Below are 144179 nucleotides of genomic sequence, written 5' to 3'. Positions count from 1 at the left end.
TGACCAGTTTGTAGCAGGCCACAAGGTCCCCCCTTAACCTTCTCTTGTGGAGGCTAAACAGGTTCAGGTCCCGTAGCCTCTCCTCATAAGACCTGCCCTGCTGACCCCTGATCATACGAGTGGCCCTCCTCTGAACTCTTTCCATATTGTCCACGTCCCTCTTGAAGTGTGGCGCCCAGAACTGGACGCAGTACTCCAGCTGCGGCCTGACCAGTGCCGCATAGAGGGGGAGGATCACCTCCCTGGACCTGCTCGAGATGCATCTGTGGATGCATGACAGGGTACGGTTGGCCTTCTTGACTGCCTCCCCACACTGCCGGCCCATGTTCATCGTGGAGTCAATGACGACTCCAAGATCCTTTTCCGTCTCCGTGCTGGCAAGAGGGGAGTTCCCCAACCTGTAAGTGTGGTGCCGGTTCTTCCTCCCCATGTGCAACACCTTGCACTTATCAGTGTTAAACCCCATCCTATTCTCATCCGCCCACCGTTGCAACCTGTCAAGGTCAGCTTGTAGCCTATTGCACCCTTCTAGTGCACCCACATCCCCCCACATCTTAGTGTCATCAGCAAACTTGAACAGGGTGCTTTCTACCCCCTCATCCAAGTCACTGATGAAGATGTTGAACAGTGCGGGCCCGAGGACCGAGCCCTGCGGAACCCCACTGCCCACATCCTTCCAGGTCGAGAAGAACCCATCCACTACCACCCTCTGCGTGCGGCCCTCCAACCAGTTGGCGACCCATTTGACCGTGTGGGCATCGACACCACAGTCTCCCAGCTTTTTGATGAGGACAGGGTGAGAGACAGTGTCGAAAGCCTTCCGGAAGTCCAGAAAGACTACATCCACAGCAACCCCTGCGTCTAATGATTTGGTGACCTGATCGTAAAAGGCCACCAGGTTGGTCTGACAAGACCTGCCACTGATGAACCCATGTTGGTTGCCCCTGAGCATGCATTCCCCCGCAAGGCCCTCCTGGATGTGTGCCAGGATAATTTTTTCAAAGAGCTTACCCGGGATTGAGGTAAGACTAACTGGCCTGTAATTTCCCGGGTCCTCTTTTTTTCCCTTTTTGAAGATAGGGACCACATTGGCCCTCTTCCAGTCCTGCGGCACCTCGCCAGAGCACCACGAGTGCTCATAGAGCCGCGCCAGGGGTCCCGCAATGACCTCGGCCAGTTCCTGTAGAACCCTAGGGTGAAGATCGTCCGGACCAGCGGACTTGAACACGTCCAGCCTCTCCAGAAGTACCCTAACTAACTCCTCGCTAACCCCTGGCCCAGGCGTGTCTCTCCCGGGGCCCGAGGGGGGCCCAGCAGGGAGGTGGCTGAACTGGTCCCTACTTAGGAAGACAGAGGCAAAGAAATCGTTAAATATGTTAGCTTTGTCATCCGGCGTGATGACTAAGTTGCCCATCGTGTCCTGCAGGGGCCCCACATTACCCGGGACCCTCTTTTTACCCCCTATGTATTTGAAGAAGGACTTCTTATTGTCCCCAATCCGGGAAGCTAGTCCTATCTCCAACTCTGCCTTGGCCCTCCTGACTGCCCCCCTACATCCTCGGGCGACTGTAACATAGTCCTTCTTGGTGATGACCCCATCTCTCCATTGGGTATATGCCTCCCTTTTAGCAAGGAGACATTCCCGGATGCTCTTAGTGAGCCATGGGGGTTTATGTGCCCTCCTGCTCCCTTTGACCCTTGTTGGGATTACCTCCCTTTGGGCATGGAGGATCGTCTCCTTAAGGAGCAACCACTCACCTTCGACATCCGATTCCCTTCCCCTCTGGGTCCTCAGCGCTTCCCCAACGATCCTCCTTAGCTTGTTGAAGTCAGCCCTCCTAAAGTCTAGGGCTGTTGCCTTGCTGCAGCCCTTTGCCACCTTACGCTGGATGGTGAATTCCAGCAAGCGATGATCACTGTCTCCCAGGTGGCCCATCACCCGCAGCCCCCTCACCAGGTCATCACCCGTGGCCAGCACCAGGTCCAACAAGGCGTCTCCCCTGGTGGGACTGTGCACCTCCTGGGTTAGATGGAGGTCCTGCACTCTGGCTAAGAACCGACGTGAGCGATCAGACTTGGCTGACTGCTCCTCCCAGCAGATGTCTGGGAAGTTCAGGTCCCCCATGATGACCACATCCTTAGCCCTCACTGCCTCTGTAAGCTGACCTAAGAATTCCTGGTCAAGCTTTTCTCCCTGGTTGGGAGGTCTATAGTAGACTCCCACCGTTAAGTCTCTCTCCCCTGGACTGCCTTTTACTCTAACCCAGAGCACCTCAGAGTGCCCCCCCTCTACCCCCTTGCTAATTAACGAGGAAGTATATTCCTCCTTGATGTAGAGTGCTACTCCTCCACCTTTCCTTCCTATCCTGTCCTTCCTGTATAGCCTATAGCCCTTGACACTCACCGCCCAGTCATGCGATGAGTCCCACCACGTTTCTGTGATCCCTACTATGTCAGGGCTGGTGACAGCTAGGAGGAGGGCGAGTTCCTCCTGCTTCTTCCCCATACTTCGAGCATTCGTGTAGAGGCATTTGAGGCCTCCAACGGTTGTGCCCACTGACCCCCTAGTCTCAGCAATGCCCCGTCCCCCATCGCTTACCTGTTTCTCCCTTTTGACCATTGGTCTGGGCTCGCTGGCTGTTGCTGGGCCTGGTAGTTCATCGTCTCCTCCGCCCTCATCTTCCTCCTCCCCGGACGAGCCTAGTTTAAAGCCCGGTGGAAGAGAACACCTTGATTCAAGGAATACAAATGCACAGCATCATTTACTCACACAGACTTAAATCCTCCCCTTCATCATTGTAGGCAGAAAGCAAATAGTTCCCTTTGAACACTATCTGGGAAGTTCTGTAAAACTGCAGTGCTTGGACCCAGGAGAACCTCTTTGTAAATGAATAGGAGAGGAAGCAATTATTATCCTTCCCCCAAACACTGCAGCAAAAAGTTAATAGTGGGTTAGCTTTTTCATAGTCCCTCTCTGCCCTGTGCAGAAGGAGGGAGGATTCCAGGAGCAGTTGCCAGAAGGGGAGCTCCTAGAAAAATACAGAAGGACATAAGAAACTCCATGCTTCAGCACTTAAAAAAACCACCTTATATACTCTTTCTAGCCTAGCAGTGATTTTGGCTTTAGTGTAAGGAGTACCATTCCTTGATTATAAGATGGGGAACACTACATTTTTTCAGTTTACCCTACCAGGTGTTAGGGAAGGATCATTTTCTATGGTACTATCTACAGTGTTTTGAACTATATAAATGATTCACATTTAAAGGACAAAAGCAACTTTGGACAGCCATTCCTTGGTCTAACCAATCTCCCCTTAGCATGCTTTTCCTTTGCCCAGTCTAATGCCATTGAAATGGCACATTCTCTGAAAAGGCTCCAAGGCTGTAGCATGTGCTACCTCCTGGGCCTGAATCAGTCTCAGTTTATGGCAGTACCAGTTCTACAGCTCCCTCCCATTATAAAGTTTTCATAAAGGTGCCAGGTAGAGTCAATGAAGAAGTGGCCTCATAAGACCAGGAGACTCCTTTTTAGCCAAATGGTTAGCTGACTTTCTCAAGAATCAAGAAACCAAGGGTCTAGGCCTAGCTCGGTGACACGCATACTGCCCCAGAAGGTTCTGGCCTATGCTCCTACTGGCACCTTGCATTTAATATTCATTGGAGAAATAGTGCAATAGTTTCCAAGCCCCATTGCGAGCAGAACCTCATTCCCCTCTTTCTAACTTGTTCTGCTCATCCTGGCCCAAATATTTGACCTCCTGGCTGCCCAGTAGACCACCCTCAGGAGGAGAGCTAGAGGGACCTCTAGGAAATGCCTAGCCCATGGCCTGGTGGTTCAAGCACTTTTCTGCAGAGCAGGAGTTGCTGGTCCAGGGGAGGGAGGAGGACCTAAAATATCAAGTTCCTGCTCCCTCGGTGAGTATCCCAGCCAATGGGCCACAGGGCTAAAACTTGTGAGGGTGCCCTCCTACTCTTTTGCCTTGCTTTCAACTAATTTGTGTGTACTTGGGCGATCCTATTCTGCCACAAGTGAAAATAGAATCCAAAATTTGTGTAAGTGCCAAAAAGATATGTATATGAAGAGACATAGGGCCAGCCAGATCCAGATAGGCCTCATGGACATCTGGAGGTAATCCGTAGAAAGGGTTAGGTACATACGATCCCAGTACAGTGACTGGGGACAGTTAGTTGGCTCCAGAGGGTGATTTAGAGTGCCAAGTGATGAACAGGGAGGTATCCAGAGCTAGTCAATAGAAAACACTGTCCCGGGGCAGGAGTTATATTTGAACTGCTGCCTTTTTCTGGAGCTGATGTATGTGATTCATGGCTGAACATCAGGTGCTTCTGTCTACTTAGGATGCAGAGTGGCCAAAGGGTAGGTACCTAATTCACTACAGAAGGTGCCACCATTTACTTTTTGTGCAATAATGTAGGGGTTTAAACACTCATCCTGGAAGAGGGAGGCCTTGGTTTTGGCTCTCTATAGCCTGGCAGGATTCAGGCTTGCTTCTTAGGAGAGTGCCACCAGAATGTTATAAAAAGGCCATAATTCTCTTCATTTTTACAAACAAGCCAAAAAACTTAGAAAAGAATAGTATGCTCTGTTAAATTACATAGGGCTTTTCTATGAAGGGGGACAAGATCTTGCTAGCCCAGAAGTCAGGATTTTTAGTTGTTTTGCCCAGTTCTAATACTGGCTCCTTCTGTAATTTGGGGTAGATCACTTCCAGTCTGATCCAGCTCCCATTACAATCAGTGGAAAGACTTTTATTGACTTCACTAAAAGCTAGCTTGAGTCCCTAGACTTTTCAGTTCCCATTAACTTTAGCTGGACACCAAATACTCAGAATTCATGAATTATCAGTGTCTTAATTTCCCCATGTATCAAATGGAATAATAATATATTTCCCACCTTCAAAAAGTGCTCAGAGATCTGCTGTTCAAAACCACTGTCTATGTCTGAAGTGTCATTATAACTGTGTCTACTTCTTTAAAAAAAAGATAAAGAAGGACCCTAGAAATAGCTGAGATCTGGGCAGGACTGTCAATAATAGAATCATTTTTTATATTTTCTAAGAAGCCTAAGAAACACTATTACGAAAACAGAAATAGATGGAAAACTATTTGACCATTTATGTGACTGTTCACTCATGCAGTATGTTAAGAAAGTCCCTTGACAGCTTCCTCTCACTGCCTAGGATTATGAAGGCTATGAGCTTGCTCTGTCGGATCAGCAATCAGGGCAATAAATGCAAGTCTCAGTCAACTTTGGTGAAGGGGGGAAAAAAAAGAAGAAAGCCTTCTTTCTGTTGTACAGTGTACCATGAGACATGACATGGAGGTTGAAATACGTATTGGCACAAGGAATGCACCCAAGGCTTGATGTATAATAACAGTATTCCATATAGATCAATACGACAGATTTTCAGCTATTGTAACCTAAGAGAGCATCACGGAAAACAGCAGGGATAAACTGCTTGACACCCATTGTGGACATGGCCAAAAAGTGAATAGGACCCTCACATTAGCTGGCAAAAAGAAAATGTTAATGTCAGGAGCAAGAACAAAGGAAAATGAGTATTTACTTGGAAAACAGCTCTGCTTGGTTTCTAATTAATGAATTATGCAAGTGGAACTAGTCAGAATATTACTGGCAATCTTTTTTACTGAAATAAGTTGTTTTAGCAAAGCTGCCTTCTCTTTTTCATAAGGAAGGGGTCCATATCTCAGTCAACCCTGCTGACCACATCTGTGGCAAGGTGGCATGGAGACTGGACTCTGTTTTTCCATTTCAGAGGTCAGCACCAAAACCATAAAGCCCACTTGGAGACTGATGAGCAGAGGGTGCAGATCCTGGTGCGCAGGTGTCAGAGGTTCTCAGTGAACCACCTGCAAACCATTCTGTTCTAAAAGAGACAGAAGGGCTCATTTGAACCAAGAATCATGTATTTGTAACGTAGAAAGCAATTCATTAGTAACTGGACTGAATAGCAGTCCAAGGAAATGGTATCAGTTTTTAGCTAGTATAGATCTAGGCTGGATTTGAACCAGAATCTCTGCAGTCTCTCAATCCAGACACCCTTCATGTGAAAACTGCATGGCAAAAATCTTAGTTGTACCAGTGCTTTGCCCTGTCCTTGTTCTGTGGAAGCCAAGCTGAATAAATCTGATCTGGGACTTACCTTTCCTCCTCCTTTCTCTTTCTCTTCTCTCCCTTACCCTTTCCCTCTGTTTTGGCTCTTGGAGGTCTGTGTGGTACTCTGCTGCACCTCTGCACACACCTTTCAGGACTGTCATTCAAACAGGGGATTTTGGAGAGATTGAGCAAGCAGACAATATCATTAATGTCTCCTTCCCTCCAGAGCCTTGAAGCCCTTTGAACTGAAATGCTCTCTCCTGATATTAGTGTATGCTTCTTGCTGCCTGCTCAGAGACTCAGCAATGAGGAGACTGTCTGAAAAGAGACAGATAAACAATACAGGGCTGTAGTTACTGATTAGCTTGTAAGTCAAGCTGGACATCAGGAGGTGTGTCCTCTACTCTGAGGTGGACTTGCAAATGTCAGCCTCTGGTGATACGGCATAGGTAAAAAGAGAATGGAAACTTTCCCCCAAAATGGAAGGAAAAACTTCTGACCTATTTTACAAGGTTTGAGAGAGTCAGGTTTACTTACTTTTCATTTCACCTGAGACACAGAAATGAGGACTGTTGGCTCTGGATTTAGGACCCAGATGCCTTGTTCCAGGGGGGATCCACCCTCAGACCAACCACAACCTTTCCATTCAATAATAGGCAAATTTTTTGATACACAGTGATAACAGAAAAGAAACAATGCAAACAATTAAGCTATTCTATATATCTACCAATTCTAGGGTTGTCATCATGGTCAAGAAACATCTGGCTAGGATGCAGGCTTCACTCTAAGGCTCTTCCTTAGGTGTCAGATGTCAGCAGGCTGGAGGTAGGATGCTGAGGCCTGGTGGCATGCCCTCTGTCTATGGTGGCCTCAGGGACCCCTTCCAGGAGACAGGGACAGAGAGGTGGATGGAGAGGAAGACGACTGGGTGGAGGATCCCTTGTTGCTCTCAAGTCTCTGCTTTTGTATTCTCCTTCCCTCCTGACGACTCCTGATGACTCTTCATCCGTGGCTATCGCTGATTCGACTCTCTGTGTTCATCACACTGTCCACTTCCTGTGTTTTAAGCCAAAAGCCCATTTTCATAAACCTGTCACATGCCCACATCTAATTTGGGGCTTTACTCATGTCCTCCTAATTTGGTCTGTTCCCCCAAAACTGGATTACTCCAGCCTCCCGCTTTGGGGCCTTGCGAGCTGGTACCACCTTATCTCATGTTATGAAACAGTGTGGTACATGCCCCCAGTCTCTCAGGCTGTGTGTGTATCCTGTGGCTTTGTTCTGTTAGACAGCCTGTCTGCTTCGGAAGGCTCAAAAAACTGTGTATGAGACCCAGGCTTTTAGAAATCAGTTAACCCCTTCTGCCCATCCTGAACCATTCTGATGCTTATATATCTATATATGCCAATTCCCAAAAAGCAAACCTTTAAAATAACATTATTTTAAAATACCATTTCTATGCCATCAAGGACAACCACTGGACATGCCAAGAAATTCCAACAGAAGTGGTTCTGAAGCCTATTCAGACTCAGCCTGCAAGTCTTGGCAATGTGGAGAAGCATCTGGATTATAGGAGCCATAAATTGGATGAACCCTCCACGCCTATGTAGTGTGCTAGTGTTAGTTCTCATAGACAGGCACTGGTGAGTGTCTATTACCACTGCCACTTGGTGTGGTAGCGTTGTTGTCCTGCCAGTGCTGAGGGTCCTGATTTGAGATGTTTCTTCACTGGTGGGATCCCTGATAAGGCTGCTAATGTGCTATGCTTCTCACTCATTGCTAGAATCTTTCAGTATCCTGGCCACTCAATGACCAGCTACTCCAAGCATTTGATGATGCCCTGCCTGCCCCTTGCTACTAGGATTGTTGTTGCCCCCTTGCTGGCCCTCTTCTCCATGGTTTATAATGCAAAAATAAGTATGGTTAAAGTACCTTTGTAATGAGTAGTATACGTAACAGCAAATGGAACCATGGTGCAGTCTACAGAGCTGTGATGATTCTGCTGATTTTAACTACAAGTCCCAGAAACCACTGAGGGGTGGGGGTGGTAAATGAAGAGGAGGAAAACAAGCTGGAGAGGTATGTGTGTGGCCACAGTAAGAGGACATGGACAGTGTTTGCAATCCCTGCCTCTGACGACCCGTCAGCCTTCATAGGAGAAGTGCGCAGTGAAGCTTGGGATTCCACTGGCTTGGTCAGCCAGGAGCACATGGACTGAAGAAGCTGGACTCAGACTGGAGGGGTAGCTGCAGACTGCTGCTGTTTTGAGTACCCTGGGACTAAAAGCTTGAATGTGGACACCTCTGGAGGTGTGTGGGAAATTAAGATAGGAAAATAAGGGAAATATTACCGCAGTAGTTGATGTTCCTTTAAATTTTACTTGCTCCCTCCAGGGCCCATTGGCTTCTGACCCTAACCCCTATAACCTTATGATTTTCTATATAAAAATTGGGACCCCCCCCGTTTCTTGTTCCAGTTTCTGGGGCTGCAGGGTTGGCACACATCTAAGTTTTCATTCTTCTTATTACACCTTTCTTTAGTTTATAGTCTATAGCCAGAGTGTGCTGGCTTTGCACAGATGAACATGTAGCCACTGCTCAATACAATCTCCTTCCCTATTCCTCATTCTATAACACACAATTTGGGAGAAAGCCTAATAATTTCAAAGCAACCTTTCTTTCCAAATACCCCACCAAGCTGTCTTCCAAGTGACGTTTTTCCAGCTGGAAAGGGTTGCAGATGGATAGAAATATGGTAGGTACCTGATTGCCTACTTTGGTGTTAGTAGGGCAGAGGTAGACAATCTTGCACAACTTACGTTTTGAGGTTACAATTCCAAGTAGATGGAGACAGTAGGTGGCCATAAGCACCATTAAAGTGATAGTACCAGTATCACTTTATCGCTAAGCAAGCTAATCCGATTTTATAAAGAAGACCTTTCTCTTCTTCTTCATGCCACTTGATCAGTTTCATTGGCCCTCTCTGTTAAACCTCGTCTGTTTCTGCTATGGTGATATATTTTTCTCTGTCTAGAGTTTCCATATCTGGCAGTAAAGTGCCCCTTCCCCTGTTGAATCAGTGTCCATAATTAGGTTTGCTCTTGCCCCAGGGTTTCCTTCTGTAATCTCACTGGATTTCTGCATGCCTTGTGTTCTCCACTGCAGTCTGCTTAGCTGCTTTGCTCTGTGGCATTGCTCAGTTTCTGCTTAGTTTCACTGCATGCTAGTGGGGGTTGTTTGAAGTTTCCTATTTGATCATTCCATTGGCGTAAATCATGTTGTGTAAATACGTTTTTTTTTAAACACATTTTGTGTCTCTGCTATTCAGGCAAGATTGAAATAAGCAGAAAATATTACATGGCAAGCCAGATGAGTCTTTCAGCCAATCTTGTTTGTGAGCTACTCAAATTGTGGAAGGTCTGAGCCTGAAGGTCAGAATGATCCTCAGCTTCCTAAAGGTATACAACTTCCAACATCAACCAAGCCAAACATTTTGCAAGGCTGACAAAACTTCAGGGCTAGGGACAGACATTCAAAAAGCCTGAGCCTGAATTGATTCAATCTTTGCAGGTTAGTCTAACCTACTTGGGCTGAATCAGTATGTAACTGCCAGACATCCCAGGAATTCAGGCACATGACTACAGTGGCGCAGGCTAGAAGCCAGGCAGATGCTAGAGCAGCCCTCCCTTCCCTTCTGCAGTCCTGAGCTGAGGGGCAGGGGGGCATGGCCCTTCTCTGATTAAGAAGGGGTTCCCCCCCTTCCTACCAGCTCAGCAGCAAAGTGTTTATCACCCCTAACTCAGTGTTTATCATGCCATTAAGAAAACAACAGAGGGACATTACCAGCTACATGTTGATTCTGCCCTTGTCTCATCTATGACAGCATGGATCGTAACCAGCATGTGGTCTGCTAGCTAATGCTGACAGGTGTCTGTGTAAGGCAGAGGGGATGGGGAAATCCCTGCTTAGCAGGGAGTGGGGAGGGGTGGGGAAGCAGGAGGAAGCCAGGCAGATGCTTGCAGTCTCTTCCTGAGTTCTAGCCAGGGAACAGAGGGGTGGGCCCAGCTCTACTGTGGCGCAAAGAGCCCAGTCCAGCCCAGAGAACATGCTGGGATGCTGGGGGAGTCTGATTTAACTTAAACCAGCAAGGGGTCTGGGACAGACATTGCATAAACTGGTTTGACCCAAATCAGTTAAGTCTGATACTACATTCAACCAGGTTTTTCACAAACTGTTTTTAGCCATTTTCAAAATGGTTTATATGCACTGAACATCTGTTCTGTTACAGGTTTAAACCAGTTTCCGATCACTTAAACCAGTTTATGCATAATGTCTGACCATAGCTCAGAGGATTATGCCTTTCCCCTGATTCTCCTGGGCCTCCAACTTCTGCAAAAAATTCTCTGGAACAGAACTGTTAAAAACAAAACCCACTAGGGATTGCCTCTGGTTGGTATGTAATGTATATGTGTGGACTGTGCAGCAGAGTGTACAGAGCTTCCTCCCTTACCTGGTGTATACAGGGTAGAGGCTACAGGAGTCAGTGGGTGAGCCAGAGAAGATGCTTGCACAACTGTACCCTCCAGAAGGAGATCAAAAGCTTTGCCCATTGACAAGCAGATCCAGGACACCAGATCCTGGACCCCAAGGACACTGCTTCACCTGGCATCTTCAATACCATTAACTTGGTAACCATTATTATAGCTGACTTCTTTAACAAATTCTTTGCCTCCATTTTTCTGAGCAGGGACTGGGACATCCCCCCCACCGCGATTCCAGACAGACTGAGGAGAGGCACCACCAGGCCTGGGGTCAGAGAGAACCTAGTTGGGGAACTTCTGGTGGGGCTGGACATGTTCAAATCAGCAGGTCCAGGTGATCTCCACCCCAGAGTGCTGAGGGAGTTGGCAGGGGTCATTGCAGGACCCCTGGCATGGCTGTACGAGCTCTCGTGATGCTCTGTTCAGGTGCTCTGACAACTGAAAAAGGGCCAATGTGGTCCCCGTTCTCAAAAAAAGGGAGGAAACTATAGGCCCATTAGTTTTTGCTCAGTCCTGGGGACGCTCTTTGAGAAAATTATCCAGGAGCACATCTTCAAGGGACCAGCAGGGGAGATTATGCTTAGAGGCAACCAACATGGGTTCATTAGGGGCAGGTACTGTCAGACCAACCTGGTTGCCTTTTATGACCAGGTCACAAAATTCTTAGATGCAGGTGTCGTGGTGGACATAGTTTTTCTGGACTTTAGGACGGCCTTTGACACTATCTCTCACCCCAGTGACGGCCTTTGACACTATCTCTCACCCCAGTCTCATTAAAAAATTAGGTGACTGTGGTGTTGATGCCTACACAGTCAGATGGGTCACAAATTGGCTGGAGGGCCGCACCCAGAGAGTGGTGCTGGACAGGTCATTTTTGACCTGGAGGGATGTGGGCAGTGGGGTCCCCCAGGGCTTGGTCCTTGGGCCCACACTGTTCAACATCTTCATCAGCAACTTGGATGAGGGGGTGAAAAGCACCTTGTTCAAATTCACACATGACACTAAGATGTGGGGAGAGGTGGGCATAATAGAAGAGAGGAACAGGCTACGACTAGATCTGGACGGGTTGTGGGGTGGGCGGATGAGAATAGTATGGGTTTCAATACTGACAAGTGCAAGGTACTGCACCTAGGGAGGAAGAACCAGCACCATACTTACAGGCTGGGGAAATCCCTTCTTGTCAGTGCAGAGGCAGAAAAGGATCTTGGAGTCATTATTGATTCCACAATGAACATGGGCTGCCAATGTGAGGACGCAGTCAGTAAGGCTAACTGCAACTTGTCATGCATCCACAGATGTATCATGAGCAGGTCCAAGGAGGTGATCCTCCCCCTCTATGCGGCACTGGTCAGGCTGCAGCTGGAGTACTGCGTCCAGTTGTGGGTGCAGCATTTCAGGAAGGATGTGGACAACATGGAGAGGGTCCAGGGGAGGGCCACTTGCACAGTCAGGGGGCAGCAGGGCAGGCCCTACGAGGAGAGGCTACGGGACCTGAACCTGTTCAGCCTCCACAAGAGAAGGGTGAGGGGGGCTCTGGTGGCCATCTATAAACTTACCGGGGGGACCAATGGGGAACAGGAAAGTCCCTGTTCCCCTGAGGACTAACAGGAGTAATTAGGAATAATGGCCACAAGTTGATTGAGAGTAGGTTCAGGCTAGAACCTGAACACCCCAACATTCAAAGAATGACCCCAGTAATCTTTCCTGCCATGGCAGGGGGTCGGACTTGATTATCTGCTCAGGTACCTTCTGACCCTAGAAACTATGAAACTATATATGCAGTAAGTAACTGCTGGTTTGTTTGTTTGTTTTTTAAATCTGACCTGCAAACACAAAAGATAAGAGAAAGAGGGGAATGGAGATGATGGGACAATTGCGGGAGAGGCCTGGAAAGGTGTTCCAGCAGAGGAGAATCCATCGAGCTGCACCCTGACCACTGCCACCTGAGGGCGCGTGAGGCATTGGGCCCTTGGGTCCCACAGGGGAAAGACATTTGGGGCAGGCAAACCCAGAGAAGGGGCTGGGTGAGCAGCACCCCGCCTAGTCAAGGCCCTAAGGGGAGGGGCCCCTGGTGCTTCCTGGATACCCCACAAGGGAACCCATTGGAAGGATGACTATCTCTTGCCATGGGTCAGGGACTATATTAAGGAATAGATGTTATTAATATTGTTCATGTTTGCGTCTTATATTTTGTAATTTAAACATTGTATTGTGATGTTGTAAATAGTGTTATTTAGGGTTTGACCTTGGTTATTGGTTCGTGTTCTCTGTGTAAATATATATATATGATATTTAGTTTTATGTTGATGTATATTGTAACTTTATAAATTGTATATAGTTAAGAACATTGGGCTTGGGCTAATTCTATAGAGGAAGGAGGGATCTACTTGAAATTCTGGCATCCCTCTCACAGCACCCCCTCCTGCCTATCCATCCTATCCAATTGAGAATAGGGCACACCCTTGCGTGTACCCGGGTTACAATTGTATGATTCTATAAAAGGTATGAGCTCTGTCTGCCACAGCGGGATCTGATCCCTGCTGGAGTCTATACGTACTACAGCAATACAAAAAATAAAGCAGTAATATTACTCTGTACTCTTTTTTTTCCTTCTTACTTGTTGCTTTTTAAAGCTTTGGTTTGGTGATTCCTGCTAGAGAACATGCTGTTTCACCCCTGCTGTCCTCCTTACCCCAAAAGGGCTTTAAGGGTTTTTTGGGTTTTGTTTAAGTCAATGATGCTAAATCTGCTTCATTTCTTCGCTGCTAGAAAAAAAATATTGCCTTTCAATGCTTTAGTGTTAAGTGTGTTTTTCTTCCACCCAAGTCTTCTCACATTCCTTTTAAAGATAGCCTGTCTGTGACCATGAAATACAGCTTTTGGAGGCTATACATTTTCTGCCCTAAGTTAAATCAAGACTTTTGTTATTTCACAGTTGTTTAGCCTGATGTATTTATGTCGTCCTCATCAGATGTGAGACTAGGCTGTTCGTGTTGGGATTTGGATATGCAGGGCCCAATTCAGAGCTTGTTCATACAAGTTTTACCTTACCATGAGTCCACTGACTTCAGTGCAGTTTCTCCTGATTTACACAGGGTTGAGAGTGAATAATGTTTACTGTGACTGAAAAATGCAGCCATTATGATGCCCCTGTTCCACTTCTCTACCTGATCCTCAGAGGATAGCTCTAGCTATTAGTTACCTGGGAAATTGGAACCATCCGTAGGCATGGAGCCTTATCTTTGCATACTGCACACAGCAGTGTTATGAAGTGGGCATCCCATAGGAAAAGCATTATTATCATTTAAAGAACTATCAGCTGTCACTGCTTTGCCCTTTATGGAGGCCTGTGCAGCCTCCTGATTTCCTGATAGTTTCAACTCACACAAATTCATTTTACTTACATAAACAGAATGACAAATGTACTTCCGAAGTGTCATTTCCACAACCAGCCCTGTCTCTCTTCCTCGTTCTTGCTAGGCACCACTTCATTGTTATCTCTTCCATATCCCCCCTAGATCATCCTCTTTCTTTTGGGAAGGGGCAATTTATTGTCCATGCCTGGAGGAAGTCTGCTTTCTGCTGCCTCAATTGTCAAAATTGCTGTCCATTTTAGAGCCTGGCTTTACCTGACTCATAGGCTAGCTTTTTCTTGGCTTTTGCCTGACTCATAGATGCTAATCCTGTCTTCAGTGCCTCCTTCTGTACGACTAGTATATACACCTTGGGCTGCAGGGGGAGATGGAAGTTTTCTTGCAGCATGGAAATAGAGACCCTTTGTGGCTGCTACTCCAGCCTTAGGGCTACAATAGCTCCTGCAATTTGGCCCCGTGTAAGATCAATAGTCATGGCCCATGCGACCTGAGAAATCCACCAGCCCCATGCCATGCCCAACCACCAGCAGGCCATAACTGTGGAAAGCAGACTCATTAAGGAGTAAGGCATGGCTACCTGGATACCTACCTTTGCTTTGAGTAGCCTCAGTTGGAAAGAGGGTGCTGTTTCACTTGGTCACCAAGAATGCTGAACCCTAATTAAGGTGGCACTGTCCTGAAAAGCAAGCTTGAATCCTGCCAGGCTGAGGACAACTGAAACATGGACCTCCAACTTCTAGGATGAGTGCTTAAAGCTCTAGGATACTGTGTGAAAAGTAGGTGGTGGTACCATCTGTGGTGAATTAGGTACCCACCCCTTGGCCAATCTGCATCCCAAGCAGACAGAAGCACCTGATGTTCAGCCCTAACCACTCTGCATCCCAAGCAGACAGAAGCACCTGATGCTCAGCCCTAAACTGAGCCTCTCTGTTCCAACGTGATGTGAAGGACAAGCGCTTGTCAGGACTAGTGAGATGCATTCTGATAAACACCTTGAAGGACAGGTGAAGATTTTACCCCTAAAATCAAGGGCAGGCAATTATTTTGGGTGGAAGGCCGCTTAACAAGTTTTGGTGAGCAGTTGATGGTTGCATAGTAGCCCCATTGCTTGACAGTTGCCCTGCCCCCTTGTTGTCATCCTGAGACCAGAAGTCCTACCTTTAACCTGTGCCCTTTGCCACTGGAAGTCCCTCCTCTTGCCTCCCGGAAATACTCCTGGGGGTCGGGGGTTGCCATCTGAGAATCAGAAAAAATCCAAATCATACACTAAAATTCAAACACCTACTATAACATTTTAATTTTATTACATAAATATTTGGTCATGATTCGTGTTTGCATACTGTATATTAGGGCTGTGTGGAGCTTTGGTCGCTGATTTGATTCGGCCTGATTCGGCGACCAAATTTCTGAATCCAGATTGAATCAGGAAACCTTTAATCTCTCTGAATTGAATGGGAACCTTCTGAATCAATTCGGAGAGATTCAATGATTGGGACATAGACACAGCTTTAAATGTTTATTCTACATACCTCATGGTGTCAGGTACGGCTCGTGAATGCTGTGATGGTGGGGCGGATGGAGCATCTCACAGGAGCACATGCAGTGGGGGGGCGGTCCCTAGTGCGCTTAGCAGCAGACCCCAAAGTGGATCAGAAGGACTTCCAGTCCATTTCTGGGTTTGCTGCGAGCATGCGGGCCCCTCCCCCCGCTGCACTCGTGTGGGATGCCTCAGCCACCCCACCATTGCAGCATTCACAAGCCACACCTGGCACCTTGAGGTACGTAGAAAAAACATTTAAAGCTGTGTCTATGGCTGAATCAATGATTCTCTGAATCGGCATCGGATCTTCGGATCTGGCTGAATCAAATCAGGAGAGTGATCTTGGTCAAATCGAATCACTGCCCCAATTTGGGCCAAATTCAAATCCAAATCCAAATCCGATATGGCCTGTTTCGCACACCCCTACTGTATATAGAGGTGACTGCATAATAACTCAAAAATAAATTCTTAGGTTTGTATATTGTGTGTGGGGGGGTGTGGTGTGTGTGTGTGGTATGTGTGTGGTGTGTGTGTGGGAGGGGTTGTGAAAGGGTGTGGCTGTGTGTGGGGGGCACGGTATACTGGGGGGTTGTGTATATGTGGGGGGCTGTGGGGGCAGGGTCTGGGTGTGAGGGAGGGTGGGGACCTCCCCACCCCCCACTCCTCCCATGATGCTGTTGCAAAAAGTGGTTCGTTTCTTTGGAGGCCTGCAAAAATCACAGACACACAAACATTAGCCGGTACAAAAGGATGTATTTGTTTGCAAACAAGGTCAGAGTGGGGCATTGATGCCCAAATCAGCTTCTGACCAACTAATTGTGTTTACAAGCGGAATTTATCTTCTCTGTCCTGAGCACGTGTGCAGACACCGGAACTCTTACAGCTACTTCCGTTTCATACAAGCATACATGTAGTTACATCATTACATACATTGCATGTATAGTATAATTAGCTACTTAAGTATGCAGGGTGGAGAGGTAAATATGCATCAGCTCATTAAGCATGCCCAGAAGCTACAACAGTTCGCCAAAAGTTCATACCCCAAGGCCATAGTCAATTGAATTCCAGCTTCTGCAATCAGCATGAGAAAGGCTAAGGCGGGTGAGGGGGAGAAAGGAGCCTTGGGCAGTATTTCTTTCTTATCGGGTGCAAGATGCAAGCTGTACATTTCTAACAATATTCCATTTCTAACAATGCAGTGGGGACCCCCCACTCCTCCCATGGTGCAGTGGCAACAGGCAGGGTGCTTAGGAACAGGCAGGGCACTCAGGGAATAGGGTGCACCTTTGGCCAGTGCTGCGCATCACAACAAGGGGTGCAGCCTTTCTTGGGCCTCTGTATCGCTGGTGCTCCCTGCTACTCACGTGCAGCCCCTATGCTCGGACAGCACAGAAGCAAGGTTCCCTCTAAGGTGTGTGTGTGCACAGCTGCACACAACTAAAAGTGTGGTCATGCACAGCCTTTTCAAGGCCGCACACCAAGAGAGGCTGGGGCAGGAGACTGGCATGGGCTCTGCCGGCTCCGGGAAAGTGCTCCACTCCACCGCAACAGGGCTGGGGAGTGGAGCACTTCCCCAGAGCTGGTGGAGCCTGCGCCAGTCCCCCACCCCAGCCTCCATCCCTGCCTTGCCTCACCTTGGGGAGCAGACGCTGCCTACCCCGAGTGAGGCTCTGCTGGCTCTGGGGAAGTGCTCCACTCCCTGGCCCTGATGCAGGGGAGTGGAGCACTTTTCTGGAGCTGGGGAGCCTACACCAGTCTCTGGCTCCAGCCCCTGGTCCCCGGCTCTGGCCCTTAGCCCCAGTCCCCAGCCCCAGTCCCTGGCCTACAGCCACCGGCTCCAGCCCCTGGCCCCTGGCTCCCAGCTCCAGCCTCTGGCACCTGGGCTCCAGCCCCTGGCTCCAACCTTCAGCCACTGGCCCCTGGCTCCAGCCCCTGGCCCCTGGCCGCCAGCCCCCAACTCCAGCCTCTGGCCCTCAGCATCCGGCCCCAGCTCCAGCCTCTGGCCCCCAGCCCTCAGCCCTCAGCCCCCTTTGGTACGTGTCCCACACTGGACCAAGGCGGTGCGCTACTCCTTAGAGGGAACATTGCACAGGAGAGACGACTCAGGTGCTGAAGCCAGCTGCCTTCCCTGTCCAGGGCTGTGGTGCAGGGGAGGGAAGCTCCAGGTGCCTTCCCCTGTGGGGTGGGGAAAGCAACCAGCTTCAGCACACGGGTTTCTCTCTAGTGCAGCGCTCCAGCATGTAGGGGTTCCCTCCTGTGCTGTATGAGTGAAGGGGCTGCGCATGAGCAGCAGGGAGTGCTGACGACACAAAGGCCCAGGGGAGGCTGTGCCCCTCGCTGTGATGTGCAGCGCTGGCTGGAGCTGTGCCACACCAAGCACCTGCATCCTGAGTGCCCCACCTGCTGTGGCTGCTGCCGCCGGCTGGGGCTGTGCACCATGGGGGTTGTGTTTGTGGGGGGGGGGTCCCCACACCCTCCCACCCTCCCTCACACCCACACGCTGCCCACGCGAGCTCCATGCTGCTGCCACCCCGTCCCCCTGGGCGTGGGCTCCGTGTTTCCACCAGCCCCATCCCCAGGTTCCTGTGCAGCTGCAGCCCCACCCTGCTGCCTGGATCCAGCAGGAGACTGAGGAAGCAGAGCAGGTCCCTGGGGGCTGCAGCAATAGCAGCAGCAGCCCCATGTGGAAGCTGCCTGCTGGCCGGCCAGGCCCTTCTGCCCATTAGGGCGGGAGTGAGACAGTAAGGTATGTTTGTGGGGTTTGTACATGTAGGCACCTCGCTTCCACCCTCACAGGCAGGAAGGCTGTGCAGGGCATAATTTGTTGGTGGGAGCTGCGGGCCAGATGAAAGTGCTTGGCAGGCCAGATCCGGCCCACAGGCTGTATTTTGCCTGCCCCTGCCTAAGATCCATCTATGCGGGATCACTGTGGAGTGTACTTGGAGGACTCCCAAAGGAGAGGTTTTGTAGAGTGATCTAAGGAACTCTACCATAACTATTAAAATACCTAGAACAAGTCTTTACATGATCTAGAGCTTATGTGGAGAATGCTCTCCTCAGTCCCCCAGGAGTGCTGGCTTTACATCTCCGGCCAGGCATGGAGCACACTTCCCCAACCCTCCCCATATGAAATCCTGAGAGAACAGAAAAGCCATAGCATTCATTGGTATGCTCTCAGCATTCCAGCTCAGCCTATCCTAGCCAGAAGATAAGCATATAAGCCTCTACAGAGATGTGGGCTAAACTACTGCAGAGGGACAGACCTGAATAAAGGCAAACAGTCAAAGTTAAACAAACCAATTACCGAGGACAATTTCGTAATTGCTAGTCCAGAACTGTTGAGTAAACCACAGAGCTCTGCTGCTTCTCTGTTTGTCTCTTTGTGTCTATTAACTGGAGTCATTAAAAGAGCAATAAAACACCCCAGAGCCATTTGAGATGAAAACACCTTTTCTTTAACTCTAGTTATTATTTACCAACATGGGCAGGTTCTCATCTCCTGGAGGCCTTAGCTATGTGCTGTGTATAAATAATGGCTTACAATGTCTGAGTGGTGCAGTTCTAAATCTCTGCTTTGTTGTGCATGATGGGTTAGGATAAATACAATAAATTGTGTCACACTGGTAATGGGAAAGAAGCAATGAAGCAAAGTCCAAAACAAGAACAGGCCACCTTGCAAATGATAAGTCAACACTTGATAGATCACTTGCGATCAAAAACCATGACTGTCTGATGGCTGTTTAGTGGCCTGTGTGAAATGGGTTAGGGACCTGGGTCCAGTTCCTAGCTAAGTGTCTATATCACATAAAACCTCACTCCAGCTAGTATGCCAGCTAGCAGTGTCAGCAGAGAGGACCAGAAATGAATGGATCCAATACACCATACTTCCATCTACCTTCTACAGCTGGTTCATTTAGGTCAGGGTTGACTGATATAGTTGGGGCAGCACAGGGAAAGGTTGCACTTCCACAATGGTAAGAAGTGGTGAGAAAAATAAGAAAGGAAACTGCCTAATTCTCTTCTACTGGGTTACAAGTAAGACTGATGAAAACATTTCATTTAATTAAAGTTTCCTTTTTTCCTCCTAAAAAAGAGGTTTCCCTAAAAGAAGTTAGGTAAAATAAATTTTTAGTTTTTCAATTTAATGAAAGAAGTAACAATCACCTCTCTTATTTTGCTTGTTTTTTTCCCAGTGGAGAGGGAGGAGGTATGTGTGGAGAGGAGAGTTTAAAAAGAAATAAAAAACCTAAAATGTAAAATAATAATAATAAAATTCCTTGGAAATAAAAATCAGGTTGCGGAGAGGGGGCGTGTTATGGAAAAAAATGTATTTGGGCAGATCTCCATGAAAAACAGTCATAATTTTTCAACAGTTATAAGATGTTTTTGTAAGACATTTTCTCTGATGGAATCAACAAGGTGTTGGAAAGTTGGGGGCACTGCTGTTGACTTGCTGCATGGCCTTGGAGAAGTCTCTTTACCTTTGGGCTGGTATGGTCACACTGCAATCACAGTAGTGACTGCAGCTTGTAAAGGCATGCCAGAGCTAGTTGGAAACTGCCTGGGAGCATTACGGAGCTTCAGCTGGATTAACCACCATTGTATCTACCTACTGTCTCAGGTGGGTTTCCAGGCATTAGACAATTTGCTGCAGCTAATTTCCATTGAACCATCTGGTCTCTCCTGTTGGGATTGTTGCAAGCGGGGGGTTGTTATAAACTTAGTTCATTATAAGGAGAATGTGCTGCACTATAAAAATGAGTGCATGTCCTTCCTGTTAGAAGTGAGAATATACAAGAGAGAGTTATCACATGGGTTAAATCTATATAGGGTCTGTCTGTGCTCTTGAGACTACCACCGAGAAGCATTCTCCCAGACGTCCAACTTGAGAAGGCGGTGGTGAAGCAGCCCTGGGGCCTTCCCATGCTGGCAGTCTTGAGGTCTCTGTCCCCAAGAGCATTAAGATACCTAAGGGAACACCCTGGGCCTGGCCTCCCCACTGATTTAGTGTGTGCCAAGGGGAAATGTGTAGATGTACCCTGCTTCTTAGCAGCACTCTCAAGGGTGCCACAGAAGTGGCACTGGCAATGCTCTTAGCTCTGCTTTCATGCCATTCCCTCCAACCTGCAAGGCTAAGTACAGGCAGTCAAAAAGCCTGAGGCTGAATTGATTCAGTCTTTGCAGGTTAGTCTAATCTGAAGGGATTAAATTGAAACAGAAGTGAACAGACATTTACCTTTAATTCAGGGAATGCAGCCACATGCCTGCAGTGGCTCAGGCCAGAAGCTGGCGGGGGGAATGGGATGAGGGTAGGTGGTAGAGCATGTGATGCTGGCATGTAGCCAGCTTGGGCTGTATGTTCGCTTCCTCTTCCTGCTGCCCCCAAAGTCTTTCGGATCTGCAGTCCAGATTCACGGCAGCAAGACTCTGCAAGGTTGCTCATAACTTCCTCTTCTTGCTTCTAGGTGCCTCTGTGATTTGTAGTACACAGTTGCAGCCAACAGTAAGTTTGAGAGGGGGAAGGGGTGTTTAGCCTCCACCTTCCTGGCCCCAGAACCCAGTCAGGGTTTGCCTGGGGAGAAGTCCTCCCCCTGCAGACTGGGCTGCATCCCCAGCTGGGCTTGCGTTCCTGTGCCCCATAGTCAGCCAACCCTCACTGCTCCAGTTAGACAGCAGAGGGGGGGGGGGCCAGCCCCACTCTCTGGAGCAGACAGCCCAGCCGAGCACAGCCCAGGGCTACAAAGCATGCTGGGGGACTGTGATTTAACTTGAACCAGGAAGGGATCTGGGACAGAAGTTTCATAAACTGATTTGACCCAAATCGGTTAAGTCTGATACTATATTCAGCCAGGTTTACCTTAAGCCAGTTTCAGCCATTTTGAAACTGGTTTATGTGCACTGAGATTCTCTTCTGTTACAGGTTTAAACCAGTTTCTGATCACTTAAACTGGTTTATGTACAACTTCTGCCCCTAGCTGAAATGATCAACATCCTCTGTTGAAGGTAAAGTACAACCCGCCACACCAGTGGTTCTCAACCCATGGCCTCTATGCAGCTCAATCATCATACTGCTGTGGTCCAACGTTTTAAAAAACAAAACATTTTTAAATGGGTACACAGGAAATAAGTTGTATGGGTGCAGTCCACATAACACATTGAGAGCTACAGATAGAGCTGGCTCAGCATGGCAATTAGGTTCAGAACCACTGTTCCACACCAATAGTGTACCTGACTGATTAAGGAATGGTGGCACAGGGTTCTTCGTGACTCACCCACCTTCTCTGAGAGTTTCTTGTTCTTGGTTTCTTAGCCTGCCTCTCCAGAAAGTCCCCTGTTAAAGAAGGCAGCAACAGCACCCAAGTTTGACAGCCCCTTGTAGCCTACCTGCTCCCTTTCATTGCCCCAATCCCCTGGCCTATGAGGTCTGCTGACTGCCTGGAGCTCATGTCTGGCTTTTGATGGAGAGGATTCCCAAACCCATCCGACCACCATCCCATACTCCTCATCCATGTGGGCACCAATGACATGGCACGGAGAAGTCCAGGCCAGGTCATGCATAACTACAGGGCTCTGGGAGCTGGCCTCAAGGGTCTGGGGGCTCAGATAGTTTTCTCTTCAATCTTCCCTGTCACAGGACATGGGCTGCAGAGGGACAGGTGCATCAGCAAGGTGAACAGAAGACTCCAGCAATGGTGCCATCACGAGGGGTTTGCATCCTCAACCACAGTCTGCATTTCAGAGAGAGCAGACTGTTGGAAAGGGATGGCCTCTATCTCACCTGGAAAGGGAAGAAGTTCTTCTCAGCCAGAATGGCTGACCTTCTTGACAGGGCTTTAAACTGAGACCGCTGGGGGACAGGTGGTCTACTAACAGTTTTAGCCCAGGTCACGTCAGCTGCATTAGTAATAACTTGGGCAGCCCAAGGGAGACAGCCCAAGGAAAAGTCCCGCTAGACCCCTCAGGGAAGCATTGGGCTTCATATGGCAGACTTAACTACCTGTACACAAATGCCAGGAGCTTGGGAAACAAGCATGAGGAACTGGCCCTTCTCCTATGTGATTGTGTAGGAATTACAGAGACCTGGTGGGACTCCACCTATGATTGGTCAGTGGCAGTAGAAGGTAACACTGTGTATAGGAGAGACTGTGTGAGGAAAAGGGGTGGAGGTGCTGCTCTCTTTGTCAAAGATCAGCTCACCTCCCTGCAGATTGAGTTTCCAAACCAGGAAGGGTGCCTTGAGAACCTCTGGGTCAAGATATGAGGAGAACATGGGGAGGATGACTTACTCCTAGGAATCTACTATAGACCTCCCCACCAAAAGGAAGACCTAGATTAGGAATTCATTAGAGAACTGGTCGAAGCTGCATGCTCCCAATGCTTGATCTTCATGGGAGACTTCAACTTTCCAGATATCTCTTGGGATGATCACATGACCAAATCTGACAAGCAGTGTAGTTTTAGCATGTGCACCAATGACCTCTACCTAACCCAGGATGTCTGTGGGCTGACTAAGGGAGAGGCATTGCTGGATATGGTCCTGGCCAAATTGGAGGACCTGGTGAGCGATCTGTGGATTGAGGAGAAGGTTGGTGACAGCAACTATGAGTTGGTCACCTTCTTAGTTCACTGAAGAGAAGGCAAATCCCTCAGTAAAACAGAAGTCCTTAACTTTGGGAAGACCAGCTTCTGCAAACTGAGAGAACTGGTCAGTCAGGCAATCAGAGGCCATACCCCACCAGAAAAGGGAGTACATGAGTAATGGTCATCGCTCAAAAACTTAATCCTTGGAGCACAGGGCAAAGCCATCCCATCTCACAAGAAATGCAGTCAAGGAGCAAGGAAGCCCATATGGCTGAATAAGGAACTTTTGGACCTCATTAAGCTCAAAAGAGTAGCCTACACTAGCTGGAAAACAGGAAGCATTACCAAAGAGGATTACTGTGCACTCACCCACACCTGCAGAGAACGGTCAAGAAAAGCCAAAGCACAAACTGAACTTAGGCTTGCTACAGGGATCAAGGACAACAAAAAGTCCTTTTTCATATATATGGGAAGTAGGAAAAAGAACAAAGACAGTATTGGGCACCTCAGAGATCCAATGCGGCAACTGACGTCAGATGCCCAAGGAAGGGCCAATCTCCAAATGACTTTTTCGTATCAGGTTTTCATCCTCCCACAAGGATCACGCTGCCAGTAATGGCACAAACCAATTTGGAAGTCTTTGATGGGCTAAAAATTGATGTTGAACAGGTGAGGGAACACCTTGAGAAACTGGACATTCACAAGTCCGTGGGCCCAGAAGAAATGCACCTGAGGGTCTTGAAAGAGCTGGCAGACATAATTTCATCCCCTTTGGCAGAGATATTTGAAAAATCATGGTGCTCAGGTGAGGTTCCTGATGACTGGAAAAGAGCCACCGTGGTCCCAATTGACAAGAAAGGGAGGAGGGATGAGCTGGGGAACTATAGATCAATCAGTGTGACGTCTGTCCTTGGAAAAATTCTGGAGAAAATTGTCAGGGGATCCATTAACGCCAGACTAATAGAAGGCAAGTTTCTGAATGCCAGCCAACATGGCTTTGTGACTGGCAGGTTTTGTCTGACCAACCTCATCTCCTTCTATGATGAGGTAACATATGCCCTGGACAAGGGAGATGATGTGGATGTCATTTATCTGGACTTCAAGAAGGCCTTTGACTTAGTTCCCCATGATGTCCTCATGGTTAAGCTGGGGAAATGTAGCCTAGATCATCATATGGTCTGATGGCTAGGCAACTGGCTACAGGGTTGGACCCAAAGAGTACTAGTTGAAGGGAGCAAATCAATGTGGTGCAGGGTGACCAGTGGAGTTCATCAGGGCTTGGTACTTGGGCCAATATTCTTTAACATTTTCATAAACAGTCTAAATTCAGGAGTCAGATGTGAACTGACCAAGTTTGCGAATGATGCCAAATTATGGGGGAGGGCTGTCACACCGCAGGGCAGGCTGGGGATATAGGCCTACTTGGACACACTGTCAAGGTGGGCCGACCAAAACCGGATGGCCTTTAATACATAGAAGTGATCAACCACAAGATGAATATGAGCCACCAATGTGATGCGGTGGCAGGCAAAGCTAACCAAACTCTGGTGTGAATCCACCGATGTATCTCAACCAAAACCAGGGAAGTTATCCTCCTGCTTTACTCAGCCTTGGTGAGACCTCAGCTGGGGTACTGTGTCCAGTATTGGGCTCCCCACTTCAGGAAGGATGTGGAGAAGCTTGAGAGAGTCCAAAGGAGAGCCAATAGTATGATCCAAGGCCTGGAGGGATGGCTGTACGAGGAGAGTCTGAGGGACTTGGGACTTCTCAGTCTGGAGAAGAGACAGCTCGGGGGGGACTTGGTGGCAGCCTACAACTTCATAAGAGGGGTACATCAGGACCTGGGAGAACATCTGTTCACCAGAGCTCCCTAAGGGATAACAAGGTCTAACAGCCATAAACTCCAGGAAGGCTGAGTTCTTTACGGTGCGTGTGTCCAGGGTCTAGAGCAAACCCCCCGCAGAGGTGGTGCACCTACTCTGGGGTCCTTTAAAAACAGCTGAATTTATTTCTTCCTGTTGTCTTTTGATCCTAGCTGATTTCCTACCTATGGTGGGGGGGCTGGATCCGATGATTTCTTAAAGTCCCTTCCAGCCCCTAATGTTTGTGAAATCTATGGAATCTAAATCTATGAAAACCTCACTCAGTACTACAGACACACTTGGAGACCTGGTAATAAAAAGAATAGACCCGTCTCATGTTTATTCATAACTATCTGCATGGGATTCTACCCCCTCTCTTCCCCCAATCCATTGCTGCACGATCAGGTATGGCAAGCTGGGAAGTACGCAGGCTACTGTCAGCGTTTTGTGTAATGCCTTTATAGGATTAGCTATTTGAACAGTGCCATTAATCTTGCTGTTTGTTGCACCAAATCGCATTACTCTCACCGGTGACAGCTGGCGGAATCACTGCCTAAAGCCACCACCATATTGCTAACACGTTTACCATCTTTCCCCATTTTGGATTCTATGGTAATCTAATCTCTGGAACCCTCTTAGAGAGGCAACATATCCTATCAGGGAATGCTTTGTCTGCAAGTCCTCTTTGTAAATTGCTTATTGAAACAGATCCTCTATTATTATTTTCCTTCCTCTACCTTTCAGCAGGCAAGCAGTGGCCAGCCTGAAATCTGATTAGCGAGCTGCAAGTTGTATTAAAGTTTGGAGAGTGAGAAAGTAAATGGGCTTTGACTCTTCTCCTTCCTCCTCACCATTGATTTCTCATTCAAAGAGGGTTTTAAAAATTCCATTGCAGGCTGCCACATATTTGCAAACCCTCAGCTGTTGACATCAATTGCAGGCGTACCTGACGGTTGCCTCCGAGCCCACTTCTGATCCCAAGCTGCCTCTTGTAAACAGCTACAGTCTTCCCCAGAAAGAGGAAATAAAGGCACGCCTGGCCTGATTTGCAGGTGACATAAATCAGCAGTACTCTTCTGAAGGCAGTGGAGCTGTGCTAGTTCCCATGCACTGAGGATCTAACCAGGATGGATAATTAACTCAATAGAGTTCTGTTGGTGTCAACGAGCAGGGATGTAAACAGGTAGAGAATCATGCCTGGAGAAACTTTAGTCCAGCCAGGCTTCTCTCCTTATCCTGTTTCCCATCAAGTAGCCTGCTGGTGCTGCTGTAGTCCCACATTTCCACAGCACAACAGCCCCCCCACCCTACCACTGATGCTACTATGATTTGCAGCCTGGAGACAACCATCCTGTTGAATGAAATGGGTTTGTTATCAATTGCTTTATTTTCTGTATGTATGTTAGATCAGAATCAGATTTGTAATCAGTTTATGGCACTTTGCAATATATGCATAATGATGTAAATTGCCACAAAGCAAGGTAAATACATCGGCTTGCCTTGCTAATGTGATAAAACTATGGAGGGGGGAGGGGAAGGACCAGAAAGATCTAACTTATTAAGGCTAGTGTCAGCTTGCTTGCTCTCATTTTGCAAACTTTGGGCTAGATTCTGCTGCTAGTTACAGCAGAAGCAGTGCAGATTAACACTGCCAAAGGAAATGAGGTTATAGCAGTCTAAATGCAATGCATCTAGGGAGGGAAGAGTCAGGCTCAAGGTTTTTAAGCCAAGTATAATCATCCTGCAGTTTCTACAGACTGCATAATGAGGCTGCTCAAAGCAAAAGTGATATACAATTTCTTATGATTCTGGAACTCCTCCCAACTAAATTTGTACATTCCCCATTCTACAAAAAGTGACATATGACAATGTGAATATTGCATCACATTAAGAAACAGGAAGAAATTGCAAGCACCATCGGAAATCCTCAGGTATAGCCAACACTGTCGGCATCCCTGATAGGAAAGTTTTTAATTTGATAGTTTATATTCCATTAGCATCCCTCATCTATCACACTTGAAGTGCACAAGTGTAGCATAGGGTACACTACTTTGCATTTGCGAGAGAGAGCTGTGAGGTGCATAAGAAAATATTTTTGAGGCTCTAAAGAAACCCTCTGTCACAACAACTTCATCCCCTCAAACAAATAAAGAGATGGGGAGATTAGTGGTGAATGGGAGAGGCAGACAATATGGAAAGCCCAACACATAGTTATATAACTGAAGGGTACCTGGAGAAAGCATAGGTAAGATGAAACCTAAGAATATGAATATAATTAGGCACACTGAAAGCAGATCAAACAACGGTCCCTTTGGCTGGGTATCCTGCTGTCTCTAATGGCAACCAGATGTTTCAGAGGCAAACAAGAAAATAATACCCACAGTGGATCTGACCAAAGCACTCTCAAAGGGGAAATTTCTTCCTGATCCTTCAGATGGTAACCTGTGTATGCCCTGAAGCTTGAACATTGATAATCTTTGTACTTCGAATCCTCTAACTCTAGTGGTATTCTTAATCATGTAAGCATCTAATGCCTATCTTAATCTTACTTAGGTACTGGCATTAATCATATCCTGTGGCAGCTTTATAATGCTGGTTAATCATGTTACATTAAATAATATTTCCTTTAGTTCATTTTAGAAGTTCTGACCAAGTGTTTCAACTGACAAGTGACTGTCAAATACCTCAATTTTGGGGTATGCAATGTAAAATTTATTAAAGGGGACAGACTTTCAGAGAGGAGCTGCTCAGCAGGTCCTGAATGTGAAGTTCTTTTAAAGTATCCCAAGCTGCATACCTAAAAATTAAGTCACAGAAAGCCACAATGTACATCTGAAAATTTTGCAGGCTGCCTTTTGGCATCATGGGACAAGTACAGTAGGGCGGTGCGAAGCTTCAGGTGCTGATTCGATTCAGAGGAGATTCGGCCCAATACGATGGCCGAATTTCTGAATCCAAATCAGGGGACCAATTGGAATTAGGAGACCAATAAAGAGGTCCGAATAGATTCGAAGCTCTCTGAATCTATTTGGAAAATATTCAGAGAGCTTTGACGATTCAGGCAGTCCCTGTCCACTGCAGCAGGGAGCTGGAGCCGGATTTGGAGCTGGTAAGTAGGGGATAGGGAAGAGGGGGGTTGGAGGAGAGGGGAGGGAACCATAAGGGGACCCCTGCTAGGCCCATCCCCTGCCTGCTCCCTCAGCCCCCCCGACCCCCACCCACCCTCCCAGGTCCGCCATGGCTACCCCGCCCAGCCCAGCTTCCAGCCCTTTAAAAAAAAGCCCCCACTCATTGGGTGCTGCCTGGTAGGGGGGTGATCCCTGCTGCCCCCCATTGCCCCACATGTGAGGGGGGCTCTGCTATGAGCCCCCAGCCCCTGCCCGCTGTCCCAGCCCCACCATGGCTACTCCACCCACCCCAGGTCCAGCCCTTTAAGAAAAAATAACCCTCCAAAAAATTGGACTCACCAGCTCCTGCAGTGGCCTCGGGGCTTCGGGGGCTCATGCAGAGCCCCCACACAGCACAGGGGAGTGAGGGGCAGCGGGGATCACCCCCACTAGGCAGGAACTGGTGAGCCTGGGGTTTTTTCAGGGGTTTTGTTTCTTAAAGAGCCGGAGCTGGGGCAGGTGGGGCAACCATGGTGGGGCTGTGAGGAGGGTATTGGGGGGCTTGTGCAGAGCCAGGAAGGTTATATACCAGGGTGGGCAAAATATAGCTTGCAGGTTGGATCTGCTCCACAGAGGGGCTTTGTTCAGCCCATGGCGGGTCTGTTGGTCCTGCCTGGCCCTTGTCACCTGGCTGTGGCGTGTCCTGCCACCCCCGGGCATGCAGTGGGGCTGGGGCAGCTCCATGCCTGGACTGTCTTTCTAGGCAGCCCAGGCAGTGGCAGCTCCTTCCAGCTGCTGCCGCCACTGGCCCCCGCCCCGTAGTACTGGTGGGAACCTGCACGCAGAGCCCAGATCTGGTGCGCCCCAAACCTGCTTTAGACTTGACTATCCAGGCTCATCAGTGGCAGTGGTGGCAGCATTGTGCAGAAACTGTTGCTCAGGATGGGGAAAAGTGGCCCTTACTTCTCACCGCTGCTGGGCAGTTCTTGGTGCAGCTGCTTGGATTCTGTGCCACGCTGGGCTGCCTTGTGTCACTGCCACCTGGGCTGCCCCGTGGCTGCTCTGCATTATCACTGCTGCTGTGCTGGACAGCCCAGAGGCAGCAGTGATGCAGGGCAACCCAGGAACCAGTGTGGGCTCTGGGTAGTGGCACCAAGATCTGCCCAGAAGTGGCAAGGGATGGGGGCCACTTTTTCCCCATGCTGAGCAACAGTTTCTACCTGGTGCTGCCACCACTGCCTCTGCTGAGCTTGGATGGGTGAGTCTGGAGCAGGCTTAGGGTGTGTCAGGTCCCCACTGGTACCACAGGGCTGGGAAGGAGCTACCCCTGGAAGGAGCCACCCCAGCCCCACTGTGTGCCCAGGGGGTGGCAGGATGTGCCATGACCAGATGATATGGAGTGGGTGCAGGGCACCCTGGGGCTGTGCGCTATTGATGGTGGTGAGGAGCAACACAGGGTGTGTGGGCTCCATGCTTTTGTGGGGTGGGGCAGGAGCTGATTGGCTCGGAGGGGTGTGCATGGGGGCTCCCATGCAAACCCCATCATATCCTCAAATCCTCCCCCACAAACCTTACAATCACACCCTTTCCCACACACAATCACACCCCCCACAAACACTGCACCCTCCACACCCTCTCTCACACCTCCCTGAAAGCCCCTCTGTGACGGCCAGAGCCAGAGGGATTAATAAGCAATACATATGTACTTCTTGGAGGAATTTGGTATTTTGCCTAAACAGGTAATATTAGCTAATATAAAGCTTGTAAGTTCATAACCCGCAAATGTAACTTGTCTGTCATGAGTTTAATCAAAATGATAAATTAACTGTTTGTGGAACTGACTGGGCCCCATAGGCAAAGCTGTAGCTGCAAGATTAGCTGACCTAACAGTTTTTTGCTCAGTGTTCAGCCTGGCACACCCAACACATTCCAGGAAAGCAAATCCCAAGAAAGCATATTCAGAGAAACCTAAAAGGGGTCGGGCTTAGGCAGAGCAATGTCAATTTCAAACCTAAAGGTGCTGCATTGTAATTTGCTTATTGGATAAACCCAGATCTGGGTAGTAATCTTTTATAATAATTTTTAACACCTTTCAACCTCATAGGGTAACAGCTATAGGGCAAGATTGTGAGTGGCTCTAAAGCCAACAGATTAACATAAGACTAGGTATAAAAAGTGCATGTATCAGGTGACCAGCAGGAAGGAGGGAACAGAACAGTCATTACTGTTCCACGCCCAGACCCCAGACTTCCGGTGTGAGTGAGGATTGGACCCTGATTGAGGAACCTTCCCCGGTAATCCCTTCGACAGCATTGATCGGGGCGCCTCACTTTGCTGGAATCACCTGGCACGCACCTGGCATTGAGGGACTATCGATAAGTTACCAACATGGGTTGGTCTGTCTATCTGTTGTTTTAAACAGCCCAGTGGCTGATACCCTCACAGTGCCCAGCTGGCCTGCAACGGATTGATCTATCTATCTGTTGTTATTATCTGTTGTTATTATTTACTATTAGCTCTTTAATACTGCATTATCTGCTTATCACAATTATCTTTCTGTTAACTGTTGTGTGTGTGTAAGCTATAATAAATTTGCCATTGCTTTACTCCCAACTCTGCCTCCTCAATCCTGAACCAAACAGCTCAGTGGCTGAAACAGTTGCAGCACTCAGTCAACCTGCAACTAAATTGATACACTCAGTGCCCAGCTGTCCTGTGACACCCCTCACCCCCCACATACACCCGTGTGCCTCTGGGGGGAACCCTGCTCACTGCTACATGTACACTCCCCACCACACACATGCACCCACACACACTCCCAGCCACTCTCCCCCCACACACTCCACAGCCCTCCACAAACCCCATAACCCCCCCATACACACCCATCCACATCCACACATACCCTCACACCCCACATACACACACATGCCCACCCACATCCCCTCACAAGCCCCATACCCCATACCCCACCACACTCCTCCACACCCCTGCAGTATAAAAGAGTAAGACTTTATTTTGAGATATTATGCAATTACCTTTATAGACACAATGTAAACACACAAATCAGGGCAAAATTTATTTTTTTAAAATAAAATTAAAATATGTTATTGTGGATGTTGATTTTTAGTGTGTGTGTGTGTGTATTTTTTTTCCTGGTTCCAACATGGCAAACTCCCTTCCCAAATAGAGTACTTCCAGGGGATTGGGGAAGGGCTTCTGGTAGCAAAGGTCAGGGGTTAGGGCCAGGATGTGTGGCCCTAAGATGGCAGCCAGGGGGTGGGGTATTTGTTCTTGGGGTGGGGTCACCCTTGAAGCCCCCAGTAGCTCACCAAAACTGGCTAAGCAGCCCTCCAGCTGAAATAATTGCCTGCCCCTGTAATATATTCTTAAACTACTGCATATGAGCACATTGATTCAATTTGCACCAGCTTGCAAGTAACTGTTATAATAGCAATAGATCACCCATAAGCTCTATAGGCATTTCATGGAGGCATTTGGGAAAGTTATATAATTCTCTCCATTTTCCCCTGTTCTAGAATAGAAGAGCCAGTAACCCACTTAATGACATTAAAGGGCAGTTTCACTGAGAGAACCAGTGCAAGCATTTCTCCAGGCAGTGGACAGCTGATCTGTGCGACTCACTGCTCTAAGCCCCCTAAACAAATGCAGCTCTAGACTTTCCAAAAGGATAGATAATGAATGGTCTCTAAGCTATGAACCAAAAAACGGGTGCTGTTACACTTTACACATAGCCCATGCTAAAACTGTGGAATGTTAAGCAATGTTAAAGTTAGAACCTGCTGTGAGCAGTCACATGTTAAGGATTGATACAGTTTCTTGCCTGCACAGCTTTGATTTGCCGCTAAAGAGCTATGAACAGGTAAACAGGGCATGGTTAGGAGCCAGAGTACCTGGGATCTATCCCTGGTTGGGGTGGGAGGGGTAGGGAGGCTGGGAGTGGTGCATCCTGGGATACTGGAGGACTGCCAATTGCTCATTTTATCTTTGTAGAGCAAATTGAAGTTATGCTAAAAAAAGCATGGCCTAGAGTTAACCCTTACCTGAAGTGGCATAACTTTGAGACACTCGGGGCACTCAGGATGAGTTAACAGACTTTTAACATACAGACAGTCACAGTTTAAATGCCCTTAGTATGAACCTCACCCCAAGATAATAAGATTTCGTGCTTTAGGACAGAAAGCTATTGCTTTCTTATTAGGCATCTCTTCTTCACCTCACCAGGAAGTTACCAACTGGGATAAGAATACTGATACGCTCACAATTCCAGATGGTTCTTCACATGTAAAACTCACTTGCTTTTTATAGCTATCATGGCTCCACTGCTAATTAAAGAAGAACTAGATAAGGAAAGAAGGTTCACATCTAGGCTGGGTTCAGTTTAAAGGCTCAGAGTTTGGGTTTGTGAACATTTGAGAGAGGGGACCTAGAAAGAATTTCCAGCCCTTTCCCTCTATGGTCCATGTAACACATAAAGGGAGGGATGCAATTACTGAAGGGTTTGACCTTTCTCTGAAGCATCATGTGTTAGCAGCCTCTGTTGAAAGCAGGGTATCATCTTTCGTGGATTTATGGATCCAGGCCCTCCTACATTCCCATCAGATTACAGGTGCATTTAGAGAAATGCAAATGATTGAACTGTGTGAGGTATGTTAGATGTAGAGGGGGAGAGGTGAAGGGAAATGACTGTAGGATCATGCTTTGGTTAGCAAGAAAACATCCCCTCCATAACCTAATGTGATCATCACCAATGCCACTCTGTTGTAGGAAATTCTCTCAGGAGTTTGGGGTAGTGGAGGGCTGGATTGTTTACTCCTGCCTTGCAAGCGTTAACTGGCTCCGATTGCTGTTTGGACAGAGATTCATGTGAAATGACTGTAATCAGCTTAGAACTCAAACCCTGAACAATGCTTTGTGATTAGGGCAGACCACCTAGAAGACACAGCAACAGAAGACAGGCCTTTGTTCCTAGAAATAATCTCTTACATGTCACCACTCCAATCACTTGAAGAACCTCCTGAATAGGTCATTTGAGAATGTGTGCATGTACCAGATATTTCCGTGGTGTCTCTTCATTTCTGTTCATTGTGATTATACTGAGAACTGTTGCTGGGCTCAGACTGAGTGGAAAGGCCAGATCCAAATTACGATGAGGTTACACATTCAAGTTTTCAAGTGCTAATTATAAGGAGTGTTAGTTGGTGCTAAGATTATTGCAAGCTAATGATCAGTGGTACGTTAAGGGTTAATACCTACTTTAATGTGCACTGCTTTGATTTGCCATTAGAGGACTGGTGAGTAGGGACATGCTTTGGGAGGTGCAGGGGAGCAGCGTGTTTGGAGGTGGAGCAGCATGGAACAACATGCCAGGAAGTGGAAAAACAGACATGGGGCATGGAGGGTTTTATGTAAAGGTTAGTGATTTATTTAAATACATTTTTATCTGAAGTAAAAAAGGAGATAAAAGAATAAAGACTCTAGATTCTCACTTGTTAGTGGAAGAGGAGTCCCCCTATCCAAACCCCCTTCCCCATTGGCTTGAGGCTGGGGGAGGTCAGAATAGGCTGCAAGTGGGGTTTTGATGGAGGGGTGGGTGCAGGTCTGGTGGGGCAATTGCAAGGGGGACCGAGGAGCCCATCCACAGTTCCCTCCTGCTGGGGGTCTAGGGTTGGTACTGGTGCTTCCTGCCCCTGGTAGCCCACACTGCCAAGTTCCTTTCCTCCTCTGGGCCAAGGGCATCTCCTTCCAGTGGGCTGCAAGGGAGGGCTGCGGAGAGAGGAGTTGGGGCTGGCAACATGAGACCTCCCACCTTACTTGCAGGCTGGCACCCCCTCCCTTCCACAGGGAATGGGGCAGAAGCCTTGGCTGGGGCCAGCAGCACTTCCCCTTCTGTGATCTTCTGAGCTGCTGTTTCAGGTTTAAAGGGATCATGTCTTCCCTCATAGCAGCTGGGTAGCTGCAGTTTTTCAGGGGAGTGGGGCATAGGTGCATGGAGTGCAGGCTGCCAGGGGTTGATGAGTTGTTAAGGAGCCCCCCCAGCCCTCCACGGTTTCTTCCTCAGGCTCACAGGCTACCATAGAGTTCAGAAATGTAGAAAGTTTGTCCTTGGAGCAAGAGAGTGGGAAAGGCTGGCAATGGTGCCTCCTGGGAAGCTGGAAGCCTCCAAATTGGTTGTTTTATGTCAGTGGACTGCTCAGAAGTTTGCTTAACACTACCTAGTTAACACTTTCCTTGAAGTGGCCTAACTATAAGATGCCTAAAGGGCACTTAGCACTAGTTAATGATCCTGAACAAGTGCAATCTTTCAAGTTTTAAGCACTTTTAACAGGAGCTAATTGCAAAGTGTAATCTCACCCTAACACTCACAGGTATTTGAACTAGATTTAGGAGGAGTTTAGCTAGTGTCTGAATTCCAAGGAGTGAACAAAAAGGATCTGTTCTTGCAGCCATAAAATATATTAGGCCAGAGGTGTCAAACTCACCTGCACCCAAGGCCACATCTGCACCACAGGCTCCTTATGGGCTGAAGTTTGACCTGCAAAGAGCCTCCCAGGCTAGATGACTTGGCAGCAATGGGTTGAGCAGTGGCAGCGGCGTGCAGATTAACACACAGTCATTGTTCACCTCCCCACCATCAATACACGTACCCTTCAGAGCTCCATTGCTGGGAATCAACTGCCCCCACTTGTCCCACCCACAGATTTCCTGTCCCACTAGAAGCCCCACAGGCCAGGTGAAACACCTCTGTGGGCTGAATCTGACCCACAAGCTATATGTTTGACACCACTGCATTAGGCATCAGAGATTGCTGAAAGGCTTTATTTTTGGATTGCTGTGTTCCCTGGGCACCTATGATTTGAGCTTTTTGGTATGCTCAGCAGAGGAGCAGTGTGAGTGTGCTGATGACTAATCCATTGCAATTTAGATCAGTGACAGGAAGCCACTTAAGCCCCCAGTCAGGCCTGATCCATTAGGTGTTCTCAGAACATGCGTAAGTCACCAACAGTGAATTCAGCACAAAATGTAGCATCCTTGGTTACTTTCACTCAAACACTCATGGTCATTGCTGATGGTGGGACCTATCTTTTGCTCAATAAACTAGCAGTTAGACCACTTGTCCAGGAAGAGGGAGGTCTGAGTTCTAGGCCCTACTGTTTAGCACACTATACTGAGAGGGGGAAGCTGTGGGTTTGGGTTAAACCATTTGGCTCCTCTCAGGATGATCTGAGCTCAGGTCTCCTACTTTCTGGGTGAGTGGTCTGACCACTAAGCTCATACACCAAGCATGGGTGGCACCTACACCAGTTAAGCACTTAGGGCACTTACACACATGCGGGGAGTCTGCTGGAGCAGATTTGATTAATCAAGTCTGCTCAGGTATGTAAATTGATGTGCACTGGCAGCCTGGTGCGTCCTGTGTCAGCAGAGTAGCATGCGTCAGCTCTGAGAAAATGGCGGTGGTGCACATTAACTAAAACATGTTTGATGTACTTTAGCTCAAAGCGCACCACCTCCCTTTTCTCAGTGCTGATGTGCGCTGCGCCACTGATACACTGCTTCTGATGCATCACCGGGCACTTTTAATTAGCACAGCTTGCTATTTAAAAGCACCTGGTGCTGCACTGGAAAGACATGTAAAATCTGGATCTGGACTTAACTGTCTTATCACAATTAGGAACTGCTCAGTATTAGTTTGTAGAGAAGGGACTGAGCCAAAAGCCTGTTGTATATAAAGATTTGATGATAGGTGGAAAGGTTTAGATCTGAATGTAAATATTGTGGCTTCCCTAGTCCTTTAATATGGTTTATTTAAAACATCAGAGTGTATATGAGAATACCAGCCTGGATTTGAGCTATCCAAATGAACCTGGTTGCAAAAACCCTAGGTACAAAATCAGTTCTGCATTGGGATGCAGGTTTGTTCAAACTCCCAATGGAACTTTTGTGGCTTCAGCCTTCCCTAGTAGAATTAAAAAAGAAAAGAGGAATAGTAATTGTGATTAGTGAAGACTGTGCAGGACACCAAAGGGATAGCCCACAAATCCCAAAAAGTGTTGTTTCAGGCTGTATTACATATGCAGACACAGAGAGCAGATGCTCTGAGGCCAGCCATGAGGAATTGAAGACTGAACAAAATCAGTGGTACGGTGCTAGAGTTCCAGCCACCAGGTGGGGCCCAAGCCCAGAAAACATGACATTTATATCTACCTACAGCAAGCACAGGGGTCTGACTAGGGTCCTACTGGGGAATACTTCTTCTCCCCAGATTTTGTCTGAAGAAATCCAAAGAAGCTTTTTTCTGCTCATGTGCAGAGCATTATGGCAGGCCTGCTAAGCTTGCTGTAGCTGGCACACTTACGTTTGCCTCTATTTAAGGGGTGAGTTGTCTAGGTAGATTTATACAGCCTGTTTCAGGGAGCTGTTTAAAATCTCAGTTTTCATTTTTCTTCCAAGCTGCCCTGTTCTGGAATTGTTACAAAATGTAAGGAAGGCTTTGTAGTACCTGCTCTTGACTCCTTTCTTCTTCTGCTACCTATACTGCAGCCTCTGCACATATCTGCCTAAGTAAATCAGCCATGACTGATACATGGCCTGGCCTCATAGCTTCACTGTGTTTCCACCCCATCAGAGGTTGCTGTTGATTACATTCTTTCTCCCTCCTGCTTTCAGCATTCATGGCAAGGGGCCTTTCACAGATTTCATAGACATCAGGGCTGGAAGGGACTTCACAATATCATTGGGTCTAGCCCCCTGCCCAAGGGGCAGGAAGTCAGCTAGGGTCAAAGAATCCCAGCAAGATAAATGTCCAAATGTTTCTTAAAAGAGTCCAAGGTAGGTGCTTACATCATCTCTGGAGGGAGCCTATTCCAGGCCTTGGGGGCTTGGATACTAAAGAAGTTTTCCTTATGTCCAGCCTAAAACAGTCTTAGAGGAGTTTGTGACTGTTGGACCTTGTCATCTTTTGGGGTGCTTCTTTGGCTGATCCTTCCTTTTCTTTATAGGTCTGATCTTGAAAGAGGCTCAGAGTCCTCAGCTTCCAGGATTCTTCTCCCTTTAATAGGATCAGGTCCCAACCCTTCAGCCTAAAACTGACTCTCCTTTTACTGCCTCACAAGTTGGCTTTGGAGGTTTCCTGGAAGATGCCCAGCAAGGAAGTCTCCTTCCACCCATTTTGTTTCAGACTGCCCATAGTGTGATGAATAAGGCAGCTACATTTGTCTTTGGGAATACAGTCTGCAAAGATGGAAGGACCCATAAGCAAGGCACTTTATGTGGCAAGGTGAAGATGAAGCACTGCATGCTGAGCTGCAGTCTGTGCATAGTGCTTCTATGAAGAAGATGAAGGCATCTGTTGCTTGTCTTGGGCCTGACACTCACATTTTAGCACCTTTGAACTTCTGTATGTACTACTTTTTTCTTTGATAGTTGTCATTTTTTGGCTAGCTCCATTCTCCTACTGCCAGCTCAAGTGTTGCTTGCTAGCAACTCTTCATATGCTATTCTTGATCTGACATCTTCCACTCCCCACTAAATTGCTGGGATTGGAGAAATGGACAGCTTGAAAATGAAAAAAAAATCTAAGATCTGGCCAAAGAGAGCAGCATGGAGCCTTCTAAAGAGGCAGCTTCTTCTGTAGTTACATGTGTCAAAGTTTGCCAGGGTACCTCAGTCTAGTGACTAGATCCAAGGCCCCTACAGAATAGTCAAAAGCCAGACAGAGGTCAGGAGCCAATAGTCCTTAGTTAGGGTCCTAAGTCAGGCTGTAGCAAGAGGCTCGGAAAAGATATCAGGCTGAAGCCAGGCATTGAAGGTCTGTAGTCAGGGCATCAAACCAAAAGATCTAGAGGCAGAATGGAACTCAGGACCTAGGCTGAAGCCAGATGCCACACTCAAAAAGCTCAGAGATAAGCCAAGGGCAGGAATTGGAGTCACAAAGCTGGGAGACAGGGTAGGGTCAGGGGTCAGGGACCAGGGACCAGAAGTCAAAGAATCAGAGCAGGGAACAGGAAAGAAGGCCTTGTGTTCTGGCCTTCAGCCTTGCTTCCTGTATGGCAAGAACTTTCCCACTATACTACTCTTCATCCATTTTATCCAACGACAGGTTAATGCAAGGTGCAGTCTGTCTAGTTTGGCTAGCAAAGTCTAAGACTGAGTTCCCTAATTTGCTAGCATGTGGATAGCCACAGAGCCTGCATGGGATTGAATATACATTACACACGGCCAGCAGCTGGAAAATCACTTGATTTATTTCCCCACCTCATAAATAGTCACACGTCAGCCACATGTCTGTTTGCTTAGGTTTATAACACTCTTGCCCTGTTACAGTTTAGGCTGCCAGAGGGATGAAATGGTCTCTTCCCTACTCCCCTAAAGCTGGGTCAGTAATGGTCAACAAGCTGTGGTCTAGGGTTTATTGAAGGCCACAAATATTCTGTCCCCTTAATGTATTATTTAAATTACCATGTGCCATTACTGATGGAACAGAGCTCCCTCATAAAGAAAGGGGTTTTCAGGACAGACGACCCTGGCTCACTTTCCCACCTTCCTTTCAAGCCTCTTTGTCTATCATAGTAATTGTGTTTGTGGCTTTTGCCATTAGGGTCCGAGAGAGAAGTGAGATAGCAGTGAAATTGAAAATAGCTTTAATAGCTGGTGTAGGAGATAATGATTGCTTCTTGAGCTCCCAGATAACTTTGGAGGGCTAGTTTCCATTTGAATGAGATGTCATTCTTGTAAAGTGCCTGTCTGCCTTTGCATTAGGAGGCTTGAAGGCTGGCAGATAACTACAGACTGTTAAGTTACTCCAACAGGTAGAAAGATGCAGGGTCACTTGGGTGCTGTAAGAATGCCATTTCCATGTGGGAGTTGTGCATGGAGGTATGTCTTGCCAGTGGAGTTCAAATCATAGATTAAGTTAACTCTGTCAGGAGTTAAACTGGTACCTTTGGATCCTTTGCCAAATCCTAATCTAAAACCAGGCTCACAAAACTGATCTTTCCTTATTCTTGTCCCAGTCCTTTTTTCTCCACAGCATCCCTCCAACCAAGCAGGGGCTGCTTGTATCCATCAGTTTATCCCCCACCCCAAAAGCCTGGAAACAGCCGGATTCCTACCTAGTAGTATCACTAAAGAGAAATGATCTCTTAACTCCACAAAACTTAATAAAAAGTTAATATGGAACAGCTGTTCCTACAAGGTTTGTTTACTAGACTTACAGGATAAAGTATCCCATCTGTGTAATATGTGAGCATATTGTGCGTACCTCTGTCTTAATCTTGGCTGGTACACATCATTATAATACCCTGCTGCTTTCTCATAGCTCCTGTACCTCAGATGACAGAGACATGTAATTCTGGTGTTAAGAATCTTGGATTTGACCCTTGCTGGCATCCATTGTCTGAGCAGTCAAATTCTGAAAGAAAAAAAATCAATGATAGCATCCTAGTGATGTACAACTGTATTTTGCCCAGGGAGGGGAAAACAATATTTGTTCAAAGCCACCAAAGCAATCAATGGCAGAGCAAATATTTGTCTTCCAGTGCTTTCAGCCTGAGGAATTCAGTAGGCCAAGACTACCCCAAATGCACTGCCTGTATTCTGGATCTATATCCACCACTCTTCCTGTGCAACACTGTGAAATACAAGGATTGCATATGAATGTAGTACAAGGCATAAAGCGACACATGCATATTCAAAAAATAGAGATGTTCATCGTTGAGGTACAAAACCAGAATAGATAGGTATCTTTTTCTGAACCCAACAAACATGAATTTCGCACAGTACAAAATAAATCTCACTGTCCAAAGGCTGGTTTCTAATTACAGTCATAGTTGCTGTTAGAGAACAGCGCTGCAGAGGGATGGAAAAGAGTGGAGCTGCAAGGCGATGACAAAATCATTGGCAGCTTTCAAAGTAGCCTGTGGGTTGCTAAGGAAGAGTATGCAAAGCTTTGGTACTGAAATCTGCTAAGGAGGAGGGACCAAAACAGATATACAGAGAGAAGGAGAAAGCTTTGGTATGTCAGACAGTCGTCATGATGGTCTGGGAATGAAACATTTTCTGCTAAGCATAGCCACTAAAAGCAGACAAAGAAACAAATACAGCGGAAACATAAGTTATCATCAGGCCTTAGAAAATCTAGAGGAAGTTTGAGTGGTTTGGAAGCAAATAGCTTTATAAAAATAGTTTGATCTTTATTAAATGGTTTGCTAAAAATTATATTCATGAAGCAGTGTGCCAGCTATTTGAGAAAGTGCTATACATACTAACAAGCAGACTCTGACCTTCGTATCCAAAGTAACTCTACTGACTTAAAAGAACCTGGTGCTTCAGGTGGGAGAGATGGGATCAGAATCTGAATCAGTGATATTTAATTTATAATTCTAGTACTCCATTTTTACCTTACATTTACTCTTCAGCATCATGGCACCATAATCAATCAAACTGAATTCATTCAAATTAGCGAGTTAAGAGAAGAAAAACATTTCCTCATGTTTGTTAATATTGAAAGACAGATGCTGCGATGCAGTCCAGTAATAAAGTTCAGAAAGAATTTAAAAGAAAATACATTATTATTATTGTTGCTGTTGTTGTTTTTATTGTAATTATTATTACATTTATTTCTTCACATAGGCTGAACATTAGGGCCATATGTGTTACTCACAGGGGAGTATATTTCTCATTGTCTTCGTTTAAAAAAAGGCAGTATAGTAACCCTGGACTAGCTTCTGGTCATAGTCACACCAGTGTAAATCCAAAATAATTCCATTGACTTAAGTGTAGGATTTGGTCTACCTTGTGAGACCGTATCTTCTCAGGCTTAAGAAGGAAAAAACTTGGGGAAGCCAGAGCAGGAGATAAGCATACTGGCTAAAAGAGAAGGCAGTGCAACAAGGAGCAGCTAAGTACAACATGAATATTTGGAAGATGCTATCAGAAAAAACTTCTGGTGTCAAATGTAAAGGGCAGCTAAGAGAAAGATTGGCTGGGAAACAGTTTCCTTGAGAGGAGAACTTGGAGTGGGGAGCAGTCAGAGGGACCAGGGAGCTGGAACGAAAGAATAACATTTTGTCCTCCATAGCGCTTTATGTTTTATAGGCCTTAATGGGGTTACCATTCTATTTGTGTTAAAGCATCCCTGTTTTTTTCATTCTTTCTCTCTTCTTTAAGTCAAATGTGAATTTCAAGGCATTTGGGTTCTGATTCTCTTCCTGCACCTTCCTGTTAAGCCAGGGGTTCCTCCCGTCTAGATCTGGAGGTATGGAAGGAACACGAGATCAGAATCAGGCCCTTTTAAATCCCCACACCTACAAAGCTTTAAACATTTTTAAAAACAGAAAAGTGAATTAAAGGTCAGATTCTGAGGTGGAGTTTATGGAATGTGCTTAGTTCCCCAAAACCATTGTCCCTGAAGGATTTCAACTGCCACATTTATGATGACTTCTGTTCATTTGGGAAAGATTGTTTTATGTGCCCAGAGCCCATAAAGCCACACACAAAGCTAGGCAGATGCTGGGTCATACCTTTGGGATACATTTGAATGTAATTGGTCTCAGGGTCAGATTAATTTCCCAGCTGTGTCAGCTTAGGGCCATTTGATCTTACAACCTCTAAGAGACCTGTATCTCCCAAGGGTGCTATAAGAACAAACAAGCCATTTATTAAACAAGGTAGAACCCAACAGCAAACACAGAATCAGCTGGGTTTTGAGCTCTGATCTCAGGGATGAAAATCTTCATGTTATAACTGCTGTTTCAGTGGCAGTCTTGTGCTTACTGGGCTAAATAATAGGAAGAAGCCTACGGAGACATGAAACTCAGAGATCAAGGTTTCCTCAAGTCAGATGCTGTATCCATTAAATTGTTGATGCACTAGTCCAATGAAGACTTAAGAGCACAGTACTGCTACTGAACTCCTTCAACAAGGATGTTTTTCATGCATGGAGACCATGGGCCAGATTCTATTCCACCTATTAGGAATGAAAGTGGACTTGAATGTGTAAGTGTGGTTCTATTCCACCCTGCTCAAATCCTGGAAAAAACTATTAATAGAAATGGCAGGTGGTTCCTCCTTGTTCTCACAGTTTTCTTTTGAGCCAGTCTTAAGGGTGAGATGAGAATGTGTTACAAAGGCAAATGTGTTCATGGATTTTCAGGACTTGAACAGGATGGAGCAGCATCACAGGGCATCTTGACATGTGTTCCAGGGTTGTGAGGGGGGCACTCTAATTAAAGCACCTATAGCATCTCATGTTTTCAACGTCCCATCAAATGAGCTTTAGTTAAAGCACCCTCACTGCCATTTTGAAGTGTTGGGATGCTGAATTCATGTGACGCTGAGGCTGCTGGAGCTCCAGCAGTCTTAATTAATTGAGTCTACTCTGAGCTGTGCTGATTAGCACGTGTTGGAGCAGGCATTGGGCACATGTGTAGGTGCCAACACTTTGGGGCTTAAATTCACTTAGGCCAGGTATAGACATTACACTTCTACCAATATAAGTAATTGGAAACTGATCTATACCCTTAACAGAACAGAAGTTCAGTACACATAGACTGGTTTAAAAATGGTGGAACCATGTCTAAGATTTGCACCTCACCCCCACCAAAGGGCAAACATGTGTTCTGTTTGCTACTGATCTAAACTATACTGCTTACAGAAAACTGTTTAACTTAGATTGATTCCACCTCGAGCTTTTTGAATGTCTGTACCTAGCCTTATACAGCTAATAGGTGGTCAGGAAGGCCAAGGCAGAGGTGGAACTGGGACTAGTGACCCAGATCAAGGACAACAAGAAGTCCCTTTTTAAATACATGGGGGGTAAAAAGAAGGTACCGGGTAACATGGGGCCTCTGAAAGACATGATAGGAAATCTGGTCGTCACACCAGACAACAAAGTTAACCTATTTAACAATTTCTTTGCCTCCATTTTCCTGAGCAAGGACCTGGTCACCCCTCCCCCACCGGGACCTCCATAGGCCCCAGGGGAGGTGCACCTACGCCGAGGGTCAGTGAGGATCTAGTCAGAAAACTTCTGGAGGGACTGGATGTATTTAAATCAGCTGGTCAGACGATCTCCACCCCAGAGTGCTGAGGGAATTAGCTGAGGTCATTGCGGGACCCCTAGCACAGCTTTATGAGCATTCGTGGTGCTCTGGTGTGGTGCCAAAGGACTGGAAGAGGGCCAACGTGGTTCCTATCTTCAAAAAGGGAGGAAGGAGGACCCAGGAAACTATAGGCCAGTTAGTCTTACCTTGATCCTGGGTAAGCTTTTTGAGAGAATTATCATAGTGCATGTCCATGAGAGGCCAGCAGGGGAGATTATGCTTAGGGGCAACCAACACGGGCTCATTAGAGGCAGGTCCTGTCAGACCAACCTGGTGGCTTTCTATGACTAGGTCACCAAATCCTTAGATGCAGGGGTAGCAGTGGACATAGTCTTTCTGGACTGTTCAACATCTTCATCAGCGACTTGGACAAGGGGGTAAAAAGCACCCTGTTCAAATTCTCAGGTGACACTAAGATGTGGGGGGATGTGGGCACGCTAGAAGGGAGGAATAGGCTACAATCAGACCTAGACGGGTTACAAGGGTGGGCGGACGATAATGGGGTAGGATTCAACACTGACAAGTGTAAGGTGATGCACCTGGGGAGGAACAACCGACACCATACCTACAGGCCAGGGAACTCCCTTCTCATCAGTGCAGAGGCAGAAAAGGATCCTGGAGTCATCATTGATGCCAGAATGAACATGGGCCGCCAGTGTGGGGATGTGGTCAGGAGGGCCAACAGCACCTTGTCATGCATCCACAGATGCATCTCGAGCAGGTCCAAGGAGGTGATCCTCCCCCTCTATGCGGCACTGGTCAGGCCGCAGCTGGAGTATTGCATCCAGTTCTGGGCACCGCACTGCAAGAGGGATGTGGACAACATGGAGAGGGTCCAGAGGAGGGCCACCCGCATGATCAGGGGGCAGCAGGGCAGGCCCTATGAGGAGAGGCTATGGGACCTGAACCTGTTCAGCCTACACAAGAGAAGGCTGAGGGGGGATCTTGTGGCCTGTTACAGACTAGTCAGGGGGATCAGAAGGCACTGGGGGAGTCCCTGTTCCCCCGAGCACTGCCAGGAACGACAAGAAATAATGGTCACAAGCTGGCAGAGGGTAGATTTAGGCTAGATATGAGGAGGTGCTACTTCACTGTCAGGGTGGCTAGGATCTGGAACCAAGTTCCAAGAGAAGTGGTGCTGGCTCCTACCCTGGGGGTGTTTAAGAGGAGGTTAGATGAACACTTTGCCGGGGTTGTTTGACCCCAGTACTCTTTCCTGCCATAGCAGGGGGTCAGACTCGATGATCTGCTTAGGTCCCTTCTGACCCTACCTTACCAACTATGAAACTATGAAACTATAGACAGGCTAGAATCTGGCCCAGGGAGACAGATAGTTCTCTAGGCACTGCAAGGAATGGAGATAAAAAAAGTGATGCTTTGAGAGGCTAAGAACATGCCAGGATCTAAGAAGTCAGTCACTTTTCATTCTCAAATGAAACATTCTGGTTCAATTCTAGCTCTCTGCTTCTCAGCCTTATTTGCCTTTTTGTATCTGTGTGTGCGAGAGAGATGCTGTAAATATAGCACTGGGCTCTCTCACCATGGCTAGAGATAAGTGCCAAACTTATTCAGAGTAGAGAGAGGACTGATTGCAATAACAGCATCATTTAAACATAATGTGAGAATCAGGAGTTCAACACTTAATAACACTTGATGTGTTATTCTCCCTCCACCAAAAAAGAAACAAAGAAAAGTCCATAAAGGAAGCTATAAAGAAAAGAAATACTTATGCTGCTAACTCAAACCTGTCTTCAAATTCAAAGGGAACCGTCTCAAGAGGCTTGATCTCATTCATTCCATACAACAGACTTTCCCAAACTGTTGAATGCTGGACCCCATTTCAAATAGATGAAACTCCTTGTGCCTCCATTTGACTTCTGCCATATGCTGTAAAGGACCTCCACACCATAATTCATGTACCCATCATGCTTCTTTGCTCTGGTTTATCCTTCATGTCTCTCACTAGGGCACAGTCTAGTTTAGGCCTTCTTAATATAGTACTTTGCCTCCTTTCCTACAAACTTCAATGAGCAATGAAATACCATGGACAGCCAATTATCTGAATGAACTGGGACCAAAACTCATTCAAAAAATTAAATTGTTTGGTTAATGACATGTGTAATATCTATCTATCTATTTATCTATCTATCTATTTTACACATTTATACACACATACATATGTACACACACAGACACGCATGCATACATATATATACATAAATCTATACATATACATATATATGTATGTGTGTGTATGTGTATACATACACACACACATATAACCTACAAAAATGTTTTGTTGGCTATTTCCATTTTTTTCTCCATTGTTAAAACAGTTTTCTTTCTCTTAGTTGCCATTACTCTCACTTGTACCACACACTACACAAGTCAGTAGCATTCAGGTAACTAAACATTTCAGATAACTGGGGTTTAGATAACATTTCATATAAATGGTGTTTAATTGACTCTCTACTGTAGTTGCCAAAGGTTGACATATAAATTATCAGGGCATGTCTAGGAATAGGGTAGTATCTCTTTAAAAATGTTGTTAGTCCTTTACTGGATCTCACTGTTTTTTATATTTCAGAAGCCACCAGAAAGCTTCCAGAGCACTATGTACACAGCTAACTGTTGATATTCCATATATTTTGTAAACATGGGTATTTGGCTGTCACTGTACCGGTGTGTTTTCTTCATAATTCATCAGCTACATTTGATTCAAATGTTGAATGTTTTTTCCACAACCGGAACAACTAGAAAATAACAGAGAAGCAAAGAAGGCGCCTCTAGACCTTCCAGTTTTCCACAGAAGATGGTGATATTGAACAGAAATCATAGAGGGTGGACTTCTCTGTCTTGTTACATAGGACTGGCCTAGAAGCACTGGAAGTAATCTAGAATGAATTTCAGTGGAAGCTGGAAGGGAAATGCTAGGCAAAGTCATTCAAGTATCAGTAATACTTTGGTCCACACAGGCACATCATTTCATGATACTGTACACCAGATTTTGGGGTGCATTTCTTAAGTGGCCCGTATCTGTAATTTACTTTGATATATTCATTCTGCTGTCCATGCTAAGACCTTGACTTGTTAAGTCCCCTTCAAAAGGACTGACTCACGGGTCAAGAAAGGTAACAAATAACTTGATGAAAAGTTACACACATGAAGTACTATGTCCAATTTTCAGACCCACTTTCAAGAAGAAGGTGGACAGATTTGAAAGAGCCCAGCAGAGAATAGGTCTGGGAAGCATGACTTAGGAAAGGTTGAAAGAGTTAGGGTTATTTAGTCTGGAGAAGAGAAGAGTGAGGAGGGATTTGATAGCAGCCCTCAAACACAGAAAGAAAGTGGAGATGGATAATTATAGAGAGAATGGAAATGGGCTTTTTCTGTGGCTATGGGGACTGGCCTCAAGCTGTGGCTATGGGAGCAATGACTTTGAGCTGGAGCAGAGGAAAGTTAGGTTGGAGATTAGCAGGAACTTTCTGACTAAGACAGTGGTCAGGCATTAGAACAGGCTACCTGGAAAAACTGTGGAATCTCCATCCCTGGAAATTTTCATGAGCAGTTTGGATAGACACTTGGCTAGGACGGTTTAGTCAGGGATCATCCTGCCTTGAGCAGGGATTGATCTAAATGACTTTTTGAGGTCCCTTCCAGCCCTCCTTTCCTGTGATCCTGTAAGCCAATATAAGATTGACTTAATGGAGTCAAATCACAGTACATGTCTCAAAGCTTTCCTAGGACCTGTAGTTTATGGAAGAAAGGAAAGGCTCCTTGGCACCAGCTTCTATCCAGCTTCTTGAGCCAATGGCAATAGGTATTGAAGGGGTTACCATAGAGTGATTTCCCAGAAAGTAGAGCAGAGTAAATGCTATGACAAGAATAGCAAACAATTACCCTTATTGCAAGTGAGAGAGTATGTGAGATTCTGAACAGTGGCTGGCACCTGGCCAAGGTAACACCTACACTGAAGTCAGTTGTTATAACAAGCCTTGAGAGTCAGGAACAGGAAACATATAAGTAAAACCAAGGACTGGGCTCTATGGCCAGGTACAGGCATTATACTGTTACCAGTATAAGTGATCAGAAACCAGTCTATACCCATAACAAAACAGAAGTTAGGCACACATAGACTGGTTTAAAAGTGGTGGAACCCAGTCTAACATTTGCCCCCCCCCCAAAAGGGTGAATATGGGCATGTGTAAATGAAATGGGGGCCCTAAATTGAAGTGGTGGGTTTTAAAAAAATTAGGGCCAATTAAACCCCTGTGTTGTGTCCACACCCCACTGACTTCACTGCCTCTGCAGCGGGAAGGGCAAGCTGCCAGCAAATGGAGTGGTCCCTGGACTGCTGGTGCTTCGCTTTGCAGCAGTGGCAGGCCCCCCGCCTCTTCTGGTGGCACCCACCCATAGGCACCTGGATTGGGTGGTCCTGGGGTGCACCACAGCTATGGAGGGAAGCACTGAGCCCCTGCACAGCTCAGGCAGGCAGGCAGGCTCATGGGGGAGGGAGGGGAGAAGGGGAGATCAAGCTCGCTGCTTTTCTTGGGTGGAGCCTGCCTTCCCAGGCTGCTGCCAGGCTGCCTGTAGGGCTTCCTGCAGAGTTGTGGAGCTGCATAGAGCCTGGTGCTTTGCTCCATGGTTGTAAGAGCAGCAAACTAAAACTCCTCGAAGGAGTTTTAGTTTGCTGTGCCTCAAGTCATTTAAGGTGCATTACGCCGCTAAATTTCCTACAGTAGCTGGGATGAATGCACAATACACTGCTGAGGTATGCAAACACTGACACCATTAAAGTGATGCAAAAGCATTCAGCCCGCTATAAAATGTCGTGCACACATGCCTCTTGTTTCGTCTACACATAGTAACTATGTGTTTTGTTTGCTACAGATCTAAACTATGCTGCTTACAGAAAACTGTGTAACTTAGATCAATTCTGCCCCAGGTTTGTTGAATGTCTGTACCTACCCTATATTTCTGGAGAACAGCCTGCATGCTACTGAATGTGCTTGTGCACTGACAGAAAGTAGTACGTTCTCACTTGGTCACTGACACTGAAAAACTTCTGTGCAGCAAACAAGAGATTCCCACTGGTGGATCCACCTCAGATGATGAGCAGGCTGCTGTAAAAGTACCTGTTTAGAGGAGGCAGTCAATGGCAGCTGCATTCTGTCAGAAGAAAGTCTTCAGCAGCAGATAGTAAAGGTATTTTAATAAAGAAAAAAGAGCTTTCTGTGTCACTTTGCATATGTCTTAAAGCCCATCATACTGTAGGTTTTCAAAATGCCTGCTGCTTTTTTTGCCAGTCTGGGCTGCACTCTATGGAAACTGAGACACCAAGGAGTTAAGTAGACTATGTGCTCGCGGCAGCAGCAAGCTATTTGTTTTATTTTTATAAAAAAACATAGAGTTATGTGCTACTCTAGGTAATAATAAAAAGTCCTTGACAAGCTACACAAGGTACAAAAGAACACTTGGTTATACTAATTTAAAAAATGTTAGCGGAAGGCCAGTTGCAAGAAGCTGGGGATGCAGTCTGTTCTTACACTGAATGATCCACTTAAAAATATATGTGAACCTATTCTGTATTCAGAAAGCATCTAGCATATGGAACAATCCTAACAAAGGCTGATCCATCTTTTTTTCCTTTTACCAGCCCCTTCAATATCCCTTCCTATAATAAAAAGCCTCCTTTCCTAATTGCAAATGAAAACAGCATCAGCTTGAGTGTGATGGACAGCAGTGTTTTAATATTCTCCGTTTCCCTAATTCTATTTTCAGTTGAATGATGAGGGAAGAGCCTTAGATAATACAAATGGCGCCATTTTGAATCTTTGCAGGACATGTTCAATAGCTGTTGCTCTTGGTGACTAGGTTTATCAGAACATCTGATTAACCCCAATAGTTTCTGCTAATTTGTTCCATCTTGCTTCATAGAATCATAGGCAGTAAAGGTGGGAAGAGACCTCAGGAGGCCATGTAGTCCAGCCCTCTGTTCAAAGCAGGACCATCCCCAACTAGATCATCCCAGCCAGGGCTTTGTCTAGCTGGGTCTTGAAAACCTCCAAGGGTGGAGATCCCACCACCTCTCTGGGTAACCTGTTCCAGTATTTCACCACCCTCCTAGTGAGAACATTCTTCCTAATATCTAACCTAAACTTCCCTTCTTGCAACTTGAGACCATTGCTCCTTGTTTTGTCTTCTGCCACCCCTGAGAACAGTCTAGCTCCATCCTGTTTCGAACTCCACTTCAGGTAGTCGAAGGCTGCTACTAAGTCCCCTCTCAGTTTCCTCTTCCCTTGACTAAGTAATGCCAGTTACCTCAGCCGTTCCTCATAAGTCCCAGGCCCTTAACCATTTTCATTGCCCTCCGCTGGATCCTTTCCAATTTGTCCACATTGTTTCTATAGTGGGGGGGCCCAAAACTGAACACACTACTCCATATATAGTCTTACCAGTGCTGAATACAAGGGAATAATCACTTCCCTTTGTCAAAGATCAAAGTCTTTGATTTCAGATGCCGATGGCAAAAGGTCAGAGACTAACACAACAAACTCTGTAATTGTAGTCTCACACTATTATTCTTTAGTTTGTAACAGTGCTGTATATACACACCCCTGTCTGTGCCTCATTTCAAATCACTTGAGCTCCCATACGAGAGAGAAACTAACCTTGACAGCCCAGCACGAAAGATATGGTTACCTGGTAACGAGATAAAAATGAAACTCCAAATTAACTAACTTTAATGAAGTTGTAAAATTAAATAATGTGCTATGCTCGCCCTCCTGTGACCAAACAGGACCAGTACCACCCAAGTAAAAAAATGAACCCCCCTTTTCCTGAAACTTGAGCAAACAAAGAGAGCACAAGAGCCAACTCGTTAATTATTCATACCTGGCGTGTAATAATTGGCTGCCCTACTTAATATAACTTTGAAAGAACTTTCGCCCAAAGCGGAGAACTCTCCACACACACACCCAGGAGACGCAATTTGTAAAGTGGCCTCTTACAAACATCTCCCCGCCTTTGATCTTTATCTCAGCGTAACCCCGTCCTTGCCGGCTTGATTATCTCCCTTGTTATCTTTCTTATCAATACCTCTCAGTAATCTGCAGACTGCAACGGCTTGTGTGAATCGCTCGGAATCTGTAACAAGCAGCTTTCTTACCCACCCTGTAAATACTGGGTAACATGATATCTGCATGCTGTAACTGAATAAATCAACCCCTCTGCCTACGCTGCATCACATCAGTAGCTTAAGTAAAATAAACTTTCTGTGTAACTATCACGCTTTAAATCATCTGACTCCTGCTTGCCATTAACCCCCACCTGTCCGGTCATAAATCCCTCCTCACGCCAAGCCGGTCGTGCCGACCCAGGCTCGCAGGTCAAGGGTGCACCGGTCATCAGGGCGCGACACCCTTGACCTACTGGCAACACACCTACCAATGCAGCCCAGTATGCCTTTAGTTTTCTAGGCAACAAGGGCACATTGCTGGCTTATATTCAGCTTATTATCCACTGTAACCCCCCAGGTCCTTTTCTGCAGAGCTGCTGCCCAACCAGTCAGCCTCCAGCCTGTACCAGTGCATGGGATTGTTCTGTCCTAAGTGCAGGACTTTGCACTTGTCTTTGTTGAACCTCATGAGATTCCTTTTGTCCAATCCTCCAATTTGTCTAGGTTACTCTGAATCCTAGTCCTACTCTCCACTGTATCTACTGCTCCCCCCAGTTTGGTGTTATCTGCAAACTTGCTGAGGGTGCGCTCTATGCCATCTTTCAGGTCATTGATGAAGACATTGAACAAAACTGGCCCTAGGACTGACCCCTGGGGCACTCCACTTGATATCAGCTGCCAGCTAGACATTGAGCCACTGACTACTACCCATTGAGCCCGACAATCCATCCAGTTTTCTATCCACTTTACAGTTCATTCATCCAGCCCATTCTTCCTTAGCTTGCCTGCAAGAATGTTGTGGGAGACTGCATCAAAAGCCTTGCTAAAATCAAGGTACACCACATCCACTGGTCTCCCCACATCCACAGAGCCAGTCATCTCATCATAGAAGGCAATCAGGTTGGTTAGGCATGACTTGCCCTTGGTGAATCCATCATCCTTGTTGCTCTTCCCTCTGACCATAACCCAGAGCCTCTCAACAGGCCCATCTCCAGTTTCTTACTGGAGCGCTGAGCCATTATATGGCTCTTTTCGATGCAGTGCAACTTCTCCTTTTCTCCCCTGCCTGTCTTCCTGAACAGTTTGTACCCATCCATGACTGTCTTTCAGTTATGCGAGCTCCCACAAAGTCTCTGTTATTCCAATCACATCATAGTGCTGTGACTGTGCAAGGACTTCCAGTTCTTTCTCCTTGTTTACCAAGCCCCATGCATTTGTGTACCGACACCTGAGGCAACTAATTGATTGCCCTGATTTCTCAGGAAGTATGAGAGAACCTCCCCGTTGCTTCCTCCTTCTTGCTCTTCCTCTGGGTCTCCCACTTCCTCACTTACCTCAGGGCTTTGGTCTCCGTCCCTTGGTGAACCTAGTTTAACGCCTTCCTCACTAGGTTAGCAAGTCTGGCTGTGAAGATACTCTTCCTTCTGTTCGTCAGGTCGATCCCATCTCTCCCTAGCAATCCTTTGTCTTGGAAGAATGTCCCATTCTTGAAGAAGCCAAAGCCCTGCTGGTGATACCACCTGCACAGATTGAAAGGATTGATGAGAACACAACCTGAGCCCCAGACCCCCTCACCCTTGTACCCAGAGCCCTACAGTCACTTTTGATATGCTCAGGGTCTCCCCTGGCAGTCCCACATAGATAAGCAGCATGGGGTAGTATTCAGAGGGCCAAAAGAGCCTTGGTAACCCCTCTGTGACATCTTGGGTCCAGGCAAGCAGCAGACCTCCCGAGACAGTAGGTCAGATTGGCTCCTGACTTGGATGCCTCTTGAGATGGATACCTCCATCCTGTGAACAATGGAACATGCTCCCCCCTCTCTGGTGCTAGGGCTGCATATCTGTTCTCCAGATGAACCACTGCAGGTGAAGGTGAAGATCTCTGCTTGCTGCCAGAAGTCCCAAGACTCCAGCTTCCAACCTCATGGGTATCCATGTGCTTTCTCTTCTGTAGCACTGCCTCTGACATTTTTTTCTCCACAGTCCTGAAGGGCTCCTCCAGCAGTGAATCAATGAACGCCTCATGGTAGAGGATGCTTCAGAGCCTTGCCACCTCCTCCTGTAGCTGTCTTGCCTGTGCCCTGAGAGACACCATCAGGAAGCACTGCTCACATTGCAGGCACTTCCCCATGTGGCTGTCACTGGAAGGAACAAGCCGCAGTTTTTACAGTGCCAAACCTGGACATGGGTGGAATTCTCAATGGTGAGTGGTCCTGCCTGGACAGAAACCTCACAAGTGAAAGCAGAGGTAGTGGCAGTGACTCTGGCAGTGTGACATCCTCCAGCCATTTCCCTGGGTCTCAATCTGCTTTCTCTCTCTTACTGCTCTTCTTCCAAGCAGCCCTTCCCCAGTGAACTGGCCTGGACACTGGCCTATTTATTGCTCATTGGCCCCAGAGGGTTCCTTTTTTTCCTGCTTCCTCACACCAAGTTCAAAGCCATCCCCCTCAAAACGGGCGGAGAGTGGGGCACAAACTGGCCTAGAAACTGGCCTTTGAACTGCCTGCAAACTGCTTGCCCTTTTTATAGCACCTGTTCACTGGCTCTCTGGTCACCTGGGGAGTCTCTTTTTATACCCTTCTGGGCCTGGACTGGCTCCACCCCATTGTTAGGGCTTCTATCAGGCCCAGGCAGGAACCACTCAGCAATCAGAAATCACTCAGTCATCAACACTCCCAGCTTCTCAGAGCACACACCCTGAACACACACAGCCCACCAAACAAACACTGAGGACACCGAAGGCATAGGCAGCTGGATTACTTACATTACCTGGGCAGGATCTTGTGCCTGGTGCCTTCTCTCCCCCTTCCTCCTCTTCTCCCCAGAAACTGCCTGCAAACTGCTTACCCTGTTTGCAGCCCCTGGTCACTTGGTCCCTGGTCACATAACCAGGGAGACAATATAAGGATAATAGACAACATAACAAGGATTACAGAATCATAGGAAAGTAGGGCTGGAAGGCACCTCACAAGGTTGTATAGTCCTGTCCCCTGATCAAGGCAGAATCATCCCTAACCAGATAATTCCAGACAAATGTCCACCTAAGCTGCTCTTGAAAACATCCAAGGATGGAGATTCCACAATAAGGGTGGGGGCAGACTGCTTCTTCACCGCACTACCTAGGTGAGCTCTGCTACATGCATCCCCCACCCCCTCACCCCCAACCAGATCTCAGGACCTAGCATGGGCAGCACCTGTCTTCACCAGATGCATATGCCCACCCCCTTGAACCCTCCCCCACCCCACACATGCCCCCCCACCCCCTTCACCCCTCCATATAATATACAGGAGTAAGACTTTATTTTGAGCTACTGTGCAATCACCTCTATATACACTACTTAAAAAAAAACAGAAGTCAGGACAAAAATTATTTTTAAAAATAAAATGAAAATATGCTATAGTAGATGCTTGATTTTTTAGTATATGATTTCTTTTTTACCTATAATTTGTTAAAATGGTATCTTCTGAAAAAAATGTGTGTCCAGTATGCCTGTGTGAAGCAGCTAGTAGATTGCATAGATTTCATAGACATTAGGGCTGGAAGGGACCTTGGAAGATCATCGAGTCCAGCCCCTGCCCAAAGGGCAGGAAGTCAGCTGGGGTCGTAGGATCCCAGCAAGATAAGCATCCAATTTACTCTTGAAGGTGTTCAATGTAGGTGCTTGAACCACCTCCGATGGCAGACTGTTCCAGACCTTGGGGGCTCGGACAGTAAAGAAATTCTTCCTTATGTCCAACCTGAAATGGTCTTGTAGTAGTTTATAACTGTTTGACCTCATCATCCCTTGGGGTGCTCTGGTGAACAAGTGTTCCCCCAGATGCTGGTGGGCACCCCTGATTAATTTATAGGTGGCCATCAGATCACCCCTGAGCCTGCGGTTTTCCAGGCTAAAGAGCCCCATGGCTCTCAGCCTGTTGTCATAAGGTCTGTCTTCCTGACCTCTGATCATGCGCGTGGCTCTCCTCTGGACTCTCTCAAGCTTCTCCACATCCTTTTTGAATTGTGGAGCCCAAAACTGGACGCAGTACTCCAGCTGCGGCCTCACCAAGGCCGAGTACAAGGGGAGAATGACGTCCCAGGATTTGCTTGAGACGCATCTATGGATGCAAGCCAGCGTTTTGGTCGCTTTACTAGCTGCAGCATCACATTTCAGGATCATGTTCATCTTGTGGTCACTGATGACCCCCCGGTCTCTTTCTTCTGTAGTGCCAGTGTAGCACTGCCGAGCCTATAACGATGCTGCAGGTTTTTCCTCCCAAGGTGGAGAACCTTGCATTTTTCGGTGTTAAACACCATCAGGTTCTTGTCTGCCCATTTGCTGAGCCTGTCCAGGTCAGCCTGGATCACCCTCCTGAATTCTGATGTGGATGCTTTTCCCCAAAGTTTGGTGTCATTGGCGAATTTGGCCAGTCCACTTCTGACTCCAATGTCCACATCACTAATGAAGATGTTGAACAATATGGGTCCAAGGACAGAGCCTTGGGGGAACTCACTGGTCATAGGGCACCATGACGATTGACTTCCATCAGTTACTACCCTCTGGGTCCAACCACTGAGCCAGTTCCCCAGCCAGCAGATCCTGGTGGACCTAAGGCCACAATTGGCCAGTTTCACCAAGAGGTGATCATGGGATACCAGATCAAAGGCTTTTTTGAAGTCAAGATATATGATATCAATCTCTTCTCCCTTGTCCAGGTGATAGGTCACCTGGTAATAAAAGGAAATGAGATTGGTTAAGCAAGGCCTACCTGCAACAAACCTGTGTTGGCTAGCCCTCAGGATGTTGGCGTTGGCCAGTCCATTAAGAGTGGCCTCTTTTATAAACTGTTCTAAGACCTTCCTTGGGATAGAAGTCAGGCTGATGGGCCTATAGGTAGCTGGATCCACTTTCCTCCCTTTCTTGAAGATAGGCACCACATTGGCCTTCTTCCAGTCTTCGGGCACTACACCAGAGCGCCAAGAGTTTTCAAAGATCTGTGCCAGGGGCTGGGCTACGATGCTCACCAGTTCCTTGAGTACCCTGGGGTGTAGATTGTCAGGGCTGGCTGACTTGAAGGTATCCAGCTTCTCAAGATGTTCCTTCATGAGGTCAGCATTGATGGAGGGCAGGGGATCTCCCTCACCTGGACCTCCCTGTCCAGTCGTGGGCATGGGCATCCCATGAGACTGATGAAATACCGACACAAAGTACCCATTTAATAAGTTGGCTTTTTCCTGGGTGTCAGTTGTCAGTTGTCCTATCTGGTTCAGCAGGGGTCCAATGTTGCCATTGCTTTTCCTCCAGCTCCCCACATATCTGAAAAAGGACTTTTTATTGTCCTTGATGATTGTAGCTAGTTGGAGTTCAGTTGCAGCCTTGGCTTTCCTGGTTTGCTTCCTGCAGGACCAGACCAGTGCAGAATAATCCTCCTTGGAGGTGAATCCCATCCCCCACCCTTTACAGGCCTTTCTTTTTAGCCTCAGGAGGTCTGCTAGATCCCTGGAGAGCCAGGGTGGCTGCTGTGCCCTCTTGCTGCCTTTCCTTCGAGATGGAACAGTCTGAGTTTGTGCATTGAGGATCGCTCCCTTGAGGAGCAACCACTCTTCCTGGACTCCCCTCCCTCTGGGGTCGTGGTTCCTTAAGGCCTCACTGACAAGCCTACTGAGCTTGTCAAAGTTGGCTTTCCTGAAGTCAAGCACTTCAGTGTTGTTGACTGACTTGCCAGCTTTAAGGCAGATGGTGAAGGTGATCAGCTCATGGTTGCTGTCACCCAGCTTCCCATCAAGCACTAGGTCACCGATTAGGTGATCCCCAGTAGCCAGTATCAGGTTGAGCAGTGCTTTACCTCTCATTGGGCCGTAGACATCTTGAGTCAGGTAGAGGTCATCCACGCATGATAGGAAGCTTTGCGACCGCTCGGATTTTGCTGAGTGATCCTCCCACGAGATGTCTGGGTAATTGAAGTCACCCATGACAACCATGGTCCTGGATCATGCAGCCTCAGCCAGTTCCTGGGTGAACTCCTGGTCAAGCTCTTGAATTTGGGTGGGAGTATTCACTTTGGATTCAGATTCAGCTGATTCAAGGGACAGTGATTCGATTCGGTGATTTGTATCACTGTCCTGAATCAATTCAGCTGAATCTGATTTGGAGATTTGGCTGCTGCCCTGACTCACTGGGTGCTGTCAGGTGGGGGGTGATCCCCGCTGTCCCCACTTTCCTATGCTGCATGGGGGGCTCTGCATGAGCCCCTAGACCCCCCCCTGCTCCCCCAGTTCCCCCCTCCAGCTACCCTGCTCACCCCACCTCTGGCCCTTTAAGAAAAAAACCAAGAAAACCCCTGACTCACTGTTCCTGCTAGCAGGGGGTGATCCCTGCTGCCCCCCGCTGCTCCATGCCCTGTGGCGGGCTCTTCCATGAGCCCCCCAAAGCCCTAAGGCTGCTGCAGGAGCTGGTGAGTCCCAGGGTTTTTCTCAGTTTTCTTTCCTTAAAGGGCCGGAGCTTGGGCAGGGAGGGCAGCCATGTGGGGGCTGGGGGAATGGGCGGGAGTTGCGGGGGCTGGGGAACCAGGCAGATCATGGTCTGTGCCCTCCCCCAAACCCCTTCTCTGCCACCCCTACTTACCAGCTTGGATTTAGCAGCTCCCCGCTGCAACCACCTGGGACTGTCTGAATCATCAAAGCTGTCCAAATCTTTTCTGGCGATTTAGAGAGCTTCAAATCACTTTGGACCTTTTAATTGGTCCCCTAATTTGATTCAGATTTGGAGATTTGGCGACCGAATTGGGCCAAATCTCCTTCTAATAGAATCACCACCTGAAGCCTCACACAGCCCTAGTGTGCAGCCCTCAACAGCTCACCAAAACTCATTAAGTGGCCCGCCAGCTGAAATAATTCTGCCCTAGTGTCTCAGGTCTCCATCTGTGAAATGACACTTGCCTACTTCACTGGGTGAGGAGGAAATGTTGTGAGGATAAAAATGTATCAATAATTGTAGAAGGCTCTAACATTGATTCAGAGGCCATATGCATCTCTAGATGAAAGCTGACTTTAGTGGATGTTTCCAGGCAGGACATTTCTTAAATCATTAACTTACAGGGACCAGGTAGGTCAGAGGATCAGTAATGCATCATAGAACTTCTCACCACTGGCTTTAATTTATTTGTTACCATCTCATGGGTATTTGGTGTCCTGAGTGCAAAGATATGAGAGTATCAGATAAATGTGCATATCACAGAGGTACTCTAATATACATCTTATGTCCTTTGCTTATTGCCTTGACCAAAGGCCTTCTTGCAAAGTATTTTAATTTTGTTTTAAAATGGGGCATCTTCTCCAAATTAATATTATTAAATCAAAGAATGTGAAAGTCAAAGGAAGGAAGGAAGGACTTTGACTTTTTAGCTACTTTATTCAGGGGTTCAGGGTATAAAAAGCTGGACCCTCTGGGATCCAGGTCCAATATACAAAGTAAAAACAGACAGGTCGCTAACAAACAGAACCACCGTGACATTGCATTGTAACATTGCACTGTGCAGACACTATCGCAGTATTACACATTGTGCTTAACATACACAGTCGGGATACCCAGCCATGTGGTCGCACAGGCCAGAGCCTTCCATAAACAAAACAATTCCTACCCTACTCTACCCAGTAGTGCATATGACAATGCCTTGAAACACCCTCACAAAAAAGAAAAGGCAGAAAGCAGTCTGGTGAGGGCTGCAAGCACGGGGTTGTAGACTACTACCGGGTCCACCCAGTTGCCAGTCATACCATCAGAGCACATGCTGAAGACAGCCATCCTCCATGTGCCGTGGCATCCTTCAAGGGCCCAGCATGCCTTAAAGGCAGGCACTGCTTGCCAGAGCACAGTGGGCTTGAACTCCAGCAAGAGGTGTGCCTGCAGTAGGAGGTGGAAGAGCCACAGGGCATTGTCTGAGCTGGTCCTGGCAAGCTGGTCCAGGGTGGTTGCTGCTTCCAGTGGGAGGGCAGCTTGGATGTCATGCAGGAGATGGCCTATGCTGCGGATGGAGTGCCTGTTCATCCAGGTGGTCAGGGCTTCAGTTGATAGCCAGGTCAACTTAGTGGGGTCAAGGAGGTGACCTAGATGGAGAATGCACATGTGGATGAAGTCAGCTGTGAAGCTGGCAGAGGCCAGGTTTGGCATGGGGCGCTGCAGGGCCAGGTTATGCATCAGGGGCTCCCTCAGCAGCTGCGGGAATCACAGGTGCTGGGCCTGGGGCTGGATGTGGAAAGCGGCCTGCCAGACTTGTACCACTCTGTGGTAGAAGGACAGAATCACTGCCCAGTTCAGGAGCATGAGGTCCAGCAGGAAGATCTGGTCAGAGCTGAGGGCCCCTACTCTGTGCAGGAACTGGCACACCAGTTGTTGCGAGGGTAGGTACTCTGCACCACAGAGGAGTCACTAGAGGGCTTGTAGACAGAAGGCGGTCACCTTGCCCACCAGGTCGACCAGGCCCTGGCTCCCCTCAGTGACAGGTAGGTAAAGGATGGCCTGTGGAAGCCAGTGCTGTCCATCCCACAAGAAGTCCACCAGGATGCATTGAAGTCTCTCAAGCAAATCCAGCAGTGGGTCAAGCATGGTGTACCGGTGCTACAGGGTCGCTGCCACCAGGTTATTGGCGATGATGACCCATGGACGGTAGGAGGTGCTGGGTAGGCACCAGCATCACCATTGCAGGCAGGCCTCCACCCCCTCCTCAAGGCTATCCCAGGTGTGTGCCATGAAAGTCGGTGGCCCCGGGAACATGCCTAGGACCTTGAGGCCCTCATGACACCAGATGAGGCCCTGTGGCAGAGCTGGGGGTGTTGTGCTGATCCACATGCCAAGCAGCAGGATGTTGCTTTTAGCCCAGTTGATGTGAGCCAAGGAGATGTGCTCATAGGCTCTCTGACAAGCTGCCAGGACCCACACATCTTCCTGGGTGTTAAGGAAAATGGTCACATCATCCATGTATGCTAAGAGCCAGAGCAGGGGGGTGATGGATGGGCCTGCAGGGGGGTGATGGATGGTAGAGCCATATGTTTCAGGCAGCACTGCAGCATGTTCAGTAGTGGCTTGATGGCCAGGGTATAGAGCATTCCTGACAGGGGGCAGCCCTGGAGGATGCACCTATGCATGGGGAATGGGGAAAGGGGCACAGAGCACTCTGTTCACTTTGAGAATGCTGGAGGTGTCCTGGTACAAGACTTGGAGGGCTCTGGTGAAGAAGGGCCCAAAGCCAAAGGCCTCAAGGCTCTGAAAGAGGTAGGCTTGGCCAACCCAGTTGAAGACCTTATTTTGGTCCAGAGAGATGAGGCCGATGTCTAGGCCAAAGCATTCACTGGCTGTGAGCAGGTCACACAGTAGGAACAAGTTGTCTTGAATGGTCCTGCCTGGTATGGAGTAGATCTGCTCGGGCCCAGTCATGGAGGCCATGATAGTGCAGAGGTAGGTCACCAACACCTAGGACAGAATCTTGTAGTCCATGCACTGCAGGGAGACTGGCCATCATTTCTTGATGCAGCCAAGGTCTCCCTTCTTGGGCAGCATTGTGAGCACCGCTTGGTGGTAGCTGAACACTAGTACCTTGTCAGCCCACTCCCCGACCTATTATACCCACAGTGCCACCCCTCCCCCCCCTCAGTGCAGGTGCCCCAGAGGGGGCTGAGTTTTCCACCTGGCCCTTGCCTTCCCCAGATGAGGTGGCCAAGGTGGCCAGGGCGGCCAGTGTCTATGATGTTAGGACCCTGTCAGACAAAGGAGCTCAGGCCTCCTCCCAGCTGCCCTTCGTCGCAAATGACCTTGGGAGCAGGGTGATATCTCTTCCCCCAAGAAGCCAAGGTTTGCTTATCTGGAGCTGGTCCTTGACCCGGATGATGAGAAGAGGCTGCTGTGCCTGGACATTGAAGCTGTGGACACCATGCTCTCAGGTGAGTTCTTGCCTGAGGTACAGCCCTGCTGCTCTTATGTTGGGGATGTTCAGCCTGTGCTGGAGGCATGCCCCTGGGTCAGCCCCAACTATGGGGGTCTTCTGACCTTCCTGAAGCAGACTAAAGGACTTTTGTGGGGAAAGGGGAAAAGAAGCGGGAAAGGGAAGGTAAAGAGGAGAGTCACTTTGTAATCCTTTACCAGTAGGACTAAAGTTGTGTTCCTGTGAAAAGGTCCTCCCTTCCTCCAAGATGGTGGCCACCAGATGTATTGACTCAGAGCTCTTAGAGCCTCCCCCTGTTTTGTGAGCCTTTCCCCTTTTCTTGCTTTGTGTTTCTTTCCCCCAAACAGCCTGACTGTTTCCCACCACAGCCCCCTACTTTTCATTACTTTTTCCTTCCTTTTTTTTCCCCTTTGCTAAGTCCTTGAGTGAATGCAAGTATGTATGAGTCAGTAGGACAAAGTAGGTCAGGAGCAGCGGGGAGAAGAGGGACTCAGGCGCACGTGTGTCCTTCCCACACGTGTGCCTCCTTTCTGGACCCGGAGCGGAGGAGAGTGCAGCAGTAGAAGCGGCGGCGGCGAGCGGAGCAGCTGAGGGGGCAGCAGCAGCTGATCCCCCTAAGGTAAGTGGGGCTGAGGGACTGAGGGGCCGGCGCAGCTGAGCCGGATCCGGAGGGGAAGCCCCCCGGGTCCCTCTTAGTTGAGCCGGTAGGGAGCCGCGCTCCCGAGCTGCGCGAACAGAGCGCGCAAACAGGCGCGGTCTGTAAGAGCGCGCCGGCGTTTGCGGCGGCGTTCGCGCCGGCGGGCGAGCAGGCAGGGGCCCAGAGGCTGACCCCTGCTCTGCTAGTAAGGGCAGCAACTCCTGCGATGGTGTCGACACGGAGTTCTGCCAGGGCCCCTGCCCGGGGGGCGCGGCCTTCCCGGGGCTTGTCCGAGGCCTCCACCCAGACAGAGCCCTCGGGGGGGCTGCCGTCCTCCAACCCCCTGGCCTGCGGGAACTGCCTGGCAAGGTCTGGGGGGGCAGGGACTGGGGACTCCTGCACCTGTCCTGTAGGTATCCGCCTTAGGACCCTGGAGGAGCGGGTGCAGGAGCTCCTGGAGGAGGTTAGCAGGCTGAGGGGAATCCGTGAGGCAGAGGAGGAAATTGATAGGTATTTTCTTTCTCTGCAGGGTGATACAACAGAGGAGAGGGCAGACCGGGATGAGCCCTCCACTGCTGAGTGGCAGGCAGTCTCCCGCGCCAGAGCTATTAACCATGTTGCGGCACCAGTTCCTCCTGTCCATCTGGAGAACAGATATGAGGTCCTGGCAGCCCTGGAGGAGGAGGGAGCAGTGGAAGATTCCAGGGAGGAGACTTTGTGCACACAATGTCCTGTGCGGGCGGCGGGAGTCAAGAGGCCTAAGAGGAGGAAGCGTCGCGTCATCGTGATTGGTGACTCCATCCTGAGAGGTACGGAGGGCCCCATCTGTCACCAGGATCCCTCAGCACGTGAGGTATACTGCCTGCCCGGAGCGAAGATTCAGGATGTGAAGGGGATGCTCCAGTCCATCATCCAGCCCTCCGATTATTACCCCATGGTCCTTGTCCATGTGGGTACTAACGATGCGGCCAGGAGAGCCCCTGATCGCCTGATGGAGGACTACCATGCTCTGGGAGGCGTGCTGAGGGAGATGGGCGCACAGGCGGTCTTCTCTTCCATCCTGCCAGTGAGCGGACGCGGCAGACGTCACGAGTTGTGCATTGCGGAGACCAACTGGAGGCTACAGGAATGGTGCTTCGAGGCGGGCTTTGGCTTCCTCAGCCATGACCGGCACATCGTGATGAGAGACATGCTGGGATGGGCTGGGCTCCACCTTTCCCCTAAAGGTAAGCGTGTGTTCTCTTCCAGGTTGGTGAACCTCCTTCGGCGGGCTTTAAACTAGGCTCGTCGGGGGAGGGGGAAGATGAGGGCGGAGGAGACGATGAACTACCAGGCCCAGCAACAGCCAGCGAGCCCAGACCAATGGTCAAAAGGGAGAAACAGGTAAGCGATGGGGGACGGGGCATTGCTGAGACTAGGGGGTCAGTGGGCACAACCGCTGAAGGCCTCAAATGCCTCTACACGAATGCTCGAAGTATGGGGAAGAAGCAGGAGGAACTCGCCCTCCTCCTAGCTGTCACCAGCCCTGACATAGTAGGGATCACAGAAACGTGGTGGGACTCATCGCATGACTGGGCGGTGAGTGTCAAGGGCTATAGGCTATACAGGAAGGACAGGATAGGAAGGAAAGGTGGAGGAGTAGCACTCTACATCAAGGAGGAATATACTTCCTCGTTAATTAGCATGGGGGTAGAGGGGGGGCACTCTGAGGTGCTCTGGGTTAGAGTAAAAGGCAGTCCAGGGGAGAGAGACTTAACGGTGGGAGTCTACTATAGACCTCCCAACCAGGGAGAAGAGCTCGACCTGGAATTCTTAGGTCAGCTTACAGAGGCAGTGAGGGCTAAGGATGTGGTCATCATGGGGGACCTGAACTTCCCAGACATCTGCTGGGAGGAGCAGTCAGCCAAGTCTGATCGCTCACGTCGGTTCTTAGCCAGAGTGCAGGACCTCCATCTAACCCAGGAGGTGCACAGTCCCACCAGGGGAGACGCCTTGTTGGACCTAGTGCTGGCCACGGGTGATGACCTGGTGAGGGGGCTGCGGGTGATGGGCCACCTGGGAGACAGTGATCATCGCTTGCTGGAATTCACCATCCAGCGTAAGGTGGCAAAGGGCTGCAGCAAGGCAACAGCCCTAGACTTTAGGAGGGCTGACTTCAACAAGCTAAGGAGGATAGTTGGGGAAGCGCTGAGGACCCAGAGGGGAAGGGAATCAGATGTCGAAGGTGAGTGGTTGCTCCTTAAGGAGACGATCCTCCATGCCCAAAGGGAGGTAATCCCAACAAGGGTCAAAGGGAGCAGGAGGGCACATAAACCCCCATGGCTCACTAAGAGCATCCGGGAATGTCTCCTTGCTAAAAGGGAGGCATATACCCAATGGAGAGATGGGGTCATCGCCAAGAAGGACTATGTTATAGTCGCCCGAGGATGTAGGGGGGCAGTCAGGAGGGCCAAGGCAGAGTTGGAGATAGGACTAGCTTCCCGGATTAAGGACAATAAGAAGTCCTTCTTCAAATACATAGGGGGTAAAAAGAGGGTCCCGGGTAATGTGGGGCCCCTGCAGGACACGATGGGCAACTTAGTCATCACGCCAGATGACAAAGCTAACATATTTAACGATTTCTTTGCCTCTGTCTTCCTAAGTAGGGACCAGTTCAGCCACCTCCCTGCTGGGCCCCCCTCGGGCCCCGAGAGAGACACGCCTGGGCCAAGGGTTAGCGAGGAGTTAGTTAGGGTACTTCTGGAGAGGCTGGACGTGTTCAAGTCCGCTGGTCCGGACGATCTTCACCCTAGGGTTCTACAGGAACTGGCTGAGGTCATTGCGGGACCCCTGGCACGGCTCTATGAGCACTCGTGGTGCTCTGGCGAGGTGCCGCAGGACTGGAAGAGGGCCAATGTGGTCCCTATCTTCAAAAAGGGAAAAAAAGAGGACCCGGGAAATTACAGGCCAGTTAGTCTGACCTCAATCCCGGGTAAGCTCTTTGAAAAAATTATCCTGGCACACATCCAGGAGGGCCTTGCGGGGGAATGCATGCTCAGGGGCAACCAACATGGGTTTATCAGTGGCAGGTCTTGTCAGACCAACCTGGTGGCCTTTTACGATCAGGTCACCAAATCATTAGACGCAGGGGTTGCTGTGGATGTAGTCTTTTTGGACTTCCGGAAGGCTTTCGACACTGTCTCTCACCCTGTCCTCATCAAAAAGCTGGGAGACTGTGGTGTCGATGCCCACACGGTCAAATGGGTCGCCAACTGGTTGGAGGGCCGCACCCAGAGGGTGGTAGTGGATGGGTTCTTCTCGACCTGGAAGGATGTGGGCAGTGGGGTTCCGCAGGGCTCGGTCCTCGGGCCTGCACTGTTCAACATCTTCATCAGTGACTTGGATGAGGGGGTAGAAAGCACCCTGTTCAAGTTTGCTGATGACACTAAGATGTGGGGGGATGTGGGTGCACTAGAAGGGTGCAATAGGCTACAAGCTGACCTTGACAGGTTGCAACGGTGGGCGGATGAGAATAGGATGGGGTTTAACACTGATAAGTGCAAGGTGTTGCACATGGGGAGGAAGAACCGGCACCACACTTACAGGTTGGGGAACTCCCCTCTTGCCAGCACGGAGACGGAAAAGGATCTTGGAGTCGTCATTGACTCCACGATGAACATGGGCCGGCAGTGTGGGGAGGCAGTCAAGAAGGCCAATCGTACCCTGTCATGCATCCACAGATGCATCTCGAGCAGGTCCAGGGAGGTGATCCTCCCCCTCTATGCGGCACTGGTCAGGCCGCAGCTGGAGTACTGCGTCCAGTTCTGGGCGCCACACTTCAAGAGGGACGTGGACAATATGGAAAGAGTTCAGAGGAGGGCCACTCGTATGATCAGGGGTCAGCAGGGCAGGTCTTATGAGGATAGGCTACGGGACCTGAACCTGTTTAGCCTCCACAAGAGAAGGCTAAGGGGGGACCTTGTGGCCTGCTACAAACTGGTCAGGGGGGATCAGCAGGTATTGGGGGAGTCCCTGTTCCCCCGTGCGCTGCCAGGAGTGACCAGGAATAACGGTCACAAACTGGCGGAGGGTAAGTTTAGATTAGATATTAGGAGGCGCTACTTCACAGTCAGGGTGGCTAGGGCCTGGAACCAGCTTCCAGGGGAAGTGGTGCAGGCTCCTAGCCTGGGGATTTTTAAAAGGAAGTTAGATGAGCACCTTGCCGGGGTCATCTGACCCCGGTGCTCTTTCCTGCTAAGGCAGGGGGTCGGACTAGATGATCTACCTAGGTCCCTTCCGACTCTAGCTACTATGAAACTATGAAACTATGAAAAGCCTCTGGCTATTTTTGACAATAGTCTAGCCAGAGAAACTTACCATTACAAAACTCTATTCTACAAGCCATTTTAAGCTAAGCAAGCCAAAGATCTGAGTGCTGGAGCCTGCATGACACAGCCATTGGGGCAATCAAGTTAAGGGTGAACTTCTGAAACTGTACCATGGGGCAAAACCCCAAGTGACTGTGACTACAGCTGTCATTCACTATTTGAGACCCACATGGGACAGTGACCTCCAGATTGGGCAGCCAAGATGATGCTGTGGCACAAGTCTGCCAAAAAGGGATAAAAGGCAATGAAGCATGACCCTCAGTGGCTCCCTCTCATCCAGCACCCAACTGACTGAGACAGAAGGACAAGCGGGTGACCCGCTTCTGGCAATGACACCATGCTGGAGGAAGCTGACCATCAACAACAGATCTGCAGGGCCTCGGATAGGTAGATATAGCAGTGCTCCCACAATCACTACAGCAGCTACTATACACTATTCTACATGGGTTTGAATGACATGAGTTTGAATGTGTGTGTATATGTGTGTGCACTAGGGTGACCAGTACCCATTTGTTGCAGAGCACTTAGCTGCCCTGTGCCTGAGAACAGAAAAAACAGCTCAGGAGAGACCCCTAGTGGCAAAAAGAGGGAGGCCCAGTTGCCAGTTACCAGGGCAGCCAGAGTAACAGGTGCTGGTTGCTGGGACAACCACTGGGGGGACAGCTGACAGGAAGGGGCAGGGCCTGGCCCATATAAGCCCAGGCAGGAGGCCAGTTCCCCTCTGGTGACTGAGGGAGGAGGAGCTTGGCTAGTACAGATGAAGGGGAGAACTCTGACTGTGTGAGCATCCCCTGGTTGCTGCTGGGGTTGGAGTGTTTTTCTGGTAGGGATTGAATGTTGTTTGGCCGGGCGGTCTAGCTTTTTATGTTATAGCCCAGGGGCTTTGTGTTTACTGTTTTGACCAGAGGACTGGGTGAGGCTATTAGGGGTTGGAGGAGGCCTCACAGGGGCTCCACGGTAGCGTGGGGACCCTGGCGCCAGAGGGGGCACAGCGTTTGGGGTGCATTGACCCCAGCCCTGGAGCAAGGGGGGGGGCAGTGAGACACCCCAGAGCAAGGGGGGGGGGGGCAGTGAGATGTCTCAAGGAGGCAAAGGAGAGGGCCAAGTCACAACAGGGCCCAGGTCAAAACCACGTCAGTACCATCTGCGAGGCTTGAGCTGCGGTGTAGGGGAGGAAAAGGAGCCGCAGGTAGCGCCCTCTGGCACCGGGGTGCATAAAGTGTGCCTCCTGCTAATTACATCAATCAATTAAGATCAAGGCATGGCAGGTGAGTAAGCAGGCAGTTGGCCCATAACAGGAGGGTGGAGTCACCCCTAGAAAGGCTCCGGTAGCAATGCTCCTGTCACACCATCATAAATCAGTTTGAATTTATGATTTTATTGGTAACTTCACATCCTGTACAATAAATTAGAATTTATTATGATCATGTGAGTTGGTCCTTTGTAGCCAATAATCCCATTGCACCTTATTGTGGGTGTAGGGGGAGATCAGGATCATGATTCCTCTGCATTGTTTCCATGGATGCTTGTCCTGAGGCCTGTCACCATTGTTACTGGTTGAAGAATCAAAGCACTTGTTTGGGCTTTCTTAAAAATGAAGTGTCACAGAACACTTGGTGCTGTAGCAATGGCATGGATGGGTTAGGATCAGCAGGTATACAGGTACATAACATAACAATTCAGTTCCATCTTGGACAAGAACTCAAGAGACTCATTATGTGTACTGATTATGCCTTACTGCAACTGGGAGAGGGACATAGCAGCAAATAGACATGAAACAAGGTGTAGGATATTTCAATGATAAGAGCATAACACCTGTTTCCACAATTCGTCTTTGTGATTTTGGGGGGAAAGGGGAAAAGAAGGGAGAAAGGGAAGGGGAAGAGGAGAGTCAATTTGTAATCCTTTACCAGCTGGACTATAGATGTGTTCTTGTGAAAAGATCCCAGAAGGCTCATGAACTCACTTGAAGTGGCTTTTTATACACATCTAGATCAGTGGTACTTAACCTTTTAGCCTTGTGGGCTAGATGTATGGTGAAGGGCTGTTCTGAGGGCTAGATCCTGTGTGCAGGGTTGGTTTGTAGGCCTGATGCAGTGCAGGCTCAGGCCATGGGTGCAATCTGATGCACTGGCCTGGACCCATGCACAGCCCAAGTCTACATGCTGGATCCAGTCATGCACCAATCCAACCCCACATACTAGGTCTGGTCACATGCCAGATCCAGCCATGAAATGACTCTGTACACCAGCCTCCACTGCATGCTGGAGCAATCCAGTACATAGGACTGCATCATCTGGCTCCCGGAGCTCTGCAGGGGTCCAGAAATGTCTGCAGGAGCACTGCAATTAATGTTGCTACCTCATAGTTTCATCATGCTTAGGGTCATAGATTCATAGATGCTAGGGTCGGAAGGGACCTCAATAGATCATCGAGTCCGACCCCCTGCATAAGCAGGAAAGAGTGCTGGGCCTACATTACCCCAGCTAGATACACATCTAGTCTTCGCTTGAAGACCCCCAGGGTAGGGGAGAGCACCACCTCCCTTGGGAGCCCGTTCCAGACCTTGGCCACTCGAACTGTGAAGAAGTTCCTCCTAATATCCAATCTAAATCTGCTCTCTTCTAGCTTGTGGCCATTATTTCTTGTAACCCCCGGGGGCGCCTTGGTGAATAAATACTCACCAATTCCCTTCTGTGCCCCCCTGATGAACTTATAGGCAGCCACCAGGTCGCCTCTCAACCTTCTCTTGCGGAGGCTGAAAAGGTCCAGTTTCTCTAGTCTCTCCTCGTAGGGCTTGGCCTGCAGGCCCTTAACCATACGAGTGGCCCTTCTCTGGACCCTCTCCAGATTATCCGCATCCTTCGTGAAGTGCGGCGCCCAGAATTGCACGCAGTACTCCAGCTGCGGTCTGACCAGCGCCCGATAGAGGGGAAGTATCACCTCCTTGGACCTATTTGTCATGCATCTGCTGATGCACGATAAAGTGCCATTGGCTTTTCTGATGGTTTCGTCACACTGCCGACTCATGTTCATCTTGGAGTCCACTAGGACTCCAAGATCCCTTTCCACTTCCGTGCCACCCAGCAGGTCATTTCCTAGGCTGTAGGTGTGCTGGACATTTTTCCTCCCTAGATGCAGCACTTTGCATTTCTCCTTGTTGAACTGCATTCTGTTGTTTTCTGCCCACTTGTCTAACCTGTCCAGGTCTGCTTGCAGCTGCTCCCTGCCCTCCGGCGTGTCCACTTCGCCCCATAGCTTAGTGTCATCTGCAAACTTGGACAGAGTACATTTCACTCCCTCATCCAAGTCGCTGATGAAGACATTAAAGAGTATCGGTCCAAGGACCGAGCCCTGCGGGACCCCACTGCCCACACCCCTCCAGGTCGAAGCCGACCCATCCACCACGACTCTCTGGGTGTGACCCTCCAGCCAATTCTCCACCCACCGGACTGTGCAGTCATCCAAGTCACAGCCCCTTAACTTGTTCACCAGTATGGGGTGGGATACCGTATCAAAGGCCTTCCTGAAGTCCAAGTATAAGACATCCACCCCTCCTCCTGCGTCGAGGCGTTTTGTAACCTGGTCATAAAAAGAGACTAGATTGGTCAGGCACGATCTGCCTGCCACGAACCCATGCTGGTTTCCCCTCAGCATAACTTGCCCTGCCGGGCTCTCACAAATGTGAGCCTTGATAATTTTTTCAAAGACTTTGCCAAGGATGGAGGTGAGACTAACTGGCCTATAGTTGCCCGGGTCCTCCTTCCTCCCCTTCTTGAAAATGGGAACCACATTGGCCCTTTTCCAGTCCTCCGGGACTTGACCTGTGCGCCACGAGCGTTCAAATATTCCCGCCAGTGGCTCTGCAATGATGTCGGCCAGTGCCTTCAGTACCCTCGGATGGAGCTCATCCGGGCCTGCTGACTTAAAGGCATCCAGTTCTTCCAAGTGACCCTGCACCACCTCAGGGTCCACGCATGGAAGTCTGGTGCCTTGCTGCTGCCTCCCTACACTCCCAGTGAGAGACTTGTCATGCCTCTCGCTTAGGAACACTGAGGCGAAGAACTCGTTGAGGAGTTCAGCCTTGTCCCCTCTGTCCGTCACCAATTGTTTCTGCCCATTTAGCAGAGGTCCTATTCCTCCCTGGGCCTTCCTTTTACTCCCTATATATCTAAAAAACAATTTCTTATTGTCTTTTACTTGGGTTGCCATCCTCAGCTCCATGGTAGCTTTGGCCTGTCTAACTGCCTCCCTACAAGCACGAGCAGAAGAGGTATATTCCTCTTTAGTGATCTCTCCCTGTTTCCACTTTTTATGTGCTCCCCTTTTGGCCCTTAGTCTGCCCTGGATTTCTCTGGTCAGCCAGGGAAGCCTCCTGGCCCCTTTCCCTCTTTTACCTCTCACGGGGATCGTCTCGCTTTGTGCTCGAAGGATAGTTTCCTTAAGGCACAGCCACCCTTCTTGGGCTCCCATCATTTCAAAACTACTACTCTGTAGTGCGTCCTTCACTAATCGCCTGAGTTCACTGAAATCAGCTTTCCTAAAGTCCAGCACGTTCACCCTACTAGTTACCTTACCCACTCGACGGCTTATGTTGAATTGTATTTTTAGGTGATCACTGTCCCCCAGATGGCTACCGATCTGTAGGTCCCCTACTATGTCATCCCCTGTTGCCAATACCAGACCCAGTAAGGCATTCCCCCTAGTGGGACCATGTACCTCCTGCGTCAGGTGGAGGTCCTGTACACAGGTTAGAAACCTGCGTGAGCGGTGGGACTTTGCTGTCTGTGTCTCCCAACAGATGTCCGGGTAGTTTAGGTCCCCCATGACCACCGCCTCTTTAGCTTTTATGGTCTCCGAGAGTTGCCTCAGGAGCCCCAAATCTATTTCTTCCCCTTGATGTGGGGGTCTGTAGCAGACCCCTACCACCAAATCCTTTTCTCCTTGCCCCCCATTTAGCTTAACCCACAGTCCTTCTACTGCCTCATCCTTTGATTCTGTCTTGATGAGGGTTGATGTATATTGCTCCTTAACATAGAGCGCAACCCCTCCCCCCTTTTTCCCCACCCTGTCCTTTCTGTACAATCTATAGCCCTCGATATGTACCGCCCAGTCATGGGATGAATCCCACCAGGTTTCCGTCAGCCCCACTAAGTCATAGGCGTTTAGTGCAACCAGGAGCGCTAGTCCATCCTGCTTGTTTCCCATGCTCCTAGCATTAATATATAGGCACTTGAGCCCTGAGACTGGTGCCTTTGCTGCCCCCCCGCTCCAAGTCCCAAAGGGCTCTTTGTCTCTTACCTTCTCGTTCCTTACCTGTGCCATATTGCTGTCCACCCCCTGTCTTTCATGTTCCCAAAGCTCTCTTTCTTCAGGCTGGGCTGTCCTTGTTGGTGCCACCTGGTTTGGTGGTCCACAGCTTCCCCCGCCCTCATCTTCCCCTCCCCCCGACGAGCCTAGTTTAAGCCCGCCGGAGGAGATCTGCCAACCTGTAAGAAAACACACGCTTACCTTTGGGGGACAGGTGAAGCCCATCCCAGCTGAGCATGTCCCTCGTTGTAGTGTGTGGGTCATTGTCCAGGAAGCCGAAGCCTGCCTCGAGACACCACTGCCGAAGCCGCCAGTTGGTCTCTCGGATGCAGTTCTCATGCCGTCTGCCGCGTCCGTTCACTGGTAGGATGGAAGAGAATACCACCTGTGCACCGAATTCCCTCAGCATGCCGCCCAGAGCCTGGTAGTCCGCCATCAGGTGATCGGGGGTTCTCCTGGCCGCATCATTAGTACCCACATGGACAAGGACCATGGGGTAGTAATCGGTGGGCTTGATCCTGGCCTGGATTACCTCCGTCACATCCCGAATCTTAGCTCCAGGCAGGCAGTAGACCTCTCGTGCTGAAGGGTCCTGGCGACAAATGGGCCCTTCCGCACCTCTCAGGATGGAATCGCCTATGACGAGCACGCGTCTCCTCCTCTTCTGGGTCCTCTCGGATCTCTTGATCTGTTTGGAGTGTGAAGAATGTGGCGTTTCTTCCTGCCCAAGGGTTTCCTCCTCCCTTTCCATCTCCTGCAGAGTCGCCAAGGCCTCGTAACTGTTCTCCAGTCGGACTGGAGAAGCTGGTACCTGCTCGCTGTGAGCTGCTCCGGTCCTGGCTGTGACCGTCTGCCACTCTGCTGTGGAGGTCCTTCCCTGGGCTGCTTCTTCCTTGGGTGCCTGGTCCTACAGGGAAAGGAAATAACTGTCAATTTCCTCCTCCGCCTCCCTGATCCCCCTCAGCCTGCTAACCTCCTCCCGGAGCTCCCTCACCTGTGCCTCCAGAGCCCTAAGCCGGGCACCTGCCAGACAGGTGTGGGGGCTTCCAATCTCTGCCCCCCCCGGCCCTGCTGGGGATCCCCCGCAGGCCAGGAGGTAGGGGGACATCAGCTCCCCCATGGGCTCAGTCTGGGTGGAGGCCTCAGACCAGCCCCGGTTAGCCTTGTCCCCCCTGGCAGAGGCCCTAGCAGCACTCCTTGTAGACACCATTCTAAGCTGCTGTTTGTAGACCTGTGTGGTGTCTACGTCCTACCTGTACAGGAGTCCCACTCCTGGCCCTCCCGGCCTGCCCGCCGGCGCGAACACCTGCGCAAACGCCAGCGCGCTCTGTTCGCGCTGCGCGGCTTGGGAGCGCGGCTCCCTACTGGCTCAGCTATATGGAACCCGGGGGGCTTCCCCTCCGGATCCGGCTCAGCTGTGCTGAGGCCCTCCGCCCCACTTACCTTCGGGGGATCAGCTGCTGCTGCCCCCGCTGCCGATTCCTCTGCTGCTGCTGCTGCCGCCGCCGCTGCCTCCGGTCAGAAGTTAGTTATGGGGCACACGTGCGTGCGGGACACACGTGTGCCTGATTCCTCTCCTTCCCACTGCTGCTTGCTGAACTAAACAGATCATCAGGTCTGACCCCCTGCCCTGGGCAGGAATGGGTGCCATGGTCATATCACCCCAGCCAAATATCTGTCCAGCCTCCTCTTGAAGACCCCCAAGGTAGGAGAGAGCACCACCTCACTTGGGAGCCCATTCCAGAGCCTGGCAGCCCTAACCATAAAGTAATGTCTCCTGATGTCCAGCCTGAACCTTCTCTCTAACAATTTGTGGCTGTTATTCTTAGTAAATCTGGGTGGTGCCCAGGAACAGCCTCTCCCAATTCCCACCAGTCCTCCCTGTTGAGTTTGTAAATGGCTACCAGATCCCTTCTCGGCCTTCTCTTCTGGAGGCTGAATAGCTTCAGGCCCTTTAGCCTTTCTTTGTAGGGCCTGCCCCGCTGCCCTTTTACCATGTGAGTGGCCCTCCTCTAGACCCCACATCCCTCTTGAAGTGCGGCGCCCAGAAATGGATGCAGTAGTTTAACTGCGGCCTCACCAATGCCACATAGAGGGGAAGGATCACCTCCCTGGACCTGCTTGTGATGCATCTGTGGATGCACAACAAGGTGCAGTTAGCCTTACTGACCGCTTCCTCACATTGGCGGCTCATGTTCATGGAGTCATTAATGACTCAAAAATCCCTTTCTGCCACTGTGTTGACAAGAAGGGTGTTCCCAGCCTATAGGTGTGTTGTTGGTTCCTTCTCCCTCGATGCAGCACCTTGCACTTGTCCACACTGAATTCCATCCTATTCTCATCCTCCCACCTCTGTAACCTGTCTTGATTCTGTCCCTCCCCTCCAGCGCGCCCACCCTGCCCCAGAACTTGATGTCGTCAGTGAATTTGGACAGTGTGCATTCCACACCCACATCCAGATCGCTGATAAAGATGTTGAACAGTACAGGCCCCAGGACCCAGCTCTGGGGGACTCCACTGCCCACATCTCTCCAGGTTGAAAACGAACCGTCCACCACCACTCTCTGGGTGCGACTATCTAGCCAGTTTGCCACCCGTCTGACTGTGTGGGCATCAATGCCGCAGTTACCAAGTTTTTTTTAAGAGAATGCAGTGAGAAACTGTGTCAAAGGCCTTCTTAAAGGAAGGTGACATCCACCTCTACACCCTCATCCAGGCACTTTATGACCTGATCATAAAAAGCAACCAGGCTAGTCAAGCAGGACCTGCCCTCAGTATACCCATGTTGGTTGCCCCTGAGCATTACTTCCCCTGCTGGGCCTTTCAATAATTTCCTTCAAGGTCTTCCCAAAGACCAAGGTAAGACTGACTGGCCTATAATTGCTGGGGTCCTTCTTTCTCCCCTTCTTGTAAATGGGGACCACACTGGCTCTTTTCCAATCCTCTGGTACCTAGCTAGTACCCCACAAGCACTCATAGAGTCATGCCAGGGGTTCTGCTATTACCCCTGCCAATTCCTTCAGTATCTTCAGGTGAAGAGAATTAAATGGCTGCTGTGAGCAGGATTCAAACCTTTGAGGGGAGACTCCCCCCCATCAGATTTCAAATCCAACACCATCACCACTCAGCCATCACAGCTGATGCCACACTCAGCTGTGGAGTACCACTTATCTAGATGCTCATACCTGAGGCAACGGATGCAGTGTCAGAGTAAACCAGTGGTAGGCAAAATATGGTCTGCAGGGCAGATCTGTCTGGCTAATTAATTGTATCTGGTCTGTGGCTGCCGCCACAACTTTCTGCGTGGGTCCTAGCCTCACCTGCTCCCGGCTGGGGCAGCCCATGCCACACTTCTGCCCACACCTACCCTGTACCCACTGACAGCATGGCTCTGGCTCTCGCCCTGGACAATGTGCATAGCGTCCTGAAGGCTGCCTGGGTACTGCTGAGCTTCCCCTCCCTCCAGGAACTCCTCTTTCTCCTCCTGCTCCTACTGGCCTGCTCTGGGCAGCACACAGTGCAGGGAAGCAGCACGGGCCACATCCCAGGCACCACAGGCCTAGCCGGGCTGAGGAGATGCTGCAGCCAGGTGGCTCCTGTCCTACTGTGTGGGGCTCCAGGTCCAGCTCCCAGCTGAATTCTACTTACTTGGCCACCCACGGGTGGCTGCTCATCATCCTGGGTGGCTGAATAGGTGGAAGATGGCCAGGAGCTGGAGCTGGAGCCCTATGCACTGGGGCAAGAACTGGTCAGCTGCAGCTTTCCCCCTGCCTGGCTGGGTCTGTGGTGCCTGGGATGCATCCTCATGACTGTTATCACTTGCCCGTGCTATCTGCTGCTTGGAGCAGTGCAGTAGAGGCAGGAGTTGGAGTTATTGCAGGTGGGGGGACCTGAGCCATACCTGGGTTGCTGCAGCAGTGGCACTTGCATGCTGCCCAGGGCTGGGGCCAGTGCTGGGACAAGGGCAGTGCCATTGGTGGGTGTGGGGTGACTGCAGGTGGGAGCATAGCATAGGCTGTCCTGGGTGGGGCTTGAGCTCATGCGGAGTGCCACAAGGACAGCTGCAGGCCAGATGAGGGGGGTGGGGTTTTAGACTGTACCTGCACTTCAGTGCCTGGGTGAGCTCTGTTGCAAGTGCCCTCTGCCCCCCCCGACTTGCTTCACCCCCAACTGGCTTCTGGAACCTAGTGCATGGGCAGCCCCTGACACATGTGCATACTCCCCCCCACATCTACCCTCCCTCCTCTACACCCTGCATCCCTCCACACACATCCCCACATACCCACCAGCCACATGCCCACTGCACATCCCCCAAAACACCCCCCCACACAATATGCAAAAGCAAGACTTTCTTTTGAGCTATTATGCAATTGCCTCTATATACACTACTCAAAAAACAAATAAGGACAAAAATATTTTTGAAATAAAATTAAAATACATTGGATTAGACATTTGATTTTTAGTATATGCACTGTTTTTATCCATAATTTAAAATGATATCTTCTGAAAGTTTTTATGTATGCGGAGCTCCACAGCTCACCAAAACTAATTAAGTGGCCCTCCAGCTCAAATAATTGCCCACCCCTGGAGAAAAACAATAAAGTATGTTGCTTTTAACATGGAAAAAAAGGGATGTAGCTTTTAACATGGAAATTTTGGAAAGTCTGTCAAAAAGCCAACGAGAGAAAGAAGGAAAGAAAGAGAGAGGGGAAGAGAGATCTTCAGTCATATTCTTTCTGTGCAGTCAAAATATAACAGTCCCACACATACTCTCTAGGGAGGGCTTTCTTTGTGCCATTGTGTTCACAAAGATACAGTCCCACAAACTGAGGAAGACTGTGATACATTTCCTGAGACTTACTCATTCATTTTTTGCAATTCTGTGACTTGAATACATTACAGTGCCACCAATCCTATGTTGCCATATTTAACCCCCTTGCAGCTGCCTTTTCATCCAGTCTAGTGCCTTATCATTGCTTAACTCCAATAACTGTGAAACTGCAGTACCCTTGCCTACTTCTACTGTTACAATATGGGTCAGCAACTGGGCTGGGAAAGAATGCTGTGTCAATAATCTTAATAATAAATCTCACTAAAGATTGTCCTTATTAGACATGTACAGATCATTAAGCATACATCAAACAGAGCAGTGAAATCTGGATCTGAACATTCCTCCAGACTATTTGGATAGATGACCTGAAGAGGTCTCAAAGTTACAGTCTGGGTGTGGGCTGCCCCCAAATCAGAAAGAATTAGGATCAGGCATTAGTCCTAAATTTTAACAAACTCTGGGGCTGATTCTGATGTTAGGCTAGTGTGCAACAAGAGTAGTCCCACTAGATTCGGTGTTTCCATTGACACTCAGGTTATCATCTCACATTTGCATTCCTGATATCCATTTTTCTTTCTGAGTCTGAGTCGCTTACAGTGATTGATTGAATTTATAGATAGGCTGAGGATTAACTCTATCACGTGATCTTCAGATATATTCATCATCAACACCCCTGCTGAGATGGGATGACAAATACAAATGGTAAGAGTAGGGTAGAGCTGAGATAGTCTAAGTTTTGACTAGTAGTAAGGATACACAAACTAATGGCCACGTCTCATGTTACACCTAGGGCATGTTAACTGCACTTAAAACATAAGCATCTGTTGGTGCATCTACAGGTGCACTTTAATGCACAGCTGCCTATTTCACTGCACATTAAAGCATCACATAAAAAACTGTGTGATTATGCTAATGCACAGTAAAATAGGCCACTGTACATTAAGAACCGTTTAAAAATCATGCCCAACCATTACTGTGCATTAAGGCAGCCTAATGCACATTTTTTGATGCCTCACCTTGGAGGTACTGAATTTAATGCACATTAGAAAAAAGCACCTTAATGCACATGTAGACATGCCCTATGTGTTCATGCAGTAAAGCATCATCTAAGTTCAACTGTATGCTAGTAAAGATACAACTTTAGTTGGGAGGAGTATCTCCAGATTGAATTATGTAACACATATTCAGCTCTTGTTGAATTGTTCCATGGAGGTAATATGAGATCAAGATTCTGGTGAGGCGTGGTATCTGGGACCGACAGTTAGCTGGTTGTCAGTTCCAGTCTCAGCACTACATCAGAGCTTGTTCAAGACTGCCAGCAGATCAGCCAGATCAGCTGACTCTGTAGATCCAGTGGCAGGTGTAGGTGCAAGAGCAGGAGTGGCACCTGGGCCATCTTGGGTTCTACTCCTCATGCCTCCCACTGCTAGTGCAGAGACCCAACTCATCCTAGTGTGCTAGGGGCAGATGTTCCTGGTTTAGGCAGCACTGGGAATGTGGTAGGGAGGACACAGGGTTCAGGGATGAGGGTTACACATCTTTACAGGTGTATGTGCAAGCTATGGCACCTGAACACAGGGTCAGTGTCTGGGAGGGTGGGAGAAGGTACAGCTGGCTCCAGTCCTGTCCAGAGTGGGCTGAATTCATAAGAAGCCTTACTGTGCAATTGCTCAGACAGAGCATTTTCTAACTTTTAATATGGCACTGTCATGCTAACTATGATTTAAATAAAACACATGCTAAATGTCCCTTGCAACAAGACCCTAAGATTTTTTTTTCCAAACTGTTGAATGTCTGCCTCCCTTTAACAACAATGGTAACACCTCTTGACTTCAGTGGAAGCAGTTAGGTCAATACAAAAACCTTTGGAAAATCTTGCTAATGTTGTGTTCATAGAAGTTATATCAATGATTATTTAAATGATTTCCCCCCCATTTTGCTCATCTCTTGTCAAATGATACAGCTGTTAACCTCATATAAGAAGTAGATAACTCCATTTCTCTTAGTTATTTTATTCTGTACATGACATTTATTTTTTGCAACTATAATGACAAGATAGATTTATTGGCTGCACTTGCAATACTAATCTTTGTTTAATTTCAGCAAAGCAGAACATTTTCCTAGCACCATAATAATAATAATTTTGGATTTGTAACCCATACATCAATTTTCTAATGTCAGGCCTTTCAACCTTGGGACAAACCCTGAAGACATGAAGATGATTTCATATAATTGTAATCCCCTTCATCATTTTGCTTTGAATATTATGTCTATTTTGTATACCATTCTTTCTATAGGAGGGTGGAAATACAACTTGTTTTGTTCATAATGACTACCAGTCCATCCTTTGAATACAATCTGATTTCTTATTTTCCTCAAGTGGACTTTACATAATCAATGTCACCCTGCAGTCCTGAAGAAAAAAGTACATAAGATATAACCAATTTTCCTCTTTTGCCAGAGATTTGACTATCTTATAATTTCCTTAGAGAAGAAAACTAGCTTTATCTATCTGCAATTTCTATGATTTTGTAAAGAGTGAAATTACCCATACTACTATTCTAACTTATGTTGCTTTTGTAATTGTATGAAGTAGTTTTGCTCTGTTTTATCAAATGCACTTTCCTTTTATTTGGTGCCCATTGTTCTGATACATTTTGTATTGTTAGCATAAGAGCTGGGATAGTCTGCACAGCGCGAAGTTCTGAAACATCCCCAGAAGTGCTAGTTGCTTTCTCACATCTAGCCATATTTGCATCACATTAACAATCGATCATAGAGTAACATTTTTCATTATTTTACCTTCAGGGGTTAGAGTAATACTTTCTCCTTATTGCAAATAGTCATTTACTATGTGGTTGGATGTTGACAGGAGTTAACTGAATTGACATGCAGCTGGGAGACTAAAGACCTGGGCTGATACATTTTCATTGGACTCTAAAGAAATTTACCCTGGATCAAGCCATGCTGTGTCTTGTTGCAGTTCTAGGGCTGTTTCTTTGAAGACTTGCTTCAGGCTTCTGGAAAAGGCCGCTTCCAACTGTACAACTGTAATGAATAGCTGTACATCTGGGGAGTCAAAAACTGTCAGATATGAGGACAGCTACATTGTATCATTAGCTACATAAATTCATGTGCTTTAAGCATGCTAGCCCAATGGGCTGGTAGACTCAGGTGAACCTTTTGAACTTTATTGACTTCATAGATTTATAGATTGTAAGGCCAGAAGGGACCTTGGAAGATCATCAGGTCCAGCCCCCTGCACCAAGCAGGAAAGATAACTGGGGATCAGGTGACTGTCTAATTTCCTCTTAAAGATTTCCAGGATAGGTGATTGCAACACCTCTGGAGGCAGCTTATTCTACAGTCTGGACACCCTGACTGTGAAAAAGTTTTTCCTAATGTTGAGCCTGAATCAGTCTTCCAGCAGCCTGTGGCCATTACTCCTGGTTTTCTCTTCAGGTGCCCTGGTGAACAGTTGCTCACTGAGCCCTTGATGTACTCCCCTAGTGTAGTGGTCAGCTGCTACCAGGTCTCCTCTCAGCCTTCTTTTCCTCAGGCTGAAGAGTCCCAGATCCCCCAGCCTTTCCTCGTATGGCTTGCCTTTTAAGACTGATCATACGGGTGGTTCTTCTTCAGACTCTCTCAAGCTTGTCCACATCCTTGTGGAAGTGTGGTGCCCAGAACTGGATGCAGTACTCCAGTTAGGGTCTCACCAGTGCTGAGTAGAGTGGAAGAATCATCTCCTTGGTTTGCTGGAGATGCATTGATTGATGCAGGACAGAGTATTACTTGCCCTACTGGCTACAGCATCCCACTGCTGGCTCATATTCATACTGTAGTCTATTATTACTCCCAGGTCCCTTTCATTTGTGGTGCTAGTCAGTTTGGTGCCACCAAGCCTATAGGTGTGTTGGGGGTTGATCGTCCCAAGGTGGAGTACTTTACATTTCTCAACATTGAACCTCATCAGGTTCTGATTCACCCAACTTGCCAGCCTGTCTAGGTCTGCCTGTAACTGTAGCTTATCTTCAAGTGTGATCATGCTTTCCCATAACTTGGCAACATCCATAAACTTGGCCATTGAACTCTTCACCTCCACATCCAAATCATTACTAAAGATGTTGAAAAGTATTGGACTGAGCACTGATCCCTGTGGGGCACTGCTGCCTACTTCACGTCAGGATGACACAGATTGATTCACTATGACTCTCTGGGTCCTATCCTGGAGCCAGTTTCTCACACACCTGACTGTCTCAGAGTTAAGCCCACAATCCTCCAATTTTCTCATGAGGACATTGTATACCTAGACTTCCAAAAGGCCTTTATGATCTAGTATCCCACAATGTCAACCTGCTCTCTTGTGTCCAAATGGTGAGTTGCCTGGCCACAGAAGGAGATGAGGTTGGTAAGACAAGACCTGCCTGTGACAAAGCCATGCTGGCTGTCATTCAGAATCTTACCTTCTGCAAGCTTATTGCAAATGGACTCCTTGATGAACTTTTCTAGGATTTTCCCTAGGATGGAAGTTAGGCTGACTGACCTATAGTTACTCAGGTCTTCCCTCCTGCTCTTCTTACGGATGGGCACAACACTGGCTCTCTTCCAGTCCTCAGGGACTTCTCCAGAGTGCCACGAGTTGTGGAAGAGTTTTGCCAGGTGTTCCACAATGACTTCAGCCAGCTCCTTCAGCACTCCTGGATGAAGATCATCTGGTCCTGCTGATTTGTATACATCTAATTTTATCAATTGGTCATACACCAATTCTATGGCAATCGTAGGAAGGCGATTATTCCTACCATGCTCATCCTCTGCTCTACCTGGCATGGTTTTTCCCTTGGTCCAGTGAAAGACCGAGGTGAAGTAGTCAATCAGGAGTTCAGCTTTCTCCTGGCTGCTGGTAAGCAGCTCCCCTGAGTTGTTGAGCAATGGCTTCACACTCCCATTTGTTTTCTTCCTGTTCTCTATGTACCTAAAGAAGGATTTCTTGTTGTCCTTGATTCCCATTGCTAATCTAAGTTTGGTCACTGCTTTAGCCTGTTTTATCTGTTCCCTGCAAGTGTGGGCCATTGTGGAATAGTCCTCCTTGGGGCTTGCCCTAAGCTTCCATTGTTTATAAGCCTCTTTCTTCTTTCTTAAGATGACTATGATTTCCCTATTGAGCCAAGAGGGCTTCTCAGCTCTTCTGTTACCTTTTCTCTGCATGGGAATGGACTTCCTTTGTGCTTCAAGGTTCATGTGCTTAAGGAACAACCACTCTTTGTGCACACCTTGTACCTTTGGTCCCTGGTTCCACAGCACTTGCCCAACTAGTGACCAAAGCTTGTTGAAATTTGCATTTTTGAAGTCCAAGACTTCAATCCTGCTATCTGATTTGTCTGCGTTACATTGGACAGTGTACATGATGGTTTTGTGGTTGCTGTTGTCCAGAGTTCCCTCTATATTTAAGTTGGTCAAGGGGACTATTACTTCTGCATAAAGGGAAATAGCTTAACCCATGTTGGCTGAAAACAGTCATAGAATGAGAATAATGGCCAATGGACTGGTTATCATTTTTAGTCTAGGATGTTTAGAATTATATATTAATGATAGGATACTTAAAGACATTTAGGTAACATTGGTTTATGGGATTTATCCCTAGTCCTGAAACCATTATACTTAGACACTTAAACACAAGTGGCCTGATTTGCAGAAGTCCTGAACTGCAGTCAGTTTCAATCAGAATTCAATGGGAATTTTAGTGCTTCTGAAAAAAAATGAGCTACTTTAATATAGATGCCTAAATAAGGATTTATATACCCAACACAGAGTCTCTTAGTTCCAATGTAGGTTTCATCATTTTGCAAAAGCAGGTACCTGGCCCCAGGAGGATGATTTAAAGAAATGGGTTTACATATCTAGGCTCCCTATAGAGTCAATAGGGACAATTAGATACCAGGGTGGTCCATAGGATCTCATGTGTTAAGCCCAGACCCACCTGGTGCTGGCTGACATTGAGTACAGTAGGGGGGCTGGAATCCCATGCCTCTCTCATGAGCAGGCATCTAACTCAGAGATGCACATGAAATGTCTTTTCCCATTTGGCAGTCAGATACCAGACTCCTCTTCTGGGGAGCGGTATCTAGCCAAGTGATGGTGCTATTATTTTCCATAATAGCCATAATAGCCTAGTTACAGCAGTCACCCAGGAAGTGGGAAACATGGGTTATATGTCATGGAAAGGTTTACGATTTTGAAAAGGGGGATGCAGATGGTGTGGCACATCATCACATATAACACAGCACACATTTTTTCTCTAATTAAAGAGAAACTTGATGTTTTAACAATATGCTAGGGGGCTAGCACTATAGTATTTAGATTAAGATCAAAGCAAAACAAATAGAAGTGTTTGGATGGGCACTAATTTGCTAGACTACATATAATGTTTAAAGAAACACAACACACTAGGCAACAATAGTCAAAATAGACTAAAGATAAGCGTCATTAGTCCTGTAGTCATTATTGTTAAAAGTAGGTTTCTTATTCAAGTTAATTAAATAAAATTGAGTCTTCTTAAGTGTCTTGACAGTGCCTCCAACACTTCACTGTTAGTATTAACTCAGGTGTAAAAATGACTGTCACACCTGAATTTTTTTGTTAGAGCTAAAAACAGTCTGGAAGGCTGTTAAATAGAAGAGGGGCATTAACCAGGAATGACTTTCAGAAAGGAAAATTTTTACCTAAGAAAGGATAGTTTGAACAATGTTAAGACCTCACATTTGAACAACGTTAAGATCATCGAAGTTAAGACCATTAGAAAGAACAGATGATCATTAACACCTGTGGAATGAAGAGAAATTAGCAGGAATCAGGGAGGTGACAACGAACTACGTAGTCAACTGACTCCCTCATCCCTTCCCAACTAGAAATGCTTCTGCCCTTTCTAGGCAGTTGGTTCTAAAATTCGGGTGCAGCAGGAATCAAAGGGGGAAGGGGATTCAACTGGACCAGTGCAACCCCCCCCTCAAATCTGTTCCTGCAAGTCCTCCACAGACTGAAGGGATTCAAACCCACATATCCCACCTTGTAGAAGAGTACTGTAACCTCCAGGCTAGAGGTAAGTTTTCAGGAGATACCCAGCCTTCTCCACCCATGCTGAAGTTGAGCTACCAGGCAGCAAAGAATAAGAATCATGGGGCAAGACAGAAAACAAGAAGGAAGGAGTCTAACTCTGTAGTTTGAGGCTACTCCCCTTGAATGGGGGAGTCTTAGTTTGCCGTCCCCATAGTCAGTCATTGTTAATAATAAATAAATGTATATACAATAAATAATCCTGGTGACAGGGACCAGCTCTTCCCCCTATCCCAGTTGAGCGTTCCAACTAAAAGGCCCAGAGGCAGGCTCTTTCCTTCTGGTACCCTACGGTAAGTGGTGCTTTCTACGCATCAGTAAGAAAGGTAAAGACTCCGCCACTCAGGTTATTCTGTAGTTTGATAGTTAGGTCATTCTGTAGTTTGATAGTTAGGTCATTCTGTAGTTTGATAGTTAGGTCATTCTGTAGTTTGATAGTTAGGTCATTCTGTAGTTTGATAGTTAGGTCATTCTCTTAGGCAGTGGGTAATTTGACTCTGAATTCCTTCAGGCTGAGCAAGGCAAGTAACATAGTGTCACAGTGTGGGGTCTAGGGGTGTTCATGATCTCCCCTAGCCCCCCTACCATGCCAAGTTTGCTCCAAAGCACCCTCGTTCTCGCCCGCCACATTTTGATCTTAAAATATACTAAAGGGAGGCTGCCTCTTGTCTTTTTGGTCATGGTGCTTCTGCTATCCCTGCATTTTGCTTCTATGAAGGGGCTCCAGGCACCCGAGCCTTATGGGCTATGTGTGGCCCCAGCCACCCCATACCACACCCCAAGCCTCGCTGATGTACTGGATGTTGTTCAGTCTTAGCCACAGCCCTGGGCTCTCTCTGCACCCTCTGGCACTTGGGCTCTCCGCAGCCCTTGTCGCTCTCTCTGCTCCCTCTTGTGCTCTGGCTTTTCCACAGCCTTATTCCTCTCTGTGCTCCCTGGTGTTCTGGCTTTTCTGCAGCCTTGTCTCTCACTGGACCCTCTGGCACTTGTCAATCACTGCCCCCATCTGGGTCTTCTTGTGCAGCCCCCTCACACTGAGACTTCTCACACTGCCCCCCCTTGGGCTGGGGCTTCTCACACTGCCCCCCCTTGGGCTGGGGCCTCTTGCTCAGGTGGCCATAGCTGTGCCTGGCCCCTTCACTCTAGGGCTGGGGTCTGCACAACCCAAAATACTGTGCCTACTCTGGCACCTTTCTCGCTGCCTCCCTCTCTGGGGATGGGGTTCCCATGCCACCATAGGTCCCCTATGAGGCCTCCTCCAACGCCTACTAGCCTCACCCAAACCACCAGTTGTAAACAATAAACATAAGACTCAAGCCCCTTGGCTATAACATAAACCTAAGCCATCTGGCTATAACAACATTTGAGCCCCTCCTGGGTTTCCCTATCTCTCACCTCAGTCACATTGTTTAGTCATTCAGACCTCTTCCTTTTCCTCATTCAGGCAGAGCTCCTACCCCATGGCTACTGGCAGGGAACTGCCTGTCTCACCTCAGCCTGGGTTTAAATGGGAGCCAGCCCTGCCCCTTCTGGTCAGCTGACTCCCAGTGGTTGCCCTAGCAACCTGCACCTGTGCTTCTTCATTACTTTTCTGGCTGCCCTGGTAACCAGCAGCTGAGCTCCCCACTCACTGCTAGGGCTCTCTCCCTAGCTGTTTCCACTCTAAGGAGCTGGCATCTGCATGCTCTGTGACACACCCTCTCCTCTTTATAGGAGCAGAGCACCAAGGTGCTCTGTGACACATAGATTTCCCACTTCCTAGGTGAGTGCTTCAACTACTGAGATATTATGTAAGATCAGCTGTTATTTTCTTCTGGGCATGGTTTTTGAGTTAAAGACTGTATCTGTTACATTTTGTACACGTTACACTTAAGATGTTTTAACACAATCACACTATAAATAGTAACAGTGATACAGCTGATTTATGGTGCCACAAAATAACAAACTAGCTACAAAGATATTCCACAAGGTTCTGGGGCTGGGGTTGGGAGAGGGGAAGGTGAGGGGCTCCCTTTGCTGGGAACTTAGCAATTCCTACACCCTTTTCCTGCCTTGCCCCACAGCGCCTGCAGAGCATGTCACTTTAAAATGACAGACTGTAGGAAGCCATAGGACTCCCTGTGACCCAGCAGGTTGGCTTCCTTTAGCAGCAGATTCAAGGAGGGGTGCAGCAGTGCAGCTGCATTCCTCCTTTGATTCCTGCTCCATCCAAAGTTTAAAACTAACTGCCTGGCAGTGGCTTAAGCATTTCTGTTGAGGCAACAGTGAAGGAGTAAGTTGACTTCATGGCTTATTATATCTACCGATTTCTTCTAAACTGTTCATTCCACAGGTGGTAATGTTTTTCTCTCCTTTTTAATGGCTGTGATGTTCCACTAAACAAGCTATCCTTTCTTTTGTAATTTTGCTGTCTGTAGTTGCTCCTGTTAATGGAGCTCCTATTTCAAAACTCTGCACCCTTTTTTAAGTTTAGCTAAAAACATTAAGTTCTGTGTGGAAATAATTTCAGTGAAGGATTGGATGCATTGTCAAGATGCTCAAGAAATCTGGATTTTGCTTCATAAATCTGAAAAAACATGTACATTTAACTCTAATGACAACAGAATGAAAAAAACAACACCTTTTGATTATTTTTGTCTAGTTGTTTCTGTTTTATATATGATATATCATATGGCGAATTAATTCACATGCCAATAAAGTTATATTTGTTTTTGCTTTGATCTTAAACTAAATATTATAATCCTTGGCCCCTAGCATATTAGTAATGTTTCTAGTTACTTTTTGCCTTAGGTGCCAGGTGCCAGGCTGGGGGAGGTGCCAGGCTGGGGGAGTCTTCCCATGAGAAGAAATCTTATGAGGTTCAGTTAAGAGAAGTACAAAGTCTTGCACTTAGAATGGAACAATCCCATGGACCCCAGTACAGACTGGGGACTGACTGGCTGAGCTGCAGCTCTGCAGAAAAGGACCTGGGGGTTACAGTGGACAAGAAGTTGAATATGAGCCAACAGTGCGCCCTTGTTGTCAAGAAGGTTAATGGCATACTGGGCTGCATTAGTAGGAGCATTCCCAGCAGACTGAGGGAATGATTATTTCCCTCTATTCAGCATTGGTGAAGCCATGCTTGTGGTAATGTGTCCAGTTTTAGGCCTCCCACTACAGTAGGGATGTGGAAAAATTGGAGGGAGTCCAGCAGAGGGCCGTGAAAAGGGTTAGAGGACTGTGACACATGACTTATGAGGAGAGACGAAGGGAACTGGGATCATTTAGTCTGCAGAAAAGAAGATTGAGGGGGGATTTAATACCAGCCTTCAACTACCTGAAGGGGGGTTCAAAACAGGATGGAGTTGGACTGTTCTCAGTGGTGGCAGATAAAAGAACAAGGAGCAATGGTCTCAAGTTGCAGCAAGGGAAGTTTAGGTTAGATATAAGGAAAAACTTTCTCACTAGGAGGGTAGTAAAGTACTGGAATAGGTTACTCAGAAAGGCTGTGGACTCTGCCCTTCAAGGTTTTTAAGACCTGGCTAGACAAAACCCTGGCTGGGATGAACTACTTAGGGACAGACCTGCTTTGAGAAGGGGGTTGGACTAGATGACCATCTGAGGTCCCTTCCAACACTAATTTTCTATTATTCTATAATTCTGTGATTCCAGCCAGTGCTTGCAAACCTGGGCCCTGGGCTTCCTGTTGGCAGTAATGTGATTGGGATCTGATCCCTGATTCCAAGAATTCTGCCTCCTGCCATGCCAGACATGCAAAGCAGAAGGCATGGTTTTTGGGATTGGGGATCAAATCCCATCATGCCATTCTGGGAATGTCAGCAAACCTACCTAAGGGCATGTCCAGACGAGCGCGCATGTGCCTCTTACCCCACCTCAAGCCGCTTTGGGGTTGGGCAAGAGGCATGTGTGGGAACAAAAAAATGTTCCCCATGCTGCAAGTTTGCAACACAGGTTGAAAATTAGACCGCTGGATATCCAGGGGTCTAAAAAAACTGGAACAAAAAAAAGCAGGGCAGGGCATGATCCTGGACAGTGCCCTGAGGCAACCAGAGGCTGGGTCCTCCAGGGAGACACTGACTGCCAGTGTCTCCATGGTTGGCTCCTCACCCTGGTGCTGAAACACGTGGCCCGCCAGGCTGCATGCTCAGCACCAGGGCTCCAGTGCCAGTGAGTAAGGGGTCAGGGGGCTGGAGGAGGGGAACATGGGGGGGGACCCCTGCCAGCCCCACCTGCTCCCTCAGCCCCCCATTCCCACCCTGCCCAGCCCCTCTCCCCGCCTGGCCCCTCTCCCTGCCAGCCCCCCCAGATCCCCCCAGTTCCTGCCCTGTCAGGTCCTGCCACCTTCAGGACCTCTGTGCTGCCTGGCCGGGCCAGGCCCAGGGACCCAGCGTGGCACACGGTCCCCACATGCCGACCCCAGCCAGGCCCTGCCACCCTCAGGGCCTGTGTGCTGCCTGGCTGGGCTGGGTCCAGGGTGGCAGGACTTGGTACAGTGCATGGGGATTGTGTGGTGGGCCCAGTTGGGCCCTGCTGCCCTTAGAGGCCCTGTGCAACAAGACCCGGTGGCACGGTGCACAGTCCCCGCTTGCCGCACTGGGTCCTGTTGCCATGGGCCCGGCCTGGCCAGGTGGCACAGGGTCTCTGAGGGTGGCAAGGCTCGGCTGGGCCCAGCACACGGGGACCATGCATCGTGCCGGGTCCTGCTGTCCTGGGCCCGGTCTGGCCAGGCGGCACAGGGGCTCTCAGGGCAGCAGGGCCTGGCACATGAACCCCACATGACATGCTGGGTCCAGCTGCCCTGTTCCCAGCCCGGCCGGATGGCACAGAGGCCCCGAGAGTGGCAGGGCCTGGCTAAGCCCAGCACGTGGAGACCGCGCACTGTGCCATGTCCTGCTGCCCTGGGCCTGGCACAGCTAGGCAGCACAGTGGTCCCAAGGGCAGCAGGGCCCAGCTGGGCCCTGGTACCCCAGGTCCTGCAGTGCCTGACACAAGGTTCCTGTGCACTGTGCCGGGTCCTGGCACCAAGGGCCTGGCTCAGCCCAGCAGCAGAGGCACCCCAGGGCTGGCAGGACCCAGCTAGGCCAGGAATGAGGCCCCCGCATGCCATGTCAGGTCCTGCCACCAAGGGCCTGGCCCGGCAGCAGAGAGGCCCCAAGACCTGGCTGGGCTCAGCGTGTGGTCCCCACATGCCATGCCGAGTCTTGCCGCCATGGCTCACAGTGCCCCACTCCTGCTGCTGCTGCTAAAGGTAAGTTATGGGCCTGGGACCCTGGGCAGGTAGGCTGTGGCCCTGTGGGGAGATAGGGGCTGTGGCCCTTCAGGAGGGAGCTGGGCCCCTGTTGGGGGGCATTCCATGTGCTGCATTGGGGGGCTCCACCCTGTGGGGGCCAGTGGACCCACCCCTCCTGAGTAGCCCTCCCACAAGGTCCCCCACACCCACAGTCCCCCAGCAATCGCTCCACACCTACCCACACACAAACCCATATCCCTCCACACACACCCACCTGCCTTCCCCCACACCTTTTCCCACCCCCTTCCTGCAAACACCACATCCCCACATCACACACCCATCATGTGGAAAGAAAACCAAAAGTACACATCAACACACATAGGTTTTTAGAATTTATTATATCATGATGATAGAGACACTGATAGGCTTCCACATTGCTTTAACATTGTAAATATACCAATAAAGCACTGCCCAACTGATTGCTGTCTCTCTCTCTCTCTCTCTCTCTCTCTCTCTGTGTCTCTCTCTCCATATATATATATATATATATGTTTGTGTGTGTGTGTGTATAGAGTGTTCTTTTGTGGTAATTGTAGAAAAGCATGGATTTGGGGGTATTTTTAAAGATGGATTTAGGATGCTGCTGCAGCAGTCCACCTGGCACAAGGGGTAGTGTCCCCAGGTACCAAGTGGCTGAGCCCCAGAAGCTATGGAGAGCAGGAGCCAGGGCAGTTTTTTGTACTGCTGGGGCCAGGACAGGGCAGCTTTTTATAGTGCAGCACAGGTGCTGGCCCTGAGGCTCTGGCTTCGCCTGGCTGCAGATCCAGGAAGAGCCAATCAGGGTTATTTTGCACCAAGTGGCACAATTTGTTCCACAACAAAGTACATGTCTGAGCACGTGCGATGAGGCAAAAAGCCCCAGCTCAAATTTGCACCACTTCTATTTGAGCTGCTGCAAATGCACATGCTTGCATATGTGGACGTGTTCTAAGTGTCTAAATTCTGCTTAAAACCAGTTTAGGACTCTAGTTTGCCAATTTGTATCTGGGCCCTAGCTCTAAAAACTTGGGTTTGGATATCTATCATTTTACTTCTCTTTTTGGGAATACCACTGAGGATCTGGAGCAGTATCATCAAATCAGATGGTATATGAAAACAGTTTATCATAACTAGTTGTTGTTGAGTCGGTAAAAGCTATAATTCTATTCTGAATAATACTTGTTTTATTATGAACTTTTGACTAGCCCCCTTTAATGTAAGATGAAAACACATGCCTCGAATTTCATCACCATACCATAGATGCTTCCTGATATATCTCAAGAAATCTTTCAGTTTCGTATATTAATATATAACAATACAATTTCACATTTCAATTCATGTAAAGAGTTGTTGTTACTCAAGATACATATTATTCTGGACGAATAAATCTGGATTATGCATCTCAATATAAGACGATGAGAATGATTCTTTTCTTACTTAGTCTGGTGTAAATCAGGAATAACTCTACTGATGTTAGCCCTTTGATTTCTGAAAAATCCCCAAAGCATCACTAAGATGGCCTATTGTAACTAGAGGGTTAAGACACTGGTATACATATTCAGCATCAGTTGTAAAATACTGATAAAATCTTTATACTTTCTGCCTGGAACATGTTTCCATTCTTCTATACCTGTCAAATATAACTTTGCTTTACACTTATCTTGCTATATAATATGCAAACAAGTTGGATTGCAAAGCTAGATTTATAAATGCAGTGCGGTATAATGTAGTGAAGGGAACTCTAGCTTGTTTTAGTTGGAGACAAGACATGTAGATTACCAGTCATCGTCAATAATTTAGTCTGATATGACATTATGATGAAAGCTGAATAAACTGCCAGCAGCTATGGTCTTACCTTCTGTGCTTCTGTTGTAGGATTAAGACTTTGCTAGAAATTATTCAGTGGACTTTAGTGTTTGGTGGAAGTAGCTCATCACATGGATGTTATTAATACTCCATTAACAAGCATGTGATGATAGCTGAAAAGAACAAAGCCTTTTTACTGAATGGAGGCAAAGGAGTTTAAAAGCTGCTGCCCTGTTAGCAGCAGAATAAATGTGTTGAGCTGGTTATGAATACAAAAGTGAGAGATGTTAGCGTCTCTTGAAGACAACAGCCATTAAGCTATTAATAGTTCTCCTTTTTATTGACTAGCATTTTATACCACATAAGACAGCTTCACTGCATCTCACACGTGGCATTTCAGACTGGATCCCAGAATACTTTGCAGAGTTAAATAATACAAGACAGAATATACTGTAAGTTACAGGAAGCAATGGTGTTAAAGACATTGTGTGGTAAATAATTAAAGCTTTCATTTGCAAAGACCAGAACAAGGGAAGGAAAGAACAGGAATGAGGCATAAACCAAAGCGGAAAAGAATTTCTCACGAGATTTGAAGATGGAGTGGAATATGTGACACAGGAAGCTGCTTGAGATGGCAGTAGTTATAGAAAAAGACTTTGGACAGAAAAGAGGCCAGTGATACTTGAACAGAGGAGCCAACATGAGTATGAGGTCTGTGGCGAAGGTTCAACAAGTTTACAGAGTTTTAAAAAAACCCACAGGATGTTTTGGAACTAGATCATGACATGAATGAGAAAATTTACATCCTGTGCTTCCTTTCCCAAGACCTGGGGAAGGCAAGACTATGAGGGTTTATCCTTCTGTTTAAACCTCTGCATAGGCCACAGTCTAGCCCTATATTTTAAAGGAATCGAGACAGAAGTATTTTATATAAAACTCCAGCCACAGCTGAGACTTACAACTGCATTATACAAATCCTAAGGAGCAGAGTATATTATGGATATACCAACTCTGCCCTGAGCTCTAGAGTTGCTGCTGTAATAAAGAGACAAAGCGGCACTTCTGGGTGAGTAATGTGCTATTAGATATAGCTGATGTGCTGGGTTTTTTTAATATGAAGCAACAGGCTGACAGTTCATGTTTACTACAGATGCCAAAGGAACAATATGGGATACCATTGTGAAGTATAATCAGTAATAAATGATTAATTAATGGCTTCTAAATGCAGTGAGTTCATTATGCATTGGTGAGGACATGAACAGACCAATTATTAAAAAATTTGTATGTTCTTGGCCATAGAACTTATAAATACTCCAAAGTGCCCTTTGATTGCAAAGTGGCAGGCACGTCTCATGTATGCCACTTTTTCATTGTTAATTGCCAGCCAAATGATTGCAATTATGTGTGTCTGTCCAGTCCTGTGAAAACATTGTGATGGTGTTTATCCCTTGCAGGCAAACTGACCAAATACATTTTTCTGGGGCAGCTGTTTGATGGCTTTGATTAAAGTTCTTGGAACCCTGTACCCCAAATTTAAGCAGGGCTGGTTGACAGGCTACAGGACCGGAAGTCAAAAACGCTGGCTACTAATCTCATTGGAGCCACTAGGTCACTGGCTGGTCTCCAGCAAGTCACTAAGCCAAAAAATCTTTAGACATCTAAAGCAGGGGCAGGCAATTAATTTGGGCAGAGGGCAGCTTACTGAGTTTTGGCAAGCCATCAAGGGGCGCATGACAGGCAGCCAGGGGCAGATAAATATCAATTTTTCTTAATTTTTTAGGGGAGCCGTGGGCCGGATAGAATGGCCTGGCAGGCCGCATTCAGCCTGCAGGCCACATTTTGCCCACCCTGATCTAAAGTATGCCAGCTAGGTCCTGGTTTGGATGACCAAGATCAGGGGACCATTCTGCTTTGCCTGTGTGGATGTAATTCTCCTACACTACCAAAGGGGTGCTAGTACACTGTTAGGGGCTTGCCACATGTTACACATACTATGCAGTTAACTGGTTAATCACACAATAAATTTGCACAATCACACGTACAAAGTAATTACCAAACCATAACAATGTCTATCCAGCTATAAAAAGAGCCTACCAAGCTACAAAGTTAGTTCCTGAAAACATGTAACAACTCTACAGCTGGTTTCTATTCAACTTTAATTTGAACGTGTGCCAGGGCCCTTAGTGTTTCTCCTTGTACTTAAGGCACACTGTACTTTGCACTGCAGAACTGAAAGCTGCTTTATACTTTTCAGTGAGAAGCACTGAAACATCTCCAGGGATGGATCCTCAGTTACCGAAGAAATATATGGCTTTTTCTTCATTTCACTGGGGAAATTTAACGTCTTCTAAGATGCATTTGTGTCACTAAAAACCCACTCCCCTGACTGTGGAAGGTATATCCATCTGTATAAGATATCAAACTGAGAAGAAAGACATGTACTCAGATAACTGTGTCTGCGTGTGAAACAGTGTAAAGATCTTCCTCCTCTGTAAAAAACAAACAAACCCTTGACAAAGACATGGGAGATTGGGGTTTTACAATTCTCAGTCATAAGGATTTTGAACCTGCATCTCATAGGACCCAGAGAATGCTCTAACTACTGAGCTAGGTAGTAGATGTGTCTGAAAACACATTTCATCCCTCTTGTACTGAAGCTGGCCCACTGGGTACCCATGAAAAAAAAAGAGTAAGCAAGAGGAAATTTAACTTTTTTGCCCAGGGAGCAGGGTATAACATGGCAAACCACAGCACTGCATGACGCTGCACTGGCCTGGAAAGGGAAAAGTCCTGGGTTACGGCTGGGTTATGGCTTCTACTCCCAAGGGTATTTATATATTTTACCCAACGACTATTTAATTCCAGATGCACTGCCTACAGGGTGCATCTACAGGTGGTATTAATGTGATATAGGATTACTGCTCAGTAAAATATTGTGCAGTAAGCCTTCCCTGGGAGCATGTCTACACGTACACCCTGTTGGGAGCAAATCTGTGTTCAGTGGGAGCAACCCAGTACATGGCAGCTCCTGTCTTGCTCTGCCCCCCTGCAGCAGCCAGGCAGAGCTCTAGGTTCCCTTGGAGTGCTAGCCCAGGGGCTGGCAGGGGGCATCCAGTCCTGATGTGCTCAGGGCCAAGACAGCTCTGCTGGTTGCAGTGGCAGCTGTCTCCTGGCCCCATGTACATTTGGGAAGGGTACTGATGTGCGCAGGGCCAGGAGACAGCTGTCACTGCAGCTGGCAGAACTTTCCTTGCCCCGTGTTCATTAGGACACACAGCTTCCAGTGAGGCTGGGTGCCCAGTAGGGCTTCCCTGCCCAGCAGGGGGCTGGCTGGAAGCTGAGGAAATTCTCAGCCAGCAAACCCCCAGCAGGTGGGGAATCCCTGCCCAGCCGACAGCTTGCTGACAGCTGCCCCACAAATGGGATAACTGCTGGTGAGCCTCTGGCTGAGTGGGCAGCAGACAGCCCTACAATCCTGGTGCTGCTCAGCTCCTGGATCCTGTGGGGATCCAGGAGCTGCACAGTGCCAGGATGGGGTGGCGGGGAGGGAGGGGGGCAGAGAAAGACCGCATTCTGGTGCTGATTGGCTCCCAGCTCCAGGGGGGAGCCAGGAGCTGAGAAGCACCAGGACTGTGTGTAGCAAACCCCCCCAGTTTTTCTTTTTTTTATATATATATATATATATATATATATATATATATATATATGCATTCCCTCCCCTTCCCCAACTATTTCTGACTTTTCTTTCTCTCCCTTTTCTTTCTCTCCCTCTCTGTTCCCTATAAGTGGGCTCAGACTTAAGATAAGCTTTAATATTTTTATTTTGGTAGTAAGTTTTTGGTTTTGGATATTCACTGTTTTATATTGTATAATTATTAGAGTTGTATTGATTTTTACTGTTGTATATTGTATTATTATAATTTTTGTATTGATTTTTATTGTTTCATATGGATATTGTATGGTTTAGGCCTGTATTTGTAAGTGAACCAAAGTAATGTCAAGTTTCCATTTTGTATGTCAAGTCTCCATCTTGTGTCCTCTGCCCGGGCATCTCCTGTGTTGCAACTGTATGATTCGTATACCCCTATTCATATACCCTGTAATGACCAGGCCATCACCTCGCATTGATTCATCCGGGAACCACGGCCCTCACCCAGGAACAGAGACAAGAACCCAGCATTTGAAAGACAAAAGACCCTGCAGAACCAGCAACTCTACCATTGTGCCCCACCATTACAGACACCCGAAACTGCACATCCCTGCATGAAGCACACATGCTCAGTACACCAGGGGCTGACCCTTGCCTGGGCATGCCTCCTGTCACTAGAGTCACACAAGGTCTACCCCTATAAAAAGGGGCAGTGAAGACAGACCCAGTGGGAACACCATTTCCATGCAGACCAGACCAGCTTAATGTCACCTATCCACACCAGAGACCCTGCTGGTGACCCTCTCTGGAGAACACTTAGCTGAAGGAGACCCCGACTGGCCATCGAGGATCAACTACCAGCCTGGGATAGGTAGATATTACCTGCACACCTCCTCCTATAATTGGACTCCCTCTCTCTCTGTCTCTCTCTCTTCCTGGACTTCAGTGGACTTCAGCCCCTGCACCAAGCCTCTCTAGCCCCTGCTGCCAATGTGCGCGTGTGTATGTGGGGGGTTGGTGCAAGGGAACCAGTAAGACATTGTGTCCCGTGTTCAATAAAACCACTGTCATTTGCAACCCTGAACTGGGTCATGTTTTACTGAAACCTAGTCTCTCTCAGCTCCAGGCCCCACCTCCCCCTCCCACTAGTTTCCCAATCTCCTCCCAATTCTGTCTCCCCTGTTCTGCCACTTCTTAGCCTCTCCTTGTTTTCCTGCTGTCGCTGCTGCCTTTCAATCTCCCGTGCCATCTACTGCCTTTTCCCTGTGACTTTCTGCTGCCTCTCCCTGTTTTTCCATTGCCTCTGCCACCTTTCAGTCTCTCCTGCCACTTTTCCTATGATTTTCTGCTGTCCCCCCACTCCCCACGCTCCTACTGCCTTCTCCCTGTAACTTTCCACTGCTTTTTTCTGTTTTCCCACTGCCCTGCTACCTTTCAGTCTCTCCTGCCGCTTTTCCTGTGATTTTCTGCTGTCCGTCTCTCTGTTTTCAGACTTCCCCCACACCTTCTGTAGTCCTCCCCGCCCACCACAGCTTACCAGCTTCTTGTGGCTGTCCTACAGTTTTCTCCAGCAGCTGGAGCCTTTCTCCAGCTCCCAGTACCTACTGCCGCTCCCTGCAGCTTCTCTAGCTGCCCTGGAGCCATCCTCTGGCTCTCCACACCCAGAGCCCCTCTTTGACACCCACACTTTCCTTTAGTCCCATTTTCTCTCTCCCCACCTACCTTTTCAGCTCCCCTGTAGCTCTGGCTCCGGTCCCAGCCTCTGTGCCGGCATCGCTCCTATGTTCTGCAGGCTTTGGGCATTGGCTTTTAATCAATTAAGATCAATTAACCTAAAGTTATCCCTGAGTCTCAGTTCTTCAGCCCATGCCCCTCTAGTCTACTGATTCTAATCCCAGTCCTGGTAACTGTCACTCCCAGCAACTTTCACTCCCTATACTTCTACTTTCTTACCTTAGCCTTTCCCCAGGTATCCCAAGTACACCAAGCACATACATACATACATACATACATACACACACATCATAACACCCAACTTAGGAACTCACCTGTGTGTATGTGTAGGTGGGTGGTATGTGTGTGAATTAGTGAATACACATCCATGTATGTGTACTGGATGTGCAGGTGTTGGGAACTGATTCTGTTTAAATTTGGTGTGTGTAGCGTGTATGGGCTTAAACTGTTGATAAGTGTGCATAGACTTAGGTGCAGTGCATAGACTTAGGTGCATAGAACCTAGACTGGTTATTTTGAACATGTGTGTATCTGAGTTGTTAGTGTGAGTGTATATGTCTAGTAGGGATGTATGCACCTAGTGAGTGTATGTGTGCTTAATTGATTTTTATGTGTGCCTGTGCAATTGTACACCATGCCCTCCTGTCTAACAGAGCAATATTGAAATCCTGAGCATTGGCCTGACCCCTCAGGGCAACATGGGGACAGAGAACTCCCCTGTCCCCTTTGGCCCCCTGCTGGTGTGGCTGACAGGGAGCAATTTTACTCCTGGTCAGCATCTACATGAGTGGTTCTGTGCAGTAGCTGATGTGCAGTTAATTGTGTAGTAGAAAACTGCACATTAGCCTAATTTGCTGCACATAGTTATGTGGTGATGCCTTACCGTGCAGTAGATTAGTCTACTGCACAGTAAAGTGTCTCATGTAGATGGGCTGCAGTGATGCAAACCTGGAGCAGTGCTTTGTAAGTCATAATCATATTCTAGACTACACTTTAGTAAAAAGGAGAGCAGGGCCTGGACTTATGGAGTTGTATGACTATAAATGAGAGAGGACACCAGCTAAAAAATGCGTTTTCCAGGATGAGCTGGAAAAGAAAAAAGATCAACAATCCTCAGTACCTTGTACACTTCCTCCACTCATCTGTGTAAGCTACATGTATAGTGTGAGATGTCATGGGTGAAATGTGACAGAAGGGATTTGAATATGGAGATGTCCCATAAGGTAAGGTTTGTTAATGCCAGAAGGGTGAAGCATGCTGAACACTGTACATATCTAGACTTAATTCTTTTGAACAGAAAGCCAGAGACTTTGAGGTTTGCACCCATGAGTCCACCAGACATTCCTTTCTTCTCTCCAAACACATGTGCACACTTTTTCTGCTAGAGATTTTAGCTTATGTCTTAAATGTGAATAAAATAATACTGTGATGAGGACTGCTACTAAAAGCCTAATCTATGAATCCTTTGCAGACACAGAAGTCTAGTCATGTATTCCAGTCTTATGATTAGGGAGTTTCAAACAGGTGAAACACCACATGGAGAAGCCTGCTATCTTCCCCAATGCTGTTTGTGCATTTGTTTCCAAATGAGCCTGTAATGCAACTGCACAGACAGCATTGAAAACAAGGGATTGCTTCCTCTGCCAGGTCAATGTCTGCCTTCCCAGGGCATGGGGTCATGCTTGTTCTCCTCTTTTCCTCATTACTCTTTCCCTCTTGCCTGCCTCTTTAGCAGCTTGAATAGGAAAAGGCTCTCAGCCTTGCCTGTGCCTTTTGTTTCAGGTACTAATGTGGGAGGTAAGGGGTGAATACTCTTCTAGGAAGTGGGACTTGAACCTGCATCTTCATGTGCTGGGCAGGTACCTTGAATACTGAGCAAAAAGTGGGTAGTAGTACTAGCCATCAAGAGTCATTCATTTTGTTTTTTGATTGCCTGCAGTTTCAGGGATTTGCTCAGCATTTTTGTGTCCCCATAACAATCACAAGAGAGTATAAATGGAATTAGACACTTCTGGGGCAGTAGTGTATCACTTGTGAACATGTGAAGAAGAACAAGCAAAGTACTTTAGGGCAAAAACACATCCTTATAAGGTATTTAGACATCTTAGCAAAACTTGGGTTACTACAGGAGGTGAAACAGGATGTTATTGTCTGATTTTGCCATCTAAAATTTGCATGTTACTTTTGTAAATTAGCAGAAAAATAGATTTCTGCCCTAAATCATCCTGTGCCTCAGTTTACCCATTTCTTAAATGGGGATAAAAATGTTCTAAATCTAGAGAGCTAGAAATGTTTACTGTTTTTATTTGCATTGTCACAACAATTTAGAAAACTGAAGAGCATTTCAGTGAGGCAGGTAATTAAGTTGTATCTTTCCTATTATGCAGCTGGAGAGGGTGAGGTGGAGAGGTTAAGATTTGATTTTTAGCTGAGCTTCAACACATTGTTAATTTCACACTACCACTGCAATGACAAATAGCTACACCTACATTTCTGCAACTTCACTGAGGAGATAAACATTAGCAGCTTAACATTTGACTCCATGATTTACAGGTGCTAGTAGGTAGCAAAGTATTTTCTAAATTTGGGTCTGAAATCTATTGCTTGTGCAAACATAGTATCTTTAGAACACAGAGATTGTTTCTGACTGAGGGGGTGCATCTACACATGCATTTGATTTGGGCTCAGTTTACTGTGGTGTAAACTACTGCAGATTAAGCACCCCTGGGTATGTGTCTACACATGCAGGGACTAGGGAGAAGATTTGCTGCTCTTAGCAGCAAACAGCTTGCAATGGGCCTCTGCTGCCATCCAGGGGGAGCTCCAGGCCCTGCTTTCTTTTCCCTGGCCAGCCACTTCCCTATCCAGGAGCTATGTGCCCAGCACAGGGACAGCAAGTGGCAGCTGTCTTTTTTCCCATGCTGCCTCCCTGCACTATGGGTGCTCCAGCCCCTGCCCCTTCCAGCAATGACCAGCACCCCATGCTCCTGCTGGCTGCTGCGCTGGCCCTACTGGCCTACTGCACTGACTGCCACCTGGCCCATGGCTGTCTCACCCTGCTCAGCTCCTAGCCATTGCATACCTTCCCACAGCCACCGCCACCGCCACTGCCACTGCCACACAGCTGCCACCTGCAGGGATGCCAATGAGGAGCTTCTGGATGCCACGTCTGGGTCTTCTGTCACCCTCCTGGACCTCCAGCCCTGCTGCCTCTAGGCCTGCTGCGCCAGCTAGAACTTTTTGTGGCACATAATCCAGCAGACTTGGGATGACAAACAGTGGCTGGATGTGTTCTGGCTGACCTGGGCCACCTTCTGGGACCTTCTCCAGTAGCTCCAGACCCACCTAGAGTGGCAGCACACTGACATGCTCCCTGTCTTCCCTGAAGATACCTGGCTGGCCTTCTCCCTGCTCAAGCTGGCCATACCCTCCACCTTCCAGTATGTCAGACTACTGTTTGATGTGAGCAAGGCCCCTGCAGGGGAGCCCATTCTGGAGGTGTTCATGGCCCTCTAGGATGTTCTCAGGCCCATTGTGCTCCATGTCCATGACTCCCTGGCAGTGGTGGTGGTGGTCAGTGGGGAGGGGTTCCCTGCCCTGGGCTTCCTCCAGTGTATCAGGGCCCTGGGCAAGACCCACATCCCTGTCACCTGTCTGCCCTATGGAGACCAGCCCTACTACAGCCACAGGGGATTTTACTCCATGGTCCTGGAGGCTAGGGTCAGGGGTTGGGCAGTGGGCAGCATGAAGGTGGCTGCTAGGGCCAGAACAGTGTCCAGCACCCAGCAGTTATTGTCCTTGGCCTGCACTGTCTGGCCCAGGATAGCATTCTGCTCCCTGAGTGAGTCCAGTCTCTTGCACTCTAGGGCCAGGAGTTGTGACCAGAATGCCCAGTCCCATACAACCTTGCTGGTGACGTTCTCTACCCACCAGGCTAGACAGTCCTCCAGACAGTCCTGTGACACTGCCACTAGCCACTGCAGGAAGATGGTGCCATCCATTGTCCACCTCTGGTAGAGCTGGCACACCCGCAGTGCCAAGGCTGTGGGTAGTGGCAACGCTGAGGCTGTGTCCCCACTGCCACGTGTGGCCTCTCCCCTGCATCCAGTTGCAGAACCTGGAGAGCCATGAGAAAGAAGTTTTTGTGAGAGTTTGCAACATTTCAGAGATAAGATAAGGTGCTCTGTACCAGAGTCTATGTGCTGCCCAGTCTCAGATCAGGGGTTGGCCATGCACAGGTGCTCAGGGACCTTGGAAAGTCATCCAGGCAGGCCCAGGCCCAGGCCCAGGTGACCACTGGCCGAGCCTCCCCCTGCCATCCCCATATGCTCCCCTGGGGCTGGTGGGCTGCTGGGTGCTGGCTGCAGGCAGCCTGCCTCCTCCACTCCATTCCTAGGTTGGGACAGGCCAGGCTCCTGGCAGCACCTGCCACCATGGCTCCAGGCTCCACTGCCCCCTGCTTCTTCTGCTGGCCAACTACTCTGCTGTGTTGCCACCCAGACCACGGTGCCCAGGCTTGGGGGGTTTGGGGCTCTTGGACAACTGGGAGAAAAAGCTTCCCATACCCTTGCCCTCCCCATAGGGAACCTTTCTGGGGAGGCATCCCAGGCCCAGCCCCCTGCTGTTCTGCCACTGTGCCCCAAGTGTGCCCCTGCTGTATGTTCCCCAGGCAGCATGTGATGAGCTGTTTGTTCAGACCAAGGGGTGCCTGAACCACCATGCCCTGCTGCTGCTGCTGCTGCTTCTCATGGTGCTCCAGGCACACCTGAGCACCTGGTATGGAACTTTGAGCTACAACAGCATGGTGGGCAGGCAAGCCTGGGTGGCCTCACAACCTCTGCCGCCACTTGGAGTGTTACCTGTGGCTGTGTTACACATCCCTGCCCCCCTGTAACTGAGGAGGATATCACTGTCAGCATGGATGCATTCCTTGGCATGTGAGAGGCACATGCCCACTTCGCTGCAGGGGTATAGCCTTCTCAATAAAGTTATGCACTGTGTCCTACTTCTCTGTGTGCTGTGGGGTGGAACCTGGGGCCAGGGGAGTATGGGCAGGTAGAGAGGGGAGGTAAGGCCAGGGGCCGGGGGGGCGCTGGGTGGAGAAGACCTCCCCCACAGTGTGGGCCTCATTGTGTGGTGGAGCTGGTGTGGCTGGCGGCTCCATGCAGTCCTGCCTGTTAGTGATAGTGTGTGGCTCCGGCCAATATCCTTGGACCACAGGGCATGGCATGTGGGTGCCTAGCTGTCCCCCTGCTTCCCAAAGAGGGGCTCATCCTGCTGGTGTCTGGCAGTGCCATGGCTGACTTATGGCCCATCTTGGGACTGTGGAGCTGGTGAGACAGGTACTGGCCAGGGCTCCCTGAACTGCTGGTGAAAACTGCAGTCAGGGAGCTGGGCAGGATGGGCTATTGGACAGCCAAAGGGCCATCCTCTGGTGACTGCTGTAGACAGCACGGCTGTAGCCTGGGTCCCTGGGTGCAAGGTTGGCCATCAGTTGCCACATAAAGGCCATGGACTTGCGGGCACTGCTGGACTGATAATTGTGGTCAGCCACTGTGCTCGCAAGGCCTTGACCTTTATGTAACACTGCTGTGCCAACTGGTTGGGACCATGCTTCTACATCTGGCCTGACAGGGCCTTGTAGATGTGCATATTGGAGTGGCTACTCCACTCAAACTGGCACTGCACTTCTGCCTCACCCCACAGCACTATGAAGTCACCAGTCTTTTCCTTGGTCCAGCTGGGGCACCAGATGGTGGGCATGACCATGGGTATATCTGTGGATCAGGAGGAGGCCATTGTGGGTCCTGCACTGGCTCTCTGCCTCCCCACCACCCCAATGCAGCTGTCCCTGAGATGCCTGGTCTGGACAGCTGCCTGCTGCATCCCGTGCAGAGGCATGGCAGGGGGCAGGCAGCCACATGGCAGAGGCAATGCCCCACAATACCTGCAGGCTCCAGGCAGGCTTCTGGGGGTAATCTGTGGCCAGGCGGAGCTGGCTCTGCTGGCCATAAGCTGTCTGGAGCTAGCCCTGGGCCTGGCCAGAGGCTGGAGCATCCTTCTCTACTCTGCAGCACCCTGAGGCCTTGGATGGGGTGGTCCTGCCAGCTGTGCAAAGGCAGGCAGTGGTGCTGGGGTACAGGCAGGCAAGCTGTGGTTTGCCCAAGGTGGATGCAGGGCTTGGGGTGCTCTCAGGCTCCTTGTACTTGTGCCCAGGGCTAAAATTGTCTGCTGGCTTTTAAAACCTGAGACGAGGCAGCCCTGGGGCAGGAGAGGCTCCCAGCCAGGAGCCCTGGGACTAGCCTCAGGCTGGTCCCCTAGTGGTTGGGCTGACCCAGGAGAAAACTTGCTCTTGGGTCACATCTGTACATTCATTACTGTGTGGTAACTAATTGTGCTTAAATTTGCTACCTGCTACCTGCATTTGCTACCCTGAGATTAAGGGTTTTTTTTTTTTTTACTACACAGTAAGCAGTAAAAAGGTTTGTGGGAGAACAGAAATTTAAGCCTGGCCTGTTGGTTCTGGGACTAAACTGTTTGTTTCCACAAATTTTGGGTGCATCTGTCTCCTGCCTACTTCAAAACATGATGAATATTGACAGTGCTATGAGAATGAATCTCAGAGTACCCTGCCAGTGTGGATATTTGAAAGAGAGTAAGGGGTAGTCAGAGACCCCATGAAGGATTTAGCTGTTGCTATGGATTGTCAAGTGAAGGCATCAGTCATGGGAGGAAGGTAAGACAGAGATAATTCTGTTCAGATTTAGACCTCTCTGTTAATTGAAAACGATGCAAGGAGAGGATAGGTCTTTATCCCTGCAATGGCTGTGGCAGGTGTGGAGTATTTAGGCTATGCAGGTTGGCAATGCAAGGCAGAGCATAGGCAGCTAAAGGGGTCATGGTTTGATGAAAGGGATGCTGTCAAACTGGAGCCCCCATCATGCTGGAGGGAGAAACAGTTTTTTAGGGCTAGAGCCACTGAAGTGCTAGGGGGCTGCAGTGTCTAGGTGACACAAAACTGCTGTGACATAGTTAAAGTGTGACACAACTTTTTACATTTTGGTGCCTATAGGAACCAACAGACCTGAGTAAAGCACTTGGTTTCCCCATACAATGCATGGGAAGACTTTGACACCTATGAACCAGATTCCTTCAAAGATGACATTCTGAGTGGAGAGCCATCTAAGTTAACCAACAGGATGTTCAGAGGACCCTTAGATCCTCTCACTCTTTGGAACTTAGCAACCTGTTTCACACTAGGATTTATAAGCTTGAACCCTCTCCTGGAGTTAGATACCTACATCAGCCTTGTCTCACAGAGCGGTGATACTCCATTTTACATGACAGCTTGGGTTATAAGATATATTTTCTCCAGAATACACTCTAGACTGTGGTTAGAGTAGTCATCTAGGAGTCAGGAAATGCAAATTCCCTCAGAGAGAGGAGGGAAATTAATTCAGGTGCCCTGCATCTTTTGTGCATACTCTAAACACTGGCCTAAAGGGTATTTTGGGAGATGGGGGCTGGCACCCATTTGTTCTGCTGAAACCATTCAACTAGGTGCCATGGTATTATTAAATAGTCACTAAACCAGATACTGTACATGGAAGCAAATACTATACACTATGCAGCCTAGTGGTTAGTGTACTAACCTGGGAGATCACAGGTTCATAAGGAAGTAGGACTGGAAAGGACCTCATGAGATCATATAGGCCATCTCTCTGTTCGACAGGATTGTCCTTGACTAAACCCTCCCAGCCAAGTGCCTGTATAATGTATACCTGAACATTTCCAAGGATGGAGAGTTGAAGCATTGGTGGTTCAGTGAAGCACTAGTGTATGGAAGTATTGGTGGTTCAGTGATAGATGTCCTACTACACGTGCAGGGGACCTGGGTTCAATTCCCAGCCAATACAGGTGAATAACTTGGGTTCTTAGCTGGGTGTCAGAGAAACAGGAGCCTACCAACTGTTGACACTAATTTGGTGCAAAGGCACTTTGGTGGACTGAATGTGTTTAAGTCAGTGGGCCTGGATGAGCTTCATCTAAGGGTACTGAAGGAACTGGCTGGTGTCATAACAGATCTTCTGGCATGGCTGTTTAAGGGATTGGGTCAAGTCCCAGAGGACTGGAAAAGGGCCAATATTCCCAAGAATGGGAGGAAGGAGGCTCCTAATAATTATAGGCCAGTCAATCTCATCTCCATCCTTGGAAAAGTCTTTGAAAGATTATTAAAAATCATATCTGCGTGAGTTCAGCAGGAAAAATAATGGAGCAGGGCAACCAGCATGGATTCATAGCAGGCAGATCATGCCTGACTAATCTGGTTTTGTTTTACAACCAGATCACAAAATGCTTGGACACAGGAGTAGAGGTGGATGTTGTTTTCTTGGATTTTAGGAAGGCTTTCAATAGGGTATCTCATCCCATTCTCATAAATAAATTAAGAGGCTGTACAGATGCTTACATGGTCTGGTGAGTGGAAAATTGGCTTGGGGGTCACACTCAGATAGTGGTAGTAGACAGGTTGATATAGACCTGGAAAGATGTGGGTAGTGGGGTCCCTCAGGGCTTGGTCCTTAGACCCGTACACTTCAATGTCTTCATCAGTAACTTAGATGTGGGCATGTAGTGTACTCTGTCCAAGTTTGCAGATGATACTAAATTGTGGAGGGAAGTGAACACTCCAGAGGGAACAACTGCAGGCAGACCTGGATAGGTTAGAAAAGATGGCAGAACACAATAGGAGGCAGTTCAACAAGGACAAGTGCAGAGTGCTGCAGCTACGGCGTAAAAATATCCAGCACACCTACTGGCTGGGAAGTGACCCTCTCAGCAGCACAGAAGCAGAAAGGGATCTTGGAGCCATAGTGGACTTCATCATGCATGACAAATAGAACCAAGGAGGTGATACTTCCCCTCTGTGCGGCATTGGTCAGACTGCAGTATTGTGTCCAGCTCTGGGTGCCGTAGTTTGAGAAAGATGTGTATAAGGGTTTACAGGCCAAGCCCTATGAGGAGAGACTAAGGGACCTGGACCTCTTCAGCCTCCGCAAGAGAAGGCTGAAAGGTGATCTTGTGGCTGCCTACAAATTCATTAGGGGAACGCAGCAAGGAACCGGAGATGCTCTGTTCTTCAGGGCATCTCTTGGGGTAACAAGGAGCAATGGTCATAAACTAACAGAAAGCAGATTCAGGCTAGACATCAGGAAAAACTTCTTCATGGTAAGGGTGGCCAAAACTTGCAATGGGCTTCCAGGGGAGATGGTGCTCTCCCCTACCTTGGGGGTCTTAAAGAGAAGGCTGGATAAGCATCTGGCTGGGGTCATCTGACCCCAATGCTCTTTCCTGCCCAAGGCAGGGGCTCAGACTTGATGATCTGTTGAGGTCTGTTCTGACCCAAGCATCTATGACTCTATTTCACAACTTCCCTAGGTAGCCTGTTCCAGTGCTTGATCACATGCACTGAGAGACAGTTGGCATGTCTACATGTGATGCTACATTGCCATAGCAGTACACTATGGTGATGTAGCATTGGCAGGCACAAACTGTGACACCGCAGCTACCTCACTGTAGCAATGCATTCCCTTATAAATAGCACGTTGCTACAGAGACATAGGGGCTAAAAATAACCATATGCTGCCGACACAGCACAGTATGGCTTCTTACTGCACCATCATTTAGTACATTTAGTACTTCCAAAAAGAAGTACTAAATGATGGCGCAGTAACAAAGGCACTGTAGGGACATGTGTAGGCACACCCAGTTTTTCCTAACATGCATATGGGTTCCAGTTCTTGCTGACATGGATATTCATGTAAAACAGTGAAGTAAATCCAAAATAATGCTCAGGGTCATAAGTCATGAAGAGAGGGAATCCTCCTCATGCTGTCTGTATTTAGGCCACCAATATCTACTGAACCACGGGGCTTAGGCCTCAACTCTCCCTTCAGCATTTCCTACTGGTTAGTTTGTTGTTCAATGTGGTGTAGGGATTCTACTAGATGACACTGTTGCCTGGGTCCCAGACACTGGTGTATGCTATATTGAGTGTGGACACAGAACAAACAAGAATTCAGTTATCCAAATGTAACTGCTGCATCAGATGCTCATTAACTTGTGGCAGAGCAGGTAATTCTGTGTTTGCAATGAACACAAATCTATCTGAGGTTGTTGTGCATATCTGACACCCACCACCAGTGTATTTTGCACCACTGTAGTTTTTACAGATTTTTTTCCCTTTACAGTAACTCTACACTGGATTCTAGTAAGGTCTCTGTATGATGTGAAAATAAAGGCATGGTGGGATATGATGTGTGATCCCTACAATTGTGCTTCCTGCCATGCCACACGTGCACTGGCAAGCTCCTGCAGCTGGGAGGCCCAGTCAGCCTGGCCAAACATTCAGTTCATGTGTAGCATGAATAATAGTAAAATATAACCATGTTAGTCTTGTCCTGTAAGCAACTTGAAAACTCCATTTTGTGTCTTTCTGTTCGACATAAGTGAATGAACTCTGCGTGGCCTTTATGTATGACTGTGTGTGAAAGGGTGAATGGTGAGAGAATGGCATAGAAATGGGAGGAGAAGATTTAACTGTTTATGTAAGCAACAAGGCGTCAAATGTAAGTTATCAGTCAGTAAACTAATTAACGAATGGCTGAAGAATCCCTTTGAAGCTCAAGGGCACAAAGAAACTAACAGAAGAAGAAATTCTGCCAGACAAGCAACAAGAATACTCTAAGGCTAAGATAAGCTGAAGGCAAAAGAAGAACAGCCACAGAAACAGAAGCTGAGTATGGAAAAACCTCAAAGCACTGAAACAAAGGATGCCAATCCCTATAAAAGAGCACTTTGAAAATGCTAAGTTGGGTGAGTCTCTTTCTCTACTGCTGTTTCATCGGAGCACAGATACATCTGTTCACCATGCTGCAGCTGTTATCTTCAAATCTGCTATCTTCAAATCTTCATCATCTACTCAGTAAGCCTAAGTTGGCCATGCTGGGCTGATATTGAGCAACTATTGCTGGTAACTATATCTGGTGTATGTGTGGATGAAATGGTTGCTTTGTGTATGTGTATGCCTGTGTGTAATGATGTGTATGATGATTTGTGTGTGTTTGTATGAATGGTGTGCCCGAACCTCTATGTCTAACTCATGTAATCAATAAATGCGGCACCTTGCCTTATCCCCCTTTAAAAAGTCTCGCTCATAATTTGAGCAATTGGCAATTTGTGTAACAAATGGTGTGAGAGGAACCAGACACAAAGTTAATACACATTTTTTGTGTAATAACTTTGTGGCTTATTCCTTGTTTTATCGTGCCATTAGTTACATTAATGTGGGGCTGGGTAACAACTGAAGACATGATTAACTGGTCAATCACATTTTAAATGTAATGGGTGCCAGAGGCCTAAATTACATTTGTGTGGGGCTATGCATAATGTTTGCATGATTTTTTTTTTAAACAGTAGTGTAAAGTTGGGGTAAACAGGTATAAATGTTTTGTGCACAGAAGTACCTTAGGTCTTTTGAGGGTCCAGTCCTCAGTATTTGAGAAATGGTCCACTTTGGTGTTTTTTTTCCCCTCTTGCAGCTAATAAAAGTTGCATTTGTTCTGAACCTCTTTATTAAGGTTCCTTGTTCACATGGTGTAGTGATTGGGTATCTCCCACTCCCCCACCTCATTTGTTGGGTCAAGACCCTATTCCCTGAAAACCTGATTTCATTCTAACTATTGTTGTCACTTCTGGGGATGGCTAGGAGGGGGTATTACCTGCAATGCTACCCAAATGCAAGTGAAACCCCTTTTGAACAAAGGTCTGGGGAAGAGTGACAGAAAGGTTGTGCAATCAAGGTGGACAGAGCAGTTACTCTGAAAGAGTGTCCATGAATAGGATGTGTACCCAGCTCCAGTGAAGGTGCCACCTCTGGTTCTCAGTGAGGTTCCTGCTCTCAGTTTCTAACTCAGTAAATAATGTGTAACATGAAGGAAACAATTCCTACATGGTTCTGACTCTCAGATGAAAATTGTTCTCTCATCACTTAATGAACAGATGCACCCACTCCCCCCATATGAAAGTCTGTGAAGGAAAGAAGACCTTGAAGCAAAGGCATTAAGGGGATAAATATTGCATACTGTAGCTCATGGCATGAACCTTCAGAAAGGGGACTGTGTAAATGTTTGAAGTGGCTCCCCGCCTTGCCTATAAAAAATAATGAGGATGACAATGATGAAGACTTCTTGGAATGACCTGCAAAGCTGAGCTGAGTCTTTATTTTGTTTTATTAAGAACATGAAATGTTAATCACACTCTAAAACCAAGACATTTTCCTTGTCAGAGTAGCGTGTTGAAAAGATGCTATCTGTCTGAGTGACAATTCTTGAGGCCATATTCAGCTTCACTATGCGACTGGTCTGTGTGACTGAACTGCTGGAGTCACTAACAGTTGTAGAGAATTGTGGGCAGGCATCAGACAGAAATTAGGGAAGTCCTGGTGATTTAGGGATTCAGGACATCATGCGTTTGAGGGAATAGTTTGCATACGATCTGTCTGTAGAAACTTCCCATTTGACTTACATTAAGTTAGTACACAGTGTCTCCAGCCAATGAGCAGTGTAATATAGGAATACCTTTGCTACCTTTAGACAAATTGGCTTAGGGACTGAAAACAGTCTATTGCAATAATACAGGGCTCTGTGAGGGCCAATTTGCTTTGCTTTGTGCTACCATCCCTAGAGTTGAGGGTGGACATAACCAGAGTGCTGTGCTTTTTTTTGCTGAATAATATGAGGAGTTTGCTTTTTTTTTGAGGCATGAATTGCTCATAGATTCAACAGGCAACATTTATATTAGTTTTCTCCTATGAGTGTATGAAGATATGGATTTTCTTTTCAATGTTCTACTTGGCTTTAAATCTTGTCCACACTGCTATTGCAATCATACACTCACTGCATTTTATGCCCATACACATGTACATTTGTACCATGTGCTTTTGGTCACTGTGACTGGGTATCCTGCCTATATGACTTCCTTATTGCTGCTTTACTTCCGTACAGCCACTCTGCTGTGGATTCACATTGCATCTGGGTCCCTGGCATAGTGTTTAAGAATGTCTCTGGAACCAACAACAGGGTTTGTAAACAAGAACTTTGGTACTAAAAACAAGGTTTTATTGCCCAAGTTAAAAGATTATTTTTAGTAGCTGTCAGCTATAGTAGACCCCTAACACATATGTGATACAAGTCACTACAGGAGGATATACCCCTAAATTTAGTTCTATATGTACACCCCTTTCTGTGTCTGTTTCTTACTATTTTCCTGCCAGGCTTTGAGTGTAGGTTGTATCACTATGTCTCCCTGTGACAGTTGTGCCTCCTTGGGTCCATCTAATAGTGCCCCAACACTGATTAAGAGCCAACCGCCCGCCTTCTCACCTGCCATGCCTTGTTGTTATTTGTTTGATTGGTAGATATTAATCGAGTGGGAGGCTGCCTGTTTTTTGTCTCGGTGCCTGGGGAACTATCTGCAGCTCCTTTCCTGCCCTTACACCGCAGCCCAAGCCTCGCAGATGGTACTAACGTGTTTTGACCTGGGCCCTGTTATGCCTTGGCCTTCTCTTTTACTTCTGGGGCTCCTCAATGACCTCTCCTGCTCCAGAGCTCCTCACTGCCCCCCGCCTCTCACTCTGGGGCTTCTCACTGACCCCTCCTCTTGCTCTGGGGCTGGAGTCAATGCACCCCCAAAACGCTGCGCCCTCTCTGGCGCCAGGTTCCCCACACTACCATGGAGCTCCTATGTGGATTCCTCCAACTCCTAATAGCCTCACCTGGTCCTCTGGTCAGAACAATAAGCACAAGAATACAAAGCCCCTGGGCTACAACATAAAAGCTAGACCATCCGGTGAAACAAGATTCAATCCCTACCAGAGAGAGAGCACCCCAACCCCAGCAGCAACCAGGAGATGTTCCCACTGTCAGAGTTCTCCCCTTTGTCTGCACTAGCTGAGTTCCTCCTCCTTCGGCCGCCAGAGGGTAACTGCCCTCCTGGCCTCCTGCCTGGGCTTAAGAATGGCTAAGCCCTGCCCCTTCCTGTCACTAGGTTTCACTGGTTGCCCTAGCAACAAGCACCTGCGCAGTCCTGGTGACTGACAGCTGAGCCTCCCCCTTCCCACCACTAGGGGTCTCTCTCAAGCTGTGTCCCTGTGACACCCTCTTATGGGCTGCATATTGAATTCATTTGCACACTCTGCTGTCTGTAAGCCCCCTCTAAGATACTTCTTTGGTCTCTGTTGCAATTGTATCAAAGGTTGTCAAGTTATTTAGTCTACTGTGCTCCAAAGAGTTTTCTGAATTGAGGAAGCATATCTACTTACATTTCATAGAAGGGGAACTGAGGTGCACAGAGATTAAGGGTTGAATTTGATGTTGCTGCTTAAATATGACTGACTTAGTTTCTGCTTTCTCCAGACTTATGTGACCAGGCACTAGGTTTTCTGCTATTTCACTTGTCCTGCACTTTACAGGGGAGATAGTTTGCTTCTGGGTAGGACCGTGAGCTGCATCTAACTGGAGGATCTGGTGGCAGTGTGGTGGGGCTACTTATGGCAGGGTAACTCCTATCAAATACCACAGTGTTGCAACCTCCAGAGTAAGGTGAGTATGGTGTTCCTCAAAACCCTAGTCTGGGCACCCTAGTGCCTTCTGTGTACTCCTTGGTTGGAGAAAAGCTAAGGGGCAATACCCTGACAGAAATGCACCCTCACTGAGATGTCCGGCGGTCAGCAGCAGTTCTTATCTCTTGCTCTCTGGCAGAAGCTACAAACATTGCAGCACTGGACATCTGGATTTGGTCTGGCCTTGGATTCTATCTTAAGAGTCTAAAGGGAGATGGTAGGCAGCCTCCGCTCCTCCATACTCTTGCCTAGGTGTACATGTCAAAGGTCTTGGTATGATGGTCATAGATGTCTTACATTTACACCATGAATCACAGGATCAATTTTTGCCTACTAGTTTGCTCCTGGAGCCTCATTCTGCTTCACCTGGATCACAGAGCCAAGTTTTCTCTTCATTATTCTCCTTTCTGCTATCCATCCTGTTGGCTGTTCAATGGCATAGCTTCATGAGAAAATTGTTCCCAGTGTAGCCTGGTTCATGGTGATGTGGGAGATTAGGATTCAAATTTCTCCTGGATGAGATAGAAGTAGCTTCTGGCTTGCAACTTCCTGGGATAGAAACCAGCACCATGCTTGCCAGTGTCCAAGAATTTCCAATAATAGGTTTTGTGGTTGGCTATGGTTTGGTGGAAGAGGAGGACAAGGAGGGATTTAATGGCATTTCTGTGCCTCCACTGTGAAGATGTAGGTATGTGAGGAATTAAGATGTCTTAGTGTTCTGGGGTATTACTGGGGACAAAACAGAATATTATTTCATTTCCTAGACACCTATCCACTTTAACAGTGTCCCTTTGACATCTGAGTAGCAAAGTAGAATTTTTCTCTAAATGTTTTGCCCAAGACCTTCAGTCAAGCAAGGACTTGAACCCTAGCTTCTTGAATAATGTCATTGTAAACTAACAACTTGGGCCATCTTTTCTCCTTTTACCTTTGTAACGTAACTGCATGGTTGGACATAAGAATTGTTTTTCAGAGGTATTCATAAGAGACACAATGCCACAACCTGCTTATACTGAGGGAGAAATGTAAGAGCAAGCAATATTCTTGGTAGAATAAAAATTCAAAGCCAAAGCCACAACCTCAGCACAAGGTACTCAGGACTCAAATGTTCTGCTGAGTGCAGGTGCATTGCTTTGCTGGAAATGGCTTTTTAATGTTTATCCAGGAAAAAAAGAAGACTAATAACAATCCTATTCCAACCTGCCTGTCTCAGTGGCACTTTTAAAAATCAGGATGCTATTAAAATCAATTCAACTCTAGACCGCAATGGATAGCAGGGGTTTGATTGCAGCAATAAGCTATAAGAATCCAACAGCAGCCTGCTCTGTTTCGATTTTTGGGTTGGAGGGGAGTTTGTTTGTGTCTCTCTCTGAGTGCCTACAGGAGAGGGATAAAGAAAAGAGGGAGGGATTTGGTCAGGATAAGTTCTTTGTTAAGATCCCAGTTACATTATTTAGCCAAAGATTGAGAAGTGATATAACCAACAGGTGGCAGTCTCAGAACAAAAAGACTTTGACTTCTGAAAAAAATTGCCTTTTTTTGCAACATGTGAATTTTTAGATTGCCATTATTGCTTTTCGTATAGTGGAATGCACTCCAGAAAGTCGTCTTGAGATCAGAGGTGAACTTAGACCAGCATTTTGAGTTAAACTAATTTTGCATCCAGACTCTAAGGATGTGTCCAGATGAGCCTGCATGTGCCACTTGCTGCGTCTCAAAGCAGTTTGAGATGCAGCAAGAGGCATGGCAGGAACAAAAATACATATCTGCAGCACAGCCTCAAGATTTGATATCTGGATTTGCAGGTATCAAAAAGTAACCCACAGAAAAAAAGCTGGCCAGGGCATGGTCTAGGATTGTGCTTTGAGGCAACTGGAAGCTCAGGTCCACTGAAGAGATGCTCTGGTCGCTGGCCAGATCATCTGTATGCTTGCTTCTTGTGGGGCAAGGAGTGGTGCAGGCTGGGAGACAGTGTGAGTGGCCTGGAATTGCCTGAAGGTGCATGGTTCTGTGCCAAGCCGGGCCGGGCCTGTATTAAATAGCACAGGCAGAGCGCCAGGTCCCAGGTGGGCAGGGCTGAGCCACACTGCCCCACACTGTGTATGGGGGGGCGCGGCTGTGCCAGCAGGCCCTGAGTGCTCCAATGGCTGCTGCTGCTGCTCCCAGCATGACATGTGGTCCCTGCAAGCTGGATTGGACCCCGGGTGATAGCCTGAGGAGCCCTGGTGCTGCCTGAAGCCACACAACCCCATGCTGTACGGTGCCAAGCTGGGGTGGTCCTGTGACAAGCGGCAGAGTTGGCACTGGCTCTAAGGCAACTGGGGCCATGCCGTGCCAGTGCAGCTCTGGCTGTAGTAGGCCCTGAACACCCCATGGTTGCTGCTGCTGTGGGGGTGAACTGTGGGCCCTGTGGGCGGGGCCTTGTCCTTCATGGTGGGGCATGTGGGCCATGCGGGGGGGGGCAGTCCATGTACTGTGTGTGGGGGGCTGCACCTTGTTGGGGAGTAGCAGCCCCCCCACACAGTCCCCCACATCTACAGTCCCCCCACAATCCACACACAACATCCACATCACCAAGCCTCTCCCACAACCCCCTCTTCCACATACTCAGCCGCAAGCCCTAAACTCCCGGACAAGCCCCATACCCCCAAACCTCACCCCCAGAAACCCTACAGCCACCCACAAGGTCCCCTAACCCCCTCCAAATTGCTTTACACTTGTAAATATCAATAAAACTGGCACCATACCTACAGGTTAGGGAACTCCCCTCTTGTCAGCACGGAGGCGGAAAGGGATCTGGGGGTCATCATTGACTCCAAGATGAACATGGGCCGGCAGTGTGGGGAGGCAGTTAGGAAGGCCAACCGCACCTTGTCATGCATCCACAGATGCATCTTGAGCAGGTCCAAAGAAGTGATCCTCCCCCTCTATGCGGCACTGGTCAGGCAGCAGGTGGAGTACTGCGTCCAGTTCTGGGCGCCACACTTCAAGAAGGATGTCGACAGCATGGAGAGGGTCCAGAGGAGGGCCACTCGTATGATTGGGGACAACAGGGCAGGCCCTATGAGGAGAGGCTACGGGACCTGAACTGTTCAGCCTCCACAAGAGAAGGCTGAGGGGGGATCTTGTGACCTGTTATAAACTAGTCGGGGGGATCAGCAGGCATTGGGGGAGTCACTGTTCCCCCGAGCTCTGCCAGGAGTGACCAGGAATAACGGTCACAAGCTGGCAGAGGGTAGGTTTAGGTTAGATATCAGGAGGCGCTACTTCACGGTTAGGGCGGCTAGGGTCTGGAACTAGCTTCCAAGAGAAGTGGTGCAGGCTCCTACCCTGGGGGTGTTTAAGAGGAGGTTAGATGAACACCTTGCTGGGGTCGTTTGACCCCAGTATTCTTTCCTGCCATGGCAGGGGATCGGACTAGATGATCTGCTCAGGTCCCTTCCGACCCTAGAAACTATGAAACTAGTGTCTCTGTTTATATAGTGGTGTTTCATTTTAATAGAAGAAGAACACTATTTTGGGTGTTTTAATGAGATAATTTGGGTTTCTTATCATAGTATTTGCAATTCATAAACAGGGAACACCAGGATCTTTTCTGGTGAGACAAGTGGTGAGACCCGTCCAGAGGACCCTGTCCAGGGGCAGCACTGGGGACCCAGCTGGAGGGCAGATGAGGTGGTTGACCTCTTGGTCATTTGGGGCAAGAGGACATGCTTTGACACTTCAAAGTGGGCCACTATAAGGAGCACATCTTTTGGGCAATAGCTGCAAAATTGGCAGAGAGAGGGCACCCCATCCAGGTCTGGCAGGGGCACAGCCATGGGGCTGCAGGTCCAAGAGAGAGGATGCTATTGCAGACACAGACAGGCAGCAGCCCCCACTGCAGCAGTCTGCAGTGGGTAGAGGGTGCATGGACAACTTCAGGTCAGGGCTGCTTCAGCAGTTCAGCTGGCACAAGGGGTAGTGTCCCCGGATACCAACTGGCCAGGCCTCAGAAGCTGTTGAGGGCAAGTAGTCCTGAGCTGCTCACCAGGGCAGGTTTTTATACTGCTGGGACCAGTAGCTGTAGCTCCTCCTGGCTGTGGATCCAGGAGGAGCTGGGCAGAGTTATGTTGCCCCAAGCAGTACAACTTGCCTCACACCAAAGTGCATGTCGAGGCATATGCACTGAGGCAAAAATCCCTGGCTCAAATTTGTGCCACTCCTATTTGAGCTGCTGCAAGTGCACATGCCTGCATGTGTGGACGTGCCCTAAAAGTGCTTACAAAAAAAGTCAGATTACATTTAGAGTTGCCTAGGGGGAGTTTTAAGCATAAAGTACTGGGTTGCATATTCCTGTAAGTTTGGGTTTCCTTTCTCATCTCCTTGCCATAACATAAAATATGTCTGGTTCTTGCTACATGAACAAATTCAATAATATTTCTAAACATATATTTGATATTTTTTTCAATAAAAAGAGAGATTGAGAGAGAGGATTATTTTAATGGGTTTAATATGGGTCAGTTTAACTACTTCAAAATAAAATCAGTTTGAAAGTATTTGTTAGTCAGGTCCTATTTATGCCTTGCTGTACCTCAAAAGGGCCTGGAGGTCTGGATGGAAACCTATATGGCAAAATGCTGAAGGCACTGGGGTGACTTGGCTGCAATGCTTGGCTCTGGTACTGAACTGCTTCCTTTCTTCTCCACCCCATTATCTCATAAAGTACTCTGAGGTGTACAGAAGAACAACTCTATATCAGGCTAACTGGTTAAGCATTAATATTATTATTATATACTTGACCATATACATAGGGGCTAGTGATGTATTTGAGAATGTGCATGTATGTAAGCAGGCACCTGAGAGGTTGTAGGGCAGTAGGTGGCTTTTGAATGCAAACTAAGATTAAACATAGCTTTGCAGATTGCTTTGCTGCCATGTCAAACTTCTCCAAAACCTCAAAGGTTTGAAAACGAGAAGACCCAGGCAGTGCAAAAGAAACAAGTTGTTTCCTTCTGCTGGAAATAGCAGATGCCTAAGACCCATCAGAAGCTGCTCTTTGAATATGCTGATTTCCCCAAGGCTGTGTCCTGAGCTGCTCTCCCCTTTGTTTTGTTTTGAGGAAGGAAGATTCAATTATTGTAGCCTCACACACTCACACACACTCACTCTTGAGACCTCACACTGAAAACCTTTCTTCTTCCTTGTGATAGCCCTCAATCCTTTTTAAATTCCTTTAGAAAATACTTAATCCCTCAAGGCTTGAAGGTGTGTGTGGAGATGTTGTAATTCCCTCTGCCCTGGACATACAATTTATTCTTATCACCTTGCCCATAACCTTCCATTCATTTTCAGTTCAATTGCTGCAACTCCTCCCCAGCCGCTTCTTTCTCTTACCCTCTCGCTGTCCTCCCATAGAACTCAGCATGAGAGACATATTTGAAATAAAAGACAAGGGAGGAGGGAAAAGACATTTTTTAGCCAAGTCTGTTCTCTGCAATATACAGCTGGACTCTAGGTCATGGGAGCAGAGCACTAACCTAGAGGTCAGACTACAGTCAGTAAAGCTGTGTCATGAGTAGAGATGGGTGAAATTTACAACATTGATATGCTTTTGTCAGGTGGGGAAAAGATAATGCCAGAACCAGGATAGGAATGCAAGGAGCTCAGGCCTGGGCTTACCCAAAATAGTGTTTGCAAGTAATGTATACAGGTTTCTTCAGGTGACTGGGGCTAGGGACAGAAGTTACACATACAGGTTTACGCCAGTTTCTGATGACTTAAACTGGTTTAATAGAACAGAAGTTCAGCGCACATGAACCAGTTTCAAAACGGCCAAAACTGGTTGAAGATAAACCTGGTTTAACTGATTTGGGTCAAACCCATTTCTGAAACTTATGTCCCAGACCCTTTCCTGGTTTAAGTTAAATCAGAGTCCCGCAGCATCCCAGCATCCTTTCCAGCCCTGGGCTGGGCTGTATTGTCTGTTGCAGCAGAGAAGGGTTGTGGAGGAGAGAGGCAGGGACTGCCCCCGCACTCAGGCAAACCCCAGCTGGGGTCTGGGGCCTACCCTCAGTTAAACGCCCCTTCCCCAGAGTACAGAGCTGCCCTGCCCTGCTAAACTTATTGAAAGTTACTGCTGACTTTGGTTGTGGACTACAAATCCCAGAGGCAGCTGGAAGCAGGAAGTGATGAGCAACCCTGCAAAATCCTGCTTCTGTGATTCTGGACTGCAAATCCCAGAGACCTCAGGGGCAGCAGGAAGAGGAAGTGAACACACAGCCCATGCTGGCTCCATGCCACAGAGACATGCTCTAGTGCCCCCTGGTTTCTGGCCTGAGCCACTTCAGGCATGTGGCTGCATTTTCTGAATCAAAATTGAATGTGTCCCCAGTTGTTTCTCAGTTTAATCTTTGCAGCTTATACTGGCCTGCAAAGACTGAATCAATTCAGCCTCAGGCTTTTTGACTGTCTGTAATTAGCCTAGGAGATTGCCTCCTGTTATGGCACATGCTTGCTGTCCTGATTATGTTAACCCATGCCTTCATGACCTCCTGGATGGACTTCTGAACACAATCCACCTGCACATGAATGCCTCCAACTCCAAAGAATCTACTACCAATACAAACCAGAGCCATGTGACTCTGCAATATGTGTTGGTGCAGGCAAATCACACCAAATCTACTGGTTCCTACAGAATATTATATCAAGATCAAGATATTTTGTCTCTATATTTAGAATAAGTATCAAAGACTGAATACTGGATACATGGCTGTAGTAAAGATGAGGTTCGTTTATGTTGTAGACAGAGCTTTTTTTTAGGGGCAGATGAAAACTATGAAATTCTCTCCTCCTCATTTTGGGTACAACTTGGTATGGCATTATTTTCAAGACCTGCTCCTTCTCTTCAGAATGGGTATCTTCCCCCCACCCTCCCAACCTAGCTGGCATCTATCTATAGGGTGGGTACCTTGTCAAAGACCTGATAGAAAATGGTTCTCATGTTCCACCCCAATGTTTACTGAAGGCTGAGACCCTGAGACACACTTCAGGATCCTGCACAATAAAGTAAATTGTATTTCATTTAAACAAACAAACAAAATGCTCCATTAAATATACACCATTCTGATTTTTTTTCTAGCGGTGCCTTTAATGTGCCAGGTGCTGGACAGACAAGGTTCTTTGGGTAGATATGATATCTTTTATTAGGCCAATTAAATAGTTGGAAAATTGTTCTTTGCAAGCTTTCAAGCACTCACACCCTTCTTCAGATGTAGAGAGAGCCTGCTGGTGAATTGTGTGCTTTCTTGGGTAGAATAGAAGTCAAAATGCAAAAGTACAGATCTGTGAAAATGCAAACGTGTGGCAGTGAGGGAATGGGAGACAATCAGTGAGAGACAGATGCGGGTGGGAAAGGAAGAATATAGAACTGGTGATAGCTGGTAAAATGGAGACAGGTTACCTGGGGTTATTGGATGGTAGGCAGGTTATAATATGCTGTCAATCCAATGTCTTTATTTAGTCCATGATTTTTTGTATCCAGCAGATTTATGAAGTGAAGTTCATAGGCTCATCTACAAAAGGTGTTTTGTAAATTACCTTTGAGGATTAGGAATGAGAGATTGGAGAGAGAGTGGTTGTCTTGTGAGAAGTGTACACCCACAGGTAATTGGGTATTTTTGTCTTTCATAGATTTTAGGTATGCATTCATTCTGGTGTGCAGTTGTTGTTTGGTTTCTTCTACGTATTTTCCATCAGGGCATTTAGTGCCCTGGATGAGATGTATTACATTTCTGGAGAAGCAGCTGTAAGATCCAGAAATGGTGATGGTTCTGTTGTGGGGTGTTGTTATTGTGGGAGTGGTGGAGATGTGTTGGCAAGTTTTAATTTTTTTTGCCCCAGCACTGTCTGGATCCATTTGGTGTGCTTTGGGCCATAGGAAGTTTGCATCTGGTGATGAGATTGGCGATGTTCCATGCTTGTGTAAAGGCTAGGATGGGTGGTTCTGGAAAGATCTATTTGAGAATTGGGTCTTCTTTTTAAGTTGTAATTGAGGATTTTCTGTATAGGTTCCAGGGAAGGATAATATGTCCTAACCAGTGATGTGCTATTTGTGGGGATTTTCTGTTATACTGCAGCAATTCTTCACACGGTATCCGGGTGGCTCTTTCAAAAGTATGATCTATCTCTCTGGAGGATTGTCCTTGTTGGGTGAAAGCTGTTTTGAGATTTGTGGGGTGATGCCTATGGGTATTCTCCTCAGTGCAGATTCAGTGATATTGGAGGGCTTGGCAGCATATTACACCTTTCTTGGTGTATTTATGGTGATTGCTGGTTCTGTGTAGATATGTATCATGGTCCATAGGTTTCTTGTATATTGTGGATTGTATTTTACCATTCTGGATAATGTGATCCTAGTGTCTAAAAATCTAAAATCATAGTGTTCTGATCATAGTGTCTAAAAAAGAAATGTTGCTGCTGAATTACTCAAGAGATAGTCTGATTGAAGGATGATGATCATTGAATTTGTGATGGAAATCAACCAGAGACAGCAGGTTTTGGGTCCAAATGTTGAAGATGTCATCTGTATATCTTAAATATAGTATGGGTTTGATGGTGCAGTTCTTGAGGAATTCTTCTTCCAGGTGGCCCTTAAAAAAGGTTGGCATATTGTGGAATCATTTTGGTGTCCATAGCTATCCCCATGGTCTGGAGATAGTGTTGGTTCTTGAAACTGAAATTAATTGTTGTGTGTGAGAATGAAGTGTATAAATTCAGTAATATCTTTAGGTCTGTATTCTGAGTTGTAATCTTGCTCTTGTAGAAATGTAAGGTGGGCTTGTATGCCATCCTCGTGTGGGAGGTTGGTATATAAGCTGGTAACATTCATGGTGGCTAGGAGGGTATTGCTGGGAAGGTGGTCTATGTTTTTAACTTTTCGTCGGAAGTCTGTTGTGTCTTGGACAAAATTCAGTGGGTGACAAGAGATTTTAGGATAGATTCAATTAAACCTATTTCCTCAGTTAGGGTTCCATGGTTAGATATTATAGGTCTGCCCGGGTTTTCTTGTTTGTGGATTTTAGGGAGCATGTAAAAAGTCCCTGGATTGGGTAGTCGGAGGATAAAGTTCTGTAGTTTTTCTTGTAATTCAGATAGAAATTATATGTTGGTGGTTTTGAGCTTTAAGGTGAAAAGGAGAGTTGGATCTTCCTCTAGTTTTTTGGTAGTAGGTAGTGTCAGAGACTTGTCTGTTGGCTTCTTTATGTAGTCTTCATGGTTAAGGATAACTATAGCTCCTCCTTTATCTGCTGGATTTATTACTATTTGGTGGTTGGATCTTAGAGATTTTATGGCCCTTCTCTCTGAGAGGGAAAGGTTGTTATGGTGGTGTTTGTTGTTGGTTATTTCATTGTTCATTCTTTCACAAAAGCAGTCAATATAGCAGTTGAGGTTTTAATTTTATCTACTAAGAGGTGTCCCACCTGATGTTTTTTGGATTTTTTGGAGTTAACCTTTTCCTCAATTTTGTCACAGGATGAAGTGCTGCTGCAAGTAGATTCATGTTGGTTGTGGAAATATTCCTTGAGACAGAGGCACTGGAAAAATTATTGTAGTTCTCCACAATGTAGTATTTTATTAGGGTATTTTTCCAGAAAGAAATTAAAGTATTTAGAGAGGACATTGTCTCGGAGGCCGGGGTGACAACAAAAACTTACCGGCAGCAGGAGTCAGCGTCCCGGGGAGAGCCGCGCGGTGCGTGAGCCGGCTCTTTATACAGCTGTGGCCGGCCAGTGACGTCAGCATCGAATGCCGGCCAGCGAAGATAAAAGTGGCGGCGGCTGCAATGGAGGGGGCGGATGGCCCCGAAGTGGGAAATCCGCCGGCAGGGGAAGCGGGAGGCGAGGTCCCGTGGAGTCTGGGGAAGGAAGAGGAGCTGGAGCTGGAGGGAAGGAGCTGGCAGCAGTGTCCGGGAGTCTGTAGCAGGCAGGAAGCGTACAGATGGGATCGCAGTGAAGGGAAGTCACCGCAGAGGACCCGCCGGAGCCAGGTGCGCTCGGGGCGCGGTACAGTGACGCAGGTCACTAAGGAGGAGCCAGATTGGGGCGGGGTCGCCGCTGGGACCGCGGATGCCTGAGCCCGTTAGAAACACAGGTCCTAGAGGCTGAGGGTCTGGAGCCGGATTCATAACAATAGATGCTAGAGCTTTTGAGTATAAGGAAAAGGGGGTAAAGGAAGGCGGCGGAGAGGCAAGAAGAGTCTCAGGCCACCTCCCCCAGGGTCAGCTCCAGAAGGTGGCGTAAGGCCGGGGTGCAGGGGTGGTTGGAGCCCCGTGTACATCCATCGGGCGGACCCGGGCAACAAGAACCTGTCAGACGACTCCCCCCCATTGACGATACATCAAGATGTGCCAGAAGAGAGTGGGGCGGTGACACGGTGAAAGAACATCCATTTTGCCCTCAAGGGTCCCGGGGCAGGGCCGACATCCTGAGGGTGGCAGCCTCAGAAGCGAGCGAAGCCCAGCGGGCACAGTACTTGGTGCATTGGCCGGGAACAGGGGTTCGGGATACCCGAGATGCAGGCATCCGAAATGGGCCCTGCCGAGTTGATGGCCCAGAACCTGCAGGCCTTAACTCAAATTGTTGGGTCGCAACAGAGGTGGCTGGCCCAGCAGGGTTCAGCAGCCTTGGGGATGCTGAAGATATCGGCGGAGGATGACTCTGTGGCTTTCATAGAGGCATTTGAATGGCACGCCATTGCGATGGGCTTAGATAAATGGCTATGGGCCAGCCAACTGGGAGCGCTGCTAGTAGGCAAGGTCTAGGCGGCATATAGGTCCCTAAATCGGGATGAGGCCCAAGATTATGGGGCGGTGAAAGCAGCCATATTGTACTGCTTGGAGTTGAGTCCGGAACACTTCCAATGGCTCTTCCGAGCTTGCAAGGCGCTGGAAGAAAGGAGGCCTCGGGTACTCCTTCAAAGGCTGCATGATCTATTTGGAAAGTGGGTCAACCTATCGGCTTGTACGATGGCGACTTTGGTGGACAAGATCATCCTGGAGCAGTTTGTTAATGATTTGGATGACCGAACCCAGGGTTGGTCCGGCAACATGCTCCGGTGACATGCGAAGAGGCCTTAAAGGTGGCAGAAGCCTTTGTGACCACGGAATGGTGCTACCCATGGGAAGAGATAGGAATCGTGGGGGCGATGCCAGCAGTGAGAGACACCAAGAGTAGGAAGACAGGTTATCAGTCCCAAGTCCGGGATATGGTGTGCTATCGCTGTGGGAAAGGGGGCCACTTCGCGCGTGAGTGTCCCATGCGTGGTCTGGGGAAAGGTGATAACCTGGGGATGTCCAAGGGGACGAAGCAATTCCCCAGTGATTGGAGTAGGGGGGAGCTGATGGATTGCAGCTTCGGGGCGGTGGACGAGAGCCCCGTGTGGGAGCGCCCCGTAGTGCAGGCGCGGATAGAAGGCCAATCGGTGCGGGCTGTGCTAGATTCGGGTTGTGCCCAGTCAGTGATTCAGGCTGATCTGTGGTCAGGAGATGACGTGGGACAGGAGAACTCGGTGAGGGTGTCCTGCCTTCATGGTGACACCCAAGTCATACGCCGTGTTAGGGCTCAGGTGAAGGTAATGGAGCATCAAGGAGAGCTAGTGGTCGGGTTAGCACCATGCCTTGCATGTGAGATGCTGCTGGGGCAGGACTGGGCCCCTTTGTATGAGGTGTTAGACAGGGTGTGAAATGTGGAGGTGGCACGTCGGAGGTGGAAGCCTCGGGAAGGTTGGCTCGGAGATGTGGATAGCCAGACCGAGCTGATGGAGGAGGAGAAGGATGGTTCCGAGGAAGAATGGAGAAATAACATCAGTGGACCTCAGTTCCGCGAAGCCCAAAGAAGAGATCCGGAGTTGCAGGAACTGTGGAGCAGAGCGATGGAAGGGGACCAACGAGCATCGACAGCGGCAGATACTGCAAGCCACCTTGAGGTGAGACATCGCCTTCTCTATTGGATAACCCCAGGTGGGGCGGGGACGGGAACAGAGAGTCCAGCTAGTGGTGCTGCAGGCATGTAGATGGGCCATGTGGCGTCTGGCCCATGCCATGCCCATGGGGGGACATCTGGGTCAGGAGCGGACCATGGACAAAATTGTGCGGTGGTTTTATTGGCCGAAACTGGAGGATGATATTGTGCAGTGGTGTGCCGAATGCCCGGTGTGCCAGAAAACCTGGGAGGATAGGCCTCCCCGTGCCCTGCTTCAACCCATGCCTATTATAGATCAACCATTCTCGCGCATAGCAATGGACGTGGTAGGACCCTTACCGCGGAGCAGCAATGGCTACCAGTTTATCCTAGTTTTTGTGGATTATGCTACGCGGTACCCAGAGGCCATACCTCTGAGGTCAGTGACAGCGCTGCACATTGTGGAAGAATTAGTGAAGTGGATATCCCGCATGGGGATTCCCCAGGAGATCCTCACGGATCAGGGATGGAATTTCATGTTGGGGGTGTTGCGAGAGGTCTGTCAGACGTTACGGATCCGCCAGCTCAAAACGTCAGTGTACCACCCACAAACGAATGGGTTAGTTGAGTGACTAAATGGGACGATGAAGAGAGTACTGCGACAGTGTATTCAAGGGGACCCACGTCATTGGGACTTGTTGCTACCACTGGTTCTATTTGTATTGCGAGATGCCCCGTCAAAGTCCCTAGGGTACTCCCCGTTTGAGTTGGTGCTGGGGCATCAGCCCTGGGGCCTCCTGCAAATCCTTAAGGAGGAGTGGGAACAAGGCCTGGAGACTGTCCCAGCTTGGTTGAAATACAAGCAAGCATTTCAACAACGCATGCAGACGGCCCAAGAATTTGCGGTAGGGAACCTGAAGCAAGCCCAACAACAGCAGAAAGCCTGGTATGATATTCGTGCGAAGGAGAGACAATTCCGACCAGGACAGAAGGTGTTAGTCCTGTTGCCTTCCTCCACTAGTAAGGTATTAAAACAGTGGCAGGGGCCATTTGAAGTTATAAGGCAAGTGGGGCCTGTGGACTATGAAGTCTATCGCCCGGGACATTTAAAACCAAAACAGATCTATCATATTAATTTATTGAAAGAGTGGCGGCAACCGGAGGGCTGGGTGACCTTCGACGGAAGAGACGAGGAACGGGATATCAAAGATAGTAAGGACACAGGAGCGATCCAAGTGAATGGGGATTTGGAGCCGTCACAGCAGATGGAAGTAGAGAGTGTTCTAAAGGAGTTCAAGGCTGTGTTCTCTGAGGAACCCGGATGGGTACAGGGTATGCATCACGCCATCCATACCCTGCCGGGGGTGGTAGTACGAGATCGATGGCGGCCGCTGCCATATCACTGGAATGAAGTAGTGAAAGCCGAGGTAGAGAAGATGCTGACACTAGGGGTAATACGACCATCACGGAGCCCCTGGAGGAGCGTGCTAGTGCCTATCCAAAAAACCGATGGGTCTCTACAGCTCTGTGTGGATTTCCGCAAATTAAACAGTGTAGTGACATTCGATGCCTTCCCTATGCCGAGAGTAATTGAGCTAGTAGAATGAATTGGAGCAGCACGGTATATCACTACCTTAGACTTGGCCAAAGGATATTGGCAAATCCCCCTGAGACCCGGTGACTGCCCCAAGACCGCATTCGGGACCCCGTGGGGGCTATACGAGTTTATAAAAATGCCATTCAGGTTACACGGGGTGGCAGCCACGTTCCAAAGTCTAATGGAACGACTCCTGGCACCTCATGAGCGATATGCAGCAGCGTATATCGACGATATAGTCATCTTCACGCAAACATGGGACCAACACCTACAAGCTTTGTGGGCAGTCCTACAGGAACTAAAGGGGGTGGGCCTGACAGCAACACCCCAGAAATGTGCAATCGCCCACAAGTATACAAAGTACCTGGGGTTTCTCGTAGGGCAGGGAACCACGCAACCGTTACAGGACAGGGTCCAGGCCATTCATTACTTCCAAGCTCCTTGGATGATAAAACAGTTATGGTCCTTCCTAGGGCTTGTAAACTATTATCGGAGGTTTGTTCCCAAGTTTGTGGAGGTGTCCGCACCTCTGTCAGAGGCACTAAAGGGGCCACTAAAAGGTGGGGTACGGTGGACAGAAGCTCGGTTACAGAGCTTTCAAGTCTTGAAATGTGCACTGTGTGAGGAGGTGATTATACATACCCCTGACTTTGGGAAACCCTTCTCATTGCAAAGTGATGCATCAGAAGTAGCGATAGGAGCAGTATTAACCCAGTGTGATGCTGGAGTAGACCGACCGGTAGCGTATGCCAGCCGCAAATGACTGCCCGCAGAAACCAGGTATGCAGTGATTGAAAGAGAATGCCTGGCAATCAAGTGGGCGGTGGAGTATTTTAGATATTACCTCCTTGGCAGAATATTTACCCTAATAACAGATCACACGCCGTTGAAATGGCTTAATGTGGCCAAGGTAGAGAATGCACGTGTCACTCGGTGGGCCTTAGCTCTTCAACCTTTTAAGTTCCATATCCTATATCGCCCGGGGAAAGCTAACGTCACCGCGGATTTCTTGTCCAGGTGCTATAAGGAACAGGCCCCAGACACAAGACGACAAGAGGTGCCGGCCTGGCAGGAAGACACAGGTAACAGACACGCATGATTGTGGGAACCGCCACAAGGCAACTGGTGGGGGGGGGGTTGTGTCCCAGAGTCTGGGGTGACAACAAAAACTTACCGGCAGTAGGAGTCGGCGTCTCAGGGAGAGCCACGCGGCACGTGAGCCGGCTCTTTATACAGCTGCAGCCTGCTGGTGACGTCAGCGTTGAACGCCGGCCAGTGAAGATAAAAGCGGCGGCGGCTGCAATGGAGGGGGTGGATGGCCCCGAAGAGGGAAATCCGCTGGCAGGGGAAGCGGGAGGCGAGGTCCCGCGGAGTCCGGGGAAGGAAGAGGAGCCAGAGCTGGAGGAGCCAGAGGGAAGGAGCTGGTGGCAGCGTCCGGATGGGATCGTGGCGAAGGGAAGTCACTGCGGAGGACCCACCGGAGCCAGGTGCACTCGGGGCATGGTAGGGCGACGCGGATATCTAAGGAGGAGCCAGATCGGGGTGGGGTCGCCACTAGGACCACGGATGCCTGAGCCCATTAGAAACACAGGTCCTAGGGGCTGAGGGTCTGGAGCCGGATTCATAACAATAGAGGCTCGACTCTTTGAGTATAAGAGGGTAAAGGAAGGTGGCGGAGAGGCAAGAAGAGTCTCGGGCCACCTCCCCCAGGGTCAGCTCCAGAAGGGTTGGTTGGAACCCCGTGTACATCCGTCGGGTGGACCCGGGCACCGAGAACCCATCAGACGACTCCTCCCCATTGACGATACATCAAGACATGGCAGACGAGAGCGGGGAGGTGACGCGGTGAAAGAACATCCATTTTGCCCTCAAGGGTCCCAGGGCGGGGCCAACATGCTGAGGGCGGTGCCCTCAGAAGCAAGTGAAGCCCAGCGGGCACAGACATGTTTTTCAGCTTTGTTAAGTGTGTACATGGAGAGATTGGTAATATTAGTAATATTAGAGGGTTCACTGGTCATCTTTGGTCATCTTTTTGTATATGTTGTATAATGTATGGGAAGATATTCTGATTTATCTCTTTTAAGTTGTTGCAGCATGTGTTGATTTCCTTCTTGAGTTAATCTCTTTTGGCGTAGGTTATGTGAAGAAGATGATTTCTAAGTTTTTCTGAAGTTCTTCTGCATAGCTGGTAAGCGTATTTGGAGTTGCGTGTTGCAGTCAGAGGTGTTTAGTCCTCTGGGAATGATGGTGTGTTTCTTGCATGGGCTTAGAAAATATATTTGACTGACGAAGGGTGTTTGTGTCTAAAAGCTCAAAGAATTTTTCCAACTATTTAGTTGGAAAAGAACCTTCCCAACCAAAGAAACTTGTCTGCCTATGTTCTTAGACCAACACATCTAAAACCAACACTTGAGGTGCTGGATACACCCAGAAGACATGATCCTTGCCTTGAGGAGCTGACAACTCCACATCATGCTTTACAATTCTGCACTTCCTTTGGCAGGGCATATTGTTCATAGGTATGTCGCTTCTTGCCTTTCTTGGATGTGAGTTCCCAATCCCAGCTGTACCATGTTCTGTGAGGCACTTCAATGCAGAGCAACAACAGCATTTTTCTGTTGAAAAGCTGAAGAACTTCCTTTTTAAAACAAGTTCCTTATATTCCCCTGTGATGGGGCAAGCTTGGGGCCGAGTCTCATGTCAGCCCACCCACCTGTCTATGGGGCAGTCCACCCAGTCTCTCCTGCCATGACTTTGCTGTAACAATGAACTGGTGGTAAATGCCAGAGGATGCCCATTACATGCCCCAATGCCAGGGGACATGATCCATGGCTCCGTACCACCCCTGCACCATGGCCCATGCCTCTCAGATGGTATCCACTGTGTCACTATGCTCCTGGCATAAAGCTGGGTCAACCTCGTCCTTCATCAGGTCTCACTCACTCACACACTCATACTGCCCACCTCTCCTTGGGGCCTCTTGCACTCCACCCCCTCTCACAGGATCTTCTGCCCGCTGCACGATACTGCGCCCCCTTCACTCTGCCCTGCTCCCTTGAGTTGCCCCGTACACCATCAGGCTTATCTGACTCATGCCTTGGGTGGTGACATGCTGTCTTTTGGGCCTCTCCCATGACCCTCACCTGGTTAGTGGCTGGCTGATTCACCAAATGGAGGGCTAACTCCACCCTAGCCCCTCACCGGGCTTTTCACACCTTACAACTTGATCCCCTTGGGGTTGGCCCTTGTGCTGCCCTTCTGGCCACCCCCCAGCCCTACTTGGCACACCCCCTTGTCTGCCTTTCAGGCTGACCCTCATTCTTAATCCATGTCAGGCCCTCACTACCGCCCCCTCTCTGGGGCTACACAACTATCCCCTCCCCGGGGCCTCCGAGGTCTTTCACCCCTGTTGGTTCAGGTGGCCACAGCCATGTCTGGCCCCGTTACCCACAGTGTTGTGGGGGAAGAGGTTATTAAGGTGGCCTGACCTGTCTTTCATTGGGGAGGTGAGTGGTTCTGGTATTTGAGTGGGGCTGCCACATGATCAGAAGTCCCACCAGGCCTCCTTATCTGAGAAGGGTGCAGTTTTAGGTCATGCCCAGGACCAGGAGCCTACAAGCCATCCCCCATGCTGCTGCCCTTACCTCCAGGATGTTGCATACCACCAGGGAGCCAGATGCTGCTGCTCCCTCATCTGCAGCAGCTAATTGCTGTCTCTGCCTGGCTGACCTTTGTTTGAAAATGGCCGCCTTAATCAGGCACCTGTTGGCTGCCTGCTCCAGCCCTTGAAGTGGCAGACACCAAAGGTGCACTGCCACATCCCCCCATCTTGAGCATAAGCTTGAATGGAACGGGCAGCAGCAGTGCTCCATACAGTCCTGGGAAGCTCCAACACAGTAGAGGCTCAGTTGCAACTAGTCACTGGAAATATTATTTGCTGTGCTCTGAAAAGCAGCAGGCAGAGAAACCAAATCTGATTTCTTTCTCAAGTCATTTTTGGCTCATGCTGTGTTATCCTATGCCTCAGAAAAAGCAAGGCTTGGGGCCGAAAGGCTTCAAAGACAGGATGAACCCTCTTCACATTCCATCTGAGGGCAGCAATACAGCAGCATGTGTGGGTAAAGAACCCAGCCTCTAAGGTTGGTGGGTGGGTATTATGTATCACCTTCCTCACACCATCCTGGCTTAGTTCTGATCTCACTTGGTTTTGCTGAAAGACTTACTGCTACCAGGATTCACAGCTGGAGTCTGAACCAAGACCAGTTTACTTCCAAAACGTCTGCTGACTCACCTTCCTTATTTTATATTTAACTTTTTGGAGTGAATTCAGTGCTGGTGAAAGCTTCTGAATTACTAGCCCTGGAAAATGAAGCCCTCTTGTAAACCTACTCTTAGGCTTTACTGTTTGTATTACAGCAGGCATGGCTACATGTCCCCCTATGGCACTGTTGTTACTGTGGCATCATTTATATTTAGTATGTCCTTTTGGAAGTACTAAATGAGGGTGCAGTAACAACCCGTACTGTGCTGTGCTGGTGGTGTTATGTCATCGTAGCAATGTGCCATAACAAGGGAGTGCATTGCTACAGCAACATAGCTATGGCATCAGGGTTTGTGCCTGCTGATGCTATGTCACTCTTGTGCATTGCTACGGTGATGTAGCGTTACATGTAGATGTGCCCAGTATGAGCTGCAAGCTTCAACCAGATCAAAACATCATTGTGCTTCATGGTATGTAGACAACTGGGGTCAAATTGTTGTACTGTATGCACCCGAATGGAAGTTATCCAGTTGTGTACCTGATTTTTGGCACTTACACACAGTTAGTGATCCTATTCCATGGTCACTGTCCATGTGCAAGCATCCACATAGCTGCTGAGAATTCACAGTAGATTGTGCTCTGGCCTGGTAGATACATGGCTCCACACATCGGTAACTTACTGATTGTATGTTCCAAAATTTGGGCCTGGCAAAAGAGCAAGAGGAGGTGCATCCCACCTTTCAGCCCAACACAAAGCCAGGAAGGAGCAGATATTGCTTGTAGGTCCTAGACCCAAAGGAGACCTGAACATTCATCTACACAATGGGAAGAGCAGTGAGCTTGATTTACTTTGACTTTAGTGAAGCTTTTGATATGGTCTCCCACAACATTCTTACAAGCAAACTAAAAATGTATAAATTGCATGAATAGACTGTAAGGTAGATAGAAAACTGCCTGGGTCATCAGGCTCAGCAGGTAGTAATCAATGGCTCAATGTCTAATTGGCAGCTGGTATCAAGTGGAGTGCCCTAGGGGTCAGTCCTAGGGCCAGTTTTGTTTAATATTTTCATCAGTGACCTGAAAGTTGGGAAGAATGGCACCCTCAGCAAGTTTGCAAATGACACCAAGTTGGGTGGAGAAGTACATACACTTGACTAGAGGATAGGGGTAAGATTCAGAGAGACAGTGACAAATTTGAGGATTGGGCCAAGAGAAATCTCATGAGGTTCAGTTAAGATAATTACAAAGTCCTGCACTTTGGAGGGAACAATCCCATGCACCAGTACAGGCTGGGGACCAACTGGCTAAGCAGCCAAAAAGGACCTGGGCATTACAGTGGTTGAATATGAGCCAGCAGTATGCCCTTGTTGTGAAGAAGGCGAGCGACACACTGGGCTGCATTAGTAGGAGTGTTGTCAGCAGATCTAGGGAAGTGATTACTGGCCTCTATTCAGTATTGGTGAAGCCACATCTGGAGTACTGTGTCCAGTTTTGAGCCCCCCACTACAGAAAGGATATAGACAAATTGGAGAGAGGCCAGTGGAGGGCAACAAAAATGGTTAGTGGGATAGGGCACATGACTTATAAGGACTTGTAAGGAGAGGCTGAGGGAACTGGGCTTCTTTAGTCTGGAGAAGAGAAGACTGAGGGGGTATTAAATAGCAGCTTTCAAGTGCCTGAAGGGTGGTTCCAAAGAGGATGGAGCTAAACTGTTTTCAGTGGTGGCAGATGACAGAACAATGAGCAATGGTCTTAAGTTGCAGCAAGAGAAGTTTAGGTTAGCTATTTGGAAAAAACTTTCTCATGAGAAAGGTAGTGAAGCACTGGAACAGATTACCTTGGAGAGGTGGTGGAATCTCCATCCTTGGAGGTTTTTAAGACTTGGCTAGACAAAGCCTTGGATAAGATGATCTAGTAGGGGCTGGTCCTGCTTTGAGCAGGGGGTTGGATTAGATAACCTCCTGAGGTCCCTTCCAACCCTAATTTTCTATGATTCTATAGTTCTATATCAGCACAGTGCTCTAATGACCAAGCGACAGTTCAAGCACTCTTCAGTCCTCCCTCCTCTTGAAGTTGAGCTATTGCCTTGCATTTAACAACCATTGAGTAAAATGGATAGAGAGTAGTAGGGGAGTTTCTGGAAGCAAAGGTCTAGGCTAGAATGTATGGTCTCTGTCTTTCCAGAGTGCCAATCATCTCATTGAGCTACACACTCTTTAGCTGAGTGTGCCTTTCTGTTAGCCCACCTATCTCTCTTGGCTGCCCAGTGGGCCATATTCAAAAAGAGAGCTGGAGTGTACATTGGTTAGATCACCATTCTGGAAAGTTGGACAGATATAAATTGAAACCCCTCTTTGGCAAGGGAATCCAGAACTGCACCTCCTGCTTCCTGGACAAGTGCCCTAAGCATTCAGTATCCTCCTCCTCTGCTGTCTAAGGGCAGGTACTCATGAGTTTTTTCTGGGTCCAATTTTTATGACTTATGCTTACCAAGTACAGGCACATACACAGCTGTGTACTTGCCCAACTAGGACACAGCCAACTGTGTATGCTGAGTAGCTGCGTGGATGCATACATGGCCACAGTGCACCTGGAATAGGATGACAAAACGAGTGCAAGTGCCAAAAATAGCAGTTGAGCAGCTGGATAACTGCCATCTTGGCATGTAAAGTGAAAAGGGCTATGTCACTACTGAATAGAAGCCTGACCAAAGGAGTTCACCCTACAAATAAACAAGCTGGACAAAGGGAATGTTATTACCCCATTTTACAGACAGGGAAGTGGAGCTCAGAAAGATTAAATTGCTTGCCCGTGGTCACCATAAAAGCAATGACAAAGGCTCGAATTAAACCCAGGCCACTGAAATGCTAGTGTCATACCATAATCCACAAAAATATTCTTGTTTATGAGAGTTCTTATTGCCTCTGCTTCACATAACCTCTACAGGAAAGAGACTAGTTCCATCTTCACATCTCATAAGTTATTAGTGCTACTGCTACGAGCTGATTACATTTACATACATTCATGGGACTGCCTTGTGACATAGATTCATATCTACTAGGACAGTGGTGCTCAACCTCTTTGGCCCCACCAGCTAGATGAGTAGAGTGTGGTCAGTCCATGGGGGTAAGCACACAAAGTCAATCTGAGGGTCTGATCCAGCACATCAGCATGACCCCATGCACCAGATCTGGCATGGATGGATCCCCCTGTTGAATCTGGCTTATGTACCAGATCTGGCTGCAAAGTGACCCCATGAACTGGTCTGACTTTGTAGACTAGATCTGGGCATAGAGTGACTATGCATCAGTGTGATCTAGCATATGGGACCACGTCATCCAGACCACAGGGCTCCCCACAGGTGTGGAAATTTAGTGGTGGGGGAGAGGTGGCAGTATTAATTGCAGAGGCCCTGGGATCAATTAGCACTGCCACTATTTTCCCACCTCCAAATTTCCAGACCCTTTAAGAGCCCCATGGGTTGGATGACTCAGTTTTATGGGCCAAAGATTAAGCATCACTATACTAGGACTAGAACTGAGACTAGCTATTAAAGCTGCTCTGATCTTTTTTTTAAACAAAATTTTTTTCATCGTACAACGCTTTTGACAAAACTGAATCTGATTACAGGGAGCAGTTATGACAAACTTCACTTAAAAAATAAATTGGAAAAAATGTTGGAAATTATAGGGATCTGAAGGCTTTAAAGACAGGATGACCCCTCTTTGCATTCCATCTGGTGTGGGCAACAGTACAGCAGCTCATGTGTGTAAAGAACCCAGTCTCTAATTTCAACATTTTATTTCAACATTTTCCAAATATATATATATATATATTATTTTGGGGGTCAAACTGACTTTTTTTTGGTTGTAATTTGAGTTAATTTAGATTTTAAACAGAAAAAATGTTGAAATCAGAATGAAATATTTTGAAAGAAAGGAAACAAGATGTTTCAGTTGTTTGACTCGTTTCTCCTAGATTTTTCAGTTTATGAGGATATTCAGTGTTTTAACCTTTTGTCTTGACTTGGGCTGAGGAAATATTTTTGAGCCCTCAAAATTCTCATGGGATGGAAAAACCAACTGCTCCCCCCACTCTCTAAAAAAACCACGAATAAAACAGACCAACAAACAAACAATACCATTTGCTGCCCAAGTCTTCTAGTAACTCAATTTATAACCTGCAAGTGACCAACCAGCTCCTTTCTGAGATGGACTTTCACTTCCCTTTATTGTAGATGATAGATATCAAGTGGCGGCTCATAGCTTTGCAAGGTAAGAAACAATTTTCATTTTACCCTTGAGATGAATACAGATACTAAAAGCGAGAAACAAATCCACTTTTCCCTTTTTGGATGTAACTTCCTTTCTAGTCCTCATTTAGAAATGGACAGGTGCTCTTTTTGCCATTTTCTTTTGAAACCAATCAAATTGCCACCCCTCCTCCCTGCCACTTTCTTATTTCTTTTTCTTAAACTGTGCTTATGAGATGGGAAAGTCATTGGTTGATTCCCCCTCCTCTTTGCTTCCCATTAATATCTCACAGTCCAATGCAGTTCCATCAGAGTCAAAGCTTCATTTTTAATGATGATCCATCTAAAAAAATAAAGAAAACCACAAATTCACTTATCCCTCCTTTTATTACATATGTTTCCTAAAAGAGACCTGAAACTTTTCTTTTTTTTAAAAGAAAAAAAAGGAAAATATCCCATTTCTTGTCAAAGCTCAAGTGAAGAAATTAATATTTTATAGATGGACTCACATACTTTGAAAGGAGAGAAGTGTTTTATTTTATTTTTTCCTCTATATTACATCTTAAATTTATGAGAATTTAGAATATTCTTTCCGGCTGAGTTGTACCTAGTTGTTGTTTTTTATTGTCTCTTCCACTGCTTTTGTTTATTTTATATAGGTTTGGCTTTACTCTTTATCAGGTTTGAATAATATCATTTTAGATTGGACATGACACTTACATCGTTAAGACTGCCTAACCTGTCCCATTTTAAAGCCCTGCTATTATATTACATTACATTATGCAGAACTATGATAAATGAATTTTAAGTCTAAGAGATCAAAAATCTCGAAAGCTAGGAAATGGCAGAATCAAGATTCCCTGGGTAACCTTAATTTCTGCCTCTCCATTCTTTGTGCATGCATTTTAATATAGTCTTTGATGACGCAATCACAATCACATTTTTTTTTCTATAGGACTCTTATTTCATTTGGGGCACAAGTGGACAGTGTTCACTCAGGAGTGCTCACACATTTTACAGAAAGATTCAGATAAGACATAACTACTATTTGTGGGTGTCTAATTTGAGATACTAAGGCAAACTCAGGTAATAAACATTATTTAACATTGGGCGCATCTACACAATATCCTTAATGTGCATTGGTGTGGTGGGCAAAAACTGTGCTAATGCATTAATGTGAATAGCTTTAGTCCAATGCTCATTATGCATCACACAAAAAGTGCTCATCTGTGCTAGTGTGAAGCAGTGCCTATGATGGCGTATTAAGTTAGTACCTGTTATTACAGGTACTAAACTTAGTGCACCGTAATTATGGTACATTAATGAATGTGTAGACGTACCCACTTTCTGTCTTCAAAGTGCAGCTCTCTTGGACTTCAGCTGGTGCTGACAGTGCTCAATATTTTTGCAAATCAGGGCCCAGTGTCTCAAGTCAAACACCCAGACATCAAGGAAAATACAATTAGTGACCATGACTAAGAAGCTCAGCTGAAGGATAGGGATAAATATAGCTTTTGATTGCTTTAAAAGGACAGGGGGAGATGCCAGTGGGGAGAGTGCATCAGCTGCTATGATCCGTTATGCCTGCATGATGCTGTAGCAATACAAGTCAGCTAAATTGCTTCAACTTTCACCCTGAATGAAGCAGGGGTAAAGTTGGAGTGATTCAGGCAGAATCATGCAGACGTAAGCAATACTTCATAACAACTTCTGTTGGCATCCTTTGCCATTAATACAGTTGTTACATCTGTCTGTGTCTTAAGTGACCTGTCCAGCATCACGTAGGAACTCTCTGGCAGAGTCAGAGAGAGAATTCAATTCTCTGGGGTGTCATGCAAGTGCTTTCAACTATGAGAACATACTTTCTGCATTCCCCTGCTGCACACACTAGAAGTCTTCCAACTTCTGTGATGAGACAAGTGTCCATTGCATAATCCTGATTTATCAGTGTATTAGGCCCATCTTGTGCACTGAATGAGGCAGGATTCTGTAGCATGAAACAGCCTGAGAGCAGGCCATTACAATGCTTATGAACAGGAAGGCTGAGTCAAGCTTTCACGGGCAACATAAATTCTGTCATTTCTTAACTTGGGCTACTGCTTCTTGCATTTAATAGTTATCAGCTAGAATGGATAGAAGGCAGAGTAGAAGTTCCTGCCTCATTGGGAGCAAACATCCTGACTAGAACCCAAGGCTTGCTGCCTTGAAGAGTCACAGCAGCCATATCATTGATGAGAAAATCACATTTTTTCCCATAGTGCCTCATTCCATGCATAGATGGACAGTGCTATTTTGGGAGCTGGTCTGGCATAGCAGGAGGCTAGGGGTATGCGAAGCTTTAATCCCTGATTCAATCTGGAGGAGATTTGGCCTGATTTAGTGGCTGAATCTCTGAATCCAAATTGAACCAGGAGACCCTTTAATTTCTCCGAATTGAATCGGAACCCTTCAAATGGATTTGGAGAGATTTGGCAATTTGGACATAGACACAGCTTTAAATGTTTTTTTTACATACCTTGAGGTACTGGGCAGCTCATGAATGTTGCGATGGGGGGGTGGATGAAGTGTCCCACAACAGCATGGGGGCTCCCCAGTGCGCTTGGCAGCAGATCTGCAAGTGGACCAGAAGCACTTCCAGTCCACTTCCAGGTTCGCCAGGGAGTGTGCAGGGACAGGGGGCCCAAACTTCTCTGGCTCAGCGACTGTTTCCTCCTGGATCTGGGGGGGGGGGGTCCCCCTGGGTCCCCCTGTGGCCAGTCGCTGAGCCAGGGGGTCATGGGTGGGCTTTCCAGTGCACTCCCTGGTGGACCCAGAAGTGCATTGGAAGTACTTCCGGTCCATTTCTGAGTTTCCTGCCAAGCACGTGCCCCACCCTGCACTCTTGTGGGACGCTCCATCTGCCCCAGCCTTGTAGCATTCACAAGCCATGCTGATACCTCATGATATGTAGAAAAAACATTTAAAGCTGTGTCTATGGCCGAATTGCCGATTCGCCAAATCAGCATCAAATCTTCAGATTCAGGTTTAGCCAAATTGAATTGGGGACAGTGATCCAAATCAATGAATGGAATCACTGTCCCTAGTTTGGGCTGAATCCAGATCTGAATCTGAACTGAATACGGCCCATTTCACACACCCCTACAGAAGGCACAATGTTTGGGATGGGGCTTAATATTCTTTTAATTCCAAATGCACCGTTGTTTTAATGTCTGCCAGGAACCTAAGAAATAGGTATTATTGTTATTATATCATGCACAGAGTAAGAGAAGATGAGAAAGAGAGTGTGATCTCTTTCTATAATAGAGAACTTATGGATAAAAGTATTTCTATCATGTATTTGCTGAAAAATATGAAAGGGACATAGTAAGCTTTGAAATCATATAATCAGTTAAAAGTAACAAATGTACTTGCTTCTGTAACAATGAAATCTTACGGTGTTAGCAACAAAACCACCTGTAAAACTACACTTTTCACTAATTATGGAGTGAGACTGGATATTTTCACTCTTTGCATGTTACTGATTCCTGGTCCTGCAAAGATTTTCACTCACTCATAACTTTACTCTCTTGACTAGCACCATTGACATGAATGGGAGTAGTTATATGAGTGCAGGGCCACAGATGTGTCTATCCTTGCATGACTGGGGCCTGAATTCTGACAGTGAAGACTTGAAGAATGGCACTGTGTGGCAACAAACAGTTAAAGAAAGACTGTTTCCTATTCCAGTGCAGTCACGCTTTGTACAGATATCAAATATCACATTAAATATTCCAAACCCCTTACACCCTTCACTATGGCACAACATTCATTAAAATATTAAGAATTAAAATTTTCTCTTGTATAGCAAATAACATGATCGTGATGTAGAATGTCTTTGCTGTTCTTTTCACTCCCATCCTTGTCTGTGTGGATGTTGGTTTGACCCCTAAGACAAGAGATCACTTAACAAAGCTGAATGCAAAAGCCACAGGAAGGCTGCAAACACTCTAGTGCATTTCATAAGATATTCATTCATTTCAATTGTGTTTGGTGAGGGGAGAGCTGAAGGTTACAAATGTTTCTTTTGGCTCAGAGCCTGCGGTTGGCTGGTAATTTGTTTAAGGAAATGCTTTTGCACTTTGTTGCAGCAGTTGTGCTTGAAATGCTTCCCAAAGGTGACAAAACAACAAAGGGAGAACTGTAAGCAGCTCATCCTGATTAGAGCAAGCTTATATCAGGTCTTCCTCTGTACCATGGAGAGTGCATTTTGTCTCTGCTCGCACCAGGATGAAGGAGAACAGTCTGTGGTCCTTCCTACTCATGACACCACAAGCACTTGATACCTACCAGTTTTTCTGCTGTAGGGCAAATCCTCAACCCAGCAGCAGAGGTTCAGCAGGGGAAAGAAACTGCCCCACCAAGCTACATAGTTGCATCACTGAAGTTGTAGTCAGGGGTGTATCCGGGGAGGGGGTGCACCCCCCCTTTAATTCCTGGTCCATGGGCAACTGGTGTTTTCCGAGTGTGTGGGTGGCACCAGTGGGGCACAACCGGGGTGGTGGGGCATTCCCCAGCAACCAGCTGGCAACCAGGGGGGAGCCAATTTCCAGGGGTACACTAGCACTCTCCATGCCCCACTACCAGCCTGAGCACTTGTTGTTGAGTGGGGGGCATCAGTGCTCACAAGGGGGCAGGTGGGGCACACATCGCCTATGTTCTAGTCCAAGTTTAAAAACAACTGCCTGACAGTTGCAGCAGCATTTCTATTCAGGCGGTAGTGAGGGAGTCATAGTTTCATAGTTTCATAGTAGCTAGAGTTGGAAGGGACCTAGGTAGATCATCTAGTCCGACCCCCTGCCTTGGCAGGAAAGAGCACCGGGGTCAGATGACCCCGGCAAGGTGCTCATCTAACTTCCTTTTAAAAATCCCCAGGCTAGGAGCCTGCACCACTTCCCCTGGAAGCCGGTTCCAGGCCCTAGCCACCCTGACTGTGAAGTAGCGCCTCCTAATATCTAATCTAAACCTACCCTCCGCCAGCTTGTGACCGTTATTCCTGGTCACTCCTGGCAGCGCACGGGGGAACAGGGACTCCCCCAATACCTGCTGATCCCCCCTGACCAGTTTGTAGCAGGCCACAAGGTCCCCCCTTAACCTTCTCTTGTGGAGGCTAAACAGGTTCAGGTCCCGTAGCCTCTCCTCATAAGGCCTGCCCTGCTGACCCCGATCATACGAGTGGCCCTCCTCTGAACTCTTTCCATATCGTCCACCTCCCTCTTGAAGTGTGGCGCCCAGAACTGGACGCAGTACTCCAGCTGCGGCCTGACCAGTGCTGCATAGAGGGGGAGGATCACCTCCCTGGACCTGCTCGAGATGCATCTGTGGATGCATGACAGGGTACGGTTGGCCTTCTTGACTGCCTCCCCACACTGCCGGCCCATGTTCATCGTGGAGTCAATGACGACTCCAAGATCCTTTTCCGTCTCCGTGCTGGCAAGAGGGGAGTTCCCCAACCTGTAAGTGTGGTGCCGGTTCTTCCTCCCCACGTGCAACACCTTGCACTTATCAGTGTTAAACCCCATCCTATTCTCATCCGCCCACTGTTGCAACCTGTCAAGGTCAGCTTGTAGCCTATTGCACCCTTCTAGTGCACCCACATCCCCCCACATCTTAGTGTCATCAGCAAACTTGAACAGGGTGCTTTCTACCCCGTCATCCAAGTCACTGATGAAGATGTTGAACAGTGCGGGCCCGAGGACCGAGCCCTGCGGAACCCCACTGCCCACGTCCTTCCAGGTCGAGAAGAACCCATCCACTACCACCCTCTGCGTGCGGCCCTCCAACCAGTTGGCGACCCATTTGACCGTGTGGGCATCGACACCACAGTCTCCCAGCTTTTTGATGAGGACAGGGTGGGAGACAGTGTCGAAAGCCTTCATTTGACTTCAATTGACTTCATGGCTCACTGTAATCTATCCAATCCCTTCTAAACTCTACATGCCACAGGTGTGAAGGACTCCCTCTTCTTTTTAATAACCTTCCTAGGGTTATTTGACCACAGCAGACTTTCCTGCCCAGAGCAGGGGGGCAGGATCTGATGATCTCATAAGGTCCCTTCCAGCCCTAAACTTCTGCGAATCTGTGGATCTGGACTTGGACATGCAGCATGGGAGCCCCCTGCCACTGAGGAACACCATCTGGCATTCCCTGCAGACAAGCCTACCACCCAACAAGGTTGATGGGGCCCCTGGACCCTCAGGAGAACTGGCCAAAGTGAGGGTGCTGGGTGCCTGCCCCTGGGCTTTGCCCCCTAGGCACCTCCACCCCATGGCCCCCCACTCAAGGACTCAGAGGGAGACTGAGACTGTTGTAAATAGTTTTCATGTAGGGAAGAGAGTTGTTTTATTGCTGGTGGGTGGGGAGGGGCTCTGTATGTTGAGGAGGGGGGAAGGAGGACCTGTTGGTTGAGGGGGGGCTCAGTGTGTTGGGGAGGAAGCGGGGAGGGGGCTCAATATGTTGAGGGCAGAAGGATGGGGAATAAAGCTTTTCCTTTCAACCATATATGTATCCTGAGAGTGCTGCTGGGGTGGTGCTGGTGATTATGCCCACTCAGCTGAAGAGTTCCAGGTCATTCTTGATTGCTTCTGTGAAATGTATGAAATACTTGGACTCACTGTCACTTGCATAAGAAACAAGGTACTTTACAAACCTGGCCCAAGCCAACCAGCTACTCCTCCCCATATTACAATTAAAGGACAATCTTTGGAGAAGGTTGAGCATTTCCCCTACTTGGGTAGCCACTTTCTGAAAAAGTAAATAGAGATGATAATATTCAACATTGGATAAAATCTGCCTGTTCTGCTTTTGGACATCTCTGAAGCCACATCTTCAGTCATCATGATATCAGCATCCAAACCAAATTTCTTGCCTACCAGCGTGTTGTCATTCCTACCTTGCTGGATGGGTGTGAAACCTGGATGATGTATTGAAAACATCTGAAAGACTTGGAGTCTTACCATCAATAATTCCTTTGGAAAATCCTTTGTATCAGTTAGAAGGACATAAAAATGAATGGCAACATTATGAGCAATGGCAGTATTATAAGCAAACACCACCAGTTCTGCAGCCAAGTTTATATGGCACCCACTCCAGTGGGCAGGGCACATTATAAGGGTGACACGGCACCCCAGCTGAGAATTCCTGGATTAATTATTATACTCTTTCCATCCTCCTCAAGTGCATGTGTGGGGGTCTGCATTGCACATCAATTAATGTAACTGGAAGGTACACATTGTGTTTTTCCTTATAGCACTGTAAACTTACAATTACTTAACTGAAGTGAATTGAATTATTCTAGATTTATACCACTGCAATTAAGAACAGATGTTGGATTCCTATGTGTAAAGTGCTATGTCTACTTAATGTATAATAACCAGTAATCACTGAGGAGTACCAATGAGAAATTTCAAATATCATTTCAGTAGAGGACATAGAGGTGCTAAGAAGATCATCAGTGGAATAAAATGACCTTTCAATCCATTAATAAGAACCTGTACCATCTCCATCCCAAGACAGGTGGAACAAGTATAGGAAGTTGATCTAATTCCAGAGGGCATTCTAATAACTAAAAGTTAAACCCAAAATCAATGCAGATGCCTCAGCTGTTCTGGCCCCATTTGTTCTCTTTTGGCAGGTTCTAAGTGCTTGAGGCACTCATGTCTCTTGCATACCAAGGGCAGGCTCTGATCAGTTCTTCCCCAAGGAAAAATTCATTGATAATATACTACACTCAGCACTCAAGCAGAGATTTAAGATGGGTGAGGATTAGCACAATGAAAAATAAGTTGCCATTAGATCTGCTGCAAAGGAAGCTCAACATTATGTTTTCATGCTTGGCTGCATGGCTTGCCTGATTAAATCTAAATAGGACCTTGCATCTCTTATCTCTAGAGTGGGTGGTGGGTTGCACTAGTAGCCATTGAAAACTCAGTGTCTACTGTCTATCATCTGCAGAAGCTATGATGTCTTCCTAAAACCAGGAGACACTATGGTGTTGCATCATAGGTCAGCAACTGTCTGCTTTTTTATATGGTTCCCACTCAAGAAGGCTTCCTGTTAGCCATGCATTCTGGATCAAAGTCTTTGCTCTCTGTGGTCAAGTTCAATAGCAAAGAATTTCAGAGCAAAGAATAGCAAAGAATTACAACTTCTGCAACAAATCTATCCTTTTCTCTTAATTTTGGAGAGGAGGGAGGAGGAGGGGGAGAGAGGGAGAGAGAGAGATCCAAGTCTCCTAGTTCACTCATTTTTAAAGACATCTCTGCTGAAGTTGACTGTAAATTAAGGTGCTAAATACAGAGGTGGTCTTACCCCAGATACCTATTCACTATGCAATGGGCCGAGACCATCAATTCTTTTAAGAGAAGCTCTAGAACAGCAAACAAGTATTGGCTGTTGTGGGTAAATCCTCTGATGATGAAAGCTCCTTCAAAATCAGCAGCGGCAAAACTTTTGCTGGGCATAAATGGACCCAGCTCAGTTGCAGCCATTAGAGCTATGCCAGTTTACGTAATCAGATCATTTGGCCACATTATGTTTAACCAGCATTGACTCAGAGTAGTGGCCAGGAGATTGAAGAGCCTTGTCTTCTAACCCTACCACCATGGAGTGCTCAGTTGTTGACTCTAATTACCTCTCTCAGGGTGGAAATCAGTTCTGGACAAAGAGCTAAGGCTAGACATGCTCACTATTAATGCCCCACTTATATCTATAAGGGTCCCTGTGCAAAGCTATGCATTGTACCTTTAAAAATCACAGTTCGGGTCTTCATAGATAAGACATTAGACAGAAATGGGGTCGGGGGAAATGGTTAAAATGTTTAGTCCATTGCCCCCCTGGAAATGCCTGATTGTTAGGTGTTTCCCAGCTCCTTGTTCAGTCTTGGTTTAGATGGCTTGAGTCATAGTCATGGAGCTTCCACTGTTTCTTTAGCTTCCTTGAGAAATTATTTCTGTGTCCCAAAGAGCTCTCTGTTAGGAATTATTTTCCTGACATTTAGTCTAAATTTTCTTGTAGTCCTATCCACTAAACTTAGGTGGTTAGCAGTATCAGCAGATATGGAGAATGTGATTCCAGTCCATAAATAGCTCAGTGCATGTTTTGCATAAGAAACAGTTAAAAGTAATGATTTCTAAAGAAAAAAAATGTTGCACTTAGTAATTGCTTTTTTTTATGTACATCAAAAATATCAGTGAACATGATGAGTCACCAACATCAGCACCAGCATCAGCAACTCAGTTTCCAGCGCTGCAATAGAAAATCAGGAAGAGTTGCTGGGAAGTTAACCTACTAATAAAAGTTTCACAGTCCATTCCACCTAAATTATTCATCAGGGCTCAAAACTATAAGTGGAAATTATAACGCGAAGACTGTCTGAGGGTTTTTAATGGGAATTGCTTAAAAGGAAACATTTCACAAACCCAAACCATTGTCAGACTAATTAAATGCATTTAAAAGGTTCTAATATCCAACCTCTAACCCTCTGCTCGCTGTGGGTATCTTTGCAAGTGAATACCTGCTGCCAGCATCAGTGAGCGTTTGAGAGAGTGCTCATGCCTTTTGCTCATTACTAAAAGAAACCCAGTCAAACCCTTTGACGGCAGAATCTACCTTCCTTCAGCTGGAACAAGAGGCAGACTGGGTGACAGGTGTTGTGCTAACTAGACTGATATGAAGCTTCCTGAAACATATCTTTAACTGAATCACAACCTTCCAGAGCACCGTCTCAGACAGAGATGAACCTATATTAAGCCCTGCTTCCTTTTTCAGTGACTGGAACAAGAAAAGGACTGGTTTCTGTCATGGGCTTACTTTGCCTTTTATGCTGTCAAGTGAATCTGCCCATCCAGCACTGTCTGATTCTAGGGTTTTACCCTTGAAATGGAATTCTGGGCCGGGGAATGTGGGTTTTTAGGGAGAAGAAATATTCTTGGGAAGAAATTCTAGTTTGCTACCTGAGCTCAGAGCCTAAGAGTCACATTCCTAATTGCAGGGTGAGCAAAAACACCCCTTTTCCGTGCTGTCAAGAACTGACGGCAATGTCGGTCCAGGACAGCCATGCAGGAACCCGGAAAAGCCTTCTGCCAAAAGAAGTGTAGAATTTAAGCAACATCTTTTATTCAACAGAAAGAAACATTGTAATTTTCTCATAAAGAAAAAGAGAAGGAAGTCTGCTGCTTAGGGTTTTTGTCTGCACTTGGATTTTTCAACAAGAAATCCTCAAAGGGGAGTTTTTTCTGGACTTTCACTCATATTCTCCATATCATATGAGTGAACTTTTTCCTCACTGGGGAAAAAATAAAACAAAAGCAAGCCCTCCAAACAAACAAGTAGCAGCAAAAAAGACATCTTCAACAAAAAGAAACTGATAATACCAAGTGAGATTGTTTGAGGACAGTCCTTACTAACAGAAGAAAGACTAGAAAAAGAAACTCTGTAGGACCAGGGTAGCCAACTTGTGGCAAAGGTGTCACAAGTGGCACATACAGCCTCGCTGTGTGGCATGTGGCAGATCAGTGAGGGGCAGGCGGCACGGTGGCAGAGAGGGCAGGAAGGAGAGAGTAGAACAGCAGATCAGTCATGGAGCACAGGGTAAGGACCAGAAAGCAGAGCAGCAGATTGAGGATGGGCACGGGGCAGAAACAGAAAGGAGAGCAGCAAATCAGGTCTGGGAAGGGGATCAGAGTAGCACTCAGGGAGAGTGCAGGTACAGTTGTGGCATGCCTGCCAAAAAGGTTGGTCCCCACTGCTATAACAGCAGAAGATACTTTGCTTGACCAGCTCTCCACAGTGCTCTTGCCTTTTGCTTTGGCCTGCAATTAATCACAGCATTCAAATGTTTTATATTGCTGAGATCACAGGTTCAGGCACGTCTGGAGTAAAACACAGGAGAACTGCAGGTGCCAGCATGCAGAGGCCTGAGAGCCCATAGGAACACCCACATCATTGAAGGGGTTTTCAGTATGATGAAGCCAAAAAATAAAATTTAAAACTAAAAACCTTTTTGTGGTGACCTAAAATACATGGTGGGAGGATTTAGTACATTGGGGAAAAAAACATGATTTAGATCAAACAAAAAAATATTCATTTCTAATTAGGGCATTATTAATAAAAGCAAAGGCATAAATTCACATAAGTGACCTAGGTTGTTCCCATATGTATAAAATACTTAAATATTCATTGAAGGCGAGCCTAGAGATGGTTCTCCTAGGTGAGTGCCCTGACAACTAGAGAGCCATGCTCAATATTCTCTTTGGCCCAATCAATATTTAATTATTTTATACAAAGTGGAACAGCTTTAGCAGAAGAACTTGAGAAAGACCCCTTCCAGAATATAGCTTCGAGTCCCTGCTCTGAATTGGGAAGGAAAGGGATTTGGACTTAAGCTTTCAATGTCTCAAGTGAGTGCTGCAACCACTGGAGTATAGAATATGACAGGGCACAACTACTTGTTGCAACTCTTGCCCGAAAAAAAAAAATCAGAACTGTAGAAAGGAACAAACTCTCTTCCTTTCTTTCCTTCTTTTTCAGCTGAAATTATTTACGAATTGGCAACTCTGAAGTGCTTTTTTATTCACTAACTCTATACGAGACAAGATTTTCTGGCTCTCAGTTCTGATGATTGGTCCCAGCATAGCTCCTGGTAGCCAGGAGGAGGAACTACAGGGAAAACCTTGCTCAGCCTCTGCTGCCTTACATTACACATTACAATTAGCACCTGTTAAGTCTAAGCAATTTTATTGGGTGTTAAAATTAGCATGTGCTGTGAGCAGTTGCACATTAAGGGTTAATACTCTCTCTAAAAATACACAGCTCTGACCTGCAGCTAGAGGACGGTGAACAGGGCATGTCTAGGAGCCAGGGTGCCTGGGCTGTCCATGCTGTGGGTGGGGGAGGGAAGGGCTTGCAGCATGGAATGGCATAGAGCTAGGAGGTGGAGAAACATGGGCACATAGGAGCTGTAACTTCCCTCCTCAGCTTCCTTAAAATCCTTTAAGGCTTATGTAAAAGCTTATTTTCATGTAAAGCATTTTTATAGAAAGGCTATCTCAAACATTTTATTTGAAGTGAAATAAAATACATGAAAAAAAAAGACTTTCATGTGTTAATGAATTTGTGTAGCTGGTGGGGGAGGAATGGGCTGCAGGGAGCTGCCTAGCCAAACCCAGCCAGCTGGCTATAGACCAGCCTGCTCCAAAGAGCTCCCTGGCACCGCTGTTTCTGGAGAAGGCTGGGGACCTGGGGTCAGGATGAGGGGAAGGTTTGTGGAGGCTGGGAGAGGGGGAACATGGGTTCTGCCCTCCCGGGCGGCATGGCAGGGGGAGCAGGGAGGGGGCTAGTGAGCCAAGC

Source organism: Crocodylus siamensis, chromosome 1 (assembly GCF_052110815.1).
Source record: "Crocodylus siamensis isolate JL-2025a chromosome 1, ASM5211081v1, whole genome shotgun sequence".
Classification (NCBI taxonomy): Eukaryota; Metazoa; Chordata; order Crocodylia; family Crocodylidae; genus Crocodylus; species Crocodylus siamensis.
Note: the sequence above shows the minus strand (reverse complement) of the source record.